The 101,267-nt window shown below is 38.6% G+C and overlaps 3 protein-coding genes and 1 pseudogene across 4 annotated transcripts in view; 1 reads left to right on the top strand and 3 right to left on the bottom strand.

Moving 5' to 3' along the window:
* Positions 1-14,283: 14,283 nt before the first annotated feature.
* LOC144216631 (guanylate-binding protein 1-like) lies at positions 14,284-32,181 on the bottom strand. Its single transcript, XM_077746066.1, has 11 exons — positions 32,023-32,181; positions 24,194-24,402; positions 22,791-22,918; positions 21,116-21,225; positions 20,648-20,844; positions 19,796-20,038; positions 18,196-18,476; positions 17,366-17,578; positions 16,499-16,601; positions 16,067-16,260; positions 14,284-15,465 (listed from the first exon to the last, which is right to left on the bottom strand). Exons 2-11 carry the CDS (start codon positions 24,381-24,383, stop codon positions 15,349-15,351), a joined length of 1,776 nt encoding a protein of 591 aa, XP_077602192.1. The 5' UTR covers positions 24,384-24,402; positions 32,023-32,181; the 3' UTR covers positions 14,284-15,348.
* A 10,095-nt stretch (positions 32,182-42,276) lies between these two features.
* Positions 42,277-80,402, bottom strand: LOC144216618 (guanylate-binding protein 6-like). 2 transcript variants are annotated; one of them, XM_077746033.1, is made up of 14 exons: positions 80,086-80,399; positions 76,376-76,571; positions 74,538-74,665; positions 71,873-71,982; positions 71,473-71,669; positions 69,319-69,564; positions 68,006-68,286; positions 66,854-67,066; positions 65,464-65,566; positions 64,938-65,131; positions 63,970-64,069; positions 63,343-63,536; positions 49,179-49,246; positions 42,277-45,330 (listed from the first exon to the last, which is right to left on the bottom strand). In XM_077746033.1, exons 2-13 carry the CDS (start codon positions 76,563-76,565, stop codon positions 49,199-49,201), a joined length of 2,004 nt encoding a protein of 667 aa, XP_077602159.1. In that variant the 5' UTR covers positions 76,566-76,571; positions 80,086-80,399; the 3' UTR covers positions 42,277-45,330; positions 49,179-49,198. The 2 variants fall into 2 exon arrangements, with proteins under 2 accessions (XP_077602159.1, XP_077602160.1); XM_077746034.1 differs by lacking the exon at positions 42,277-45,330 and adding an exon at positions 45,495-45,634 and having other exon boundaries at positions 80,086-80,402.
* Positions 55,417-56,192, top strand: LOC144216743 (proline-rich protein 3-like; annotated as a pseudogene).
* Positions 80,403-98,341: 17,939 nt separating the features above from the next.
* The window catches only part of LOC144216637 (guanylate-binding protein 7-like), a 17,273-nt gene continuing 14,347 nt past the window's right edge, over positions 98,342-101,267 (bottom strand). The window contains exons 9-11 of the mRNA XM_077746068.1: positions 100,314-100,416; positions 99,787-99,980; positions 98,342-98,913 (exon numbers count right to left, since the gene is read on the bottom strand). Of these exons, the coding sequence (XP_077602194.1) occupies positions 98,695-98,913; positions 99,787-99,980; positions 100,314-100,416 (516 nt within the window). The 3' untranslated portion in view covers positions 98,342-98,694. The remainder of the gene's footprint in view (positions 98,914-99,786; positions 99,981-100,313; positions 100,417-101,267) is intronic.

The following is a 101,267-nucleotide window of genomic DNA, read 5'->3' as shown; positions in this document are numbered from 1 at the left end:
GAGGCGGTGCTATCGAAAGCACAGTTTTTGTTAAAAATCGAAATTCACAATTGGATTTTCTTCCTCTCCTATTTTAAGAAGATGAGAGGGTAGATGGAGTGAGCATGACAGCAGCATTGTTACTCAGGCCTAGAGGAAAGAACAAGGACAGTCTTTGGTTGAAGAAGTATACTCTTCAACTAAGTACAAGGAGGGTCAGAAGATGAGTAGTTGAGGGGCGCCTGGGTGGCTCAGTGGGTTAAGTCCGACTTGGGCTCAGGTCATTATCTTCACCCTTCCCTGAGTTCAACCCCCTCCCCCACTTTCCTGCTCTGTGTGGACAGCTCAGATTCTTTGAGCTGAAGCCTGCTTCAGATTCTCTGTCTCCCTCTCTCTGCCCCTTCCCTGCTGTGCTCTCTCGTTCTCAAAAATAAATAAACATTAAAAAATAAAAATTAAAAAGATGATTAGGTGAATGGAGAAATTGCTGGGTACTTCAGAGGACCTCCCTCTAGATCGTGAGCTATTGTGAGGGCCATTCTTCTGTCAATAGTTTCCAGCAAATAATGGAGAATTGGTGGTCCAAAAGACCACGGAAAATACACCTCTAGTCAGAAAGTTGGGTATATTATTCGTTGCAAAGAGGGAGAACACACATACCTTGGGGAAGCATGGATCATTCAGTAACAGGATGTTAGAAGTGACTTCTTCTAAAAACCTGGGCTTGTATTAGGTGATTCTGGAGTAAGGTTCAAAGAAAAGACGTTTCATTCTGTTTTGGGTGCTGTCAGGAAGTAGGGGTAATTCTAAGAAGAGATACTGTATTCTTATGTTGAAGGACGGGAGGAAAATTGCAAGGCTAAATCCGTAATTGGAAAAGAGGCAACAATTTTACTGGATGGGAGAGGAGGAAATTTAGTATTTTTGTAGTTTTCATAATGACCTTGTTTTTTTTTTTAAATGTGTTAAGCAGTAGGCTAGACATTATGTTTAGTTCATTTAAACATTACAATAATCTTAAACATAGCCAGTAATATTCCTGGTTTACAGATGGGCAGACTGAAGTTCATGGAAGCAAAGAACTGGATTCAGGGTGTAGTAACACCAAAGGACTAGCTTAGGGGCTCCTAACCAGTTTTTGTGCTGTTGCCCCTCTGGCAAACTGGTGAAACCTAGGCAGTGACCTTACTTTTAATCTGTGTTTCGGGAAGATTATTAAGTGATCTTGTCTGTTGTCTTACTTCATCATGACCACAGAGTGACTTTGTCTCAAGTTGGTGTTCTGTCAGATTGTCATGTTTTGTAGGGGAAGGAACATTGCAGTAGGTTCTTAACGACACTGAATATTGCAAGAGTGTCGGTTCAATTCCCAGTGTTCAGTGCTGCTTTTCTTTTTCTCACAGTTAACAACTATGAGTGGAGTACATAGGTGCTGAGGCTGCTTGAGAAACCGAGGCAGAGAAGTGTGTGTCAAGAACCTCAGAGACAGAAGCAGACATGGAGGAGTTAATGCATACAAATATTCAGGGGATAAATGCTACAAAAGAAGAAATGATGGGTGGAGACAGCAGATGGTTTAAATAGGATGGTCAGGAAAGGATTTTTCCGTGGGGAGGTAGGGGGGAGACAGAGAGAGAGTCTCAAGCAACTGTGGGATCATAACCAGAATCAAAAATCAAGAGTTGGACGCTCAACCCACTGGACCACCCAGGTGCCCCAGGAAGGGTTGTGTTTGTTTGTTTTATGTTTGTTTTTTATTTCTTTTGTTTTGTTTTTTGAGGTAACATTAGATCCCTGAATTGAAAGATGAAGAAGCAACCTTGCAAAGAATGATTCTGGAAAAGAAAAAGGCCCTGATATGGGAACAAACTTGGCATGTTCAAGGAATAAAAGATACCAGTGTGGTTAAACCATAGCGATCCAGAGGGAAAGTGCTTTCAGATTAGGATGGAGAAGAAGGCTGGGGCCATATCACACAAAACCTTGTAGACCACAGAAACGAGTTTAGATTTTATTCTGAACCAGCCTTTGGAAAACCTTTAGCTGAGGAATAATGTAACCTTTTTTCTTTTAAATTTTTAATGTTTATTTATTTCTGAGAGAGAGAGAGAGAGAAACAGAGTGCAAGCTGGGGAAGGGCAGAGAGAGAGGAAGACACAGAATCCAAAGCAGGCTCCAGGCTCTGAGCTGTCAGCACAGAGCCCGATGCGGGGCTCGAACCCACAAACTGTGAGATCATGACTGAGCCAAAGTCGGAGACTTAACTGACTGAGCCACTCAGGCGCCCCAAGGAATCATGTAACCTTAATTACATTTTTAAAATATACTCTAGCTGCTTTGAAGAAGAAACTTGTGGGCAGGCAAGGTTTGAAGCAGGAAGATCTTTTAGTTAGGAGGTTGCTAAAGTGAGGAGTGACATTGGTCGGGCTAGGGTAGTGCACAGGAGAGAAAGAGGGCTAAGGAAATCAACATTCGTTCTACTGATAGTTTTTGTTTGTTTCAGCACTGCCCCTGCTCCTTCAGCTGTGCGTGGTTTCTCATAATTCAGACACTCTTTGCTTACCCTCTTCAGAGTATAAACTGCTAATTTCTTGCTAAGATGAAGAGGGACTAATTGGCAGGGCTGTGTGGACCGGGAGTGAGGATCTGGGGATCTAGTTGTTTCTCAGAAAGACCTTTAAGTGAACGATCCTCTTATATTTAGTCCTGAATCTTTGGGGAGTCTCGTGGGAGTAAATCTACTTGCTTTTTCAGCTTTCTCCATGACTGGTCTAGGACTCAGCTTATCTGAATCTGCTGTCAGTTACTACCTGTCCATTTGCTTTCTAATTTTTGTTGCCACTCTTTCCCCTTGTTTTTGTTCTCATGGGTTTATTGCTTAAAAGAATCTCCTCCTGTTATTTTAGTGGGGCTTAAGTAGAGACAAAATGTATCTTTGATGAACATCTCTAGACGTTGTTATTGTTTTACATACGTATTCATTAAATGACTGATCAGATACTGAGCATTCAAATGCTTTGTACCTATGTTAAGCCTCATGTTATTCTTTATACTGATGTTGGTGTTTAAAAGAGAACTCTAAGTGACTACCTGGAATTAATAGCTCATTTTCCTTATAGCTTATGCTCATTTGTTCTGTGAATATGAAGACAGTATCTTTCATATGCAGATAAAGCCCTTCTATTGCGTCATATACAGTGATGAGGTTTTGGATTCGGGGGGCGAGTCTGGAGCTGACGCCTAAGAATTCTTGAGACGTCGTTGGTGCAAAAAGGTGCCTTTATTAAAGCATGGAGACCCATAGGCAGGAAGAGCTACCCTGGGATTGTGAAGAGTGACTGGTTACATTCTATGGAGTTGGGGGAGGTTAGGCAAAAGGGAGGCCTCCAGAGGGACTTTTATATGCTAAAGAGGATTTCTAAGATACCCGAGGCCTTGCTATTGTCAAGCTCTGGTTGTTTTCCCTCTAGTAAGGCATTAACATTAAGACAGTAGGGAGTTCCTGGAGAAATGTTAAACTCTGTATTTGCCTCAAGTATTTGTCAATAGATAAATACAAAGAAATTATACAGAAATTATATATATATTTCTATCTCTCTCTCTCTCTCTCTCTCTATATATATATATATATATAGAAACTATTAAAAAATTTAATTTTACCTGCCATTTCCTTCTTGCTTTTGTTCCCCACATCACTATGGAAGGGAGAGTGAGGTTGGGCCTCCAGGAAACTGAGCTTATAGCTTTCTGGAGATTAGGCTATTGATAAGATCAGGGCACCTGAGCTACTCAGTCGGTTAAATGTCCAACTCTTCACGTCAGCTCAGGTCCTGATCTCACAGTTCGTGGGTTTGAGCCCTGTATCAGGCTCCACACTATTAGTGTGGATTCTTGGGATTGGGATTCTCCCTCTCCCCCTGTCTCCCCGCCCTCTGCCACTGACTCTGTCTCTCTGTCTCTGTCTCCCTCTCTCAAAATAAATAAATAAACTTAAAGAAAAAGACTACCTTTTCTGTAGTTTACTGAGACATATGTAAACTGATGGGGACTTATATCCTGCATGACTCTGATTTCTATCAGTTAACCATTTATTGTCTGTTCTTTCCTTTGTTCCTGGACAGCCAGGAATGCCTGAGGAATGTCACACATATCCCACCTGGGGGTGGAGTAGGGAGGGGAACGGTGTGTGTGGGGTTGTCAGCTTGCCTCTTATGCTCCCTCATCATAGAGGACTAAGAATATTCTGAAATATACCTGAGAAAAGGCAGTATAACACAGAAGCTAAGCCAAACTGTCCGTTTTCAAATCTTAGCTCTGCATTTATCTAGCTGTGCACCCTTGGACAAGTTACTTTATTTCTCTGTACTTCAATTTCCTCCTCTAAAATGTGAACACCTTATCTATAGTGCTCTTATGAGAATTTGATGATTTTATAGACCTAAAAAAAGCCTTAGAATGGTACTTGGTTCTTAGTAAGTACTATAAAATTGTTCCTTAAGAAAAAAGGAAAGAGAAAATTTAGGAGGAGACTGCTAATTCCCTAATAGTTAGTATTCTTTTCTTCCATAGTAAAAAATTGAACTGAACAAACATGAGTTCCCAACTTGGTGAGTTACAGATAGAAACCACACTACGTGAATTATCACACAAAGGAAACTTTATTTGCAGCAAATAAGATCCCACAAGGAATAACTTCCAACTCTGACTCCCTGAGCAGGGGTGAATAGGTTCCTTTAATTTAGGATTAGGATGAACATTTAGAAAGGGAAGCTTTGTCACTGTATGTAGAGGTAGGCATTAGGTCGCTCCTGAGCCTTGAGGAAACATACCTGTGCATGCATTGTATGTTATGTAAATGAAGCTTGTACCCTCCTTGGGCAGAGATTTTACCATAATGAGGTAAAGGTAAAACTCTGTCATTCCAGAGGTCAGTCCATTCTTCATCTGCGGGGATATGAGTAGGGGGTTTATAACTCAAACTGGATCTGGGTGGCCTGGGCCCCAGGAGCCCTTCCTCTGGGCAGTCATTACTACTTGAGGGACAGTTCCAGTTTCCAAATGGGGCCTTATGCCTGTTAGGATCTTTTGCCCGAGTTAAGAGGTAAGCTGGAAAAAAGAGTTTGAGGAGAAATGTGGGACAAATGTCTCAGTGGGTACAAGCAGGTGAGCAGTAAAGGCCAGGTCTTGAGGTGTAGCTGCTAACAGAAATTTCAAATTTTAGCAGAGTTTGTGGATACTGGGATAAAGATTACATTTCCAGCCTCTGTTGTAGCTAGGTTGTGCTTCCTTCAGGAAAAGTCTTAAAGGCCTAGCATGGCCTTATTGCTCCCTCATTTGGCAGTTTCCCTAATAGTCTGCGTGCAGACATGATTGGTTGGATCACCAACCAGATGGAATCTGCAAGCTGAAGAGCAATAGAATGGGAGAGAAGGAGCCTGGGCCCTGACGTGATGGAGCCGCTACTCCAGCCCCAGACCTACTATATTTAAATGGGAGATGAATCAACTTCAATTTTATTTAACTCTTTTATATGAATTTTCTGACACGTTGTCGTATTATGGCTATGATGGTTTACTGACTCTTCTAGTTTGCTTACCAGAGGCATTCCACTTGACTTTTACGTGGGCATTCCGGGTGACAATAGAGGAGTGACGGGGGAGAACAAGGTGGAAGCAAAGCCTCATTATCTGGAAATGCTTCTCAAAAGGTATCTGTCACCTGTAGGTACTAAGAGGCAGGCAAACAGAGCATTCTTCTTTTACTTCATAACCCTAGTGCTCTAGGAAAGAAACTCAAGTCTGGGTTTGTAAGTTCCTAAAGCTTTGTTTCCTACCTGACATTTCTGCTATTAAGAGTAATTATTTTTTAAAGAGTTACATTCTTTTTTTTTAAAATTTATTTGAGGGAACATGAGCAGGGGAGGGACCAAGAGGGAGGGGGACAGAAGATCCAAAGCAGGCTCTGCTCTGACAGCACCAAGCGCCCCAAGAGTTATGTTCTTCAGGGGTGCCTAGATGTCTCAGTCAGCAAAACATGAGACTCTTGATCTCAGGGTTGTAAGTTCAAACCCCACGTTGGGTGTAGAGATTACTTAAAAAGAAATCTTTAAGTGGCACCTAGAGGGCTCAGTCGAGCCACTTCTTAATTTTGGCTCAGGTCATGACCTCACGGTCCTGAGATTGAGCCTTGCATTGGACTCTGCACTGGGCTAAGATTCTCTTCTCCTTCTTTCTGTCCTTTCCCTGCTCCTTTCTCTCTCAAAAAAAAAAAAAAAAAAAATCCTTTTAAAAAAGAGTTATGTTCTTGAAAGCTAATGAGAATAGATCTTCAGCATTCTCAACACACACACACACACACACAGAGTTAACTATGCTAACTATGTGAGATGATGAACATGGTAGTTAAATTGATCTTTGTAATCATTTTACAAGGTATGTTTGTATATATAATATTCATTTATATGTCAAAAAAACAGTTATGTTCAGTTTTCAGATTCATGGAGGTATTTTAAATGCAGTGTTCTCTGTGTGTGTGCGTGTGTGTGTGTGTGTGTATAGCTATTATTATAGTAAATTAATGCTTTCCAGCCAGATAAATTATGGCTGTACAAACATTAGTTTAAGTATTTCAAAAACCATAATAGAAATTGAACACTTACCCATAGAAAGCCTGCCTATGTATGTATTTATCTGTCTGTCCAGCTGTCTACCTATGTATACATTGCTAGATTTATAGCAATTTAGCCAATAGCATTAATTCAATAATATTCATAATCTTTGAACAATTTTTAAAAAGAATAAATGTTGACTTTACAAATCAATCTGGTAGGGAAAAATCATTCAAAACATGGGGTCCATATGTAAAATATAGTAATAAAAATTATCCTTGTGAAAGCTTTTGTAAGTACTGTGCCTGTCAAATACAGGCTAGGGGTGTGTCTTCTGGCTAAATAGTGTCAGAAAATGTCCCCACACAAGTATCATTACCTTAGAAACTGGTAGAAATTGCTCTTCTTAGGGAAGTATTATGTGTTCTTTTTCAGTCTGACTTTGCCTCTGGAATTCTTGATTCACATTCAGAATGGAGCTCTTCATCTTCAGAGGCCTCTCTCTCTAAGGCTATATGCAGATTCTCAGCTCCTGAAGGATTTCTATGGTGATTGAATTTTTTTTAATTAAAAATTTTTAATGTTTATTTATTTTTGGGAGACAGAGAGAGACAGAGTGTTAGCAGGGAGGAGCAAAAAGAGAGGGAGACACAGAATCCGGAGCAGGCTCCAGGCTCTGAGCTGTCAGCACAGAGCTGGACATGAACCCATGAACCTCAAGATCATGACCTGAGCCAAAGTTGGACTCTCAACCGGTTGACCTACCCAGGCACCCCTATTCTTGTACTATTGAAAGAAGAATCTTCTCCCTCTCTCTTCCCACATAGGATTTCATCATTGTCTCTTACTTACAGACCTAGAGAATCTGGTGTTAATTTCCTGCCATTGCTCTGGAAATCCACCCAGCATAAAGCATGTGGTGCTGACTGGACAGGCAGCAGTGCCAAAAAGACATTGACACTATGACAAATTGAGGGATCAAAAGTCTATCATCATAGGGGCACCTGGGTGGCTCAGTTGGTTGAGTGTCTGACTTTTGTCTCAGGTCATGATCTCATGGATTTTGGATTCAAGCCCTGTGTCAGGCTCTGTGCTGACAGCTCGGATCCTGGAGCCTCCTTCAGATTCTGTGTCTCCCTCTCTCTCTGCTTCTCACCGGCTCATACTCGGTCTCTCTCTCAAAAATAAATAAGCATAAAAAAATTAAAAATAAACAGTACAAGAATATATTCTAGCAGTTCTTGGTGAAATCTATTGGGTTTTCCATATAGAGTGTCATGTCATCTGTGAAAGTTTGACTTCTTCCTTGACATTTTGGATGACTTTTATTCCTTTGTGTTGTCTGATTGCTGAGTCTAGGACTTCCAATTCTATGTTGAATAACAGTGGCAAGACTGGACATTCCTGTCATGGTCCTAATCTTCAGGAGAAGCCTCTCAGTTTTTCCCCATTGAAAATTATATTAGCAGTGGGTCTTTCATATATGGCCTTTATGATCTTGTAGTATGATCCTTCTATCCCTACTTTCTTGAGGGCTTTTATCAAGAAAGGATGCTGTATTTTGTCAAATGCTTTCTCTGCATCTATTGAGAGGATCATGTGGTTATTGTCCTTTGTTTTATTAATATGATGTATCACCTTGATTGTTTTGTGGATATTGAACCAGCCCTGCACCCCAGATATAAATCCCACGTGGCCGTGGTGAATAATTTTTTTAATGTACTGTTGGATCCAGTGGGCTAGTATCTGGTTGAGAAGTTTTGCATCCATGTTCATCAGGGAAATTGGTGTGTAGTTCTCCTTTTTAGTAGGGTCTTTGCTTTTGGAATCAAGGTAATGCTGGTCGCATAGAATGTGTTTGGAAGTTTTCCTTCCGTTTGTATTTTTTGGAACAGCTTCAAGAAATAGGTATTAACTCTTCTTTAAACGTTCGGTAGAATTCCCCTGGAAAGCCATCCGGCCATGGACTCTTGTTTTTTGGGAGATTTTTGATTACTAATTCAATTTCTTTATTGGTTCAAATTTTCTACTTCTTCCTCTTTCAGTTTTGGTAGTTTACATGTTTCTAGGAATTTGTCCAGTTCTTCCAGATTGCCCAGTTTATTGGCATCTAATTGCTCATAATATTCTCTTATTATCTCCAGATGCACTGGACTCAGCCCCCTTCTCTGTCCTCTCTCCACGTAAACAGCTCCCTACACTCTGTGGCTTCTCTCTCCCCCAGTTCACATCTCCACCCTGCGTACCCGCCAAATTCTGTGGCTCAAGTTATGCAGATTGTTGTGTTACTCCTCAGAACAATTTCCTATGTGTGCAAAATGGTTCGGTGCTGGTCTAGTTGCATTTCAGGGATGAGAAAAGCTGAGAACTTCCATGCTGCTCCACCATCTTGGCCCTCCTTCCACTTAGTTTTCTTATTTTCTTTATTAATTTGTCGATGGACACTATCCATATCTTGGCTTTTGTGAATAATGTTTCAGTGAACATGAGAGTGAAGATATGTCCACAAGACCCCAATTACAACACTTTATTGGATAAATATTCAGAAGGGGATCGTTGGATCAGATGGCAGTTTTATTTTTAACTTTTTGAGGAAACTCCATAGTATTTCCTATAGTTGCTTCACCATTTTACATTCCCACTAATAGTGTGTAAGAGTTCCAATTTCTCTACATCCTTTCCAACACTATCTTCTTTATTTTTTTAATAGTAACCATCTAATAGATATGAAGTGATATCTCATTGATTTGCACTTCTTGATGAGTAGTGATATTGAATATCTTTATATACTTATTGGTCATTTGTATAGCTTTAGAGAAAAATCTGTTTTAAGTTCTCTTCCTTATTGTAATCGGGTTATTTATTTGTTTTTGCTCTTGAATTATAGGAATACCTTACATATTTTAAAAATTAACCCCTAATCAGGTATATGATTTGCAAATATTTTCTTTCATTCCATAGGTTGCCTTATCATTCTCTTGTTTCTTTTGCTCTGCAGAAGCTTGATGTAGTCTCACCTGTCTATTTTTGCTTTTGTGGCCTGTATTTTTGGTGTCACATCTGAGAAAGCATCAAAACCAATGTCAAAAAGCTCTGCTATGTTTTTCTTTAAGAACTTTACCATTTCAGGTCTTAAGTTGAAGTCTTTAATCCATTTTGAGTTGATTTTTGTGTATGATGTAAAGGAAAGGTCCAATTTAATTTTTTTGTATTTGGATATTTATTTCTCCCTGACAGCATTTGTGGAAGAGACGCTCATTTCCCCCATTGTGTATTCTTGGCATCCTTGTTAAATATTCATTAATTTTTCTCTGAGATGCAAGGATGGTTCAACATAAAGAAATCAATAAACATGATATACCACATTAATAGAATTAAGGATAAAAATCATATGATCATCTCAATGTATGCATATAAAACATTTGACAACATTCAACATCTTTTCATGATTAAAAAATACTCATAAGTTAGGTATACAAGAATGTACCTCAACAGAATACAGATTGTATGTAACAGCCCACAGTTAACATCATACCCAATAATGATCAGGAACAAGACAAAGATACCCATTCTCACAACTTCTATCCAACATAGTACTGGAGACCTAGCCAAAACAATTAGGGAATAAAAATAAATAAAAGAAATCCAAATCAGGGGCACCTGGGTGGCTCAGTCAGTTAAGTGCCCAATTCTTGAATTTGCCTTATGTCATGATCTCACTGTTGTGAGATCAATTCCTGCATTGGGCTCTGTGCTGAGTGTGGAACCCGCTTAAGATTCTCTCTCTCCCTCTCCCTGTATCCCTCTCCAACATGCACTCTCTCTTTCAATACATAAAATAAAATAAACAATAAAAAATACTTTCTAAATGTATTTAGATCGTTTTCTCCTTAAAAAAAAAAAAAAAAGAAACCAAAATCAGAAAGGAAGAAGAAAATTATCTGTGTTTGCAGGTAACAAGATCCTGTATGTAGAAACTTCATTCAACTTCATATGAAGGGTACATAAAACATATTTGTTACACCCTATTTTAAGCTGGTAACAACTTCAATCACATACGAAAACTTCATAAAAATTCTTAGAACTCATAAGCAAGGCTTAGTCTGTGTGTGTCCTTAAAACTAACCAGAATCTGTAGTAGGCAGCATACTGTTGGATCCTTTTCCTTTTAGTTTTAAAGAATTTTAATTCCTGTTTTTTAAATCCATTCAGCTATTCTGTCTTAATTGGATTATTTAATTAATTTACTTTAGAAATATAGATAGGTAAGGACTTATACTTGTCACTTTGGTGTTTTCTGTTTTGTAGTTTCTTTGTTCCTTTTTTCCTCTCTTGCTGTCTTCCCTTGTGATTTGTTGATTTTTTGTACTGGTATGCTTTGATTCTCTTCTTTCCATGTATTATGTATCTGTTAGAGAAATTTCCTTTGTGATTACCATGAAGCGTCCGTAAAACATATTTATGAGTCTGTTTTAAGCTGGTAACAACTTAACTTCAACCACATACCAACACTACACTCACATCTCCTTTCCCACATTTTATGCTATTAATGCCACACCTCACATCTTTTGATATTGTGTATCCATCAACCAGTTATTGTTTTAGTTATTTTAATAATTTTATAATTTAACATTTATACTAGAGTGAAATGTGATTTATACACCATTACAGTATTAAAGTATTCTGAATTTGATTATATATTTACCTTTATCAGTGAGCTTAATACTTTCATACGTTTTCATTTTGTTACATAGTACTCTTTGTTTTGCCTTGTAGAAGTCCCTTTAGCATTCCTTGTAAGGCAGGTCTTGTGAAGTCTCTCAGCTTTTGTTTGAGAATGTCTTTATCTCTTCCTCATTTCTGAAAGAGCCATCCAGGTGCCCCTAGCTGGTTAATTTCTAATGACCTGTTTTCAAGGCCTTTTGTTTGTTTGTTTGTTTGTTTCTAATTCAATTTACACTTATTGTAAGGACGGCCAGCTATTTCATATTGATACTGACATTTTCATAAGTACTTGCAGTTAGAATTCAAGCTGAGATTCCAATAAATCTCTTACATGTTTAACACTTACTTTTCCTGTCCTCAGACTTTGTAAATATTTTAAAGAACATTTTTTGGATGTTATTCTGCCTTTGGGGAATTTATGCTGTATGTGTAACACAGCTGGGCAGAGGAAAAAAGATTACAATTTGGCAAAGCAAATGGAGGACAACTATAGAGTTGTGCTGGGTTCTGAAAAATAAGTGTGGAGTATGAAATTCAAAAGTTTAACATAGATAAATTCAGCATTGGTTTTTCACTTTATATAAAACTTCACTTCTAACTTCTTATGTATTTATTTTAATTTTTTAAATGTTTATTTGTTTTTGAGAATGAGAGGGACAGAGGGTGATAGGGGAGGGGCAGAGAAAGAGGGAAACACAGAATCCGAAGCAGGCTCCAGGTCTACACAGGACTCAAACTCACGAACCACGAGATAATGACCTGAGCTGAAGTTGGATGCCTAACTGACAGAGCCACCTGGGTGCCCCACTCATAACTTCTTTGAATAGCAACCTCCTGAGGGTATTTATTTATGTAATTGTATATAGTTGACATACATGTTACCTTAGTTTCATGTGTACAACATAGTGATTCAACAACTGTGTAGACATTATGCTGTGCTCACTACAAGGGTAGCTACCATCTGTCCCCATACAATGCTATTAAGATGCCATTGACTATATTTCCTACACTTTACCTTTCATTTCCATGAAAAGGTCATTGATTATTTTTGAATAATTAAGTCTCTTGTTGAAGCTCTCTGTTGATTTTTTGGGGAGGGGGGTCAGTTGTATTCTTCAACTCAGATTTTCTGCTTGATTATTTTTTATGGTTTCTAATCCTTTCTGGACATTCTCATTTTGTTCATGTATTTTACTGCTTTTTCTTTGTAGTTGTCTATCTGTGTTCTCTTGTAGTTCATTGAGCTTTAAGAGTACTATTTTGAATTCTTTGTCAGGCAACTTCTAGTTCTCCATTTCTTTAGGGTCGGTTATTGTAGACTTATTTTGTTTATTTGGTTGTGTTGTATTTCCCTGGCTCTTCATGTTCCTTATAACTCTGCATTGGTATCTGTGCATCGGATGAAGCATTCACCTCTTCCTCTTTACAGATTGCTTTGGCAGAAAAAGACATTCACTGGTCAGCCCAGCTGGAGACCCTGGGGGCTTGTCAAATGTTTTCTGTAGATGTGCACTTCCCAGTTCTCTCCCTCCCTTCTAGGGAAGAGATTGCAGGGTGGTACACCTTCTTTCCATTTCACAGAGCCATTTCGGTTACTGTAAGCCTGCTTTCCATTTCCTTAAGAGGAGTGCACTGATAGGGCAGCAGACTGGAAACACACCCCAGGCCTCTCCCTGTCTTCCAGGGGAGAAGTCTCAGAGTTGTGGGCCTTCTTCCAATTTCACAGTGCTATGCAGGTCCCCGCAAACCGCCTGCCACATTTTCCTAGGTCGCAGTACTGAAATGTGAAGTTGTTGAGTTTAAGCTCCGTTTCTCTCCCTCCCTTCTGAAGGAGAAGAGTCTGGATTGTGTCTCTCTCTCTATCCCATACAGCCATGCCAGCTGTTGAGAGCTGCCTGTTCCTTTTCCTTAGGACAATATACTAAAAAGCCAGGATGTTCTGGAAAGGCACTGGGTGCAAGCTCTACTTCTCTCTTTTCCTCTAACTCTGACAATTGGGTAACTTCTCTCAACCCCATAGAACCATGCAGGCAGTGGAGAGCTCCTGCCCTTTTCTTTGTTCTAAGTTGCCCCCCTTGCATTCTAACTAGGCTGGTTGCCTCATCACTCTTGAGTGAGATGAGATAGAAGTAGGTCTTTGGGTAGCATCCTGAAAGGTGAGGCTAATATCAGATGGTTGCTTCACTCATATTTTGCTCCTGAGGGAAAAGTCATGGGCTGAGCAAATTTTTTCTCTAGATGCTAAGCTGTTCCAATTAGAGGGAAATAGCAGCAAAGTGAAATAGCATTGTTTGGTGTAGATGAGGGGCGGGACTTCCTATTCCACTATCTTGTGGAGTTCAGTTCAGATTTTTTTTTTAACTACAAATTCAATTTCTTTAGAAGTTACAGTACAATTCAGGTCATCTGTTTCACCTTAGATGGATTTTAGGAGTTTGTGGATTTTTTTTAGAAATTGGTCCATTTCATCTAATTCGTTGAAATTATGCATGGAGAGTACTAACAGTGTTGATTTTTAGTTTATCTGTATATCTATCAAATATTTAAAAGATTTCTTAAATCTTTAGGTTTGTGTTTATTTTTCAGTGAATACCTTCATTGGCCTAATTGATTCTTTTTTTTTAATATTTTAAAATTTTTTCTAAGGTTTATTTATTTTTGAGAGACAGAGTATGAGTGGGGAGGAGCCACTTATGTCTGCAACATAAGGCAGATACATAGACTTTGCCCAGTGTTTGCATAGAACAATAATCTGGAAACCATGGCTTGTGGGTGCTACTTCTTTTTGAAAATAAAGTTTTATTGGAACACAGCCATGTCCATCCATTTATGTATTGTCTGTGACTGCTTTCACACTACATGGCAGAGTTGAGCAGTTAAGACAGAGACTGTAGGGCCCATAAAGCCCTGAATAGTTATTACCTGGTCTTTTGAAGAGAAGTTAGCCAACCATTGCTGTGAAGAGTGAAGCCTTATTTTTTTTTTTTTTTTTTGGTGAAAACTGAGAAAAAAAGCCTAGTGAAGCATATTTTATTTTCAGCATGAAACTAATTTTTAATCATTTTGAAAACTATCAACCATTTACCTAGGACTTTAGAAAATTAGGATGAAGTCTATGTACACTAAGCAATACCAAGAGCATTGTTTTGTTATTCAAAAAATAAAAAAAAACAATCTATAATCACTTCAGGGAAAATCAGCAAACTTTCTAGTATAGACTGTTGAGAAGTGGGAAAAGATTGCCTCATTTATAGGATTATAAATGATCTAATAATTAAGTTAGTTCAGTCTTCTAGTATATATCTGTCATCATTTAAAGCCCATCTTTGTGAATTATATATTGTTACAAGTACATAATGCATAATTGCCATCATGTTACTATGTTCAGTCCAGTGTCAATTATCTAAAGCTTTTAAATGTCCCATTAAAGTTACAATCGGGGTGAATTAAGTAAAAAAGGAGTTTCCTTTTTCGGCCCCTTTGTTTGTGACCCAACCCCTACTCATGCTAATGGTTTCTTCTAGCTTCTTATGAAAATTCTGTAGATTCTAGATCTCTATATAAGGTGGTTTCCTTCCTGCTTGGATCACATCATTGCTCACAGATGGTGCAGCTGTGATATAATGGAAAACCACACGTTGTTTTCACGAAGAAGCTACCATGATCATCCCTGAAATCCATTGTACACTTGGCCAAACTGATGCCCGACTATGTTCCTAAACTATTACCTAAGACTTTGTTCAACATCCATTTGTCTATTAGTGGTCACCTAGAGGAATAAATTTTTCCTGAATGGTACTAGCTCATATACTTTCTGTGTTAGAGAGGTAAAACTGGCCTCTGTCATACAATTTACAATATTTTTTGGAAGATGGATATGATTTTTAATTACAGTACTGCACATCTTTGTAAATTTCTAGCGTTATAAAAATGCAAAACTTAATTACTTGCAAATTTAATGATACTTTTCCAAATTTGAAAGTTACTTAAGTTATGCCTTGGGTAAGAATGACCAGGAAGCTCTATTCTTTGGGTCTTCAGCTTAATAAACAAATTTTCCTTGGCTTTTCCATGCTCCTCTGGATATTTTGTATCTCAGCATGAAGTCGTTTGCTCTCGTTTTGGAATCCTTCCTTTAATAGACGAGCCTGTTCCTAAAAAGGGACAATTGGAGATTGAATAAAGTATAGCACTAAAGTAAATCTCTAATTTATATCTAGTTTCCACATTCATAGATTTTTTTTTTTAGTATTAAATTTCTTTTTGATATTTTTAGTACCCTTAATTTTCCTTATACATTCTCTTGGGCATCCTAGCTCTGTGATTACATTTCTACTAAGTGGTGAAGACAGTTCAGATATCTTACCAAGCTGTGTGACCCTATAAAAGTTATTTAATCTTTTCTGAACTTTTGTTTCTTGTCCTAAGTAACAGAGACACAGCAGTTCTTGCTTCATATAGTATTAAGCAAAAGATCCATGTAAGAGATTTTTCAGAATGCCGACCAGGGAACAGCCACCACAGATGAAAGGATGTACAGATAAAGGACTGGGTGTGACCTAACCACAAATAGAATCTTTTAATAACCAGATAGAGGCAGGGGCCAGGTCAGTCAGGCAGACAGAAATTGAACACTACAAGTGGCAAGCAAGGTCCTTTCTGCAGGCCTCATGTTCTCACCACCACACTACGATATGATCAGGGAGAGTGGAGAGAAGAGAAAAACAGAAACCTTACGGTAATGCAATTAAATACCTGAAGTTTCAAAGCTAGAATTTTCTCTTGTTCTTCCAGCCACTGGACTCTATCCCTCTCCATCTTCTCAGTTAATTGTTTCACATGTTCCTGATGACTCTTTTCTTTCTGTTCCATCATCTGCTGATTCTTTATTTGCATTTCCTCCAATAATTTTGTTGCAGCCTGTGCAGATTCAGCTTTCACACGTTCCACTGAGAGGAGGAAAAGGAAGACAAATGTATGCGAGTAAGCATGTTGTCCCTCTCTTCCTTGCATGCTTAGCTGTCATTGTTGCTGCTGACTACATATGCCCTACTCAGAAATGACTTCAGCAAGTAAGGGGCATCTTTGGTCTCCTTGTCCCGGTTTAAGGATCCCAGGCTTACCGGGCCAAATTATTTAAGCTTTAAGAACTCTTGAGGCTATCTAGTCTCTTGACTGGCTCCTCACCTTCAATCTCCTTTTCCTTTTCCGTGAGAGTCTGGTCTGTCTGTAGAATCGCATCAGTCATAGACTCCTTGGTCTTCAAGTATGCCTGAAGAACCTCTTCAGCCTTAGGACCCAGAGAACATGGAGTTGATAATAGAATATGGATATAAGCGCTCGTTCCTGATTGACTTCCCACCATCTTTTCTCTAGGAATTGCTCCTCTTGGCCCTAGTGTACCTGGTGGTACACCTTGCCACAGGCATGGGCACATGCTGCAGGTTGGGCAACCATGGCACCTTACTAAGCAGAATCCTTTATAAGACACTGAGATAGACACTGGGAAAAAGAGATTCTTTGTTCTTTTAGAATGAGGGCTCCAATTTTGGACCTGTTGGTGCTCTGGTACCCTATGGGGTGAGTTTCTAAAAAAGGAACCCATTATGGAGAAAGCAGATCAGAGAAAAGGTGGAGAGAGAATAGGAAAGAAGGAAGTGTAGGGTTGAGGGGAGTAACAGACAGCAGATGATGACATTATTTGAAATCTTGGATCCAGCAGTCCTTAAAGCCAGTTTAAAGCCTAAACTGATGAATTCCCATTTTTGTTTAAGAAAATGAGTTTCTGTTCCTTGCTGCATAAAGATCTAGCTACAATAGTGAATTGCAATACAACTTGGTTGTTAATCCGAAAATCCAATTAATAACTCGATTCTCAATTGAGTGCCCTCTTGGATAAGCACATAGGACCTATCTGGTATAACTGGCTCCCTGTACAAGTTTTACTGAAAGAAAGCATGAATGCTGTGTTCTCGCAATGTGTGCAATTACACTTTGGTCTTTGAAGGAGGCATGTCGGCAGCTTTCCAGAATCAGCACATAAATCTTAGTTACCTGTATCCCCTTATTAGGTATCTGAAGGTATTTTCTCTTCAGCTCTTGTGTTTCCTGGATGAAAAGACGGTACCCTCCTGGTTTAGAATAAACCCCCTGCTTCACAGCATCTTCAAGAGGAGTGAAAATTTCCTTAAGTAAATCTGAGCAACGATCTGTTGATGCTTGCACATTCCGTTTACAAAAGTCATCTCGTTTTTTTTCCAGCTGGGCCTTTGATGTAAAAATAGAGAGTAAAAAGAATAGCAGGGAAAAGATGTTAGCATGACCTTGGAATATCTGAAGGAGCTCTCAAAAAGAAGTCTATGACCCTAGAAAAACTCATAGACACCTCAATAGGACCATATCCTTCCTCCTGCTCCTGACTTTTACTGAAGTCCCTTTCTCCTTAGAGGTGAAGTTCAGAGCAGAGATTGCTAGCTTTCTTGCTACACCTTTAGAGATAAACTTCTGCTTTTCAAAGTGGACCAGTGATTGCATATGGAATAAATGTGGCTCAACAGAAGCCTGTGTATGATAATCAGGACAACATCCTGATCGATTAGGATATCACATCAGTCTGGTTAACAGTGGGCATTTGATTAGAAGCTCTGATTGTGACTTATGTGAATTTAGTTGAATTATGAGGAAGATTATTATTCATGAGAAAAAGATTTCAAAACTGAGTTCATCATAATAAAATGTGTTCTTTTTATGATAATAACAAATAGTGGTTGTCACCATTTTAAAGTCTAGAAGGAATTGCTTCTCTCAAAATAAATACCCATTTCATTTTCTGTAGTACTCTGCTTTCTAAGACCCTAATCCATATGAACTTGAGAAAAAATTACCGCTAAGTCTTTTTGACATAAATGGTCTACATCTTTGAAGGAATTATTCATGAAGAGCTCAATGGCCTCTTTCTCACAGGCCCTGTGCAGGTTCAGAAGCTCCTGGAGGGTTTCCGTGGGCAGCTGCACCATCTGGCTCATCTTCTGGTCATAGTGGGCAATGGCCTTTTGCACTGCGGCTGCATTCTCGATCTGGGCCAAGACCAGGACTGCATTCTCCATGCAGGGCAGATCTCCACGGCTGATGGCATCGACATAGGTCTCCACCAGTTTCTCTAGACCTACAAACAGAGAACAAATAATGTTGCCTGTTGTCGGTGGGATTAGAAACATTCCATTTTATGTAATTCTGATAATGTCTACTCCTACCCATTTGCCTCAAAGCATCAATGTCCTCAGCATCACCTAGAGACTTGCTAGAAATGTAGATTCTCAGCCTCTGCCCCAGAACAACTGAATTAGACCGTCCTCGCTGGCAAGATGTCCAGGTGATATGTTTACACATCAAAGGTCGAGAATCTCTGTTCTAGATAGCATAGGCCAATGTATATTGAGTGTTTTCATCCACTTTACCCCCAACTTCTATTAGGACAGGAACCATACCTCTCTCATTTATGTCTCTATCATCAGCCCTCATCTGTGGTAAGCATTTGATCAATGTGGAAAAAAATCAAAAGGTGTACTCGATTTTGTTTATTCCAGTATAGTGTTGTCCAAGACAACTTTCTGTGATGAAGGAAATATTCTATGTCAATCAGCTACTGGCCCCTTGTATGTATAGGCTTTTGAAATATATCTGGGTAATTGGAATTTTAAATTTTCTTAAAATTTTTTTAATGTTTATTTAATTTTAAGGGAGAGAGAGAGACACAGCACAAGTTGGGGGGGAGCAGAGAGAGAGGGAGATACAGAATCTGAAGCAGGCTCCAGGTTCTGAGTTGTCAGCACAGAGCCCAATGGGGAGTTAGAACCCACGAAATGTAAGATCATGACCCGAGCTAAAGTTGGATGCTTAACCCACTGAGCCACCGAGGTGCCTCAGAATTTTAAATTTTCTTTACCTTTAATTAGCTTACACTTAAATTTAGATAGCCACACTTGTGTAAGTGGTTACCACATTGAACAATGCAGATTCTAATAAATAGGGCAGTTTTAAGAAACAGAGGTTTTTTTTCCTTACACCTTTCCTATCTTTTCTCACCCGAGAAATTTGGCTAGTAAAATCTATTAGAAATGTTGGTGCTGTCTAGAATTTAACACAGGAAGAGCAGTAGATTCTCATTTTTTAAAGCTGAAACTAGGTGGATGTAACTCTACCCTCCTTTAGTCTTTTTTTTTTTTATTTTTTTTTATTTATTTGTGAGAGAGAGAGCCAGTGTGAGCAGGCAAGGGTCAGAGAGAGAGGTTAGACACAAAATCTGAAGCAGGCTCCAGGCTCTGAGCTAGCTGTCAGCACAGAGCCTGACGTGAGGCTGGAACCCATGAACTGTGAGATCATGACCTGAGCTGAAGTCAGACGCTTAACCTACTGAGCCACCCAGGCACCCCTGCCCTCCTTTGATCTTAACAATGGAAGAAAAAGACTGTGAAGAGGACTCACGAGGTCCATTGACTTTGATGCCTCCTGAAAGAGTTTTAGTTTTGGACTTGCTAAAGATGTAGGAACAGAAGACTGTAGCTTGTTGCACAAATTCAGGATCCAGCTCATTATCATGCAGTGTCTCAAGCTGGCCTAGCTTCTTCCGATGAGTGGGTCGGTCAAAGATGAAGCATTTCTTCTTCGGGAAGAACTTCCTGATACAGAGTCGGGGCAGATTAAAATTTTGATCATTTTGAGTGGTACCTGAAGGAAGATAAGAAAGGAATTTCCTGAATAGAAATACTTGTAACCTTTTTCTGTAAAGGACCAAATAGTAAATATTTTATGCTTTGCAAATGAGGCGGTCTCTTTTCCAAGTACTCAATTCTGCTCTTGCAGCAAGAAAGGAGCCATAGACAATCTATAAATGAATGGGTATAGCATTATTCCAATAAAACCTTATCTACAAAGACAGCGGGTGGGCTGGGTTGACCGTCATTGGCCTGTGAGCCATCATTTGCCAATCCCCGGACTAGAGCACTGCTCATGCTTTTATCTATTTTCTTCCAATCAGTGCCTATTCTACACCATATTCTTTGGCTTAATCACAAGCCCTATGCAGGCAGATAAAGTCACAGGGATTATAGCACAGGGAAAGATGAAAGAGAAAGAAACTATTCTTAGAAGAGAGGAGAATATAATTTAAAATCCAATCTACTAATTCATATATTAAACAAGCATTAATTCTTACTGAAAGCCAGTTAAGAAAAAACAGAAAACTATAAATATAAGAGAACTGTACACGGCACACTGAAAAAAAAGTGATAGTCTCTTACGTTTATAATCTCCATTTATTTCTAAGTCCCTTTTTACCTTGTTTAAGCTTGAGTGAGTTCTCCAGGTACTCATCAGCTGTGATGGGTCGTCCATCTGCTTCCAGTTCTAAGGAGAAATCCCTCAGTGTCCACACAAAATCTGGAAAGAAGCTCACAAAGTCCGCTGAATCTTCAATCCCATTGGAATTGGGGGAGGACTTTGCCCTGATCCGATCTGACAGCTCTGTCACATAGCTGAGTAGCAAACTAAGGAAGACTGGCATCAAAGAACAGCGTCCCTGATCCCATACTAGTTCCACATACTTAAAACCTTCACTTCACCTTTGATTTAAACCCAAGTGTCAATTTTTCGGTGGGTACATAGAATCTTTTCCCTGCCCTTGAATTATTTTTTACATTTTCTCTTTTTGTGCTGGATTCACCAGGGTCCACAACCAAGCAGTTGGTTTTTAAATGCAATTCTTCCCTCTTACTTTGAGGCCATTTTGAACTACAGAAAGGATACTGCAGTTGGTCCATGGCCTGCTGGTTGATGGTTCCCATGCTATTGTACACAAACGTGCTGCTCAGGAGTATTGCAAGGGCAAAGATCCAGGAATCGTTCTGGTTGTCACCCTGCGAATCAGAACACGTTCAAGCTGTTGGGTTTCATTCTCCTGACACTTTCCAGATCAGCAGCAGTAAAAAGATGCTTAATTAATTAGAGGGCTTTTATGTAAAGATTAATAAGCATTATGAGAAAACCAAATCTAAATGAAAATGTTAGTGGGACTTGGCTTTTGGATCATTTTATGATTAGTATTTTTAGTTTATACCGATTCTCACTAGGTCTTCTTATGATCATTGGCAGATAATTACAAAACCAATGGTCAAGGTTGGTGGGCTTCTAAAGCCTTGAATAGAATTTAAATTTAGAACATTCAGGGCACCTGAGTGGCTCAGTCAGTTGAGTGTCTGATTCAGCACAGGTCATGATCTCACGACTTGTGAGTTCAAGCCCCGTGAGTTCGGGCCCTGGGCTTGTGCTGACAGTTTAGAGCCTGGAGCCTACTTCGGATTCTGTGTCTCCCTCTCTCACTGCCCCTCCTCTACTTGTGCTCTGTCTCACTGTCTCTCTCAAAATTAAATAAACATTTTAGAAAATAATAATAAATTTAGACCTTTCCTTTTTATAGCAAAATTGACTTATATGAGAGTAATAACACATATACTGTGTTAGCTACTTTACTAAGCAATTATTATGCACCTAACATTTTCCATTACTTATCTTATTCAAAATGACACTGTGAGTCAAATATAGATCTATTACATCTATTTTACACGTTCAGAAAGCTGAAGTTAAAAGAGGTCAAATAATTTGCTAAGGCCACTGAGATAGTGACAGGGTTTATATTTAAATACAAGGGTGGGGTGCCTGGGTGGCTCAGTCGGTTAAGCTTCCCACTTCGGCTCAGGTCATGATCTCATGGTTTGTGAGTTCAAGCCATGCATCAGGGTCTGTGCTGACAGCTAGCTCAGAGCCTGGAGCCTGTTTCAAATTCTGTGTCTCCCTCTCTCTCTGACCCTCCCATGCTCATGATGTCTCTCTCTCAGAAATAAATAAAACATTAATAAAAATATGAGGGTAATAGACCTGCAGAATCTAAATCCTTAACTAAAATTCTCTGCAGGATTGAACTCATAACATTGATTTTAAGCTTCTGGGTTAACTGGTTTAGCATACAGCCTTAAAAAATTTTTTTTAATGTTTATTAATTTTGAGAGAGACGGAGTGTGAGTGGGGGAAGGACAGAGAGAGAGGGAGACACAGAATTTGAAGCAGGCTTCAGGCTCTGAGCTGTCAGCACACAGCCCAATGCGGGGCTCGAACTCATGAACTGTGGGATCATGACCTGAGCTGAAGTCTCAGACACTTAACTGACTGAGCCCTGCATACAGCCTATTGTTAATCATTAGAATAGTACTAATTACTAATGATTACTATGATCTTCTTCTAGGATTCTGCCTTGTAAACATTTTCCTGATTACTGGTTGCTAACCTTGGTCTTAGGGCACATAAACAGAAATTTAAGAGAACATATTGTGATTAAATGTAAGCTCCTATTTAAAGAAAAATTAAATTGTGTAGAGAATATTCAGGGATGAGGGCCTTATTTCAAAACTGAATCCTCAATCCTTACCTTCTCTACATCTCCCAGGCCCTCAGTGTCAAGAAGAACTAGGGTGTGGTCTGGCTTCTTGGGATGAGGCACACACCACATCCAGATTCCTTTGGTGTGAGATTGTACCGTGGAGCCCAGAGAGAAGCCTATGAGGGGGAGTAGGGAGAAGAGGGGGTGGAGTTTTAATAGCAGATGGATCTAGAAATCCTACAATGCAACACAAAAAACCAACCTGATTAAAACAAGAACAAAGGACTTGAATAGACATTTCTCCAAAGCAAATACATAAATGACCAATAAACAAATGAAAAGATGCTCAACATCACTAGTCATTAGGGAAAAACAAATCAAAACCACGATAGGATCCTACTTCACACTCATTGGGATGGCCACTATCAAAAAACCAGAAAACAGTAAGTGTTGGGGAGGATGTGAGGATATTAGAAACCTTATATGTTTCTGGTACAAATGGAAAATGATACAGTTGCTATGGAAAACAATATGATGGTTTCTTTAAAAAATTAAAATAGAATTCCTATATGATTTGGAGGCATATAATCCCCACCCCCCCAAGTAAAAGTAGGGATTTGAACATATATTTGTGCCCTCGTGTTCTTAGCAAATTATCCATAATAGCCGAAAGGTGGAGGTAACCCAAGAGTCCTTCAACACATGAAGGGATAAACAAATCAGTGTGCACATAGTAGTTATTCAGCCTTAAAAAGGGACAGAATTCTGACACATGGTACAACACTGAAGACATTATGCCAAGTGAAATGAGCAAATCACAAAAGGACAAAAAAGGTCTGATTCCTCTTAAATGAGGTTTCTAGAACAGTCCAGTTCATAGAGATAGAATATAGAATGGTGGTTGCTGAGGGCTGGGGAGTTATTGTTTAATGGGTACAGAGTTTCTGTTGAGGAAATTGAAAAAATTATGGAGATGGATGATAGTGATGGCTGCATAACAGTGTGAATTTACTTAATGCCACGGAACTATATGTAGGCTTAAAAATGATTCCAATGGTAAATTTTATGTTATGTATATTTTACAACAGTGAAAAAAAAGCCAATACAGACAGAAACATTCTTTGCATCTTAATAACCGGTAAAAACTTGCTTTTACTACATGAACATTTTAGTAAATGTCTTATTATGTACATTAATGATTTTTATTACTGCACTAGTCTTTCTAGGAAAGGAACAATTTATGCTTTTAAAAGGGGAAACTAAGGCAAAGTGGGAGAGGGATGAACTGCCTCTTTCAGATCATAGTGAAGATAAGAGCATAACCGTGAATTAAAAGATAACTTTCACTATTCCTCCGTGTCTCTAACTTTCTCTCCTTGCATCACCATGCTCAATGCAGGCAGTGTGGGTGGACAGAAGGGACTCGGCAGAGCTTTTTTGGTGCCACTCACCCTTGTTCTTCCCAGCCAGCTTGTTCATCAGGTAGGATTTGCCTGTGCGGTAGAGGCCCACAATAGCCACCACCACGAGAGGATTCTTGGTGGCTGACAGGACCTCCAAAGCTTCCTGATTAACCACCAGTTGCCCTTCAGTGTTCTCAATGAGGCACACTGGGGCCGGCATGCAGATCTCTGAGGCCATGTTCACGGTGTTCCCTGGTCTGCAAGGGAAGAGATGGGATGAAATAAAATTGCCAGTCCAAGTAGATCAAGAACTTCACCAGGTTATTTTACGTTCAGAAGTTGGAGTCCTCAGTTTCCTCAACATGGCCAAAAGTTTTGTTTCATCACTAAGATAGATAAGATATGTATCATTTAGAAAGTTACATAAGTATTATCAAAGTAGTCCATTGAAAAAATATTGGTATGACCATATCTAATGAACATTGAGCCACTCTTATGAACAAAATTGTCCATTGAATTCACCATGGAAAACTTTCCTTTTGGATTCTCGTTAAAAATTTTAGAGGGGCGCCTGGGTGGCTCAGTCAGTTAAGTGTCTGACTTCAGCTCAGGTCATGATCTCATGATCTGTGGGTTCGAGTTCCACGTCAGTCTGTGCTGACAGCTCAGAGCCTGGAGCCTGCTTCAGATTCCGTGTCTTCCTCTCTTTCTGCCCCTCTCCCACTCACAATCCATCTCTCTCTGTCTCTAAAAATGAATAAATGTTAAAATTTTTTTTTTTAATTTAGAGTAAAGCACGGGTGCTTGTGTGGCTTAGTCTGTTAGGTATCTGACTCTGATTTTGGCTCAGATCATGATCTCACAGTTTGTGGGATTGAGCCCTGAGTTGGGCTGCACTTACAGCACAGATCCTGGTTGGGATTCTCTCTCTACCTCTCTCTCTCTTTCTCCCTCTCTCTCTCTGCCTCTCTCCTGATTACATGCACATATGCACATGTGCACACACTCTCTCAAGGTAATAAAAGGTATTTTAGAAATTTAAAGTAAATATTAAGTGGAACATAGAATAGAATTTAGAGAGATTTATTTTACATCCTGGTTATATGGAAAATATTCAATGGTGATTTATTTACTCATTAATTCTTACTATGAATAATGACTTTCATATGTAATTTCATGTATACCCGTGAACAGTTCCCAGAGATTCTAAATGTGTCCCCTCTCCCATAGTTATGCTTGTTGGCTGGAATGAGGGTCCACAGAATTCTCACATTACCATTCCAAAAGTGGAACCAATATAACTTACTTTTGCAAATTTTATAAAATTAACTTACTTTTGCAAATTTTATAAAAACATATGACCATCTGAAACATATGACTAGGGACCCTTCTGAAGCCTTGGTATGGGCTTTTATAAGCTAGAGGCCTTTAAACTTCAACTTTATTATCATCACAGTAAATTAACCTCCAGCTGCGTGGGGTATGAGTACACTGGAAATACTTAACACGGCTAAAAATCATGTTTCCTTGTGTGTGAGTGAGGGAACAAAAGATATGAAATAAGGGTTAAAAGGTCAGGAGGCAGAGGAGCCTGGAAAGATGGCGGAGTAGGAGGATCCTATGCTCACCTTGTCGCACTTAAATAACTGGCACGTCAGTGTAATTAACCCAGAAAATGAACTGAAGACTGGCAGAACACACCGTCCACAGGTAATTGTGGAGAGGAGGCCACACTGAAAACAGTAGCAAAGGCGAAGTCTGGTTGGACACTAAGCCAATCTAGAAGACTAACCACAAGCACGGGCGATACCGCAAGTACAGAGAAGGGAGAGGAGCAGACCCCTCACTGGGCACCCCAGACATGGGGTATCTGCACATGCAGCGGGGAATAAAAGTCCCTGTTACATTTGGCTCTGAAAACCAGAGGGGCTTAACCTTTTGAGTTTTTACAACCAGTGGGGCTTAACATCTTAAGAAAAATCTTAGAGAGCCTGGAGGGTGATAGAAAACTGAATCCCTACTCCCAAAGAGCCAGCAGAACAAACAAACCCACTTAGATACAGCATAGAAGCAGTAGTTTGAAAGGAGCCTGGGGTGTATGAGGAGATTTATTTACTAACCTCAGAATGTGTGCAGAAGGGGTAGGGACTTTTAGGAGACTTCTCCAAGAACTAAAGAACTAGTAGATGCCATTTCTCTCTCCTAACCCCAGACTGGTTACACAGACACCTGTGGGAACTACTATGAACGCTCATCGTCTAGTTTGCTAACACCATGTATCCTGTTCTCCTGCAGATCCCTCCCCCCCTCCCCCCCCATCCAACACACCCCACTCAAGAGAAGTTCCTCCAAAGTGCTCTGGCCAGGTCTCGTCCTTGAAGCAGCCTCAACAGTGGCCAGCACCACTCCGTGGTGACTGTGAGAAGGGAAGACAACCACACACACCAATTTAACTGCAGCCTCAGTTGTGGGGGAGGGGGCAGACATCCGATCCAACTGCCAGCTCTGCCTACCAACAGAAATCTCACAAGGGGCAGCACAGAGGAAGAGCCTTATAGTTTGGGTTAACTGCAACCCCAAAAGGCAGACTAGGGTCAGACATCTGATCTAACTGTAGGCCCTGTCCACCAACAGAAGCCTCTCAGGGAACAATGCACAGAGAACACTATGCAGTTCAGTGTGATCACAGTTTTGGCTAATGCACTGAGGGCAGGCATCTCTTTTGAGCTAACTACAAGCCCAAGGCTGGCCCTGTAAGAGCACAAAGACCAAACCCTGCTCATAATAGGGAAAGAGGGACATATCAGACAATTCACTGAAGGCAAACCTGGCTCAACCACAACGATAAGGCTCACACAACACACATAGGAGACACCGCTGTAGTAGTACCAAGCTCTGGTGAACAGGGGGTGTTGCACTAGAAGACACTATTGGGACCTCTTCTTCATAATGCCAATATCAGGAGACATAGCTGACTTTATACAAGTGTAGAGTGTTATACAAAATAAGGAGACAGAGGAATACGTCCCAGAAGAAAGAACAAGACAAAAATCACAGTAAAAGAGCTAACTGAAATGGAGATAAGAAATATGCCTGACAGAGAATTCAAAGTAATGATCATAAAGATACTTACTGGACTTGAGAAAAGGGTGAAGGATCTCAGTGAGACAAACAAATGGAAAGATACTTTGTACTCACTGATTGGGAGAATGAACATTGTTAAAATGTCCACACTACCCAAGAAATCTACAGAGTCAATGCAATTTCTTTTTTAAAATTTCTTAATCCTTTTTTTTATTTTGAGAGAGAGAAGAGAGAGACATAGAGAGAGACAGAGTGAGAGCAGGGGAGGGTGCAGAGGGAGGGAGACACAGAATCCGAGGCAGGCTCCAGGCTCCAAGCTGTCAGCACAGAGCCCAATGCGGGGGTTGAAATCATGGACCATGAAATCATGACCTGAGCCGAAATCAATTCACTCAACTGATTGAACCACCTAGGTGCCCCAGTGCAATTTCTATCAAAACACCAATAGCCTTTTTCACAGATCTAGAACAAAGAATCCTAAAATTTGTACGTGACTACAAATAGCCAAAGTAATTTTGAAAAAGAACAAAACTGCAGGTATCACAATCTCAGATTTCAAGATATACCAAACAGCCATCGTAATCAAAACAGTGTTGTACTGGCACAAAAAGAGACACATAGATCAATAGTATAGAATAGAGAATCCAGAAATAAACTCATGTTTTTATAGTCAATTGATCTACAATAAAGGAGGTAAGAATATACAAGAGTAGGGAAAAGACAGTCTCTTCAACAAATGGTGTTAGAAAACTGGACAGCACTATAATGAAATAATGAAATAAATAATGAAACTGGACTATTTTCTTTTTTTTTCTCACTGTACTATTTTATGTGTGTATTTATTTATTTAAATAGTTTATTGTCCAGTTGGTTTACATTTAAGACTCGGTGCTCATCCCAACTAGTGCCCTCCCTCATGCCCATCACCCCCCTTCCCTTCTCCCCCTCCCCCATCAGCCCTCAGTTTGTTCTCAGCATTCAAGAGTCTCTCATGGTTCACCTCCCTCCCTCTCCCCAAATATTTTTGCCCTTCTTCTCCCTCATGGTCCTCCGTTAGCTCCCTCCTAATCCACCTATATGTGCAAACATATGTTATCTGTCTTTCTCTGCCTGACTTACTTCACTCAGCATAACACCCTCAAGGTCCATCCATGTTGCTACACATGGCCAGATTTCATTCTTTCTCATTGCCATGTAGTATTCCATTGTATAGGTAAACCACATCTTCTTGATCCATTCGTCTGTTGATGGACACTTAGGTTCTTTTCATGTTTGGGCTGTTGTTGAGAGTGCTGCTCTGAACATTGGGGTACATGTGCCCCTATGCATCAGCACCTCTGTATCCCTTGGGTAAATTCCTAGCAGTGCTATTGCTGGGTCATAGGGGAGTTCTATTGTTAGTTTCCTGAGGAACCTCCACACTGTTTTCCAGAAAGATTGCACCAGCTTACATTCCCACCAAGAGTGTAGGAGGGTGCCCATTTCTCCACATCCTCGCCAGCATCTAGAGTCTCCCTATTTGTTCATTGTAGTCACTCTGACTGGTGTGAGGTGGTATCTCAGTGTGGTTTTGATTTGTATTTCTCTGATGATGAAGGACCTTGAGCATCATTTCATGTGTCTGTTGGCCATCTGGATGTCCTCTTTGGAGAAGTGTCTGTTCATGTCTTCTACCCATTTCTCCACCGGATTATTTGTTCTTTGGGTGTGGAGTTTGGTGAGTTCCTTATAGATTTTGTATACTAGCCCTTTATCTGATATGTCATTTGCAACTATCTTTTCCCATTCCGTTGGTTGCCTATTAGTTTTATTGATTGTTTCCTTTGTCATGCCGAAGCTTTTTATCTTGACGAGGTCCCAGTAGTTCATTTTTGCTCTTGATTCCCTTGCTTTTGGGGATGTGTCAAGTAAGAAACTGCTGCAGTTGAGGTCTTTTTAAAAATTTTTTAAATTTTTATTTATTTTTGAGAGAGAGGGAGAGACAGAGTGCAAGCAGGGGAGGAACAGAGAGAGAGAGGGAGACACAGAATCCAAAGCAGGGTCCAGACTCTGAGCTGTCAGCACAGAGCCCAACACAGGGCTTGAACTCATGAACAATGAGATCATGACCTGAGCCGAAGTTCAATGCTCAACTGACTGAGCCACCCAGGTGCCCCAAACCTGGACCATTTTCTTATCCATACACAAAAATAAGTTCAAAATATATTAAAGACCTAAATATGAGATGTGAAACCACAAAATTCCTAGAAGTAAACACAGGCAATAATTTCTTTGACATCAGCCATAGAAACAGTTTTCTAGATGTGTCTCCTGAGTCAAATGAAACAAAAAAGCAAAGATAAACTATTAGGACTACATTAAAATAGGAAGTTTTGCACAGAAAAGGGAACCATCAACAAAACAAAAAGACAACTTACTGAATTAGAGAAGATATTTGCAAATGATACATTTGATAAAGGGTTAATACCCAAAGTCTATAATTTATACAACTCAATACCAAAAAACCAATAATCCAATTAAAAATGGGAAGAAGACATAAATAGACATTTTTCCAAAGAAGACATACAGATGGCCAATGGACACATGAAAAGATGCTTGACATTACTAATCATCAGAGAAATGCAAATCAAAATCACAATGACTTATCACCTTATACCTATCAGAATTGCCAAAATTAAAAAAACCTCAAGATGCTGATGATGTGGAGAAAAGGATTCCTGAGGCACTGTTGGGGGGAATGCAAACTGGTACAGCCACTCTGGAAAACAGTGTGGAAGTTCCTAAAAAAATTAAAAATAGAACTACCACATGATCCAGTAATTATACTACTGGGTATTTACCCAAAGAAAACAAAAACATTAATTTGAAAGTACATATGCACCCCTTTGTTTACTGCAGCATTATTGACAATAGCTAAACTATAGAAGCAATCAAAACGTCCATCTATAGATGAATAGATAAAGAGGAAATGGTATATACACACAATGGAATATTACTACTCAGCCATAAAAAAGAATGAGATCTTGCTATCTCCAACAACATGGGTGGATATAGAGGGTATAATCCTAACGGAAATAAGTCAGTTAGAGAAACGCAAATACCATATGATTTCATTCATATATGAAATTAATTTAAGAAACAAAACAAACAAAGCAAAAAAGAGGGGAAAAATGCAAAAACCACATAGATTCTAAAAAATAGAAAACAAACTGGAAGTTGCTGGAGGAAAGGTGCATGGGGTTTGGGGTGAAACAGGTAAGGGAATTAAGAGTGTACTTATTGTGATGAGCACTGAATAATGTATAGAATTGTTGAATCATTATATTGTACACCTGAAACTAAAAAAAAAAAAAAATCAGAAAGCAGATCAGGAGAGGTACAGGGAAAGTTGTTGAAAGAAAAGATTTGTATTTTCAGACATACACTTCTATGTTTTCTGTTTTGTTCTGCTTTTCCATTTTGTAGAGAAGGGGAAGCAGGAAGAGGAATATAGGGGTTGTGAAAGGGAAACTGAAACTGGAAAGGAGAGAGAGTGCCACGCCAAGGAATTCAGGCCAGGAATTTCCAGAAGGCAAGATTGGAACTGCTTGAGAGCACAGAGAGGTCAAGGTAAACAAAGATTGTTGCCTTTAGTGATGCATCAGTAGATTCTTTAAAACAGAAACTTTCTAGTCAAATGGGCTCCAGATTCTACTTGTAAGGGGTAAGGAGTAAGTTGGCACTAAGTAATTGGATCTACTGAACCTGGACTATTTCTAAAGGAAGAAATACACTTTGAAACAAAGCTCAAGTGATTAAAAACCATAATTTAAAAGTATGATGTTTTCATAAATCTTTTCTTTTAACTCTGGGTTTCAGATTTTTCTTTCTCTGTTTTTAATAGTATTGGGTGGGGATACCTGGGTGACTCAAGATTCTTATCTTGGCTCAGCTCATGATCTCATGGTTTCGTGAGTTTGAGTCCTGTGTTGGGATCTTCGCTGGCATCTCAGAGCCTACCTGGGATTCTCTCTCTCTTCCTCTCTCTGCCCTTCCCTTGATCATGTGCTCTCTCTCTCTCTCTTTCTCGCTCTCTAAAAATAAGTAAACATTTAAAAATTCAGTGTCAGGTGGCTGTTCACTGCACCTCATTTCTATTCTTTTCTTTTCTTGAATATAATATATATGCAACCTTTCAGTTTGTTAGCTGCAGTTGGATCTGTACTAAGGAAGTTCTATCAAAGATAATGTGAGTTTAACTGTGTCCCGTCAACACAGACAAAGTCGGCAAAAAGAAAGACAATCCTAATGCATTTCAAACTTCATTTAGCCCCATGTCTGCTGGTGTCCAATTTCACACAAGCACAGTAGTAACAGATAGGAACATGCTACCATCTGATGACACTGGTATTTCATTATCTGACCTAGCGTCCCACAGCAGACTCACCTGTAGCCCGTCTTGATGCTGATCACTTTTTTTAAAGTGTGTATTTATTTTTGAGAGAGAGAGAGCACACAGTGGGGAGGGAAAGAGAGAGGCGGACAGAGAATCTGAAGCAGGCTCTGTGCTGGCAGCAGAGAGCCCGACGTGGGGCTCGAACTCATGGAACTGTGAGATCATGACCTGAGCTGAAGTTGGAGGCTCGGCCAACTGAGCCACCCAGGCAGCCTTATCCTGGTCACTTTTTAAGAAACTGACCTTTATAAATCCCTTCCCATCCCTGCCCCAACCTTGTCATGAGCTCCATTTCCCAGAGTAGAGCTCCTTTAAACCTGAAGAGAAAGCTGCTTTGATGGTAAAGTGGAGACCTTACCTTTTTTTTATCTTCTTCAGTTAGGCAGAGCAGTTTCTTACTTCTCCCTCTTGCACTGGAACATGGATCTTTTATTTTACCTGTGTAATGCCATCGGACTTTCCAGATTTCCTTTAAAGACAAGCTAGAAGCAAAGCATCCCCAGTAACAGACTTTATAGGAACCCGAAACTGAAAGTACTAGGACACCGTTACTCAACAACCATAAAAGGAAGTTCTGGAGGCTGTCCTAGTGGGAGGCTATATGGGTTTAACACAATTTCTCAACCAGAAACTTTACATTTCTTTGAAAGAGATTTTATAGAATGTTTACTGATTTTAAAGAATGTCTATCAGATGCGTAAAATAATGAAATGGAGCTCAGAGTTGGGGTTTGGTTTGAGAAACCTAGAATGAAGAAGCATCATGTCAATTTTTAAGTCTCATTTCCTTATGTGATGAACACACAGTGGGCCTGGCTTCTCGTTACTATGTACAGCAAGTGAGGAGAAGGGCATATCACACACTCACCAACACCCAGCACCAGGCACTAATACCCAGTGCACAGTCAGGAAGGGGCTCCATGAATTGCACACATGCTTGAGGCTCTAAGCTGACTATCTTACATGGGTTTCATAACATATCATATACTAAACATTTCCCCAGGATTTTGTAGAAACGGGCACAGAAAAGTGGAATGTCTTAACCCAAATCACAGCACTATATATATATATATATATATATATATATATATATAATCTGAACTCAATCATTCTTGATCCCAAACATTCTTGTTAAGCTACTTCACTATACTGCCTGTCTAGGTTTTCTGAGTGAACAGGAGTAGAAGTAACAGATTTATTTCTTGGTTGTTGACTAAGAACTATGTGTGTTACATGTCTAATTCATTTCTGATTACAATACTGCAAAATAAGTGACATTGTCTTCATCTTACAGTGAAAACAAGGAGGCTTGAGGGAAGGTAAGTAATATGCTGTCCATATTCACTGAGCAAGTCACAGGGGTGGGAATCAAATTTTAAGCTCTTTTTACCTTTTTTATTTTAAGAGAGTGAAACCTGGGAGAGGGGCGGAGGGAGAAAGAAAATCCTAAGGAGGCTCCATGCTTAGCATGGAGGCTAACATGGGGCTTGATCCCACAGTCTGGGATCATGACCTGAGCTGAAATCAAGAGTTGTGTGCTCAACTGACTGAGCTACTTGGTGCCCCTAAACTCATTTTGCCTTTAAATTCTCTGCTTTTTCTTCTCCTCCGCATTGCTTCTAAAAGGAAGGAATAGGGAAATGAGGAGAAAGGGAGAGATTTACCAAGTTCTCTGCTGATCCCAGATCTCTTTACCTGGAAGCCAGTGTGAGAAATTTAACAAATAGAATTTATTCTCTTTTCTTTTTCCTTTCTGCATTATCTTTCTAAATGTCTCTGAGTAAATAGCACTTCAGTTTGCTTTGAAAATATGAGTTAGCTGAGTCTTTCTGTTGCTAGTACACACCCAGTTCCTTCCTGCCTTCATCTTCAAGACACAACAACTTTACAGACATGAAACTTTCTTACCTTTGATCTTGGGAGGATCCCCTTTTATTCTATTGGTCTCCTGTGAACCCTTTGCCAATTTCCTTCACATCACCTTGACTTTTTCCCCTTGTGACTACCTGAAATTCAAGCTCATAAAAGCAGTTAACTAATGTATTCACAGCACTTAACAATAGGGCTTGCCATAGAGTAGAGGTTCAACGGATATTATGTGATTAAATATAAGACGACCCCAGCCATGAGATAAACTCCACACTTTTGCCAATTTGAATATATAAACTTAAAACATTTTTATAAGCTTATTTGTTTTGAGAGAGAGTGCAAGTGGGGTAGGGGCAGAGAGAGAAAAGGAAGAGAGAGAATCTCAAGCAGGCTCTGAGCTGTCAGTGCAGGCAGAGTCTGAAGCCATGGGGTTGGAACCCACGAACTGTAGGAGATCGTGACCTGAGACAAAACCAGGAGTCAGATGCTTAACTGACTGAGCCATTCAGGTGTCCCAAATCAGTAGTTAATGTCTTTTATCCATATTTCTATCTACTTTATTGTGAAATGATGGAGGTTTGCAGTAAGACTTGTGGCATCCTTTGGTGCCATTCTTTAAGCTTTTAGGGTGAGAGATTGGAGTCATTCTGTTGGGACTACTTAGGCCTGTATTTGTTCCTGACCTAATAAACAATATTCAANGGCCTGACGCGGGGCTCGAACCCACGAACTGCGAGATCATGACCCAAGCGAAAGTCGGACGCTTAACCGACTAAGCCACCCAGGCGCCCCTATTCAAATTTTAAAAGTTGTTCAAACTATTGAGATCCTAGCTAGTCTATTCAAGATTTAAACGTTTGTATATATTGTTCAGTTAGTGAAATGTTTACACCAGTACAGATGACATGTCGTTTCTGGATTGGAAAAACAAGAATCTTCAAAATTTGTTGAAGACTCCACAGAGCATAAAAAACCTTGAATTTACCTGAATTCAATATAAATCAAATATAAAGGTATTTACTAATGTCTTGAAGAAACTTGACCATTATTTTGAAGGGATTGTTGCAATTATTACATTAAAAATTTTAATTTAATTTATTTATTTAGAAATGTTTATTTATTCTGAGAGACAGAGAGAGAGAGCAGGGGAAGGACAGAGAGAGAAGAAAGAAAGAATTCCAAGCAGGCACCACACTGGGAGCTCAGATCCTAGTGCGGGACTTGAACTCCCGAAACAGGAGATCATGAGCTGAGCCAAAATCAAGAGTTAGATGCTTAACCAACTGAGCCACCTGGGCACCTCTATTTTATTTTATTTTTTATTTTATTCATTTTATTTTATTTTATTATTTTATTTTGTTTTATTTTACTTTATTATTTTATTTTATTTTGTTTTATTATTTTATTACATTTTATTGTAAAGCCTTTATTATGTTTTTAATGTTTTATTTATTTCTGAGAGAGAGGCAGCATGAACAGGGAAGGGTCAGAGAGAGAGGGAGACACAGAAATTGAACCAGGCCCCAGGCTCTGAGCTCGCTGTCAGAGCAGAGCCTGATGCGGGGCTCGAACTCATGAGTGGTGAGATCATGACCTGAGCCAAAGTTGGACACTTAACCGACTGAGCCATCCAGGTGCCCCCCAATTTTTTTTTATTTTAGAGAGAGAGAGAGAGAGAGAGCATGAGAAGGGGACAGGGGCAGAGGGAGAGAGAGAATCCTAAGCAGGTTTCATGTTCAAGCATGGAGCCTGATGTGGGGCTTGCCCATGACCCTGGATCATGACCTGAGCTGAAATCAAGAGTCAGACATTCAACTGACTGAGCCAATCAGGAGCACTGCAATTATTACATGTTAAATAAATTTTTTTTAATGTTTTTCATTTTTGAGAGACAGAGAGAGATCTATAGAGCACAGGCAGAGGAGGGGCATAGAGAAAAAGGGACACACAGAATCTGAAGCGGGCTCCAGGCTCTGAGCTGTCAGCCCAGAGCCTGACACAAGGCTCAAACTCACGGACCACAAGATCATACATGACCTGAGTCAAAGTCAGATGCCTAAGCAACTGAGCCACCCAGTTACCCTGGTAATTATTACATTTTAAAATGAGGTTTGCTCTACTAGACATCATGATGAAAAATGATGTTTTTCCAGTAATGAAAATGTCATGGGAATCATCAAACTATTTTCTGGACTTAATCCATTTTTGCATGACTACTTGGAAAAATGCTAAAATTAAAAACAACAACAATAACAAGTGTAACATCTGTGTCCCAAACAGATTATGATGAATTAGTCAAAATAAAAGGAAAACATATATAAAGTCAAGTGTTAAGTAGAGGCCAAATGTTACTCCATTACTGTACATTTTCCATGATTTCAACAAATACTGATCAATTGGCAATATTGTGTATATAAGTTATTATAGAAAACCATGAGAAATTTGTGGATTTTTTCCAATTGCAGTAACTTATCTGTGACTTAAGATTTTTTTTAATGTTTGTTTATTTTTGACACAGAGAGATAGAGAGAGAGAGAGAGAGCGGGAGTTGGGGAGGAGCAGAGAGAGGGACACAGAATCTGAAGCAGGCTCCAGGCTCTGCGCTGTCAGCACAGAGCCCAATGCAGGGCTCAAACTCACAAACCGTAAGATCATGACCTTAACTGAAGTTGGACCCTTAGCTGACTGAGCCACCCAGGCACCCCTTCTTATCTGTGACTTTATTCAACAATGTGAAATATGCTCTGGGTGATTGTAACTTGCCATTGGACAGTATTTGTGGGCATTACTATGAGTTTGTCATATGTCAATGCAGCATAAAAATGGCAGACAAAGGGCTGCTTGCACTATTTTTCTTAAAAAAGATTTTATTTTTAAGTAATTTCTTCACCCAATTTGGGGCTCAAACTTACGACCCTGAGATCAAAAGTCGCATGCTTTGCTCCCTGAGCCAGCCGGGCACCTTAGGGCTGTGTGCACTCTTTATAAACATTAATAAGTAACTAGAATGTGCTGTCCCCACAGGGGCTCATTATCTTTTTCATCAGCTGATATGCTGACCTGCTAGTACCCGAAGCTATGAAACCCTTAAGGATCTTTCCAGTTTTATTTTCTCTTTGGGTTAGTCTGCTTTTTGTAGAAGGAGTAGCACACAGTTCAGCTTTTTTGAATCGCTAAATCAGGATGCCTGCTTTTGGCTATGACAAGGAAAATCTAGAATGGATGGTGGAGAAGGGAGATGATGAACATCAGTTATGGCCTGTGACAAGTTGTAGGAGTTAAAGTCTGTGGCATCTACCAAGTCATGTGCATTAAATCCTTTATAGAATGGTAGCTAGTCACCAACTTGAAGATACGATGATGGATTGCATTTAATATAGGGTATAGTGATCAGAATGTTGCAAGCGGTGGACCATTTTAGATGCTTCTGGTGTGCTGACTCCAATCCTCTCAATCTCACTTCTAATTCCAGCTCTGGCTGTAGTGGACAGTTCAGAGAATGCCTGGACTCCTCTCAGGCTGTTAGCATCTTGCTTTAGTAACGTAAAAGCCAGCTTTTCACAAGAGATAACAGGGGCTATAGGATTGGGGGTTCCCTTCTATAACTTGTCTCTCCTGGCCTCTCTGAAACACACTGGCCATGCTCCTTCCCTAAGGCCTTTGCACTTGCTGTTTCCCCTGCAACTTATGCTGTTTCCGCAGATATCCAGTGACCTGCTCCCTTACGGCTTTAGATCTGCACTGAAATGTGACTTCATCGGTGCCGTTTCTGACCCCCTGTATAAAATTGTTCTACTTCAAATTGCCAGCACTTGCTCTCCCCTATTCCTGTTTCACTTCTCTGCATAGAAACTGTAATCTGGTATTCTGCATAATTTACATTTTTATTGCCTAATAGGATGTTACCTTCACGAAGGCAGAGATTTCTGTTTCTTTTTGACTTTTGAATCCCTCAAAAACAGTGTGTGACACATAATAGGCCTTCAGTAAGCATTCATGATTGAGTGGATCAAATTGTGAAAGTGAACACGTTGGTTCAAGGTTATGCTCTTTCGGAGATGTTTGAGACATACTTTAAAATTTGCTTCTGGAAATGTTTGCACTCTCCTACTTTCCAAGTGCATATAAAAAAAGCGTCTGTACTTTCACATCCTTCCTAACAGGTGGAATCCTGTTTTTTAAAATCTGACCTACACTGAGAGGTAGAAATTAATAGACAATTTTTTATTGGTACTGGGGCACCTGGGTGTCTCAGTTGGTTGAGCGTCTGACTTCAGCTCAGGTCATGATCTCACATCTTGTGAGTTCCAGCCTCACCTCGGGCTCTGTGCTGACAGCTCAGAGCCTGGAGCCTGCTTCAGATTCTGTGTCTCCCTCTCTCTGCCCCTTCCCTGCTCGTGCTCTATCTCTCTAGCGCGTGCAAAATAAATAAACGTCAAAAAAAAACTTATTAATACTGTAAAAGAACATGTATTTATATAATTATTTTTACCACATTTTAATCTCACAGTATATAAGCTTTGTTGAGGCATTGAAGCTTGAGTTTATGTTATAATAAGTACAATGCATTTGGTGCCTACTGTATAGTAGGCATTGTGCTAATTCCTTGCAGGTTTTTTCTTCGTTTTTATTTGCACACCTGAAACTAATATTATACTGTATGTTAACTAACTGGAATTTAAAGATGTTATTTTAAATAGTAGTTCACTGGGCCACAAGCCTGACAACTGAGATTTCCTCAAATGAAGTCAGTGCACTAAAAGAGGAAGGTCAAATCCAGTTCATCCATGGCTCTGTTCCTGCAAAAGTGGATTAGAACACTCTGGTGATATAATATGTCTCTCCCATATCCTCGCTAAATATGACAGTCTGATTAGTTCTTTTGTAAATTAAATGTCTGGTTCTCTTCTACTTTTTATTATTAGTAAGGAATTTCTTGTCTCGGTTAAGAAATACTTGAATCTATTTTTAGTGAACCCATGGCAGTTGAAAATGAAAGCAGGCAACAGGCTCTTAGTTTCTCAGAAATAGGCCAGATGTCAAGAAAAAGCTCCTTTCTGTGTAATATAATGAGTTGTGTACCATTTTTGTGCATTGTTGTTTGTTGTCAGGTTGAGAATTTTTCTAGGGACTTTTTCTTTTAAACAATGGGTATGAGGAAGCTGTATTTCCCCACTTTCCAGTGCACTTGGAGTTGTGGTCTCTAGAATACTTATTCTAAAAGACACACTTCAAATTAATTTGTATGTTAGAATTATTACATTAACAGTTCATATATGTATATATGCTTAATGGTTTCAGTTGTTAACCAGAATTACAGGTCTGGAATGTTTTTATTAATTAAGCTGCTTTTCACATGGAGAATTCCATGCAGAACATCTTAGGGTTCTCAATAGTAGGAATTCATTTATTCAGCTGGGGTCACCGAGTCTCATGTACAAAAGAAGGCAAGACCAGCAAGTTAGAAAAACAACCTTCATTGTGTGTGTGTGTGTGTGTGGAGAGAGAGAGAGAGAGCGAGAGCGAGAGAGCATATGTACTTTCTATTCTTCTCTCATTCCACCCCTTAACAACCACCATTCTCCTTTCTGTGCCTATGAGTTCGACTACCTTAGATACCTCATATAAGTGAAATCATAAAGTATTTTTCTTTTGTAACTCATTTCTCTCACTGCTTTCATTGTTAGTCCTTGTTATGGCATATGACAGATTTCATTTTTAAGACTGAGCAACATTCCATTGCATATGTACACAAAATTTTCTTTATCCACTCATCTATCTATAAGGACATATGGGTTGTTTTCTACCTTTGATTATTGTGAATAATGTTGCAATAAATGTGAGTATGCAAATATCTCTTCAAGATCTTGCTTTCAGCGCTTTGAGATATATATGCTCAGTAGTAAAATTTCTGGATCATATGGTAACTCTATTTTTAATTTTTGGGGGATCCATCTTACAGTTTTCCATAGCAACTGCATCATTTTTTGTTTCCACTCACATTACAAAGAGTTCCAATCTCCCCATATTCTCACCAATATTTATTTTCTATTTTTTTGATAGTGGTCATCCTAATATGTGTGAGATAACATCTCACTGTAATATTTATTTCATTTCTCTAATGATTAGTGATATTAAACACCTTCTCATATGCTTTTTGGTTATTTGTATCTTCTTTGATGAAATGTCTATTCAATTTCTTTGATCATTTTTTAGAACTGAGTTGTTTTTTGTTGTTGTGAATTGTAGAAGCTCTTTATAGATTCTGGGTATTTGCCCCCTTTCAGATATATGATTTTCAGATATTTTCTCCCATTCTATAGGTTGCTTTTTCACTCTGTTCGTTGTTTCCTTTAATGCACAGAAGTTTTAAAGTTTGATGCAGTTCTGCTTGTCTGTTTTTGCTTTTGTTTCTATGCCTTGGTGTCAAAGCCAAGAAATCATTGCCAAATCCAGTGTCATGAAGATTTCTCCTATGTTTTCTTCTAAAAGTTTTACATTTTATGTTTAATACTCTAATATAGTTTGAATTAATTTTTATATTTTTTAAGGATCTGAATTCATTCTTTTGTATGTGGATGTTTAGTTTTTCTAACACCATTTATTGAAGATACTGCTCTTTCCCCATTGTGTGGTATCAATAAGTTTGTTAAAGATCATATGAGCACATATGTGAGGGTTTATATCTGAGCTGTCTACATTTCTATCTTTATGCCAGTACCTATTTTTATTACTTGTAGTTTCATAATATGTTTTGAAATCGGGAAGTGTGAGGCTTCCAACTTTACTCTTCTTTTTCAAGACTGTCCAGAGTCCCTTGAAAGTCCATATGAATTTTAGGATGCTTTTTATGTTTCTGCAAAAAATGTTTTTGGGATTTTAATAGGAATTGCATTGAATCTGTAAATTGTGTAGCATAGAATGGACATTTTAACAACATTAAGTCTTTCTTTAAAAATATTTTATTTTTTTTCATTTTTTATTTTTATTTTTATTTTTTTACAAATAGTTTATTGTCAAGTTGGTTTCCATATANTGGGATCAGTTTCTTGATTTCTCTTTCTGTTGCTTCATTGTTGGTGTATAAAAATGCAACCGATTTCTGTACATTGATTTTGTACCCTGCAACTTGGCTGAATTCTTAGATCAGTCCTAGTGGGCTTCTGGTGGAGGCTGTCGGGTTTTCTATGTAGAGTATCATGTCGTCTGCAAAAAGTGAAAGTTTGACTTCCCATTTGCCCATTCTGATGCCTTTGAGTTCCTTCTGTTGTCTGATGGCTGATGCTAGGACTTCCAGCACTATGTTAAACAGCAGTGGTGAGAGTGGACATCCCTGTCGTGTTCCTGATCTCAGGGGGAAAGCTCTCAGTTTTTCCCCGTTGAGGATGATGTTAGCTGAAGGCTTGTCATAGATGGCTTTGATGATGTTTAAGTAGGTTCCTTCTATCCCAACTTTCTCTAGAGTCTTTATTAAGAAGGGATGCTGTATTTTGTCAAATGCTTTTTCTGCATCTATTGACAGGATCATATGGTTTTTATCTTTTCTTTTATTGATATGATGTATCACATTGATTGATTTGCGAATGTTGAACCAGCCCTGTAACCCAGGAATGAATCCCACTTGATCTTGGTGGATAATTCTTTTTATCTGCTGTTGGATTCGTTTTGCTAGTATCTTGTTGAGGATCTTTGCATCCGTATTCATTAAGGATATTGGCCTGTAGTTCTCTTTTTTTGCTGGGTCTCTGTCTGGCTTGGGAATCAGACTGATGCTGGCTTCATAACATGAATCCGGGAGTTTTCCTTCAATTTCTACTTTTTGGAATAGCTTGAGGAGAATTGGTATTAATTCCATTTTAAATGTCTGGAAGAATTCCCCAGGGCTTTTATTTGTTGGGAGATTTTTGATAACTGATTTTCTTCACTAGTTATGGGTCTGTTCAGATTTTCTATCTCTTCCCGTGTGCATTTTGGTAGTGAGTGTGTGTTTAGGAATTTGGCCATTTCTTCTAAGTTGTCCAATTTGTTGGCATATAATTTTTCATAGTATTCCCTGATAATTGCTTGTATTTCTGAGGGGTTGGTTGTCATAAGTCCCTTTTCATTCATGATTTTGTCTATTTGGGTGCTCTCTCTTTTCTTTTTGAGAAGCCTGGCTACAGGTTTGTCACTTCTGTTTATTTTTTCAAAAAACCAACTCTTTGTTTCATTGATCTGTTCAATTGTTTCTTTGGTCTCTATGTTGTTTATTTCTGCTCTGATTTTTACTATTTCTCTTCTTCTACTGGGTTTAGGGTGTTCTTGTTGCTCTGCCTCTAGTTCCTTTAGGTGAGCTGTTAGATTTTGGACTTGCGCTTTTTCTAATTTCTTGAAATAGGCCTGGAGTGCAATGTATTTTCCTCTTAGGACTGCCTTTGCCACATCCCATAGATTTTGGATTGTTGTGTTTTCATTTTCATTTGCAAGATACAGATTCTTAACTACAGAGAACAAACTGATGGTTACCAGAGGGGAGGTGGGTGTGGGGATGGGTTAAATAGGTGATGGGGATTAAGGAGTGCAATTGCTGTGATGAGCACAGGGTGATGTATGGAAGTGTTAAATTACTCTATTGTAGACCTGAAACAAATACAATACTGTATATTAAATAACTGAAATTAAAATAAAACCTTAAAAAGCCTATCTAATGTAATAGAGTATACTAAGTGTCAAACTGATTGAACTGAAATTACATTCTTTTTTTTTTTAACGATGATGCATTTATTTTGGGAGAGAGAGTGCACGCATGCATGAGCAGGGGAGAAGCAAAAAGAGGAAGAAAGAATCCCAGCAGGCTCCATGCTGTCAGGGTAGCGCCCAATGTGGGTCTGGATCTCACGAACTGTGAGATCATGACCTGAGCCAAGAACAAGAGTCTGATGCTTAACCGACTAAGCCACCCAGGTGCCCAAAATTACATTCTTTGATGCCCTATACATTATGTCAAATTAACAGACTTTTATTTTGTTTAGATCAATTTTAGGTTTACATAAATAAAGCAAAAAGTAGAGTTTCCATATATCCCTTAGCCCACTCCACCCCCCAACTCCCCCCAATTCTTTACATCTTACATTAGCACATACATTTGTTATGAATGCTAAATCAATGTTGAAAGATTATTAACTAAATTCCACATTAGAGTTCACTCTTAGTGTACATTTTATATGTTTTGATCAATATATAATGACCATTATAGTGTCTTACAGAATAGTTTCATATCCCTAAAGATCTTCAGCTATTTGTACCACTCTCCCTCCCTCTGAGCCCCTAGGAACCACTGATACTTTTACTGTTTTACCTTTTCAGAATGTCATATAGTTGGATGACAATATGCAGACTTTCAGATGGGCTGCTTTGCACTTAGCAAATTGTACTGAAGTCTGCTTTTGTCTTTTCGTGTCTTGATAGCTCATTTCATTTTAGGATTGCATAAAATTCTATTGACCAAATATATCACAACTTACCTATTCACCTGCTGAAGCATATGTTGGTTGCTTCTAAGTTTTGGCAATTATGCATAAAGCTGCTTTCAATATCTGTGTGCAGGTTTTTTGTAAATTAAGTTTTCAAATCATTTTGGTAAATAACTAGGAGCTCAATCCCTGGATTGGATGATAAGTGTTAAGCATTGAGAGAGTACAAAAAAGTCTTCCAAAATGGCCGAACCATTTTGCAGTCGCATAGCAATGAATGGGAATTATTATCACTTCATATCTTCCACCGTATTTGGTATTGTCAGCATTCTGGGGTTTAGCCATTTTGGTAGGTGTCTATTGGTATATTATTTGTTTTTAATTTTTTTTTTCTTTTAAATATTTGTTTTCTAGAGAGAGAGCGCGAGTGAGCAGGGCAGGGACAGAGAGGGGAAAACATAGAATCTGAAGCAGGCTCCAGGATCTGAGCTGTCAGCGCAGAGCCTGAAGCGGGGCTTGAACTCATGAACTGCAAGATCATGACCTAAGCCAAAGTCGGATGCTTAACCGACTGAGCCACCCAGGCACCCCTCTTATTGTGGTTTTAAAGTGTGGTTCTCTAAAGACTTATGATGTGGGGCATCCTTTCAGATGCTTGCTTGACATCTGTGAATCTTTGTTGAGGTGTCTGTTCAGATCTTTTGCCCATTTTTAAATTGGGTTGTTTTCTTATTTTGAGTTTTAAGAGTTGTTTGTATATTTTGTACATGTTTTCTGTAGACATTTTCTCTTAATGTGTATCTTGTCATTTCATTCTCTGAATAGTGTCTTTCGAACATCAGAAGTTTTCAATTTTAATGAAGTACAACTTACCAATTTTCTTTTCATGGATTGTGATTTTTGGTGGTATATCCAAAAAGTCATCAGCAAACCTAAAGTTACCTAGATTTTCCTCTATGTTATCTTCTAGGAGTTTTATATTTTACGTTTAGACCTATCACCCAATTTGAATTCATTTTTGTCAAAATTGTAAGCTCTGTGTCTAGATTCTTTTCCTCTTTTCTTTTTCTCTTCTTTCCATCCTTTTTTGGTATATGGATGTACAGTTGTTCCAGCACCATTTATTGAAAAGGTTATCCTTTAGCCATCATGTGCTCTTGCTCCTTTGTCAAAGATCAGTTAACTATAGTTGTGTGAGTCTATACCTGGTCCCTCTATTCTGTTCCATTGATATATTTCTCTATTCATTTTCCAGTGCCACACAGTCTTGATTACTATAACTTTATAGTAAGTCTTAAAGTTGGGTAGCTTCAGTTTCTGTAATTTTCTTCTCCTTCAATATTTGTTGTATATTCTGGGTCTTTTGCCTCTCCATATGACCTTTAGAATCAGTTTGTCAATATCCACAAAATAACTTTCTGAAATTTTTACTGGGACTATATTGAATCTATAGAACTGACATCTTGATAATATTGAGTGTTCACATTCATTATATGGAATAACTCCCCATTTATTTACATTTTGTTTTCTTTCAACAGAGTTTTTATTTTCTTCATTAGATCTTATACATTTTTTTTCATATTTGAAACCTAAGTACTTATTTTTCAGGGATGCTAACATAAATGGTATTCTATTATTAATTTCAACTTCTAAGTGTTCTTTGCTGATATATAAGCAAGCAATTGATTTTTATATGTAAACTTATCCTGCAACCTTGATATAATCACTTATCAGTGTTAGGAGTTTTTGTTTTTGCTGTTGATGTTTTGAGACTTTCTACATAAAAAAGTATCTTTTAAATATCTTTCATTTTCTTTTCTCGTCTTACTTCATTAGGCCTTCTAGTATGATGTTGAATAAAAGTAGTGAAGCAGACATCATTGCCTTGTTCCTAATCTTAGTGAGAAAGCATCTGGTTTTTCACCATTAAGATGCTGTTAGCTGCAGGTTTTTTGCAGCTATTCTTTATCAAATTGAGGAAGTACCCACTATTCCTTATTTGTGAAAGGTTTTATCATGAGTGAGTGTTAGATTTTTGACACATGCTTTTTCTTCATCAATTGATATAATATTATTTTTCTTCCATTGTCTTGAGTTTAACCTAGCTCTATAAAAGCTGGTGTGGCACCTTGCTTTGGAATTAGTTGTTATTTGGCACCTAGTGCTCTCAGTCCAGGGCTCTTAGTGGACCCCTAATAGAAAGAGTCCCTTTTAGCATCCTGAAACATAAGAAGAAGGAGCCCCAAACTAATGATATCCTAAACCACATGGAGTTCCTGGAAATGCAGACTTTAAGCAGTTTCAGGCCATCAATCTATTTGATGCATTTCTTCAGGTGATAAAAATCTGGGGATAAAGGAATAAATAGTTTTAGAGTATAGCCTTACAATATTCTTGAATAAGAGCAAGAGACACTAGTTGCTGTGACAGAAAGCTAAATACAACCAGAAAATTTCTCTGATATTGGTGGGACTGAGGAAATCTTTATTTAAAAAAAGGAAATAAGAAATTGTTACTGCACAAATTTGAGTCAGTAAATCAGCTTAGTGCAATAGCTGTAATAAATATGTCACCTTGTTCATAATCACAGTGTGGGTTGAGCCAATAGAAAGAAGAGTTGCCCTTAGTTCAGCAGTTAGTATTTTTGAGCCTGGGGAGAAAGACAGAATTTAAAATTATGTGGTTTTTATATTTGTCTGATGGATATCAGAAGGAGAAGCTTCCTTTATGACCTGGGTTCTAGATGCCGGCATTAAGTATTTGTGAATGTGGGGGCACCTGGGTGGCTCAGTTGGTTAAGCCTCCAACTTCGGCTCAGGTTATTATCTCACAGTTCGTGGGTTCGAGCCCCGCGTTGGGCTCTGTGCTGACAGCTAGCTGCAGAGCCTGGAGCCTGCTTTGGATTCTGTGTCTCCTTCTCTCTCTGACCCTTCCCTGCTCGCGCTGTCTCCCTCTCTCTCTCAGAAATAAAAACATTAAAAAATTTTTTAAAAGTATTTGTGAATGTGGAAAAGACAAAAGGATCGCTAATGCCACTCTGTGAGAGGTCATGATGTCCCTCTGTTCATTTCCCTCAGCACAGGTTCAGCTGGCTGTGACTTCTCCACTCCACCCTGACTTGAGTATAATTTGTTTCATGATACACCTTTGATGGTGACTATAGGTACTATCAGCATCTACCATCCTAGTTTCTTGGCCACTCCTCAGCTTGCCCTGACCCTATTAGTCCAGGAACAGATTCGATGTCTTACAGTGAGACTAACTGGAAAGAGCATATTTGCCCTTGACTGAAAGATTCAATCTGCAAAATTAAAATAACAGGTGGCTAGTTAGGTCTACCTTTATTGTCTGTGATATCTGGTACAAGATAGTAAACAAGAAAATTTTTGTAATCTCCACTTTCTTTTTTTTTTTTTTTTTTTTTAGAGAGATAGTACAAACAGGGAAGAGGGAAGAGGGCAGAGGGAGAGAGACAGAGAATTCCAAGCAGCTGTGGAGCCTGATGAGGAGCTCAATCCCATGAGCCTGGGATCATGACCTGAGCTCAAATCAGGAGTCAGATGCTTAACTGACTGAACCACCTGGGAGCCCTTTTAATTTCCACTTCTACAGTATCTTTTTTTTTTTTTAATATTTTATTTACTTTTGAGAGAGAGAGAGAGAGACAGCACGAGCAGGGGAGGGTCAGAGAGAGAGGGAGACACAGAATCCGAAGCAGGCTCCAGGCCCTGAGCTAGCTGTCAGCACAGAGCCCGATGTGGGGATCAAACCCACGAACTGTGAGATCATGACCTGAGTCGAAGTCGGCCGCTCAACTGACTGAGCCACCCAGGCGCCCCTACAGTATCTTTATACATGTCATCAAGCCTTGCCAGGATAGTTCATTTAAAGTTAAGAAATTTTCAAAATTGAGACTTTGTCATCAGCCCAACTAAAGGCTGCTAACGAAAGCTAATTACTTTATATTTTGCCTATTTGTCATTATTATATGCCTCCCAAGGCTTCAAAACTACCATCTCCATGGTTTTTGTGTATTTAAAAACAACGAAAACTTCTTTGGCAAACCTCTATCTTGAAGAGGATGAATATTTTACCATTAAAAAAAAAACGTTTGTTTTGTTTTGTTTTTTTCTTAAATAGTTTATTGTTAAGTTGGTTTCCACATAACACCCAGTGCTCATCCCAACAAGTGCCCTCCCCCATGCCCATCTGCCCCCTTCCCCTCTCCGTTTTAATATTTATTTATTTTTGAGAGACAGAGAGAATGTGAGCAGGGGAGGGGTAGAGAGAGGGGGAGACAAATCCGAAGCAGGTTCCAGGCTCCTAGCTGTCAGCACAGAGCCCAACACAGGGCTCAAACCCATGAACCCTGAGATCATGACCCGAGCCGAAATCGGACACCCAACTGACTGAGCCACTCAGGCGCCCCCGAATATTTTACTATTAAATGACAAGTAATACCTGCTAAGATAATGTCAAAAATAAAGTGCTTGGTTGTCTGCAAAAGCAACAATTAATTATATTCATAAGGATTTTAGATGGTTTCAAGAGAGGTGCCATTGCTGCTGCATCTCGAAGGATAACTCAGTTTGCAGCAAAGGAAAACTAGAGGAAACATATTTTTGACCAAAGCAAGGAAATGAGCAAATATACAATGGTAGTGAGAAAATGCTAGGACTCCACTGGAGTTCACCATAGCCATGGGCTCATTAAGGATGAGGTACTTAATTTAACTCCCCCCAAATGGGTACCATGTTGTTTTAGAAATTGTGGTTCTTTGGCACCCTGTGTACTCATCTTTAGAGCACAGCAGGAATTCTCAGACAGGAGGAGTCTCGTTTAACATCCTGCTACCCAGTTTGGTGAAAAACCACAAAGCTGCAAATGTACCAGAAAAGCAGAGACATGAAACAATCAGTTCAGAAATGCGGTGATTGCAACTGTTCAGTTAAAAAATTGAGTGTCTTAAAAAATAATAGCTGTTTAGGGACATAATTCACATGCTTAGGGAATTTTAGAACTGGAGAGTTTAGCAACTATGATGTAAGAGTAAAAACAATACAGAACAAAATCACTTGCATTTTCTGGACCACAGACTAAGTGAAGAGAAATTCAGAACTCACATAAAATGTAAGGCAACAGAACCTGCCTAGAGGTTTGGCTGTGATAAATACAGCACCTTGCCTACATGTTGGATTGAAAACTGTATCACTACAGAGAACGTACACCTTAAGTTCTGTCTTATTGCACCAAAAACATAGGTCTTAAAGGGAAAACTGAAATTATGGAGGGTTTTAATTTGCAGGATGGATATGCAGGAAAGAGTCTCTAGTAAGAGTTGGACAGTAAAGTGCTAGTATAACATATGTAAGAGTTCACAAAAGCGTCTTTCAAGTTACTCTCTGAGTGAGTCTTTGTGTCCATTCTCCAAAGAGGCTGAAGTCACGTGCCCCACTCCCTCGAACCACCCTTACGCATGGTAAGACAGCCTGTGCCACATCTCTGATGGTGACCACAGGGGGAGTCTTAGACTTTGCTCATTCTTTTTTCAGGAAGACCTTCACAGATGCAGACTGCTCTGATTCCCCTATGACAGGTTCAAGTAGATGTACTAATGTACTAACATGACAAACCCCTCACTCTTCTTCCAGAAACAGAATCAGGAGAACATCTTAACAAGTCAGCTGGTATGACTCTCTCTGTAGCCTATGGTTTCTGTTGTGGTGTACTGAAGGCATCCATAAGTGCACCCTACCTCAAGTATAGTCCTTTTATACATTTCCAACACTCATCAGGAATGATCTATTTGGAGTCGAGGAATTGTTAAATTTGTGACTTAAATGTGGGGTCTCATTATTAAATGGTACACATTCAGAGCCTCCTCAAGTCTGATTTATAAAGGGGAAATCATTATTCCTCTCGCTTAATATTTCCTTTTTACCATTTTTGGGGGTATCAGAAAGCTCACACAAGTAAAGGGGACAGACTTTACTATTTGAAAGCATTAATTATCCATATAAGCTACCCTAGAGAAGAAAAGAAGATCTAACATAATATCTGAATTTCTACATGTCTCTGCTTTGATCAGTATACCTACACCTTAAACCTACAGCCTTTATACAGTGTTCTGCCCCCAGAAGGTTAATATATAGGTTTTAGGAACAAGAGCTGGAAGGATGAGTGGACTTACTCACCATCACGCACAATGATATCCTTAGGGAATTTGTGCTTCCTGTCGCTGGAAACCAGAAACGTCTAGTATCTATTAAAGAAATTGGATCAGTGAGAATTCTTTACAATAAAACTTCAAGATTTAGATGATTTAAATGTGATTTCTATAAATAAACATGTAACAATAGTTTTTTTTTTTGTAGCAATAGTTTTTATATAAATTCTTGTTGGAGGGTGCCTGGGCGTCTCAGTCGGTTAAGTGTCCAACTTTGGCTCAGGTTCTGATCTCACAGTTTGTGGGTTCAAGCCCCACAACAGGCGCTGTGCTGACAGTTTAGAGCTTGGAGCCTGTTTCAGAGTCTGTGTGTGTGTGTCTTTCTTCCTCTCTCCTGCTCACGCTCTGTTTATCTCTCAAGAATAAATACATATTTTTAAAATAATTTTTAATAAAAATTAAAAAAACAAATTCTTGTTGGGCATCAAAAATAAGGCATGCTGGGGTGCCTGGGTGGCTCAGTCAGTTGTCTCTTAGTTTCAGCTCAGGTCATGATCTCATGGTTCGTGAATTTGAGCTCCACATTGGGCTCTAGGCTGTCAGTGCAGAGTCTGCTTGGGATTCTCTGTCTCCCTCTCTGTCTACCCCTCTTGCTCTCTCTCTTTCTCTCTCTCTCTCAAAAATAATATAAATAAACAAACAAATAAGGTATGTTATCTAACATTATTTGAGAAAGTCCTGAATACCAAATAGGACCACAGTTGTATAAAAATAGTGTTATGTCAATTATAAATAAGGAGGCAAAAATTTTAAATCAGATATTAGCAAACAATACAATCCCCAACAAAATTCCAATGATATGAAATTCCAGTGATAGAAAAAAATAACCCTACAATTTATATGGTATCACAAAAGATCCCAAATAAACTAAGCAAGCAATCCTGAGAAAGTAGAACAAAGGTAGAGGTATCAATTTCCTGATTTCAAACTTCATCACAAAACTTCAGTAATCAAAACAGTGTGATGCCAGGATAAAAAGGCATATAGTCCAATGGAATAGAATCGAGAGCCCAGAAATAAACCCATGCACCTACAATCAACTGATATTTGATATGGGGGCCAAGAAAGTTCAGTGGGGAAAGGACTACATAGTTTCTCAATAAATGATGTTGGGAGAACTATATGACTACATGCAGAGGAATGAAACACCTACCTCACACCACTCACAAAAATTCACTCAAAATGGATTAGAGAATTACATGTAAGACCTGAAACTATAAAACCACTAGAAAGAAACATAGGTCAAGAGCTCCTTGAGGTTGGTTTTGGTAAAGATTTTTTTTGGTAATACCTAAAGCTCAAGCAACAAAACCAAAAATACGTGGGATGACATCACACTAAAAAGCTTCCGCAAAGAAAAAGAAACAATTAGCAAAATAGAATGGCAACATATGGAATGTGAGAAAATATTTACAAACCATCTATCTGGTGATGGGTTAATAACCAAATATATAAGAAACTTCCTACAACTCAATAGTAAAAAATCAGATTTAAAAAGGGTTATCGGACACTTTTCCAAGAAGACATACAAATGGTCAACAGATACATGAAAAGATGCTCAATGTTAATGATCATGAGGGAAACACAGTCAAAACCACAATGAGGTATCATTTCCCATCTGTGAGAATGGCTATTATCAAAAAGACAAGAACCAACAAGTGTTGGCAAAGCTGTGGAGAAAAGGGAACATTTGTGCACTGTTGGTGGGGATGTAAACTGATAGAGCCACAGTGGAAAACAGTATGGAGGTTCCTCAAAAAATTAGTAATAGAATTACCATATGATCCAGGAATCCTGCTGTGGGTATACTTCTGAATGAAATGGAAGCACTATCTTGAAGAGATATAAGAACCCCATGTTCACTGCAGCATGATTCACAGTAACCAAAATATGGAAATAACCTAAGTGTTTACCAATAGATTAACGGATAAAGTAGGTGTGTGTGTGTGTGTATTGTTTATAGACAATGCAATGGAATATTATTCATCCATGAAAAATAAGGGAATCCTGTCATTTGCAATGGATGAACACTGACGGCATTACGTTAAATGAAATAAGTCTGACAGAGAAAGATGAATAGTATATATTCCCACTTACATACGGAATCTTAAAAAGGCAAGGTCATAGAAATAAAGAGTATAATGGAGATTGCCAGTGACTAAGGGTTAGGGGAAATGGAAAGATGTTGGTCAAAGGGTACAAATTCTCAGATATAAGATAAATAAGATATGGTATCTAATTAATGCACAGCATGGTCACTATAATTAAAATACTCTATTACATACTTCTAAGTTGTTAAGAGAGTAGATCTTAAGTGTTACCACCACACACACAAAAGAAATCACAATTATGTGAAAGGATGGAGGTGTTCATTAATCTTACTGTGGTAATAATTTTACAAAATAGATCTAGTCATCACATTGCACACATTAAGTGTACACAATGTTATATGTCAAAAAGATCTCAATAAATCTGGAGACAAAAGATCATGCCATCTGCAAAGACAGATAATTTTACTTCTTCCTTTCCAGTCTGGATGCCTTCTATTTCTTTTTCTTGCTAATTGTTCTGGCCAAGGACGTCCAGTATTATGTTGAATAGAATTGGTGAAAGAATGCATCCTTGTCTTGTTCCCAATCTTAGGAGAAAAGCTTTCAACCTTTCACCATTGTGTGAAATTAGCTGTGAGTTTTTCATGTATGGCCTTTGTTTCATGGAAGTAGTTTCCTTCTATTTCTACTTTGTTGAGGGCTGTTAACATGAAAAGATATTGAATTCTGTCAGATGCTTTTTCTGTATAAATTGAGACTATCATTTTTCTCCCCTCCATTCTGTTAATGTCATGAATTACATTGGTTGATGTTCATCCCTTAATCTTGGGGAAAGAGCAATGTGGCTTTTTCTTGATTGGGGGTTCACTTGGCTGTTGTGTTTACTTTGTTTCTAGATGTCCTATAAGATTTAGTCATTTTGTTATTATTATTATTATTTTAATGTCTTTATGAGGATACAAGGGCTTGGAGCTTCTAGTCTGTCATTTTGTGGGCATTATCCTCATAGTGAATTCTGTTTTGATCACACAGATTATTTGTACTGGGGTCAAGCAAAATGTAATAGAATTTTCCTGTGCTGGTATGTTCCCCCTGCTGTTGGCCATGCAGACACTAGGTAGGACAAAGGAGATCACTGAGATGGTCTTATCAGCTTTCCTAAGCTTCATTAACCTATTTCCTGTATTCCTGGAGAGAGGACTGCTCTATTTTTTCTTTGAATTTCTATACCAACAGCAAACATTGAAGAGTTTTCTTAATAAATACATTTCCAAGCACTATTCAAGTCCAGCTTAAGAGGTGAGAAGGTAGCACCAAATAAGGTAGGCTGTAGACTAAGTTTGAGGAAATAGAGACAGTAATGTAGAAATGGCCAAGCAACTGACATCTTACTTTATACAAATACCATGTACAAGAATGGCTTAAACTTGTCTTCTTACAAAATTGTCCAAGATGTGCTTGAAACTGTTGTTTGATTACTTCAAACATTCAACAATTATTTATTATTTACTATTATGTAAGAGGCCTTTTACCAGGAGGCTTATCTTTGGGTGTTTACAAAATTTATTACAAGAGGCATGTTTTATAAACATGAAAGTGGTGAAGATTCCTTTTACTCTGCTCTATTGTCCTTCACCTCAATCTTAATCCTTTCCAGATCTCTAAATTGTTATCATTTATTAAAAAAAAATTTTTTTAACATTTCTTTATTTTTGAGAGGGAAATAGAGCATGAGCCGGGAGGGGCAAAATGGGAGGGAGACACAGAATCCAAAGCAGGTTCCAGGCTCCAAGCCATCAGCATAGAGCCCGATGTGGGGCTCAAACCCACAAAGTGTGAGATCATGACCTGAGCCAAAGTCAGATGCTTAAATGACTGAGCCACCCAGGCGCCCCATAAACTGTTATCACTTCTTATAAATGCTGCTTTATTGACTGTTTCTCATTCCTTCCCCCTCCATGGTTATCATTCACTGCAGCTAGTATGTTTCCTAATGCTTAAGGTGTTACTTAATAAAAAGTATGTCCTGAAGGAAGAGGCAGCTCGTTCAGACTGAAGATAATGTATATATGATGTGTGTTGGTCATATGCATTAGGGAGAAGGGCGTATGGGGATGTAGGGCTTATCCCTGCTTCTTTCCTTTACCAAAACATCCATATGGACAGTATGAGATGCATTCCTTTGAGTGATATCAGTGGTTCACAGGGACTTACTCAGCTACTGGACTTTCATTCCATATGAAATGGCTTTGGTTGGGGAAAGTAGAAGGTGACTAAACTTTGACTCACAATTGTTAAGAAAACAGAGCTGTGACCTAAACACTTTAGAGAGAAGGAAATTCAGAAACATCATGCCTCCAGTTTTGGGTTTTGTTTTCAAGACTGCTTTGGCTATTTGGGGTCTTTTGTGGTTCCATACAAATTTTAGGACTATTTGTTCTGGCTCTGGGAAAAATGCCAGTGGTATTTTAAGAGAGACTGCATTAAAATGTGTAGATTGCTTTGGTAGTATAGACACTTTAACTATGTTTGCTCTTCTAATCCGTAAGTATTGAATGCTTTTCCATTAAGAGCCATATTACAAAGCAGTCATCAAGACACTATGGTGATGGTACAAAAACAGACACATAGATCAGCGCAACAGAACAGAAAACCCAGAAATGGACCCACAACTATATAGTCAACTGATCTCTGGTAAAGCAGGAAAGAATACCCAATGAAAAAAGAGTCTCTTCAACAAATGGTGCTCAGAAAACTGGACAGCAACATGCAGAAGAATAAAAGTGGACCACTTGCCTACACCACACACAAAAATAAATTCAAAATGGATGAAAGGCCTAAATGTGAGACAGGAAACCATCAAATTCCTAGAAAAGAACATAAGCAGCAACCTCTTTTACCCTTGCTGGAGCACCTTCTGACTAGACACATGACTGAAGCGAAAGGAAACCAAAGCAAACATGAACTATTGGGACTTCATCAAGGTACAAAGCTTCTGCACAGTGAAGGAAACAATCAACAAAACTAAAAGGCAGCCTATGGAATGGGAGAAGATATTTACAAATATATAAAGAACTTATCTAACTCAGCAATCAAAAACCAAATAACCCAGTTAAGAAATGGGCAGAAGACACGAATAGACACTTTTCCTAAGAAGAGAACAATATGGCTAACAGACACATGAAAAGATGCTCAGTATCACTCATCATCAGGGAAATACAAATAAAACCATAATGAGATACCACCTCACACCAGTCAGAATGGCTAAAATTAACAACTCGGGCAACAACAGGTATTAGCGAGGATGCAAAGAAAGGGGAGCTCTCCTGCACTGATGGTGGGAATGCAACTGGTACAGCCACTCTGGAGAACAGTTTCGAGGTCCAAAACACTAAAAATAGAACTACCTTACTATCTAGCAATTGAACCATTAGGTATTTATTGAAAGGATATAAAAATATATATTCACCCCAATGTTTATAGCATTATGAACAATAGCCAAACTATGGAGACAGCCCAAACGTCCAGTGACTGATGAATAGATAAAGAAGAGGTGGTATGTATATATACAATGGAATATTACTCAGCTACAAAAAGAATGAAGTCTTGCCATTTGCAATAACATGGATGGAGTTAGAATCTATTACCCTAAGCAAAATAAGTCAATCTGAGAAAGACAAATACCATAGTATTTCACTCATATGTGGAATTTAAGAAACAAAACAGATGAACATATGAGAAACGGGGGGGGAAGAGAAGAGAGGTAAACAAATCATGAGAGACTTAACAATAGAAAACAAACTGAGGGTTGATGGAAGGAGGTGGGTGGGAGGTGGGCTAGATGAGTGGTGGGTACTAAGGAGGGCACTTGTGATGAGCACTGGGTGTTGTATGTAAGCGATGAGTTATTGAATTCTACTCCTGAAACCAATATTGCACTGTATGTTTACTAAAATTTAAGTTAAAAAATAAAATAATAAAAATATGTTTAAAAAAGACTTTAGCGAGAATGAAGAAGACTGATCATAGTGTCACTTCCTGATGGCTCTCTAAACACTGTGTAGATTCCATCACTTTGTCAGCCTGTGGGCATTTTCAGGAGATATGGATTCCTATATAAAAGAGCATAATTTTGCCCTTCTTCGCTGACCTCCAAATCCCACTGCAGCCATTGCAGCAACCACGATGCCCAAATGAAAAAAAAGCAGAATCAGCAGCAGCAACCGCCCACCACAGCCCCTGCTGCCAGAGCAGGAAGAGACTGAAGATGAAGAGGATGGGAATCCTATCAGATCACCCAGCCTTCTGGGCCCTCCCCCCATGGCCAATGGAAAGCCTGGTGACTCCAAGTCAGCCCCAAACTGGAATCTACCCACATGTCTACCACCAGTAAAATGGATAAATAAGTTGTTGAGTGTGCATGCACTGGGTTGTGTTACACTCCAAAGAAAATGAGTGAACTCCTGCTACAGGCAAAGCTAGATGAATCTCACATACATGTTGAGTGAAAGGAATCAGACAGAAAAGAATGCAGACTTTCTTCGCAGAGGTCCTTCAGGATGAAGGGGAGCAATGCTTCCATCACTGCTGGGTCTCCCTTTCCTCCCCAGGGCAGGGGCTCAATTCAAGAAGGCCTACGCCCCAGGTGTGGCCCATATGATCTATGTTGGTAGAAGCCAATACTGAACCTCTTTCCTAGACCAGGCCATGGCGGTCCTTCCGGGGGAGGCTTTCACAAAGAGCAGGGACATCCTTGACAGCTCAACAGTTGGTCTTCTATTAAAAATACATGCCTGTCCAGAGATGCCCTGCAGGTTATGAAAGACAAATCCAACTGCCCTGTCTGCCGACACTTTGGCAAAAAGGGCCACTGTCAATATGAGGACCTCTGTGCCTTCTACCACCCAGATGTCAAGGGAGCTCCTCTGTGAGACTGTGCCTTCCCATCCAGGCTGGAAGAAGCTCTCTGTGACCCAGTGGCCATATATTTCCCTGTGGCCCTGTGACGGCCACCGTAAGTCTGTTCCACCCACTCACTTCCATCCATCACCTCCCCATTTGGGGTCCAGAGTTGTCTTTCATCACTGGTGTCCAGTGTGTGGTCTTTCCTTTGATCCAGCCTCCAGAGACTCACCTTCTGGACCCCATCTTTGCTCCCTTCAACTGTCTCTTGGATCCTCTTCCCCCTCACCAACTGACTACTGAGCAGGAAATCTCTTTGGTGCTGTTTCTTGTGCATCTGTCGACCCAGTCCCCAGTACTGCCCTCGATTCCTGAGATCCCTGGAACACTTTTATCCCTTTCTCTTCCAGCCGTTTAAGACCTTTTTATATGACAACCCTTACCCCCAAAGTTACCAGTTCCTCTGTGAAACTCACCAGGTTGAGTGGTATAGGGTTACTCCCTGAAAGGCCACTCTCCCTACTTATGGGTTTTGTAGTTTCTGCATCAGAATCATGAGCTCCACCTCTCTGGTCTGTGACCACTGTGCTTGGTGAAACAAGCATGCATCCCCTCATACGTAGCCTCTCTCAATGTCTGTGGCATCTCTGTGACTTCTCAACACTAGAGAAAGTTTTTCTGCCAAAACGAGAGAGACCTCTAGGCTTCCTGCACCTCCCAATGTGGGAGAATTGTGAAACTTTCTGCAAGACTGCCTCCCTGGTCTCCTTGTTCTTCTCATGCTGTCAGTTTTTCTGGGTTTGACCACAAGCCCATGAGATATCCTCTAAAGCCGTTAATGGGTTATGCTATCTCCTCTCCAGCCCTCTTTGGTTTTAGACTACATCAGGGTGAGGTCACCAGCCCTTTGGTCTGCCTTCTGTGACTCTCCACCCAGCCTTCCCATAGGTGGAACCTGGGCAGAGCTGTTGCCCTCATCTAACCATCTTCCCTCCATCTCTGGCACTGTTTTTTTTCTGTGAAAAGGGCAGTGAACAGGTTCAGTTTTTAACTGGTTCCGAGGAAATGAGTCACGAGTTACTTGATCAAAAGGGAAAGCAGAGAACCGTTGGGGAATTGAGAATGAATTTTTTTAGCATTTTTTTAAATGTTTATTTATTTTTGAGAGAGGGGGAAAGAGAGAGAGAGAGTGTGTGTGTGTGACCGGGGGAGGGGCAGAGAGAGAGGGAGACTGAGGATCCAACGTGGTCTCTGTTCTGACAACAGAGAGCTCAATGTGAGGTTCAAACCCATGAGCCATGAGATCACGACCTGAGCTGGGGTCAGACACTTAACCTGAGGTTAGACACTTAACCAACTGAGCCATCCAGGTGCCCCTAGCATTTTAAAAAAATATTATTAATAGATGCAATGGAAACAAACAAAAAAGTACATCATTTTATTTCAGCAGAATTAGCTTGAACTTAAAAAACCACTAGTGGAAATGAGAGGTATGCAGTATTCTGGCATTTTAAAAACGACTTAAATGTCATAATTGGCCTCTGAGCTAAATGTGGTGACTGTGTTTCTGGGTAATTGCCTCAGAAAGGAGTCTGAAGAACACAGAGCACATAGACTGTTCAGTTCCTCAGAGAGAACAGGACAGCAGGTAAAAAGGAGCAGGTATGTCCTCTCTGTCTCAAGGAGCCCCTTCTGCACTAGTTCCTAAAACTGTATCCTTTTGAGAACTCTACACAGAAGCTGACCCAGTGAAAACACAGTGAACTGGGGCCCTAAAGGATGGCAGCTCCCATATTCCAACATTTTTGAACATCTGAGGCTTTGTGGTGGGCTCTGTGCTGGGAGTTAGAGATACAATGATGAAAAAGACTGAGCACTTGAGATCAAGAGGCAGAGGAGGGGAGACGGCTGTAAATAGGTCATTTCAGTCTCACAATTATGTAAAAAGTGTTCTGACAGGAGTGATGATAAGGAACACAGAGGAGGAACTGATCATCAACCGCCTTGGGAAGTCAGGACATAGGACACCTTCAGGACAGATAGGGGCTAGCAAATAATGAGAATGTAGTATGGAGCAGGGTTGTTTTATGAAATCTGTATACAATATACAAAGATGCAGAATCCAAAGATAACATGTGTGGCTTGCAGAATCACAAGTAGTTCATTCTAGTTATATCACATTCTATAGCACAAGGCAGCTGGGAAAGGAATTCCAGAAAAATCTAGTTGATACTGAAGAACAATTTTCTAATTCACCCCTTTATAAGCATGGGGCTGGAACAAAGAGGCATTCCAGCAAACTTTCCAAGTGACCGTATATCAAAAGAAATTAGATGTCATATACAGCATTGTGACTATCGTCAATAATAGTGTAGTATATATATATTTGAAAGTTGCCAAGACGTAAATCTTAAAAAGTTCTTATCACAAGAAAAAAACACTGTAACTTTGCACAGTGATGGCTGGCAACTAGACCGGGGCTGATCATTTCCCAGTGTATACAAATGCTGAGCCAGTATGTTGTATACCTGAAGCTAATATAATGTGATATGCCAGTTATACCTCAGTAAAAAAAGAAATTAGAAACTGGAACATTGAAAGGTCATAATTAAAGCAAGATTAGGATGCATGTCTTATGGTTTCCAGCTCCCTATTGTAACCAGCAGACTCTTCCTACTGCACTGAAGTATATGCTGTTTCAAGGAGTATAGTCACTTCCACCCTGTTACTATTGTTCCCTTTCCATGTATTTCTATTTTAATTTTAATTTTAGTGGTTTTAGGTCTTTATTTCTGAATATGTAAAAATACATACCATACAAAATGTAAGAGGCATGGAGAAGGATATATGATACAAAGTTAGCTACCCTCTCAAGCATCACATCATCTACTCAGGTCTGTCCTAAGTCGTAACCATAGTTACTAACTTATTTCATATTTTTCCTGAGACATATAACGTATATATTCATCATATTTAAATTTACTAGTAGCAACTATGCATACTTTCTGCATCTTTGTTTTTTCTTTTACTTTATGCTAAATCTAGAGATCTTCTCATATTACATTCAAATATGAGTTTTCCCTTTCATCATAGTGACTGGAGAATTCTCTTCTGTGGAAATGACCCATAGTTTCTATTACCAGCACTTGACACAGAGAGAGGTTTTTTTTCTGATTTTTTGCCACACACAAGTGCTAGCACATATATCCTTGTATGTATGACATTTGGCACATGGACAATTAAATCTATAAGATAAACCCCTAAATTTGAACTTGCTGGATCAAAGGTATGTGCATTTAACACCTTGATATAGAATTTGCACTTACTAGAAAATATAGGAAATTTCCTACTTCTCCAAATCCTTGGCAATCTAAAATCTCATCAAATGTGTTTTTCTTTGCTAATCTTAGAGATGAAACTCTAAAACTTTATTTTGCACATCTCATATTATTAGTGAAGTTGAATATATCTCATTTCTTCTAATATATTTGTCCATTTTGGGGGGATAGGGTTGTTCTTTTTCTCAGCACTTTAAAGGGAACCTCATGGCTTATATAAATTATACCAATTTTTTCTGATACATATTAAAATGAACTCATTTTGCCATTTGTATTTTTACTTTGCTTATGTTTTTCTATGAAGAACCTTTTTTTCATAGACAGATGAATTTATCAGTATTTTCTTTCATCTAGTTCAGTCTGACCTATTTCACTTAACATAATATCCTTTAGTTCCATCCAGGTTGTCTCAAATGGCACAATCCCATCCTTTTTTTATGGCTGTGTAATAATCCATTGTATGCGTATACCACATCTTCCTTATCTGTTCATCTATCGAAGGACACTTAGATTCATTTCATATCTTGTCTGCTATAAATAATGCTAGAAGAAACATTGGGGAGGCACTTTTTGAATTAGTGTTTTTGTTTTCTTTGAGTTAAATACCCTGTAGTGGGATTACTGGATCATACAGAGTTTCTATTCTTAATTTTTTGAGGAACCTCCATACTGTTTCTATAGTGGCTATACCAATTTACATTCCCACGAAGAGTGAATGAGGATTCATTTTTCTCCACATACTCATCAGCACTTGTTATTTCTTGTCTTTTTGATTTCAGCCATTCTGGTGTGAGGTGGTATCTCACGATAGTTTTGATTTGATTCCACTCATAAGTGGAATCTAAAAAAACCACAAATGAATAAACAAACAAAAAGTAGTACCAGACAAATAAATATAGAGAACAAACTGACGGTTACCAGAGGGGAGGGAGGTGTGGGGAATGGGCAAAATGGGTGAAGGGAGTGGGAAAGGCTTCCAGTTATGGAATGAGTAAGTCACAGGAATAAAAAGCACAGCATAGGGAATACAGCCAATGATATTGCAAAGGCAATGTATAGGGACTAATGCTGGCTAAACTTGTGAGCATAGCATAATGTATAAACTTGTCAAATCACTATGGTGTACGCCTGAAACTAATGTAACATTCTGTGTCAACAACACTCAAAAATTTTTTAAATATATTTTCTTTAATCTATGTTCATTATGTCATACTTAGAAAGGTCCTACCGGGGCAACTGGGTGGCTCAGTCAATTAAGCGTCTGACCTTGGCTCAGGTCATGATCTCACCATTTGTGAGTTCAAGCCCCACACTGGGCTCTGTGCTGACAGCTTAGAGCCTGCAGCCTGCTTCAGACTCTGTGTCTTCCTCTCTCTTGGCCTCTCCCCCACTCGGACTGTCTGTCTCTCAAACATAAACATTAAAAAATGTTTTTAAAAAAGGAAGGTCCTACCTATTCTCATATCATTATTTTTTAACTCCCCCCTGTGATTTAATTTTATGTAATTTTTCATGTTTATATCTTTGAACCACGTGAAATTTACTTGGACCATCTTGAAATTTACATGTAAAGGAGACCCCAACTTTTCTTTTTCAGATGGCTGCCTATAGTTCAAACACAATTTGCTGAATATCCCATATTCCTTCACAAAAGAATATGCCCAAATTATCATCTGCTGAATTTCTGCATTACTTTGCAAATTTTTCTTTCTTTTTTTAAGTAATTTTTTAATATTTATTTATATTTGAGAGATAGAGACAGTGTGAACGGGGTAGGGGTAGACAGAGAGGGAGACGGAATCCAAAGCAGGCTCCAGGCTCTCAGCCATCAGTGCTGAGCCTGATGTGGGGCTCGAACTCACAAACCCCGAGATCATGACCTGAGCCAGAGTCAGACACTTAACCAACTGAGCCACCCAGGCACCCCTCTTTCTTTTTTTAATCTTAAAGGGAAAGAGAGAGCTTGAGTAGAGAGGGAGAGACAGAGAGAGAGAGAGAGAGAGAGAGAGAGAGAGAGAGAGAATCTCAAGCAGGTTCCATGCTCAGTATGGATGGAGTGCCAGGTACGGCTTGATCCCACGACCCTGGGATCATAACGTGAACTGAAATCAAGAGTAAGATGCTCAACCAACAGAACCACCCAGGGGCCTCATGCACTGATTTCTAAACTTCGAAGTCTGTTTTGTGATTGTTTCAATATTCAGATGTTAGTACCACAATGCTAACTGTTGGGATGTTTTAACATGTAGCTAAAGCTAGTTCCCTTTCATTTGTCTTTTTTTCAGAACTGCTTGTATATTTTTGCTTGTGGCTTTTCCATAAAACCTTCAGAATTAATTTTTCTACCTCCTGAAAAATTATGTTTGACTTGTTTTTGGATCACATTAAATGTCCATATTAACTTAAATAATATTGACATTTTATGTTTTGTCCATTTTTATAAACTTTTGTGTTTTACATAGCATTTAAAAATTTTGCTCATGTAACTCTTACATACTTCATAATTTTATTCTGTAGTATCATATTGGTTTTGATGCTACTGGAAATTTGGTCTTTTTTTTCAACTGTATCTTTTAATTTGTTTCTCATTTCTTCAAATTAATCAATATGAAGTTTATATTTTTTGGGTAAGGCCTTCATATATTTACATAATTACTTTTTAGTTGTAAACTTTTGTTAAATGAAACTAACATGACACATATACCTCAAAAATGAATCACAGCTAACAAAAGAAGCCTCATTCTATAATTTCCTAACAGGAATTCTGAGCTTATTTTGTTTGTGATTTCAGATTTTTAAATCCTTCAAAAGCAGTTTTTCTTGGATTTATAAAAGGGAGAGTTCACTTTTGAAAATCCCCAGTTATCTAGTTGGGTTTCATGTTTAACTCCTAGCAGCTAAGCTAAGCATATCCATCTACTTCTTTACCCTCAGTGTTCTTTGATGGGGTTTTTCAATATATCCATGTGTCTGAAGCTGTTGATAAGAGTATTTATGCCGTTTAACTTCCTAATTTGCTCAGGATCATCTCACTGAGGGTGGGGAGATGTTGAGTCAAGACTGAAAACTATTACAGAAATGTATTCCAGTTATAATGATGCCCTTTGGGAAAGAATGTAGATTTGGTTCTAATTCTCAGTTCTGCTTGAGGTACCATGGCCAAAATCACCTAAAAAAATGAGAATTGCTAACAATGTGCATAAAACAGGCTATCAAGCTGCATATTGGAATAAGGTTTCTCTTGGGCTTTATAGAGTAACTCAAACAGATCTGGAAACAAATACAGCAAGTTTTAAGGCTTTCAGAATTCTAAATTTCATATCAGGCATAATATTATACTTTCAAACCCAGTAGATCTATTTTAGATATATCTGATAATTGCACTAAAATCCTAATGACTATCGTACTAAGATCCCACCCAATCCAAGCATTAAGAGAAAATGCTATAGTCACTGACAACAGCAGCCTATCAATCTGTGGGTGTCATTTGTTCACTTCAAAGACTAACAGTAGAGGAGCACCTGGGTGGCTCAGTCGGTTAAGCATCTAACTTCAGCTCAGGTCATGACCTCACAGTTCACGGGTTCCAGCCTTGCATTGGGCTCTGTGCTGACAGCTCAGAGTGTGNAAAAAAAAAAAAAAGACTAAAACTACAGAAAGTGCTGGAGTCATGTGGATATAAGGACCTCTGCAGGATCCAGAAAGATTTGAGGTTTTAATGAATCATATGCTTTTTATGATTCTCCCTGGGATCATGCATTTCTATTAGTTTTGGCCCTCCCTCTCCGCAGGAACCAGGACACTGTCCACGGAGCACTGCCCAGGCTCTGTGCAGACTCACCTTCAGCTTGTGCATCAGCATTTCTTCCTGCTCTCTCTGAAGGTTTTCTCTTTCCCTCTCCAACTTCTCTCTCAGCTGGGCTATGTATTCCCTGAAGCTTCTCTCTTGAGCCTCCATCTTTTGCATCTGTTCCTTGTGTTTCTCAGTTAGCAGCTCCTGCTCCTTCTCAGCTGCTTCCTTCTTAGCCCGCTCAGCTGTTCCACACGTTGGAAAGAGAGAAGAAAAGCAGTGGTCAGCTCTGATGATTTTATTATGCTGTATTTCATCTGTGTTGCTGCAACTGCAAATTCGGCTTTTCCTTACATTTATTTTAACAATCTTGTTTACCATTTCTTTTATTTGATCAAAATGAAGTATGTCTTTTGTATGTCCGACCTTAGTAATCATTAGCCACTGTTGATCTTTAAATTTTTATTTAAAGAAACTAATATGACACATGCTTCCAAAATAAGTCACAGCCTCACAAAAAACCCTCATTTTACAAATCCTTAAAAGGAATTCTGAATGTATGTCATTGTGAGCTGAGAATCTTCATCCTCACACCAGGTAACTCACTAGGAGCCGATACTTCTTCACCAAACACTCCATCAGTCACATCAACAATCCACAGACCCAACAAATGTTTACCTTCTTTATTTGCCTCAATCTCTTTTTTCAATAGCTGTATCTCTGTACACAACCTCTCAGATTTCTTTTCAAATCCCTCGTTACGAAGTTCTTCTTGGACCTACAAAAAAGAAGGGGTTCACCTTTGAAAATCCTCTATTATCAAGAATAAGGGTTTTGAGTCTAACAGTTTCAGCACTGAAGAACCATGTCTACTGCACTATCACCAAGAGCGTTCTTTGATGAGTCAATCCTGCAGAGTGGGAGTACCCATGGTGTACACCTTCCCAGATTCCCTCAGCACCATTCCCCCAAGAGTGCGGTGGGGTCAGGCTAGGTCAGACATGTGAACTACCCTCATGTGAGTTCCAGCAGTGAGGATGTCCTTCAGAGGGATGTAGGATTAATTCTAAGTATTTCTCAGTTCCACCAAGGTAGCATGAACACACACGTCTAACACAAATGGGAACTGCTGATCCGCTCTAGAACACTGGCTATCAAGTATCAGATTGAGTCAAAGAACTACTTTTCGTCTGTGCTCTGCTGGACGACTCACAAAGATCTGGAAACAAATGCAGCAAATTTTAGAGTTTTCAGAATCCTGTATTTCACGTTTTTCTGATACTTTTAAGATAAGCTGGAGTTCTTTTAGGTCTGTTTGATGGCTGAACCAAGAATCCTAAGGACTAGTGGACTAAGGCCGTATTTACCTGAGGACCAATGAAACCATCCTAACAATCATCACAAACAGCAACCCAGCACCCTTAGGGATGTTAATTGCATACTACAAATTCTCACACTACCTAAGCCTTTGGAGTTTGTGGATTTAAGAGCCCCAGCAGGATCCAGAAAGATTTGAGGTTTTAACGAGTAGTATGTCTTATGTGATTCTCCCGGGGATCATGCATTTCTATTAGTTTTGGCCCTCCCTCTCCGCAGGAACCAGGACACTGTCCACGGAGCACTGCCCAGGCTCTGTGCAGACTCACCTTCAGCTTGTGCATCAGCATTTCTTCCTGCTCTCTCTGAAGGTTTTCTCTTTCCCTCTCCAACTTCTCTCTCAGCTGGGCTATGTATTCCCTGAAGCTTCTCTCTTGAGCCTCCATCTTTTGCATCTGTTCCTTGTGTTTCTCAGTTAGCAGCTCCAGTTCCTTCTCAGCTGCCTCCTTCTTAGCCCGCTCAGCTGTTTCACACATGTTTGAGAGGCAGAAGAAAGCAACGGTCAGGTCTGATTCTACTCCTTACCACAGACACGAAACTGACTTTGAAAAGAAAGCTGAGAAGCCTCCGAATTACTTGGGTGACCAAAAGCACATTTCAGAATATGTTGGAGATGGCCCTCCTTCTCTGCCTGATATAAAAAGACAACTCTGATTGTTAATATGTATATTTAGCAGTGCTGTTCCACAGAAGGAGAGGAAGCTCTTTGTTTCATGCAGGTTTTGCCCTCATCTTTGTCTGGAGGTAGTGCAGGAACCCACCCACTGTGCTATGAGTTCAGTCCTGCACCTGTACCTGCGAGCACTTTCTCCTGACAGGTGAGGGCTTCATCTCCCTGCAGGATGGATTTCTCTATTGCCAGCTGGTACTGTAAGAAGTCCTGGAGAACTTCATTTGCCTAAGGAAACAAGGAGCAGAGACATCTCATGCAGTACACATATTGTTTTTTTGGGGAAATTAGTGTTCTACAAAGTCACAAATCTGGCCTTGCCAATTTTGCATTTGCTTAACCTTCCTTCCATGGCTCCAATATAAATTCTGAGTGATTCTGTGAGACGTGAAACCTTCCATCACAGCCCCCTTTGTAGCCCTCCATCCTCTCCAGTAAAGCCTTCTACTATCCACCCCGGGTGCCACCCAGTAGACTTCAATGTGTATAAACAGGGACTCCTGTTTTGTCAAACATTTGTTCAATCTCTTTTCTGCCAGGATGCTCATCTACCCTTTCTTAACTAGGATAATACATCCTGTAACTCTTAGTGTTCTTCCAGAGTGCTTTGCTAAGCTGCATTTCCAGGTTTGAGGATGGCCAATTACCCTGAACTGCCCTACCAGCTCCCACTTGCTGGTAGTATAACTCTGGGCAACTTGTTTACTTCTTTGTGTATCACATTTCTCAACTGCTTAACTATAGTATCTAAGTTATAATAATATTCTGAGCATTAAATTGACAATCCAATCAAGATACCTAACTATAGGTTGCTTACTATATGCATGGCATAGTAAGGGGGTGCTGGACATGCCTGCTAGTTTTTTTTTTTTTTTTTTTTGAGAGAGAGACAGAAAGAGAGAGAGAGAGAGAGAGAGAGAATGCAAGCAGGGGAGGGGCAGAGGGACAGGGAGAGAGAGAGAATTGTATGCAGGCTCCACACCCAGCATGGAGCCCAATGCAGGGCTCAGTTTTATGACCATGAGATCATGACCTGAGCTGAAATCAAGAATTGGACATTCAACTTACTGAGACACCCAGGGGCCCCATCTGCCAATATTATAATTATTATTATCATCAATAATCATTACCATTATTTTACTATCTGTTCATAAAAGTATAATAATTATGTATTTGCCCAATTATTTGTTTTCATTTTGGGTAATATCATCATCATGAGAACAAAAGTTGTGTGTTTATTCTTTGCATCCTCTATATTTAGCCAAAAAATGACCACATTGTTTGATAAGGAAAAATTATTCTCTTTAATCCAGAATTCCCATAATACTGAAAATATATTTCCAGTCTCTTCAACAATATATAACTACTGTGGATAAAAACTAAAAGTGTGGAGATATCACCCCAGCTCTGTTTTCTCCACGAAAATGGTATTATGATCTTAGATTTTCAGTAAAAGCAACAAACACCCCTTGACTCTAGGGTTCTGACGACTATCCCTCCCTCTTGATTCCTCACCTTAACCCCTTTCCTGGGCACTAGGTGGTAGTGCCATTCAACTTTGTTCTTTGCTTCTAAGTAGAGACTGTGTCCTCCAGGAACACAGAAAGTTCCTCTTGAAATGTTTTTCATCAGGGGATATGAAAGCTGCTTAAGCTTTGCCTGGGAATATTTGACAGATGCATCTTCATTCTGCAGCAAGAAATCTTTCTTCTTTTTCTCTATGGTGTCCTGCCAGAGAAATGGCGGAGAAATCCAACAGAAAGAAGCTGTTAGAAAGGAAAGTCCAATGTCATCCTCTTAGAAAAAGCATCCTGATGACCTATGAGTAGACTGGAACATGGAATGGACCAGGAGTCAAGAAACTTTTTGTCCTAATTCTGATCAATTCTGTGTTGTTTGTGGAAAGCCCCTTAACTTCCTTGGATTCAGGCTTATCATCTATAAAATGATGGGGTTGGAAGACATAAACTCCAATTTTCCTTCTACCGTAGTATGATTAACAATGACCCAACCATATAAACAATAGAAAGTTGAATTGTGGCCGTAAGTAGCATTTCCTTAGAGGATTTGGGTTGCTAAAACAGATTTTGTGTACAAAGAAAAGCAACCACCCAGTGATGACTGAAGAATACTCTGAACAGAGTTTGGAATCCTTAATGAATTCTTCCACTAAGGATTCTAGTGTGTGAAGATATAAAAACAGAACTTTTTCCCTTAAATTTGTAAATTGCAATCCAAGGGATTGCATATGCCAACTTTAATGAACTGGAGGCTCTTCAGAGGCCTGCTGATGAGAACTCTGTCAGGCTGACACCTTGTTTTTAGCCTTCTGATATCATGAGCAGAGCACACATCCCTTCCACGCCAGACTTCTGGTCTACAGATTGGTGAGTTTATTCATATTTGTTGTTTTAAACTGGTGAATTCATGGCAATTTTTAATGCAGCAATTTCTCTGATACAGAGAAAATTAATGAATTGCCCTATGTTATAGTAAAAGAGTGAACTGTGGGTCCACAGAGCCCAGTCTCACAACAATCCAGGCTCCTTCTACCATGGTAAAAAGATGAGCTATTTAATAAAAAATATAGGCTCTCAGCATCATTTCAGAAGGGAAGAAATCAGGAGTGATAAATTACCATGGGATTTTTACTATAAGACACATTACCACAAGCTTTTGTTGGAACTCCCGCTTGTCATCCTTGAAGGAATGCTCCATGAAGACTGCAATGGCTTCCCTCTCACAGTCCGCATGCACATCCAGCAGCTCCTGGAGCGTGTCTGTGGGGAACCTCACTCGCTGGGCCATCTGCTCGCTGTAGTGGTCAGCTGCCTTCTGCACGGCCACTGAGTTCTCACGCTGGGCCAGTGTTGTCACCACGTTCTCCAAGCAAGGAACTTCTCCCGTCCTGATGGCATGCACATAGGCTTTCAACAGAGTCCCCAGCCCTAAATACACCAGGAAGTTTGAGGATAAATACGTAGGTCTCAAAGACTGGCTTCCAGTTTTTATGGAACATCATCCTAGGATCACAAAAAACCCTACCTTATTTAAAAGGAAATTTAATTCTCTTCTTTGGGAACCTATTCCTTTCTAACAACATTACTGTTTTCCTGTTCTTTCTTCTATTGTTCTCCATTTCTTCATATTATAATTTAAATTACCGATTACAACCAATATGTTCATGGGTCACTGGAAAAATAATTTCCCATTCAATGAGAATAAAAAGGAATAGATTATATGGGTGAAACAGTATACACAAATAAGACCAGCTACATAATTTGTGTGGCCCAGTACAAAATAAAAATGTGGGTTCCTGGTTGAAAATGATCAAGAATTCAAGATAGGGATAGAGGGGCTCCTGGGTGGCTCAGCTGGTTAAGCAGTCGACTCTTGATTTCCACTCAGGTCATGATCTTATGGTTTGTCAGTTGAAGTCCCACATCAGACTCTGTGCTGACAGCTTAGAATTCTCTCTCTCAAAATAAATAAATAAACTTAAACAAAACAAAAAAGAGAGAGTGTGAGCCCATCTCCACACAGGACTGCATAAGTCACATACCCGTGAAACATGCCCTTGTAGATAAGATCAGACATAATTTTCCTTCTCAATGGGCTTAGAGGAACTTATAACTTCCTATTTATGATCTGACTCATGTAAATTTATAAACTATCTACTATATATTTAAAGAAAAGAAGTTATCCCATAGGATTTCTCAATCTACAGATATTCTCTCTTTAACTCCATCTTGCTTTTTATAATTAGAGGATTAGGGTCTTAAGATATATGAAGTCTCAGCAAACCCTCATGTAGGGAGACTAATTAAGAAACATGTATGGATATCTTTTCATGGCATAAATATCTGCTTCTCCATAGTTACACACAGATGTCAACAAAGTTACTGACAAACGCAGAGTATACTCAAAGCCCCACCACGCACACTGATACAGAGACGTGCTTTGGAACAAAGGTGACTCACGGTTCCCAGTAACAATGATTCCCTCTCCTAGAGTCTTGGTCTTTGTATGAGTGAAAATATAGGTACGGAATTTGTTTGATTGCTCCCGGAAACTACTGTCCAGCTGGTCTTCTGGCACGTTCTCAATATGGACCAAGAGATTTTTGTCATTCGAAGGCCGGTCAAAGATGAAGCACTTCCGTTTTGGGAAGAATTGCCTGATGCACTCTCTGGACATGTTGGAATTCTGGATTTTGGGATTTGTGCCTACAAATGTAGAAAACAGTTGATCACTGAAAGGTAGCCTTCAGGTAATGGGGTGAGGACTTCATTTCCAGGAATCTTTGCATGATTGCAGCACCTATGCCTGTAAATCTCCTTTATTCTAATCATGTGTTTTGCAAATCAATCTTGGGCTGACTTACCAAAGTTAAGGAAAATTCCTTGAATAGAATTAAGAGTCAAGAGAAAGGAGAGGCATTCAGCCCAAAAGAAGAATCTTAGGAAAGTTTCCTTAGCATTTTTATGGAGTCCCATGGATCAAATATTTAATAAATGTTTAATGATTGATTAAGAAGAGTCAGAGGCCCAGAAATATAGAGAAAAAACTGGTGGTTGCAGAAAGGATGGGGGTGGGGGAATGAGCAAAATGGTTGAAGAAGAGTGGGAGGTACAGGCTTCATGTTATGGAATGAAGAAGTCATGGGGATGAAAGGCATAGACAATGGCACTGTAATAGTGTTGTATGGTGATACATGGTAGCTACACTTGTGGTGAGCATAGCATAATATATAGAGTTGTCCCATCACTATGTTCTACACCTGTAACTAGTGTAACAGTATGTGTCAACTGTACCTGAATTTAAAAAAAAAAAGGAAAAAAAGGGTCAGAGGTACTTTTCTGATCCTATTATTCCCATGGCAAAAATGAAATAATAGGCCTTGTGACACTTAGGTGGCTCGGTCAGTTGAGCATCCGACTTCAACTCAGGTCATGGTCTCACAATTCATGAGTTCAAACCCCATATCAGTCTCTCTGCTGTCAGTATGGAGCCCACTTCAGATTTTCTGTCCCCCCACCCTTCTCTCCCCCTTCCCTGCTTGCTCACTCTCAAAAATAAATAAATATTAAAAAAAAAAAAAAAAGAAATATGGGCCTTGAAATGATGTCAGAGCAAAAGGGTAACATTTTGTTGGGGAAATGTCAGGAAGAAAACAGATGTCGATGTCAGTAAAAAAAACTTTTATAAGCATAAGCCAAAATCATATCATACCACAAATATGTTTAGAGATTCCTGTAACTGAAATCTCTAAAGTATACATCAATCTAAATGTAATTTGAGACCTCATCATTTCCCTATAATAGACTAATTCAGACTTCATAGAACAATTACAGAGCAACTCTGTGGCACATATCAGCTGTTTAATAAAAGAATTAATGAATGAAAACATAAAAATGGATATTCCTATAGATGCCTTCTATTATCCTCTCTGCTAAATGTAATGCATGTAACAAATTCATTAATATTAAAATAGCATATTGTATAAGGCTACAAAATGAAAAGGATGATGTTATAAGAAAGGTAACATGAAGGACTGACAGTTTTACTGGAAAGGTATGTCAACATTGTTTTCTGGACCTATTAGTGTAAAAAATATCCTTTCTGTGAAGACTATAACTCTCTAGGCACTAGTAAAATATATTTTACTATTAAAATATACTTACTATTTTATTATTTCAATTACTATGTTACTGTTAGTATTGAAATTTATTTCAAAAATAAGGTAATTAATTTCATTGTGATATTGTCTAGCAACTTCCAATCTGATGAGCTTTTTTTCTCTTTTAAATAAAGAACAGGAAGAACACTTAACAACCCATAGAAGTATGTGGGTCTCAAAAATTATAGCACTGATTGCAATCTGGAGATTTTTTTTCATGACATTAATTAGCATTAAGTTATCTGATCCAATACAGAGCCCTAAATTTCTTTAGTGACCTTAAGCTCCAATTGCTGGAGGTTTTAAAGTAATAATAACCCACAAAACCCAATCACCATTAGCAATGCCTTCAATCCAAATTCAAATAAACCTATACATCAAATGCTGAATGACAGGGCTCAGCTGATTCCACCAATTTAAAAAACCTTCCACCATTTAAGCCATACTCTGAGACCTGGAAGCAGCTTCAAGGCGTCCTCCAGGTACTCATCTTCAGTTATGGAGTATCCATTTATCTTCATTTCCAGTGCGAAATCTCGTAAAGCCCAAATAAAGTCTGGAAAGAAACTCACAAACTTGGCAGAGTCCTCTACCCCATTGTACTCTGAGGAGGACTTTGCCCTGACTAGCTGTGTTAGTTCGGTCATATAGCTGTGGGAGCTTAGCTAAGGAAAAAATACTTTACACCACAATTTCCAGATCTCAGACAGAAATACATTCTGACTAATTTATGTTCTGGGCCTCCCCTCACCCCCTTCTTTAACCATGACAACTAAGTCACAGGAAAGATGACTGTCTGAGTTGCCATTCCTGTAAATTTAATAAAACTTGGTGGTTTGTCCCTGGAAGGATACTGCAGCTGCTCCAGGGCCTGGTGGTTGATGGTGCCCACGCTGTTGTAGATCAAGGTGCTGCTCAGAAGCACAGTCAGGGCAAAGATCCAGGAGTCATTCTTCCAGTCTTCCTGAAAAGCACATTAGACAAGAGACTTAGAAGGCTGCTCTTTATCCATTCATTCATTTATTCACTCATTCAGGTTTTCATTATTTTGTCATTTTATATTGCTGAATAGTAAGGCAGAATACAAGTTTTGAAGACAATAATAAATTCAACCTCATTTTTAATATTAATATAGTCCCTTCTCAGAGCCACGGTATCTTAGCTATTAAAAGAAGTGAATGACACTGTCAATATGTGAAGAATGTTTAATGCAGTGCCTAGAAGACAGTATGTATGCAATAATGTCAGCAATTATTCCTCTAACAAATTTTTCTTCGTATTTTCTATATTTGCAACACAAATGTTGTTCAACAACTACTCTTTAGGCACCTACGAATGCCACACACTGCATTTGGTTGTAAGGATGCAAAGGTCCACATGAGAGTCCCTGCACTCAAGAAGACTTTATGAAGGGACAGATGTCAACATATAAATGTAACCAAGATTACAATCTCTTGTGTGGAAACAAATATTGTGCAACTTCAGAGCAAGAAGTGACTGTATGTGCCAGGGATATGATGGCTACATGGTGAAAACTGGTGCATGTCAAAGAGTTGATAGAATGTGGAGAATGTTCCAAGTGCACTTGAGAAGAATGTGTATTCTGCTGCTTTAGGATGGAATGTTCTGAATAGATTTAGTCATCCAGTCCAATCTAGTGTGTCATTCAGAGCCATTGTTTGCTTGTTGATTTTCTTTAGATGATCTGTCCATTGCTGTAAGTGGGGTATTATATTCCCCTACTATTACTATATTATTATCAATGAGTTTCTTTATGATTGTAATTAATTATTTATATATAATAAGTGCTTTCAATTTGGGGGCATAAATATTTGTAATTGTTAAATGTTCTTGATGGATAGACCCCTTAATTATGATATAATGCCCTTCATCTCTTGTTACAATCTTTGTTTTACAATCTAGATTGTCTGATATAAAGATGGCTACTCCAAATATCTTTTGACATCCAGTAGTATGATAGATGGCTCTCCATCCCCTCACTTTCAATCTACAGGTGTCTTTAGGCCTAAAAATGAGTCTCTTATAGGCAGTATATAGATGAATCTTGTTTGTTTGTTTGTTTGTAAATCCATTCTGATACCCTGTTATCTTTTTAAAAAAATTTTTTAACATTTATTTATTATTGACAGACAGTGAGAGACAGAGGATGAATAGGGGAGGGGCAGAGAGAGAGGGAGACACAGAATGTGAAGCAGGCTCCAGGTGCTGAGCTGTCAGCACAGAGCCTGATGCGGAACTCGAACTCACAAACTGCGAGCTCATGACCTGAGCCGAAGTTGGATGCTTAACCGACTGAGTCACCCAGGTGCCCCTTCTCCCTGTTATCTTTTAATTGGAGGATTTAGTCCATTTTCATTCAGAGCGATTATTGAAAGATATGAATTTAGTGCCGTTGTGTTATACTTATAGAGATGGTGTTTCTGGTGATGTTCTTTAGTCTTTTGTAGTCTTTGTTGCTTTGGTCTTCTTTTCTTTTTTTCCTCCACTCAGAGAGTCCCCCTAAAAATTTCTTGTAGGGTTCGTTTAGTGGTCACAAACTCCTTTAGTTTTCGTGTATCTGGAAACTCTTTCTCTCTCTTTCTATTCTGAATGACAGGCTTGCTGGATAAAGAATTCTTGGCTGCATATTTCATTTTGGTTTTATACTTAAATTATTATTGAGAACTTTAAAGCTAAGCACAAAATCTCTGAATGCTTTCTCCCCACAATTATGGAAACCAGATATTTACCATTGCTACTTGAATACAGACTCAGAATAATGTAAAACAAGAAAGATAAACAATTTGTTTATCACACTTAATATTTAAAAAGAAAATACTAAGATTATCTCAGGTAAAATAACTTCAGTGAGTCAAGTTCATTCTTTTATAGAAGTTAGAGAAGAGGTAATCTCCAAAACCAGAGACTTTACCTAAAACCCTTCATCAATGCTTCTGGTGTAGCTGAAGGTTTGTCTGAAGAGGATTTAAATAAATTATTTTAATGAAACCCTATTTAACAGCTCCTACTTCTAACTCCATCATTCCCACATACCTGAACTGGTAGTCCCCACTGGCCTCAGGGGTTACAGTTTAGACATTATTTCTTCTAGGAATCTTTCTCCAAGCCATAGGACTGGATTAGCTGCCTACATCTATGCATGGCACCCTGTACTGGTCACATTGTGTACATGCTCTTTCCCTAGCCAGGCTCTAGCCATTTGCCTTATTTACTGTAGTGTCTGTAGTACTTAGCACAGAGCCCTGAAATTCAACTATTTGGTTAAGTAGTTATTAAACTGTATGTTTATCCAACTGTTAAAAGTAAGAAGATGTTGCTCTAATATACCCAAATATTTGAGCTGACCAAGGAACTAAGGGGACATTTTCCATGGGTAAAATAACTTAGTCTCATATTCATAAGTGGGTTTATAGCTTGCAGGATATAGGTAACACAATTTGAATTGAGGTAGCAAATGAAGTACAGTCAAGAGCAGATTCCCTCATGACTTTTCCTTACCTTTTCCAAATTACCTAGACCCTCAGTGTCCAGAAAAACCAGGGTATGGTTCAGCTTAGAGGGGTGGGGTACACACCACATCCAAATGCCCTTGGTTTTAGACTTCACTGTGGAACCCAAAGGGAAGCCTGAAAGAGAAGAGAGGAAAGCAACATGGATGTACAGGGATCTTTAGAGTTTAGTGGACTGAAGTTCAACACCTAGTGAGGCTGAGCAAGAAAGAAGGTAAGATATTTGGAAAACAATGGCTTCATGATCTACATAGAAAGAAATGACTAATGACTAATGGGACCAGAGGAAGATTCTCCTAAAAACTGGTAAGAACTAAATAAGACAACTCAATTACAATTTTTAAAAAGACTTGAGTAGGCATTTAACAAAATAGGAAATAAAAATGGCATATAATACGTGAAATGTGCTCAACCTTATTTATAGTGAGGTACATGATACACAACCAGTCATCACAGCAGTAAAAGTTAAACATTTCTTCTTAGGGCTTGGGAATTCTTAACTGCTGCTAATAAATATGTAGCTTAAAGAGAAAGTTGAAAAAGCCATTGATACTATCTGGAAATCCTGAAGAAACACATACTCTTTGACACAGATATTCCACTTCAGGATATATTATGTAAGAGAAATCTGTGTATATGTGCATCAGGGTAAAATTATAAGAATATCTAAGACAACTCTGTTCATAAAACAGAAAAGATACTATAGTGCAGTGAAATAAGGAAATTATAGCTACATGCTAAAAAATGGATAAATCTTCTAAACTTCTTGTTGAACAAAAGAAGTAAGACATCAAAGAGTACATAAAACTTAATTCTATTGATAGCAACTTTAAAATCAAGCCAAGATAAAGTGTGCTTCAGAAATGCAAACAGACTGGGGCGCCTGGGTGGCTCAGTCAGTTAAGCGTCTGACTTTGGCTCAGGTTATGATCTTACGGTTTGTGAGTTTGAGCCCTTTGCCGGGCTCTGTGCTGACAGCTCAGAGCCTGGAGCCTGCCTCAGGTTCTGTGTCTTACTTTCTCTCTGCCCCTTTCCCGCTCATGCTTTGTCTGTCTCTCAAAAATAAATAAAAACATTTAAAAAAATTTTTAAATGCAAATATAGACTATAAAACTATTTTTTAAAAGTAAAGAAAAAAAGTATCATGAAAATCAAAATATTGTTTAGAACTAGTGAGAATATGAGAGTGTATGACTTGGGCCTTTGGGTATCAACAATGATTTATTTTTTTACTCAAACCATGATTACACAGGTGTTCACTTTATTTATTTTATTGCACATTGTGTTTTAGGCACCCTTATGCATGTGTTATAGTTCACATATTTGAAAAGACTAAAAAAAGAGAGAGAAGGAGTTATAACTTATGAAAATTTGCTACAACATGGAGCAGAAAAATAAAATGGTAGCTCTATGGAGATACAGGGTGAAAAGATATTTCCCTTTTTCCCTTCCTTTCTTTTCCTCTACTTTCAAAAACAAGATATATTAAACTACATTTGAAGCTTCTTGGAATGACATTATAGTTTTGGCAAAAGTGATGCAGGGGAAAGAAAGAAAGTAATAGCAGAAGCTGAACTGAGCAGAAGAGAGGATGGAATCCAGAGGACTAGTGAGGTTGATCTTTGATAGGGTGTGAAAAATGGTTCTTCGTTATTGGAGAAGAGAGGTTTTATGGAAAGATGGAGTAGAGGTTGTTAATTAGATGGTAAATAGTATAAATTTTCTTCATTGGGCAGAGTCAGTCTTTTCCCTAAGATGATATCAGAAGAGGCAAACTTGCACTATTACTGGTTCCAAGCAAATGGCCCTGATCCCGACAACACTCACCGTGGTTCTGTCCTGCCAGGCGGTTCATCAGGTAGGATTTTCCTGTCCGGTACAGCCCTACAATGCCCACCACCACCACAGGCTGTGAAATATTGTTAAGAATCCATAATGCTTTTGGATTCAGGTTCAGCTGCTCTTCCTGGTTTTCCACTAGACAAATGGGTGCCGTCATGATGGGTTCAGTTGCCATGGTAACCTGCAATGCAGAAGAGCCTCTCAGTAGAATGGAAGATCCCAAAGTCATCTTTAATGGTTATTCAAGGACCATCCATATTTACTTCAAACTTTTTGTACATTTCAAAGGGAAAAGTACATAGCCTGGAATTGGCAAATCACAGACCTCTTTGTCCAGCATACCCATAATCCCTAGTGAAATCAATGATGGCACAAACATATTACTTGTCTCCAATGACTCAGTTCTCTAAAAATAATATTATTGCTCGTGAATCCCTCTGCATGAAAAGCCTTGGTAAAAATCCCTGAAATCTGAAGAATTTTATCTTTTCTTACGAGATGAAGTAATGGCACTACAGATACTTGAGCCAGAAGATTGGTAGAGGCTTTATGGTCAGTCAGTGGCAAAAGTAGGAGGTGAATAGTGATCTTGCTGTACTATCTATTCCAAGAACTTACCTGTCAGAATTAACTTCCTCAAATATACATTTAAAAAACATGTAAGTTTCCTAGTGGAAAGGAAGATTCTGAACAGATAGCATGATCTGAACAGCTGCTGTTTTTCTTGCATCATCATCAAGTCACCAATCTATTTCCAGACCAACTCATCTATTTACAGGGTGTGTGTCTCATTGGAAACTTCAGTTCATGTCACCTTTTGTAAAAGGCATAACTCTGACATCCAGTCTAATTTATTACATAATTCATTACCTAAACATCTAATCCATTATATATTTGATAAACCTGATGCCATGCTCAATGCTGGGGATATAAAAATGGATAAGATAGAGTCTCAACCTTCAAAGTGTCTTAGAATCTATATCAGCTAGGCTTTGGTTCATCTGTGAGCAAAAGAAAAGCCCTAGAAAGCCATTGTTTAAAAAACTGAAAGTGTACTACTCTTTCTCACAAGTGTACAAAGATAAAGATTATACCTTACAAAGTTATCAGGGGCACCGGTTCCTTGTATTTCTTGCTTAGCCATTTTTCCATCTTTTTTTCAGAGGTGGTAAAGGGGCAGAGAGAGAGGAAGTGAAAGAATCTCAAGCATGCTCCACGCCCAGCATGGAACCCGACTCGGGGCTCGATCTCACAACTGGGAGATCACGACCTGAGCCGAAATCAAGAGCCAGATGCTCAACCGACTGAGCCACCCAGGCACCCCTGCTTAGCCACCTTTTAACAATGCCACCTCATGGTATAAGCTGACCCACCATCACATGTGCCTTCTATCCAGCAAAAGAAGAAAACAGGAAGGAGGTGAGGTTACCTTCCTTCAAGGAATATCTCCTGGATAATTGAGTACGCACATATCACTTTAGCTCAGATTCCAGTTACTGTAATTATTTCTCAAGACCTTATGGTATATTGGAAAAGAGAGGCAATAATCATTCATTGCAGCATAAGTAGAGAAATGCCATGATAGACATCTGGACAGGATGGTGTCCAAGTAAAAGGGCAGCCTGGGTGGACAGCTGAGTGATATGAGAGAACCCTGAAGAATGGAGCTCTTCCTTAAAGCAGAATAGAAATACTGCTTTATAGTGACTAGAGAAAGATATGGTTCCAGTATTTATTTAACTGGAAGAAAAGGACATTTCTAGGCTTTATAATGTTTTATTTTTGTTGACATGCTTACAGAGAAACGCACTAGTAGTGTGGATGTTTGAGGTTCTGTCCAGATCTGACAGAGTCCAACATGTGGGTAAGTTTGAATATTTTCCTCTCAATGAGTGGAGTGTTTCATGAGATAAAGGGACAGAGATCAGTCATAGAGCTTTGACTCTCCCTTTATGTTCGCTGCGACAGTGTTGAACAACAGTGTTCCATACTGTTTCCAGCTCTCTGTCCAAGGTGGCGTTTCTTTGACAGTCATTCAGGCAGTCCTGGACCCCACGAAGAAGACACTCTCACGCTCAGGAGAGAGCTATGCATACCATTCCTATACCATCATCGTGAATGTGTGTAATACAAACACAATCCCGTCTCATCTGGGACACACTATCGCTGACCCATAACAACAACCCTCTTACCTCATTTGAGACACTAAATGAAATATTAAAGAGCAACTAAGCATAACTTCAGGATAAGCAATACTCTTTCATATACTTCTCAAGATTCTATTTTGCCTCTACATTTTGTGAAATTAGACATTGTCCATTTATTTCCTGCATAAACAAAAAATTATTAACTGCACAACAAATACTCATGGACTTTTAGCTTATAAAACAAAGCTACCTGAAGGCATTGGTAATAGAGAGTGTGAGCTCTAGTACAAGTAATATTAGAACAGCAACAAGAATGACAGTGAAGAGAGGCACCATGATATACTGTGTTTAGAGCCTGACTGCCTGGGTTCAAATACTGGATCCATTCTGTACGAGTTGTTGGACCACAAAAAACAAACAACCCAAAAACAAAAACAAACTAACAACCCCACACCGCAATCTCTTTGTGCCTATTTCTTTTCTACTAGTATTTCCATAAGACTAGAATACTAATGGTGACCACATCACAGGTCACCGGAGGTATTAAATAATTCATGACATTTATGGCAACCTAAAACCATGGCTGGTTTGTTGTAACCCCTATGTAAGTAAAACTATCTGAGAGGACAGAGAAGGTAGAATTCTAAATGCACGTGATGGACCATTCTGGACAGACACAGTGACTCTTCTCCCATTCAGGAGTCACTGTGAGCTTGCATTGCAGCAGACACGGACAGAAAGCAGGACTGAGGTGTCCAAGCTAAGACGACTTTAAATCCAAATTAAATAAGTAGAATGAGATAGTTCTATTAGATGCAGTTAGATGGTCAATGGTTCCCAAAAATTACTGTCTATAAGAATCATCTGAAGTAATGATAAAAATGTCCAAAATCTACATTTTCAACAAATACCGTAAGGTATTCTGATGTAGTTTGTGCATGGAACACACATTTATAAACAGAGCAAGATAAACAAACAGGCTTAAACCTTAGAATTACTTTTAACAATCGATTAGCGTGAGACTGAACTACTCCATACATCTCTGCTGTGTCTATGGAAGATTAACTATGACTAGTACAAACCTACGCCAAGACACAACCTTCTGGGATAGAAGCTGAAGGGGACATAAGGACCATCCTGGCTATTTACCCCGGCGCCCAGCAGGTGGCAGGCAGGACACAGAGGAAGGGGGAGGGACCTCACCCAGCGCCCCGGCGGGGAGGAGTCGGGGGTCTGGCCCCCAGCGGGAGGAAGGCTACGGAGCCCCATTCCGCACCTCAGCGGCCCGCATGCACGGGTCCATTCCCGCACCGGGCTCCCTGTGACTCTGCGGAAGCAGCACCTCCCGGGACCCGGCGCGCGTGCTGTCGCCACCCCGCCCCCCAGGCTCCCGGGTTGACGCGGACTCGCTGAGCTGAGGGAGCAAAGCGCCCCGTGCCGGCCTCCCGCGGGGGGCGCGGAGCCTGCGCCTGGGCCTGTGTTGTGTTGTGTGTTGTTAGTCTGTTAGGCGAAACGTGCGCGGAAAGCCAAGTATAGGAGCGAACTTACGTGGCGCTGGCGCTGCGGTCAGGGGACAGGTTCTCAGCTGCTCTCGCTCGCTCGCCCCTCTCGCGCTCCGCCAGCATCTGGCTCCTCAGGAAGCTAACTGTTCCCTTTGGAAGCAGGACAGCCGCCGGATATTACAGCCATGCAGGCATGGGTGGAGATGGGGAGGGCCGAAACCGAAAGCATTTTCCCCTCCCGGCTCGGAGCGCGGGGGTCTTCGCCAGCTTCGCCGAGGCCAGGGAGCGCAGCGTGAGAGGCGAGGCGCGCAGCAGGTGCGTGCGGTGCCCGCGCCTGCGCCCGCGCCTGGAAGCCAGGAGGCGCCGCCTGCGCACTGCGCTCCCTGTCCTGCTGCGGAGACCCCTCCTCGCGCGACCGTGCGCGCGGTGGCGGCCCGCGGCAGCCTCGCTCCGTGCTGCGCCTCGTCCCGGGACAGCTTTGGTTGTTGTTTTGTTCTTTAATTTTTCTTGCTCTTGTCTTCCTGCCTCCCTGTTAAAGAACTACTCTTGCTAATAATATAAGTATTCTTTTAAAAAAATAATTTTTCATAACAAAAGTACGCATATGGGGTGTGTGTGTGTGTGTTTCCCCCAGTACTATCATTTCCAGATAATCACTAGTGTTTTGTTCCTATTCATACAGTTATTTTTTTTTCTCTGTTTCTCTACCGTGTGGGCAGATTGGGGATGGGGGCTTGTTGCTTTTATAATTGGGGTTTGCTCTAAATAAAATAATAGAAAAATACCAAGTCAACTGTGAATTCCTATTAAAAATAAAGCAAAGAAGTCAGAACCAGCGTCGCATTTTAAAAAGATGGCAAATGCTACAAACATTTTCAGAAATTTCTGGGTGGAACAAAAAGACGTTAATAGTGTCAATCCTATCTTCACCATTCTATTTGTGTGAAATTGGCTCTTTGACAATAACAGTGGTAAAAACTAAGCACTGCTCTGATGGTTGTACATTCACTTTTTATACAATATCAAAAATCTTGTTAAATTAACAAAAATTAAAATGGTGTTAAATTATCGAAAGATAGCACTAATATGGCAATCAAAAACTGTTAAATATCAGAAAGTAAAATTTCATACTGAAAATTTTAATCCCCCATTTCCTTTCACATGCCATGTAATGCTACCGTATTCTTTTTAACCAATCACATTTTTATGGGAACTTTATCTTTCAATATAAACTTATATATTGTCCTTCCTAATATTGTACAAAAATTTACCCATATTACCGCCTTGGTGACATTGGATGTCCTTTTAAAATTTTCTTTCTTTGATATTATTAAAATCGGATGAGAATACATTTTTTCCTGCAACACTTGAGGCACATTTTACTGGTACATATAATCCAAATGTAGGACCCATTGCTATTGGATATTTAAAGAGCAAATCAAAGTTCTCACTCTTGGTGGATCTTGGGGGCAAATATTATAGCATAAAGTAAGATGTGGTGGGTGTTAAGTAATGTTACAAATGAACTGCTTGGTTGTCTACAAGAGCAACAATTCATTATATTCCAAAGGATTTTAGATGGCCTTAGAATGGAGGTGGCATTACGTTTAGATCTTGAAGAATTACTCAGATTTCATCAAAGACAGACTGGACAAAATGCATTTTCTTTCTTTCTTTCTTTTTTTTTTTTTTTTTGAGAGAGAATCCATGAGCAGTGGCAAGAGGTAGAAGAAGAGGGAGAAAGAGAGAATATTAATCAGACTCCACACCCAGGGTAGTACTAGTCTTGGAACTCGATCTCATGACTCTGAGACCACAACTTGAGCCAAAATCAAGAGTTGGACACTTAACCGACTGAGCCACCCAGGCAACCCAAAATGCACTTTAAAACGAAGGAATTGAGCAAATATACAATAGTTAATGAGCAATGCTAGGAATGATCCAGGGTTTATTATAGCTAGAGATTGAAAGATCAGTTGGGATCTGGCTCATGATCAGATCAGAAGCAGACTGTTTTTAGTCCTAAAGTTAAACTTGGCCATTTTGAGAGTTGAACCCAAGCTGAGCTAAGAACATCATTCTTTTTATACCATCCATGTATGGTGTAATTTCCTCAGTAGCATACTGACACATTCCAAAATCCTCCAGCTCTCAATCTCACTCACAATACTATGTTTCTTACAGCAAAATGTTTTTATTAGTATTTAGCAAGGAATGAAAAACAATTTAGAGTTTCTCTTCCAGTTTTCCTTGCTTATAATTGTTTCAAGGCAAAAAATCTTTTATAATTATATTTTGGAGCATAATACAGGCAAAGGAAGAATTGTTAAAATGTTTTCTTAAGCTGATGGAGTTTAAATGATGTTTTATTTAACAACAGTGAAGGTTTTTTTCATTTTCTATTTAACTCCTCAAAAAATAGGTTATCATGTGGTTTTAGCAAATTTTTTTTGGCACGTACTATATCAGCTTTTGAAATCACTTGACGTTCTTAGGAAATGTTTCATTTTAACATCCTGCTACACATTGTGAAAAAACAAAGGGTTATGGATGTACTAGCCCTTCCGGAGAGCACAGATGTAAAGCAGTTTCAGTTCTGATAATCCACCTAGTGCAATTTTTAGGTGAAAAACACATGTGTGTTGATTTTTCTTATTCTTATTTTTTTATGTTTATTTTTGAGAGAGAGAGAGAGAACAGGAGCAGGGGAAGGGGCAGAGAGGAGGGAGACACAGGATCCGAAGCACACTCCAGGCTTTGAGGTTTCAACGCAGAGCCTGACTCTGGGCTTGCACTCACGAACCGTGAGATCATGACCTGAGATGAAGTCACTTAACCGAACGAACCACCCAGGTGCCCCAATGTTTCTTATTCTTAATTCATCTAACAGATAACATTTGCTTCAAAATTACAGTGCCAACAGTGTATTTGATTATGTATGCTAATGTATGTATCTTGGTATATATAACATATATATAGATATATGCCTATGTATTCTTATATATAAGTGACATGAGTGACAGCAACGACACAAGGAAAGCAAGAGAGGGAGGAATTAGGCTTATCTTGTTATTTCGAGGGACTTATGCTATCTGTGAAGTGGTACGGTACAATATTATTTGAAAGGACATTTGGATTAGTTGTAAATATATATTGTAAACTCTAGAGCAACTGTTAAAAAATGAAAAAGAAAGCCCAGACAATATACTAAGAAGGGAGAGAAGAAGAGAATCATATAAAAAGCTCAGTTAAAGTCACAAAAAAGCAGAAAAATACTGAAAGACAAAAATAGTGACAGAACAAGAGCCACAAATAGAAAACAGTAATAAACATGGTAGCTATTTACCCCACTATGTCAATAATCACTCTCTCAATGGTCTACATGAGAGCAGAGCAGAGCAGAAAGGTAATAGAAATATTATAATGTATGTGTCTCTATGTGTGTTGTATAATAGTACCATATGAACGATATGTTAGGTAAGAAAGTATGCCTAGAGATGAAGAGTAATGCAGAAAAGGATGAAAATCCCAGTTTTTAGGGGGCATGTGGGTGGCTCAGTCGGTTAAGTGCCTGACTTCGGCTCACGTCATGATCTCACAGTTTGTGAGTTTGAGCCCTTCATTGGGCTCTGTGCTGATGGCTTAGAGCCCGGAGCCCACTTCGGTTTCTGTATCTCCCTCTCTCTCTGCCCCTCCCCTGCTTGCACTCTGTGTCTCCCTCAAAATAAATAAATACTAAAAATATTTTTAAATCCCATTTTTTCAGGAGGATTTAATGTTGCTAAATTTTCTGTATCCAAAATATAACTTCAAAATAAGCAAAAATGGAAATGACTACAAGAATAGAAAAGACTACAACTATAAAGAAACATACTACTTTGGTGACAATTTGTTGGATCAAAACTACAAAATCTGTGATAATGTTGAAGACTTGAACATCATGATTAAGAAAACTGACCAAATGGTGATTTACTATACAGAAAATGGTGCTAAAATATGGTAGAACAAAATTTTTCAGGCTTAAAGGATTTCAGTCAAGCAAAATGTGATTTCCTTTGAAACAATGTTAAGAAACAGTAACAAAAGGGATAAATGGAAATCCCTATAAGCATGTAAATTAAAAATTCTACTTAAAAAAAACCCTCTGGGTCTAAGAAGACTTCATAATAAAAATTAAAATATTTTAACCTGAAAAATGTTGATAATTTTTACATCTTATTGTGAAAGTCATCATGTTAATCCATGTATTAGGGAAGAATTAGCTAAACACCAATCTCAAGAAGTTAGAAAGTAGACAAACAATGGAAGGAAGAAAAATAAAAATAATGTAGATCTTAATGAAATAGACAACAAACAAAAGAGAGTCAAAGTATCCAAAATATTGGTCTTTGGTAAAGAATAATAGGTTGGTAAAGCTGTGGTGGCAAATAAAGAGAACAAAAGGTGTGAATTCTTCATTTTCTCCCATCCTTACAGAAAGGACATTCTACAAAATCATCATGTTTTAACTCATCTAAGAACCAAGGACAAGCAGGTAAACTGGTTTCCAAAGGTACCAATTTCTTTTGAGGAGACAGGCCCATAGATAGATAGATAGATAGATTGATTGATTTATAAATTTACACCCAAGTTAGTATATAGTGCAATAATGATTTCAGGACTATAAACCAGTAATTCATCCCCTATGTACAACACCCAATGCTCATCCCAACAAGTGTTTTCCGTATATATATACCACATCTTCTTTATTGCTTTGGCTATTCGGGATCTTTTCTTTAGAAAAGTGTCTGTTCATGTCTTTTGCCCATTTCTTCACTGGATTATTTGTTTTTTGGGTGTTGAGTAAGTTCTTTGTACATTTTGGATACTAACCCTTTAACCGATATGTCATTTGCAAATATCTTTGCCCATTCCGTCGGTTGCCTTTTAGTTTTGTTGATTGTTTCCTTTGCAGTGCAGAACCTTTTTAAATTGAGGAGGTCCCAATAGTTTCATTTTTGCTTTTAATTCCCTTGCCTTTGGAGATGTGTCGAACAAGAAATTGCTGTGGCTGAGGTCAAAGAGGTTGTGTCCTGCTTTCTCCTCTAGGGTTTTGATGGTTTTCTGTCTCACTCTCAGGTCCTTTGTCCATTTTGAGTTTATTTTTGTGTACGGTGTCTGAAAGTGGTCTAGCTTCATTCTTCTGCATGTTGCTGTGTCCAATTCTCCCAGCACCACTTACTAAAAAGACTGTCTTTTTTTCCATGGATACTCTTTCCTGCTTTGTCAAAGATTAGTTGGCTACACATTTGTGGGCCCAATTCTGGGTTCTCTATTCTATTCCACTGATCTATGTTCTGTTTTTGATCTATGTTCTGTTTTGTTCTATTCCATAGATCTATGATCTATGTGGATACTATGGTATCCACAATACCATACTGTCTTGATGATTACAGCTTTGTAATAGTGGCTAAAATCTGAGATTGTGATGCCTCCCACTTAGGTTTACTTTGGCTATTCATGGTCTTTTGTAGTCCATACAAATTTTAGGATTGTTCTACCTGTGAGGAGAATGCTGGTACAACTTTGATTGGAATTTCATTGAGTGTGTAGATTACTTTGAGTAGTATTAACATTTTAACAATATTTGTTCTTCCAATCCATGAGCATGGAATATTTTTCCATTTTTTTGGTGCCTTCTTAAACATCTTCCATAAGCTTTCTATAGTTTTCAGTGTATAGATTCAGGATATAAGCTTAATGCACAAAAGTCAACAGCTTTCTCGTCTATCAGTAATGAAATGTGGAAATTGAAATTAAAAACACAATCCCATCTACATCACACGCAAAAAATGAAATACTTAGGTATACATCTAATAATATACATATAAGATCTATATGAGGAAAACTAAAAAAACTCTGATTAAAGAAATCAAAGAAGAACTAAATAAACAGAGAGTCCATGAACATGGAAGGAAAACTCAATATGTCAATATGTCAGTTTTTTCCAAATTAATCTATAAACTCATTGTAATATCAATCAAAATACCATCAAGGCAGTTTGCATATAACAACAACCTAATTCTAAAGTTTATGTAAAGAGACAAAACACGCAGAATAACCAACATAATATTGAAAGAGAAGAACAGAATTGGAGGGCTAATACTACTTGACGTCAAGAATTAATGTTAAACTCTAGTAATTAAGACAGTCTGATATTGACAAAACAACAGACAAATAGACCAGTAGAATGGAACAGACCACCCAGAAATAAACCACATAAACACTCAGCTGATCTTTTATAAACAAGCAAAATCATACAATTTAGAAAAGAGTCTTTTAATCAAATGATGCTATAACAAGCATACAGCCAAAGGCAAAAAGTTGAATCTACATCCTTCAGAAAGTATAACTCAAAATCAATGATAAACCTAAATGCAAAACACAAAACTATAAAACTGCTAAAAAATAACACAGTAGAAAATCCAGAAGACCTTGTCCTTGGTATTGGCTTTGTAGATACAACACCGAAGGCATGATTCCATGAAAAAAAATTATGGATAAGTTGGACATGAATTAAAAAAAACAAGGAGGTACCCCTAAACACCTATTAGAAAGGCTAAAATCTAAAACACTGACGACATTATGCACTTATAGGGATGTGGACCAATAAGGTGTCTCATTCATTGCTGGTGGAAATACAAAAGAGTAGTCATTTTGAAAGACTTTTTGGCAATTTCTCATAAAACTAAACATACTCTTACCATACAATTCAACATCCATGCTCCTTGGTATTTACTGAAGGAGTTGAAACTTTTGTCCACACAAAAACCTGCACATAATTGCTAAAACTTGAAAGCACCCAAGATACCCTTCAATAGGTGAATGGATAAGTAAGCTGTGGTACCCAGTCAATGAAATGTTATTCAGTGCTATTGGTGTGTCTGGGTGGCTCAGCCAGTTAAGCATCTGACTCTTGATTTTGGCTCGGGTCATAATCTCACAGTTCATGAGATCAAGTGCCGCTTCAGTCTCTGTGCTGATGTTGCAAAGCCTGCTTGGGATTATTCTCTCTCTCTCCCTTTCTCTGTGCCCCTCTTCCACTTGCTCACACACATACGCACACTCTCTTTCTCTCTCAGAATAAATAAATAAACATTTAGAAGACAGAATAGTGGAAATCACCCAATCAAAACAGCAAAAGGAAAAGCAAATAGAAAATAATGAGAATACTTTATGGAGCCTCAAGGACAACATCAAACATACTAATATTCACATTGTAGGTGTCCTAGAAGAAGAGAGAGAGAGAGAGAGAGAGAGAGAAAGAGCCAGAAAACTTACTGGAAGAAACAATGACTGAAAACTTCCATAACACGGAGAAGTAAACAGACATTTAGATCCAGGAAACACAAGGGTCCCAAACAAAATGAACCTAAAGAGATTAACACCAACATACATTATAATTAAAATGGCAAAATTCAGAGGTAAAAAGAGAATCTCTAAGGCATCAAGAGTGAAACAGTCACATATGAGAGAAACTTTATGACTGTCAGCTGATTCTTTCCCAGAAACTGTAGGCAAGAAGAGACTAGCAGGGTATATTTAAAATGCTGAAAAAGAAAAAAAAAAAAAACCAACCTGACAACTAAAAACACTTTGCCTGAGAAGATTATCATTCAGAATTGAAGGACAGATAGTTTCCCAGAAAAACAAACTTTATCCCCACTAAATCAGACTTTTAAAAATAGGTTATTTATTTATTTTGAGAGGGAGAGAAATAGAGGGAGAGAGGGAGAGAAAGAGCATGAGTAGGGGAAGGGCAGAGAGAGAGAATCCCAAGCAGGCTCCATGCTATCAGTGCAGAGCCCCATGTAGGGTTTGATACCACAAACCAAGAGATCATGACCTGAGCCAAGATCAAGAGTCAGACCCTTTACTGACAGCCATCTAGGCGCCCCACCACTAAATAAGCTTATAAGAAATGTTAAAGGGTCTTTTTTAAGGAGAATAAAAGGGCTATTACTAAACATAAAAAAATAATATGAAAGAAAAATCTCACTGGTAAAGGCAAATATACAGTAAAGGTGAAGAATCAGCCACATAAAAAACTAATATGAAAGTTAAAGGACAGGAATAGTAAACACAACTATAACTACAGTAAATAGTAAAGGGATATGTAAAACAAAAAGATGTAAAATATGACACCAAAAACATAAAATATGGGGGGGAGATAGTAAAAATATAGTGCTTGAAATGCATTCAAGCTTGAGTAACTATCAGCTTAAAATAGACTGAGATAGTTGTATATACATATAAAGGTGGATATATGTGAACTTCATGGTAACCGCAAATCAAAATCCTACAATAGATACACAAAAAAATTACAGAAAAAGAAACCCAAAATAACACTAAAGAAAGACATCAAACCACAAGGAAAGAGACCAAGAGAAGAAAAAAGGAATGGAGAAGAACTACAAAAACAATCAGAAAACAATTTTTTAAATTGTAGTTAGTAATACCTATCAATAATTCCTTTAAATGTAAATGAACTTAATGCTCAATCAAAAGACATAGGATGGCTAAATGGTTAAAAAACAAGACCCATCTATATGATTACTTCAGATATAAAGACACACACATGGACTGAAAGTGAAGGGATGGAAAAAGATATTCCATGCAAATGGAGATGAAAAGAAAGTTGGAATAGCAATACTGATATCAGACAAAATAAATTTTCAGGTAAAGACTGTAACAAAAGACGAAGGACATTACATAAAGATAAAAGGGTCAAACCGAGAAGAGGATATAACACTCATAAATATTTATGCACCCAACATAGGAGTGCCTAAATATATAAAACAAAGAGTAACTGGAATAAAAGGAGAAATTGACAGTAACACAATAATACTAGGGGACTTTAATACCCCACTTACACCAATGGATAGATTATTCACACAGAAAGTCGGTAAGGATACATTGGTCTTAAACAACTAGACCAGATGGACTTAATAGATATACACAGAGCATTTCATCCCTGAACTACAGAATATACATTCTTTTCAGGTGCACATGGAATATTCTCTAGAAGAGATCACATGTTGGGTGAGAAAACAAGTCTCAATAAACTTAGAAAACTTGAAATCATGTCAAACAATTTTTCTGACCACAATCGTATGAAACTAGAAATTAATTACAAGCAGAAAACTGCAAAAACAAAAACAAAAACAAAACAAAACCAAAAAACCCAACAAAAACAACACAAACACGTGGAGATTAAACTTGCTACAAACAACCAGTTGGTTAATGAAGATGTCAAAGAGAACATTTTAAAACTGCCTTGAGACAAATGAAAATGGAAACACAACTTTCTAAAATCTATAAGATGCACTAACAGCAATCCTAAGAGGGGAAGTTCATAGTGATACAGGCCTATCTCCATAAACAAGAAGAATCCCAAAACAATAATCTAACCTTATGCCTCAAGGCACTAGAAAAAGAAGAACAAACAAAGCCCAAATTTAGTAGAACGAAGACAATAATACAGAAAAGAACAGAAATAAATCAAATAGAGACTGAAAAATAGATGAGATCAATGAAATGGAAAGCTGATTCTTTGAAAAGGTAAACAAAATCAGCAACCCCCTACCCAGACCCATTAAGAGAAAAGAGGAGAGGAGGGCATCTGGCTGGCTCATTTGGTAGAGCTTGCGACTCTTGATCTCGGGGTCATGAGTTTGAGCCCCACATTTGGTACAGAGATTACTTAAAAATAAAACCTTTAAAAAAAGAAAAAAAGAAAAAAAGTATCCAAATACCAAAAATTCTAAATGAAACAGAAGTTACAATTGACATCACAGAAATGAGAATGCTTTGAACAATTACATGCAAACAAAAACCTAGAAGAAGAAATGGATAAATTCTGAGAAATACACAAATTCCAACACTGAATCACAAAGAAATAGAAAATCTGAATAGACCAATCATAAGTACTAAAGCTGAATCAGTTATTTTAAAACTCCCCCAAAACAAAGTCTAGGACCAGACAGATTCACAGGTGAATTCTACCAAACATTCAAAGAGATAGTATCTATTCCTCTCAAACTATTCCAAAAATTGAAGAGCAAAGAATGCTTCCAAACTCATTTTACAAGGACGATATTACTCTGACACTGAAACAGAAATACAAAACATCACAAACACATACCCACACAAAAAGATAATTATAGGCCAATATCCCTGATGAACACAGATGCAAAAATCTATAACAAATATTATCAAGCCAAATTGAACAATACATTTAAATATCATACACCACAACCAGGTGGGATTTATTCTAGGGAGTAAGGGTGGTTCAACACCTGCAATTTAATCAGTGTGATATGCCATATTAACAAGACAAAAGAAAAAATCATGTTGTCATCTCAAAAGATGTACAAAACGTACCTGACAAAATTAAACATCTCTTTATGATTAAAAAAATCTCTCAACAAAGTAGGTATAGAAGGAATGTACCTCAATATAAAAGGCCATATATGACAAACCCATCGCTAACATCATACTAACCCATGAAAAGCTAAAAGCTTTTTCTCTAAAATTAAGAACAAGACAAGGATGCACACTTGTGCACTTTTATTCAACAAGTATTGGAAGTCCAAGCCTCAGCAATTAGTCAAGAAAAAGGGGGGAAAGGCATCTAAATTGGAAAGGAAGAAGGAAACTGTCCTTATTTGTAGATGACATGATACTATACAGAGAAAATCCTAAAAACTCCACGAAAAGCTATTAGAATTAATGAATTAATTCAGTAAAATTTCAGGATACAAAATTAACATATACAAATCAGTTATGTTTCTATACACTAACAATGAACTATCAGAAAGAGAAATTGGGTTGGGATGAGCACTGGGTGTTATATGTAAACCAGCTTGACAATAAACTATTTAAGAAAAAAAAAAAGAAAAAAGAAAGAGAAATTGGGGGATGGGGAGGGAATCCCATTTACAATTGCATGAAGAAGAATACAATACCTAGGAAGAAATTTAACCAGGGAGGTGAAAGACTGTACTCTGAAAACTATAGGACATGGATGAAAAAATTTGAAAATGACACAAAGAAATATAAAGTTATTCTTTGCTCATGGAATTGAGGAATTAATATTGCTAAAATGTCCATACCACCCAAAGCATCTGTAGATTATTTGCCTCCCCCTTAAAATACTCAAGGTATTTTTCACAGAACTAAAACAAAAAATCCTGAAATCTGTATGGAAGCACAAAAGACCTCAAATAGTCAAAGCAATCTTGAGAAAGAAGAGCAAAGTCGGAGGTTTCTCACTCCCCGATTTCACACTATACTACAAAGTTATAGTAATTAAAATAGTATGGTACCGGCATTAAAAGAGACATATAGATCAATGGAACAGAGTAGAAAGCCTAGAGATAAACCTACACATATACAGTCAATGATTAAGGATGCAAGAGTACTTATAGAATGGGGAAAAGTCAGTATTGGAAAAACAGGGTGGCTATATGCCAAAGAATGAAACTGGACCATTATCTTACAGTCTATCAGAATCTATTAAAAACTTGAACATAAGACCTGAAATCATAAAACTCCTATAAGAAAACACAGGCAGTAAGCTCTTTGACATCAGTCTTAGCATTATTTTTTTGAACTGGTGTCCTCAGGCAAAGACAACAAAAGCTAAAATAAATAAATGGGATTACTTCAAACTAAAAAACTTTTGCACAGTGATGAAAACCATCAGCAAAACAAAAAGGGAGCCTACTGAATGGGAGAAGATATTTGCAGATCATACATCTGATAAATGTTCAAGTAGATAAAAAATTTACACTGCTTAATAAAAAAAAAAAAACAACCTGATTAAAAAATGGGCAGAGGACTTGAATAGATATTTTTCAAAGAAGACATACAGATGGCCAATAGGCACATGAAAAGATTCTCAGCATCACTAATTATCAGGGAAATGCCAATCAAAACTGCAATGAGATTTTATTTCACACCTGTCAGATTGGCTATTATCAAAAAGACAAAAAATAACATGCATTGGCAAGGATGTGGAGAAAAGGGGAAAAGTTGTACACTGTTGGTGGGAATATAAATCGGTGCAGCCACTATTGAAAACAGTATGGCATTTCCTCAAAAATTAAAACTAGAACTACCATACAATTCAGTAATTTCACTTCTGGGTATTTATTAAAGAAAATGAAAACACCAATTAGAAGAGGTATATGCACCCCTGTATTCATTGTATTATTTATGAGAGCCAAGATATGGAAGCAACTGTCTAAGTGTCCATCAATAGTTGAGTGGATAAAGAAGATATGGTATGTATACACACACACACACACACACACACACACACACACACAAATACATAATGCAATATTACTTAGTCATAAAAAAGAATGAGGTCTTGCCATTTGTTTTATTTTTATTTATTTTTATTTTTTTATTTTTTTAATGTTTTTTATTTATTTCTAGGAGAGAGAGAGAGAGAGACAGCGTGAGCAGGGGAGGGCCAGAGAGAGAGGGAGACACAGAATCTGAAACAGGCTCCAGGCTCTGAGCTAGCCCTCAGCACAGAGCCCGACGCGGGGCTTGAACCCACAAACCGCGAGATCATGACCTAAGCGAAAGTCGGACGCTTAACCGACTAAGCCACCCAGGTGCCCTGAGGTCTTGCCATTTGTGACAACATGGATTGACCAAGAGGAAATTAAGCTTAGTAAAATAAGTCAAAGAAAGATAAATATCACATGATTTCATGTGTGTGTGGAATCTAAAACACAAAACAAATGTACAAGCAAAGCAAAACAGAAACAGTCTCATGAAGGAAACAAACTGTTAGTTACCACAGTGGAAAGGGCTTGGAGGCCAGGCAAAATATGTGAGAAGGATTAAGAGGTACAAAGTTACAGTTAGAAAATAAATAAGTCATGGGGATGTAATGAACAGTATAGACGTTATAAAGTCAGCAATATTGGAATAGCTTTGTATGGTGATAGATGGTAACTAGATTTTTTTGTGGGGATCATTTTGTAATGCATATAAATATCAAATCATGTTGATGCACAACTAAAACTAATAGGACATTACGTGTCAATTATACTTCAGTTAAAGAAAAGAGAAAGAAAAGTAGGAAGGGAAGAAATTAAAATCTTTGTACAATGTTGGCGGGAGCATAAAATGGTACAACCACTTTGGAAAACACTTAAAATAGAATTACTATGATTTATCAATTCCACTTGTGAGTATGGACCCCAAATAACTGAATGCAGAAACTCAAAGAGGTATTTTTACCTCTATGTTCATAGCAGCATTATTCATAATAATCAAAAGGTAGAAGCAACCCGAGTGTCCATCTATAGAAAAGAGGGAAAAGCAAAACTTTTCAACCTTAGAAAGGAAGGAAATTCTGACACCTGCTATAACCTAAGTGAAACTTGAGGAAACTATACTAAGTGAAATAAGTTAGTAACAAAAAGACAATGTATGATTTTTCTTATGAGAGGTATGTATAAGAGGTAGTCAAATTCATAAAGACAGAAAGCCTGGTGTTTGCCAGGAGCTGCAGCACAGGAGGGAATTGAATTGTTGCAAGGTAAGGAGACCTGGCGATTGCTTGCATGATAATGTGAATGACTTAACACTACTCGTTTGTACACTTTAAAATGGTTAAAACGGCGAATCTTGTGTTGTGTGTAGTTCACCAAAATTAAAACAAAAAAAAAGTCAGGAAAATGGGCATCGTTGAATAGAAGAATTATGATAGAAAAGGGGCACAGGAAAACTTCTAGGGCACTGTTAGTGCTCTTTTCCTTTTTCTGACTTGGGTATTAGTTACAGGAATGTGTTAGTTTTGTGGCATTTCACTGGTTGTACATCTTTTTTTTTAATGTTTATTTTTTGAGAGAAAGACAGAGTGTGAGCAGGAGAGGGGCAGAGAAAGAGGGAGACACAGAATCCGAAGCAGGCTCCAGCTTCGTGCTGGCAGCACAGAGCCCAATGTGGGGCTCAAACCCATGAACCACGAGATCATGACCTGTGTTGAAGTCAGACATTTAATCAACTGAGCCACCCAGGAGTTCCTACTGATTGTACATCTTTAAGCTGAACACTGTTTTGTTCCTATTTTGTAGTTTAACTAAAACGCGAAACTACAATTTCTGGTATCGGTCTTTATTGTAATAAAAATAGCCACTTCGGTCCTTTCTTTTTTTACAGATGAGTTTTTTGAAAAAGGCTTGCTTATTCATTTTAAAGGGAGAGAGAGTGTGTGTGTGAGTGGGGGAAGGGCCAAGAAAGAGAATCTCAAGCAAGCCCCTCACTGTCAGCATAGAGACTGATGTGGGGCTGGATCCCACGAAGTGCAAGATCATGACCTGAGCTGAAATCAGGGGTCGAGTGCTTAACCAACTGAGATACCCAGGCATCCCTTGGGTCCTTTAATTATAAATGCTTTGTGTCAAAACAAATAAACATGTTCAGAACTTTTGCCTCTTTTACGTCACAGACAACTAACAGAATTTGGGCTCTTGCAGAATCACAGCGCTGAGAAATAGTTCATCCTACTTGTTAAAATGGTCCTGAAGACTTTTTTCAAGGAAGACTAGGTAGAGAGATCACTACAATGGGATTTTGCTGTCGGAAGAGAGATAGGGCTCAACTCCAAATGTAAGGAAAAGTTGGAATTCATAGCCATTCGGAAGCAGGATGGGGGTGGTCAGTGGATAGAAAATTACTAAGAGGACTAAGGGAGAATTTTGGCTAAACTGGCACTATAGGATTCTTAGTGAAGGCAGGTCAGGGTGATCAAACATCACCTGGGGGCTGGAGGCTGGTGGAGAATAAAGAACCCAATCAGACATTGAGGGTAATCAGATATCAGGAGTGGAGGATTCTGGCTAGCCTGACTTAGCAGGATTCTTGCTAAAATTGGCCAATGCAGAGACAAACACGAAGCCCCAAAGTCAAGGCCTACTTGAGAAGAGAATTCAGAGGAGACTGGCTAAAGTTTGGTCAAAGAGAGAATCTTTGTCACTGGACAATTTAATGTTTGATCCAGAATTCAGGTTCTTACCCAAACCACCAGGAATATAAGCTTAGAACCTAAAATGACCACTGTATCAATAGAATTGGGGGCTATATTCAACTCCAGTCTGTGAAAATTTGGACCCGAGCTCACTGTGCTGGGGTCTCCTGTTAACTTTCCTACCTTTTTCAGTTTGTGATTAACAAATTGTAAATAACCAAGTCTATAGCTTATCTCCATCTTTTTTATGAAAGTAAGTTCTGGTGTCCATTTGAGGACAAATTTTGAAACTTTGTTTTTTGTTGTAAATGAGTTAGAAAAGGAAAATAAGGGCAGGGCTACTTAGAAATAGGACTAATGCTAGAAATCACTTGCTTTTTCTTGTGATAAATAAAGTCTATTTGTTACTGTTTATTTAGTTATTTGCGGGGGCGGGGGTTGGGGAGAGAGAGACGGAGACAGAGCATCCGAAGCAAGCTCCGATCACACAGCAGAGAGCCCCACGCAGGACTCCAACTCATGAACAATGAGTTCATGACCTGAACTGAAACCAAGAGTTGGACGCTTAACCAACTGCGCCTGCGCAGGCACACCAAGTCTGTTGTTTATAGGGAACAATCAAGCACAGTTCCAGGAACAGTTAAATCTTCCTGTGAGCTTTGTTTATAAAGGAACTGAATTTCCTGCCTACCCTCCCAAACCCTTCCTGGGAAAAGGAAAGTACATTCTGTGGAAACATTTGGAAATACTGGCTGAGTAATTTAATTCTTGGCATATGTAGTATGTAGTATGATTCTATTTGGAAAAACACCTATAAATCAACGATGCATACATAAAACCCTAAAAGCATATATATTCTGAAATTTAGTAGCTCATTGAAGAAATCAGCTTTTTTAGAGTTTTCTATGTATTATGAATTTTTTCTTTTTTTCTTTCTTTTAATGTTTTATTTATTTCTGAGAGGGAGAGAGAGAAAGAGAGAGAGAGAGAGAGAGAGAGAGAGACAGCGTGAACAGGGGAGGGTCAGAGAGAGGGAGACACAGAATCCGAAACAGTCTCCAGGCTCTGAGCTAGCTGCCAGCACAGAGCCGGACGCGGGGCTTGAACCCATGAACTGCGAGATCATGACCTGAGCCACCCAGGTGCCCCAAGTATTATGAATTTTTTTTCAATGAATGTGATGTATTTTTATAATACAGACACACACACATACACACAATGATAAAGTGTTTTCCATTTTCAAAAGAATACCGTTTTTTTTTCAAGACACATTTTCTGAGTACCTTCTATGTATTGGGTTAGTGCTTTCAGATTAGACATTTATTGGTTAGACAATTATTTAACAAGCAGTGACTATACCTACAACTTTGTCATACATTAACTGGACACGTTTGAGTTACTTATAGTAAGATAATTCTGATAGGAAAGGTTGCTAGGGATGAAGGATTGTAACACTCCCTGATTTGAACAGATACCAGGAACTTTTGATATAGTTGCTGGGTGAAAAGAATGCTTTTTCCTGGTGAGTAAGTAAAGGGGACAAACCATGAGAGCAGTAGGTTGGAACTGGGGTAAATTACTTTATTTATGTGATAATTTAGCTGTGCCTTGTTCCAGGGATTGAAACTGCTACATCTTTTATATTTAGAGCTCAGAAATCAGATAATCTAGTTAGAACGCAGTAAATTGGAGCCCTTTCTTATGGCAGCTCATGTATTTATTCAATCAACATGTTTTGAACCCTGGGTGATTATATGGTGGGCTCTATTGGGAGCTAAAGATAAGATGATGAAGAAGACTGAGTACCTGAGATCAAGAGACAGTAGGAGAGACAGCTGTAAATAGGTCATTTTCATTGTACAATTATATAAAAAGTGCTATGGTAAGAGTGACAAGGCACAATGGCAGCACAGAGAAAGGTCACCTCATCTAGTCTCAAGAAGTCAGGAAATAGGAGACCAGAAGGAGGAACAGAGGCTAACATATAAAGAATATCAAGGAGGGTTTTTTTAAACACATGTATGTATTGTGCAAAAGCCTAGAGTCAAGATAAAACACATGAAGCTTGAGAATCAGAAGGAATTCATTCTTGCCAGAGCAGAATTTATGGAATCTGCAGATACCTGGAAAGGAATTCCATAGAAGCTGAGTTGAGCTCAAAGAAAAATGTTCTTTTCTTCTACCCATGTTATCAATTTGAATTGGAATTCATAGGCCAATTGGAATTGGAAGTCCAGAAGACTTCCCAAGTGAATTTTTATCTATAGGGGCTAGAATTTTCAGGCTTTATTGAGAATTCCTAATGAAAACAAGATTTGGGCGCATCTCTGTGTCTTTCTAGTTCCTTACTCTGCTGAGCAGTCTTCCTCCTTCATATTTTTTACACCCTAGTCTTCTGTCAAAAGTGTTCTTCCTTGCAAATCAGAGAGGTGAAACAGGTAGCTGACAGTTTTACTTTCCATAGCTCCTATTATCAGCAGAATTGACCAACTGTATTTTCTATTTATGGTTCTGCACATTTTTAATGGGGTTATCTTTTCTCACTGATTTATAAGGGCTCCGTATAGCTTGACGAAATATTCTCATTGTGATATAAATTGCTAATTTTATTGTGACAATATTTCTATTTGTCTTCTTGTTTTGCTTTTTCTTTTCTATGAGTAATTTTGTTATTTTTATGTAGTTGAATATATTAATCTTTTTTATCATCATTTTCACACTGAAAAAGGAATTTTCTACCACAAAACTACTTCTTAATCTTTTACAATTTAATTTTCATTTAAAAATCTTTGATACATCCGAAATTTGTTTTGGTGTAAGGTGAAAGGAAGACTCTAAATTTTTTTTCCAGATTGGCACCAAGAGTCCAAATTACACTTACAGAATATTCCTTATCCCTTTACTAATGTGAAGTGCCAAATTTATTATATAATAAATTTCTATCTGAATTTTTGTTGATGTACAAACTCTCAGTATTTACTAATGTTTAAATATTCAGGTGTCAGTACCATTGTGGTATTCATTAAATATTCATTATGCTAATTGTTGGGATGTTTTAACATCCAGTTAGAGATAACTGCCTCTCATTATTTTTCTCTTTATAGAGTTGCATTGGATATTTTTGCTTATAGTTTTTTTAATGTATACTGTAAAATAAATTTGTCTACTTTCAAGGCATTTTTGACATATTTGTTGGAATTGTGAACATATACACACACACAAACACACACACATGCACCATATATGTCTTATTTACTTTGGTTCACTTTATAAAGTTTTGTGTTTTTCAGTACATTTGAAATATATCTCTGTGAATTTTACAAATGTCTTTATAATCTTATTCAGAACTATTTTGTTACAATGGTATTGCAAATTTAGCCTTTTCTCCCATTGCATTTTCCAGCTTCGTTCCCATCTCATTAAATTAATTCATTTAGTCAAAATTAAGTTTATCTTTTTTGTATGCCATGAGATGATTTTTTTTTATCACTTTTTATTTTTAAACTTTTGTTGTATGAAAGTGGCATGACACATGTTATTTCAAAAATGAGCACAGTATTAAACTATTACAACAAAAGAACCCTCATTTTATAATATCCTTAACAAGAAATCTAAGCCTATTTATTTTTTTTCATTGAGAATTTTCTTCCCTTGATGGACTAGCTTAAAAATTTCAGGTAGTGCCACAATTAATACATTCCCAGCCACATCAATCGCTTTTGAAATCAACAGTGGATCAGTTTTTTTGTTTTTTTCAATCTCTTTTTGTAGTCGATTTATCTCCTTATTCAACTCCTCAGATTTATTTCCAAATCTTTCAGTAAGCAAGTCTTCTTGGATCTATAAAAGGAAAAGAGTCCACTTGTAAAAATCGCCATTATCAAGATTCAGTCAGCAGCAAACGTAGGTGTCTATTTTTCTACCACTTTAGACTGCTGTTTCTGGGGATAGCCAACGTGTCCATACATTTCGATCTGGATAAGGAGAGTATCCATGGTTTATAACTTCCTAAGATGTCCTCAGCATCATCTCTCTGGGGGTGGGGAGGTATTGGGCCTAGATCAGACTTGAGAACTTTCTCCATAATGCATTCTACCCAAGTGATGCTCTTTGGGTAGGAATACAGTTTTAATTCTAATTAATTCTCAGTTCTACTTGAGGTTGCATGGCCACAACTGTCTAATAAAAAGTAGTTACTACTGACTCTGTACAGGACATTGCTTATCAAGCTCCAGGTTGGACCAAGGATACATTTTCTTCTATGTTTTATAAGAACCCCAGCATATTCAGACAGATCTGGAAAAAACTGCAGCAAGTTTTGGAGCCTTCGCATTTCACATCAGACCTAATTGGATACTTTCAAGACAAAACAAATCTATTTCAGATCTATCTGATGATTGTATCAAGACTCCTAATGATGCTAGGACTAGAAGACAAAGACCCTATTCAATTGGGGTTCACAAGACCATTTCATAACCACTCCAAATAGCAACCCATTCCCCAATGGGTGTTTTTTTTTATACTCCAAAGTTGAGCACTACAGAAGGGGAAGAAATATTATGGCTTTAAGGGTCACAGCAGGATCCAGATGGACTGAGGCAGTTAGTAAATCATATGCCATTTGTGTTTCACTCTTGGATCATGACTTTGCTTAAAATGTTGTCTTTCTCTTCCTGAGGAGTGAGGATCTACCCAAATCCAGGACAGACTTACCTTCAGATAATGTTTCAACATCCTTTCCAGCATTTCCTGAAAATCTTCTTTTTCCCTCTTTATCTTCTCTTCTAGCTGGCTTAAGTTTTCCTTGAGGCTCCTCTCTTGAGCCTCCATTTTTTGCTGTTGTTCAATTTCTTTCTGTTTTAGCTGTTCCTGTTCCTTCTCAGAGGCCTCCCTTTTGGATTGCTCCACTGCCCCATGAAAGTTTTTAAAGGGAATAAAATAACAGGTCAGGTATGACCCTCCTGAGCTCAGAGACTAAACTAACTTTGCAAGGGTGACTGGGAAATTTCTAATTTCACCAGGTGGCCACACAACTGACAGGTTTCTCATTGTGAAGGCTCTGCCTGGCGGGCTGATGTACAACTACCACTTGTCTTGTTATTTTCAGATTTGATTGAACAGAGCATGTGTTCTGTGGTAGGAGAGCAAATGCCTTATTGCTAGAAGGTCTTTGGTCAGACCTGTCAGCGGGCAGTGCAGGAAACTACCAACCTAGCTGTGAGCTGAGCCCTCCCCTGTACCTGCTTTGGCCATGTCCCCAGCAGTGAGGGCTTTGTCTAAATGCATGATGGATTCCTCTATTGGTGACTGCGACTGTAGGAAGTTCTGGAGGATCTCATTTGCCTGAGGAACCAACGAACAAGGAGCAAGTACATGTCAGGAGACAAAGGTCTTGTCTCTGGCTGCAGAAATTATTGTTCAAAACCTCAAATGTGGCCCAGTAAATTGTGTATCCCTGAGTGATTCCCTTCCTTCTACCTCCACAGCATAAATTCTAATCTATTGATGATAATGGAAAAACTCCATCATAGTCTTCTTAGTTCTTGAGACCCTTTTCTGACACCCACCCCTGAGCCCCACCATGGGTTACAGCCAACCAGACTCCTGATTCTACAAACATATTAAATCTAGTGTTTATGGGTATTTGGATAGTCTTTTCTTCTTCTTCCTGGAAGCTCTTCTAGCCTTTCTCAACAAAGCTAACATCTATAAATACTTCATCTTAAACTTCTAGAAACTACCTTCTATAACATTTCCTAAGCTGCCACCTGAGCTTTGAATGGCCACCATGATATTAATTTGCCCTACCAGCTCTACCACTTACTGTGGTATGACCTTAGGCAATTTATTAACTTCTTTGTGCATCACAATTCTCAAGTGCATAATGTAGATAGTAGGATACCTAATTCATAATATTATTCAGGTGATTAAATTAATAATCCAGCAAAAGCACCTAAAGACCATATAGATGGTAGAGAAATTCAGTGTTCAAGGTGTTCGATGTGTTAACCATTATTATCATCATTACCATCATCATTAGTATAGTAGCACACCATTATAACCTTTATCGTACTCTATCCTGTTCACTATTTGTCTTTATCTCTAGTAAAATCAGCATCTTGGGAACAAAGGTGTGTCTCTAATATTTGCATTCCCCGGGGACTTAGCACAAATACTATCATATGCTCCATAAG

Source organism: Crocuta crocuta, unplaced genomic scaffold (genome assembly GCF_008692635.1).
Source record: "Crocuta crocuta isolate KB4526 unplaced genomic scaffold, BGI_CrCroc_1.0 scaffold48, whole genome shotgun sequence".
In the NCBI taxonomy this organism is placed as follows: domain Eukaryota; kingdom Metazoa; phylum Chordata; class Mammalia; order Carnivora; family Hyaenidae; genus Crocuta; species Crocuta crocuta.
This window is presented reverse-complemented; position numbering and strand designations above follow the sequence as displayed.

Coding starts and splice junctions, on each gene's coding strand:
- LOC144216631 (XM_077746066.1), bottom strand. CDS start 24,383: ATGGCCTCAGAGATCTGCATGCCGGCCCCAGTGTGCCTCATTGAGAAC. Junction 17,579..18,195: donor TATGTCAAAAAGACTTAGCG/GTAATTTTTTCT, acceptor TTTACATCAAAG/GCCCAGCTGGAAAAAAAACG. Junction 15,466..16,066: donor TTCTAGCTTTGAAACTTCAG/GTATTTAATTGC, acceptor GTCCCTTTTTAG/GAACAGGCTCGTCTATTAAA.
- LOC144216618 (XM_077746034.1), bottom strand. CDS start 76,565: ATGGCAACTGAACCCATCATGACGGCACCCATTTGTCTAGTGGAAAAC. Junction 71,670..71,872: donor CAGGCCCTGGAGCAGCTGCA/GTATCCTTCCAG, acceptor AAGCTCCCACAG/CTATATGACCGAACTAACAC. Junction 65,567..66,853: donor TGCCCAGGAAAGGGGTTAAG/GTGAGGAATCAA, acceptor TTGTTTCCTTAG/GCAAATGAAGTTCTCCAGGA.